The sequence below is a fragment of the Dipodomys merriami genome, unplaced genomic scaffold (genome assembly GCF_024711535.1).
Source record: "Dipodomys merriami isolate MVZ:Mamm:240054 unplaced genomic scaffold, mDipMer1.0.p SCAF_485, whole genome shotgun sequence".
In the NCBI taxonomy this organism is placed as follows: Eukaryota; Metazoa; Chordata; class Mammalia; order Rodentia; family Heteromyidae; genus Dipodomys; species Dipodomys merriami.
This window is the reverse complement of record NW_027206052.1, coordinates 1-109764: the sequence shown is the minus strand read 5'-3', so window position 1 is coordinate 109764 and position 109764 is coordinate 1. Positions and strand designations below refer to the sequence as shown.

Below are 109764 nucleotides of genomic sequence, written 5' to 3'. Positions count from 1 at the left end.
TTGCGGTGTCAATGCCTTAGGGCTGGGGAGGTGGGAACTGCAGGAAAGCCTGGAAACTCTGTCACTCAGACTGAAAGTTAAAGTTGGGGCACTGAACTATAACCCCTTTGTACATCACCTTTACAATAGCAGTCAAATCTAGTTAAAAGAAAAAGTGAGGGCACCTGCTGTTCAGTCCTCTACTTGAACAATCAGGAAAGCCAGTGTACAGGCCACCGGACAGGACCCCCACTTCCTCCCTCAGCATGCCACATTCTCGCCTTGAAATTGGTCCGTGACTTGCAGAAAGCGATGCCAGATGTCCCCCTCAGTGGCTGCGTGGAGGTGGGCTGGGGGGAGGAAGAGCAGGAGGCAGAGCCAGCAAACCAAACGGAAGAAGCTGCGTCTCTGATTCCAAGCAGCCCTGTCAGGATGACATGGTTACAGTGCTCTTTCCAGCAGATGCGGGGAGAGCAGATGGCGATCGTTGTAGAGGACGTCAAGGAACACACAGTTATTGGAACCGTCTCGTAGGAAAGCATTTTCCTTATTTATGGAGGCACCAGGGAACGGGCGCCTTCTGCAGATCTGTGAAAAGTTTAGGTCAGGAGCCAGAAACAGCGTGTGCTGCCCTAGCCGAGGTGTGCTGTGGAAAGTTCCAACTCAGCATCGTATGGGGTGAGGGCTGGGGTGTGGCTCGGGGCCAGGCCAGGTGGTGACACACAATACATGACTAAAATTAAGTTGTGCAGCGAGATTGTGAAATGCTCACACTATAGGTGTGTGCACCTATTGAATAAATTAAGGGTGTTGGGGCTGGGAAGATGGCTCAGTGGTAGAGCGCTTGCCTTGCATGCCTGAGGCCCTGGGTTCGATTCCTCAGCACCACATAAGCAAAAAGAAAAAAAGCCAGAAGTGGCACTGTGGCTCAGGTGGTAGAGAGCTAGCCTTGAGCTGAAGAGCTGAGGGATAGCGCCCAGGCCCAGAGTTCAGGCCTCACGACCGGACCCAAAAAAACTCAAAAAACAAAACAAAAAAAAAACCCTCTTTGTACTAATTACACACAATTAAAAATAGATTATTATTATTATTTTTTTTTTTTGCCAATCCTGGGGCTTGAACTCAGGGCCTGGATACTGTCCTTGAGCTTCTTTTGCTCAATGCTAGCACTCTACCACTTGAGCCACAGAATCACTTCTGGCTTTTTCTGTGTATGTGGTACTGAGGAATCGAACCCAGGGCTTCATGTTTGCTAGGTAAGCACTCTACCACTAAACTACATTCCTAGCCCTAATAATACATTTTAAAAAGCTGTCCAGTATTCTCAAAGAAATTGCTTATTAGGAAGTGGCATTTTGATAATTCTTTAGACTTATTTGGAGAATAAAATGTATCTGGCCTAGTGTAGTGGTATGTACCTGTAATCACAGCACAGTGGAGGCTAAAGCTATCTCAAAAAAAAAAAAAAGAATAAAATCTATCAGGAGGGCAATTGTATACTATTTGGGGTTTTAAATTTATGTGTTGCTCAATAAGAGGTTGTGTGTGTGTGTGTGTGTACATGTGCATACATGTGTGTTATTAGGGATTGAGCACAATTGGGTAGGTAAGTGTTCTACCACTGAGCTGTACTGTCAGCCCTTTAATACATTAATTTTGTTGTGCTGGTTCTGGGACTTGAACTCAGGACCTGAATGCTGTCCCTGAGCTGTTTTGCTCAAGGCTAGTGCTCTACCACTTGAGCCATAGCTCCACTTCTGGCTTTTTAGTAATTAATTGAAGATAAGAGTCTCACAGACTTCTATCCTCAGATCTCAGCCCCCTGAGTAGCTAGGGTTACAGGCGTGATGGAGACATGGAAGTGGGACGTGCTAGAGTCTGGGGGCAGCGCCATGAAGGGAGATACAGAGCTGGAGGAAGACAATCTCTTGTGTGTACCACCACTGGCCGTGTGCATCACTTGGTGTGCACCGTGGATGTCTGCAGAGCACAATGGAGGAGGCACAGTCAACTGTTAGAATCCCATGCTGCTTCGCCCACGGGGAATCCATTTCAGTAGGTCTAATTTGAGCCCCGGAAAGTTCCACAAGGCTGTAGTTGGTTCTGGTTGAGATAATGATGAACCCTGAGAGTTCAATAAGCCGCAGCTGGGCACTGTGGGTGCTCAGTGTGTCATGACTTGGGGTGCTGTAGTAGATGACTGCCACAGGCAGGTCCTGGTAGCAGACGCCAGCCCTAGATGCTCAGGATCTCAATGATAGGTGTGTGTGTGTGTGTTTCTACTGTACAGCCAGCTTTGAAGCTTCTCCATTGGACTAGAGGACTGGAGGCTCTTCCAGCAACATGTTACTGTGCTGTATATTCATTAGGAGATAAGATCCACAAGCAGCCAAGTAAACAGCAGGTCCTGCTCCTTTTTGGTAGAGATGACTTATAAAAGTTAGCTAGTAAGGGCCAGAGGTATTGCTCAGTGGTAGAGCTTGCCTAGCATGTTCAAGGCCCTGGGTTTTCTCCTCAGCACCTTAAATGTAATTAGCTAATAGTAATGGCTACATGTGCTTTACAAACAGGATATTCTTACTCAACCAAAGCATGCTTCAATGTGTTTTCATCTTCTTGCAGATGAGGTAACTGGCTCACATGGGTGAAGAATGGTCCAGGATTCCCAGGCTAGTGAGTCCTCAGCTAGACTCCAAACCTGGGCCTGCCCAACCCCAAGGCTGATGCTTACCTTGCTCAGGCCCCGCCCCACAGCTACTGGTGACTACTTCTTTTTCCCAGGCCAGATGCTTTCACTAGGCATTGGGTGTGGCAGAAAGATCTGGTTCTCTTGTACCTCTCTTTCTGAACAGGGGCTCCCACAACTCCAACCCTCCAAACAAAGGCAAGGTCCAGTGGCACTCAGGGATGGCTCAAGGGCAGCCAGACATAAAAGAAGATAGGTCACTAAAGAGAGGGTTGGAAACAAGGTTCTTAATGCTTCCAGCTGGGTGCGGGCTCATACCTATAACTAGCTACTCAGGAGGCTGAGATCTGAGGATCATGGTTCAAAGCCAGCGGGGACAGGAAAGTCTGTGCAACTTATCTCCAGTTAATCACAGAAAAAGCCGGAAGTGAAGCTGTGGCTCAAGTGACAGAGTGCTATCCTTGAGCAAAAGGAGCTCAGGGACAGCACCAAGGCCCAGAGTTCAAGCCTCAGGACCAGCAAAAACAAAACACCACCCCCCCCCTCCAAAGAAACCCCCAAAACAATACTTCCCAATGGGGGAGGATCAGATCACCTCCCTTCTCTTCACACCTCTGTTTATGCAGGTTTTCTTTCCCTGCTTTTTTTCATGTAAATTTTAATGATCTTCCTTAAAACCTTAAAACCCTACTGTCAAGATTAAGAGTGTGTGTGTGTGTGTGTGTGTGTGTGTGTGTGCCAGTCCCAGGGCTAGAACTCAGGGCCTGGGTATTATTCCTTAGCTTTATTGCTCAAGGCTAGCACTCTACCATTTAAGCCATAGCTCCACTTCTAGTTTTTTGGTAGTTAACTAGAGATGAGTCTCTTGGATCTGTTTGCCCAAGCTGACTTCAAACCATAATCCTCAGATCTCAGCATCCTGAGTAGCTAGGATTACAGGCATTAAAAAAGGGGGCAGGGAGTTTAAGGGAATGTTTCAAGTGCAAAGTTATTGTTGTAATAATCTAAAATGAATGCAAATGTCTTTCCTAGCTCTCTAAAGTAAGATGTACTTTTTACTTGTCAACCACAAACTGGTTGATACCTTGATAAATGAATTGGCTTTTCTATACACATCAAGTAATCTATCTTTTAATATAATGTATCCAGATTAGTAATCTCATTTATTTATGTGCGTAAGTCAGAAGGCAAACTGAATCATTAAAGAAATGTCATGTAGGAGGCATTTTGAGTTAAGGTATTTCGGTGTAGATAATTCATACTCTATGATTCACAGCATCAGAGAAGTTCTGGAGTTACTTGTGGAGTTTGGAAATAAGGCTTCTGCTTCAGAGGGTTCTCCTTAGTATAGCAGAATCTCTGTTTGCTCCTAGACAATAATTCTCTGGATTTTCAGCCCATGGCAACCACCCTTTTCCTTCCTCTCTATGAATTTGACATTTACTTTGGACATCTCAAAAAAGGGAAATTAAACAGTATGCCCTTTTGTGACTTGCTTATTTCACTGAATACTTCTCAAGTTTCATCTAAGTTGCAGTATGTGCCAGGATTCTCTTCCTTAAGGCAGAATAATATTCCATTATATATACATATTATAGATTGCTTATCCATCAGTCAATGGACACTTGAATAGCTTCTACTTCTTATTGTGAATCTTTTTATTTTTCACGTGCTAAAACAAAATGGCTGATTTATTGCCTTCTTCTTTTCTTTTTTTTTTTGGTCAGTTGTGGGGCTTGAACTCTGGGCTTGGGCACTGTCCTTCAGCTCTATCACTTGAGCTACAGCACCACTTCCGGTTTTCTAGTGGTTTATTAGAGCTAGGAGTCTCACGGACTTTCCTGCCCAGACTGGCTTTGAACTGCGATCCTCAGATCTCAGCCTCCTGAGTAGTTAGGATTACAGGCGTGAGCCACCGGCACGTGGCTTTGCCTCTTGCTTTTCTAGTTTAACTAATGATGTTATCCAAAGGTAAAGAGCTCTGCAGATCAGGTATAACCTTCTCAAGGGAAATCAACAGTGTGCCAAATTAAGCGTTGGACCTTGCCAGGTATGGTGATTCATACCTGTGATCCCAACACATGGGAATCTATGAGGTTTAGGCTAGTCTGGGCTACACAATAAACAACAACAAATCCTAGACTCCATAATTGCAATCTGGGTTCCACTTCTTATGTGACTGACCCACAACATATTCCCAGGATTGTCCCAAAGACTAGGGTTCTTATCTGGAAAAAAACCAACCAACCAACCACCCAACCAACCAAAAAAACAGGCTTCTTCCTAGCTCCCTAATTTGTGGAAGATTCAGAGCAGATCACTTGGAATGAAAAGCATTTATTTGTTCAGCAGCGTCCATCATGTCTGTTCTCATTACTTATGTCTTGGCCTTTGACAGGTTCAGAATCCAACAGCAACCCCCAAGCCCTGGGTTCCTACAAATGTGTGTTCAACCTGAATTCTGAAAAGTAGGACTCTTGACAGCCACTGATTGCTCTAGAGGAGGCAGAGGTAGAGGGAACATTTTTCAATACAAGTTTCCTTTTGTCTTAAATACACGTCCAACAATAGCTGCTGGTACCACCTGGTGGCAATTTGTATAAATGTTCAATGAAAATGAAAAAAAAAATTCTAGGACTGGAACTTGAACTCAGGGTCTGATGCTTTTGTTTGAAAGGCTGATGCTATATCACTTGAGCCTTACCTTTAAACTCAGGAATTAAAAATTTGATAGTGGGCTCAACAATATACTCTTCTAGGATCTCCAAGGACTTCATCTGCAGGTTTTTATTTTTATTTTTTTGGGTCCGGTTGTGGGGCCTGAACTCTGGGCCTGGGCGCTGTCCCTCAGCTCTTCAGCTCAAGGCTAGCGCTCTACCATTTGAGCCACAGCGCCACTTCCGGCTTTTTTTTTTCTTATGTGGTGCTGAGGAATCGAACCCAGGGCCTCAGGCATGCAAGGCAAGCACTCTACCACTGAGCCACCTTCCCAGCCCATCTGCAGGCTTTTAAATGGTAGCTTTCAAGCAGAGGTTCTCAGTCATGCTGTGTACCAACACAACATCACCTGGCAGAATTTTTGTAATATAGATTTTTCTAGCTTCACAACACTTGGGATGGGGGCAGTGGTGTCAGGCACAAACAGTGATAAGGAATACAGAGTTCCACTCTGATGCAGGGGTGGGGGAGAGAGGGGAGGCAGAGGGAGGAGGAACAGAACAAAGGCATTCACTGTCTACTTGGGAAGACAGGCCAAGGAATGAGTAAAATTTCACTGTGTTATATTGTTTTCTAGATGGAAAACATGATTGAGGAGCTCTAACTGAAGTGAGAAAACTCAAATTCCAGACATTGTCAGCTGGATGTTCAACTGTGGTTTGAACATTTTACCAATGAAAGCTGTAAACACAGCTCTGCTACAACTTAGCACAGGCAATACTTTTTAATGAAGGAAAACTAACCAAATTGGCCGGGGTGTGGAGCTCAGTGGCAAAGCCCTTGCCTAGCATGTACAAGGCCCTGGATTTGATTCCCAGACCCCTCCCCCCACAAACCCAAACCCCAACGCAAACCCAGCCAAATTAAGCCAAACCACACTCGTTCTCTTGGCATAATGTTTATTTAAAGTTATATTTCAGGGTAAATAAATCATTACCAGGAGGCCCTCAGCCTGTGCTGGGCAACTGTAATACATCCAGAAATTTTATAAAATATTTCTCATACAATATAAATTACCAACAAACTACAGATAGACTCTTGTATGACAAAATTTCCAAGTACTTAAAAAAAGTTAAAAGTTAATTGATATTTAAAATGTTAAATCCCCCAAAGTAACTGAATGGCTGAGAATGTGAGAAGACACTGGTCTCAAGGATGTATCTGCAGGCATGTTCCTTAAGCACAGCTTTACAATTTTGAACTACACGACCCAGCTGGAATTCAGAGAGCCCCTGATGGCTTTTAGGTTTCAAACCACCCTTTTTGCAGGAAAAGTCATACTTCAAAAAGGCAATGGTTGTACCATCATTCCTTCTCCCCTCCCTCCCCCTTTTGGGGCTGTATCATAAATCTTTTAGAAAATCTTAACTAGAGTTTTGTTTTCCCAGCTGCAGTTTTCACTCCTTCCATTAGATGGCAGTATCATACCATCTTTGGTTTTATTGGGTCACAATGAAGAAGGCCCAGGGAAAGCCCTGCTGCAGAGCATCGTTTCTTTAGCTACAAGTTAGTAGGGTACAAAAATTGAAAATGCAAATAATGAAGAATGACTTTGAATAGATCATAAGGATGAACTAGTGCTGGTAATGGGAAATAAGATAAAAAATGAATGAGAGCTATCTGGGAGGACTGTAGCAAAGGAGAATTAAGTATGGGCGTTGTTGGGTTCATTCCTGTTAGAGTGAAGGGAAAACAAGGTAGTAGCTTTGACTAAAAAAGGGCTCTGTGTGTGTGTGTGTGTGTGTGTGTGTGTGTGTGTGTGTGTGTGTGTGTGTGTGTGTGTGTGTGTGTGTGTGTGTGTGTGTGTGTATGTGTGAGAAAGAGAGACAGAGAGAGACAGAGAGAGAGAGAATACAAAGGCTTGAACTCAAGGCCTTCACTCTTGCTTGGCTTTCTTGCTGACAACTGAGGCTCTACCACTTGAGCCATGCTTCTAATCAGTTTTTTGCTGGTTAAGAGTCTTTTCAACTTTTTTGCTCTAGCTGGCTTAAAACCATGATCCTCTAGGGCTCAGCTTCCTGAGTTGCTTTGATTACAGGTGTGAGCCACCATTCTGGGCCCAAAGGGACATTTTAATGTATCCCCCTTTAAAAAACAACTGAAGAATGTCTTATAGTTATTATTCTGAATTAACTATTAAGATATCTCCAAGAGTAAAAGCCAGTAAAACCACTTCTAAATTCAATTAACAAGTCAGCTGTTCCCACCTGATTTTCTTTTTTTTTTTTTTGGGTCCAGTTGTGGGGCCTGAACTCTGGGCCTGGGTGCTGTCTCTCAGCTCTTCAGCTCAAGGCTAGCGCTCTACCACTTGAGCCACAGCGCCACTTCCGACTTTTTTCTTTTTGCTTATGTGGTGCTGAGGAATCGAACCCAGGGCCTCAGGCATGCAAGGCAAGCACTCTACCACTGAGCCACCTTCCCAGCCCCCACCTGATTTTCTTTACAGATTCTGTCTACCTTCCCATCCTGTAGCAGTGGCAATTCAGCAAAGCACAGATTTTAAATAGCAGGGAATAAAATCCCCTTTTATAAATGCTTTTATGAAAGCACCTTGAATAACTTAAAAATGACAATTCTGTCCTCATTAGAGTAGGTTTATTAATACTTGTATACCTATCAAAATCTCTCCACCATTTATTCCTAATCTAAATATACATGGTTTCAGTTGTTGAAATCTATCCTGTTAGAAACAGCTATGGTATCAAGGGAAATAGAAATGTCTGTTACATCTTTTTTTTTTTTTGGGTCCGGTCATGGGGCCTGAACTCTGGGCCTGGGCGCTGTCCTTCAGCTCAAGGTTAACACTCTACCACTTGAGCCACAGCGCCACTTCCGGCTTTTTTCTTTTTGCTTATATGGTGCTAAAGAATCGAACCCAGGGCCTCATGCATGCAAGGCAAGCGCTCTACCACTGAGCCACCTTCCCAGCCCCTGTCTGTTACATCTTTAAAAATTTTTTTTTTCCTTTTTGTCCAGGCTGACCTTGAACACCTGGGCTTGAGTGATCCTCTGATCTCAGACTCCTGAATAGTTAGCCAGAATTTCAGCCTCTCTTGGGGTCAGACACACTACTAGTACTCCATGAGGCCTCCCACCCCCTGTCCTTACAGACCTGAAACTACCAACTCAGTACCCTGCAACAATTGTTACAAAGGAGAAAAAACAGACACAGCTCCGTGGATGCGAAATTCAAAGCAGGAGAATAAGAATTCACCAAAAAGACCTTATTCTTTCCAGAAAATATTCTGGGAAACAGAATTAACTCAAAAGAGTGAAGACCATAGGAAAATACTTTCATCATGATAAAAATGACAAAAAAGCTAAAACATGCGAGCTGGGAGAACCTGTCACTGAGCCTAAGATCAGCTGGCCCAGGAGGCTTAACAAGGAAGCCATTAGGGACACCCCGCTGGGCCTAATTGTTTTAGAACATATGGTACTTATGCCACCACCCAGCTGTGAATTCTCTGGCTTTTGTCAGCTTGTGTCACAAACTAAGAAGAACATAGTCACTTAACATCCCCCTCACTGGCCTTCCTCGAATTTACTACATTTCTGCCTATTATAAACCCCTGTGCAATTGTAAAGTAACGGGACTAAATGAAGACTCTGCATCTCTTCCACTTGTAATTATATAAAGAAAGTAGCAAACTTTCCACAGAAAAACATATAGAAGAAACACAGCCCTGGATATAGGATAGAAGCTCAATAAATACGTAAGTGTATCAGGCCTGCTTTCAAACGTCATTTTCATTCTACATTCATTATAGTTGCTGGGTATAGGCCAACAGTCATTTAATGCACAAAGAAAAATTGTATAAAGCTTATTGCATTTGTTAAATAAAGCTAAGTAAAAAAGTTTCATGATCAGAAAGATAAACTAAAAATAAGTTTAATACAAAGAATAACTTGTCTACAGACCAAAATAAATATTTGTTGAATGAAACTGTAATGACGAATGCTGAAAATTGGAAGAAAAAAAAAACTTCCTGTACTAAAGACATAGTACATGAACCAATATATACTATACAGTTAAAAATTCTAATAATACTTTAAAAACCAAACAGTTTTTATTAATAAAAATTCTTTTTTTTTTTTTTTTTTTTTTGTTAGTCGTGGGGCCTGAACTCTGGGCCTGGGCGCTGTCCTTCAGCTCTTCAGCTCAAGGCTAGTGCTCTACCACTTGAGCCACAGTGCCACTTCCAGCTTTTTCTGCTTATGTGGTGTTGAGGAATCGAACCCAGGGCCTCATGAATGCAAGGCAAACACTCTACTACTGAATCACCTCCCCAGCCCTAATAAAAATTCTTGAAAGGTCCTCTTTGATCTTTTTAAAACCAAAGATGATACAAACTTTGAACATCAAAAGCAGCAAGGAAATTTAGTAACCTCTAAAGCACAACCAAAAAATAATACTTAATAATTAGGAGAAAATATTTTCCTAAAAAGCAATTCAATGTTCTGTATGTATTTGAAGGAAGCTACAGAAGTGACCATGTCATTAATATCAGTCAGCACATTTGCATCTGGACCAGTTTTGAGAAGATTACAAACCCCGGAGCTAGAAACAGCTGTTTAGGTTCTTGAGCCACTTGCCATAGACATCACCTCACACAGTCTGCCATTCCCACGAGATTTTCACAGTAAATAGACTGGTGATAAGAGTTCACAATAACTCAGAGACATAACAGTACTACGACTATCAATAGCTTAAGGAATAGTGGAGACAATGTCCAAGTCTTTTAAAATACTTTTGTATAGTGTAAACTGGTCCATTGTGTTCAGGAGAGAATCTCTGCCAATTCTACAGATCTAGTTTATAGGATGGGATTCCAAGGCTGTAGCTCAAAAAAAAAATACTAAAAATACAGAGCCAATCTTATTTCAGAGACAAAAGTTAAAGATGATCCTATGAAACTAAAATGCCCAAAGGGAAAACAAAAAGATAATCTGAAATTCTATATAATTATCCAATAAGAAAACAGCTGTTGAGCTTTAGAATTAAAAAAAAAAATGAAGTCTTCGGGAGTATATTTTATACTATATAATACAAAATTACCACAAGGATATCAATGCTAATGATATCAGTGATTCTTAAGTTTGGTGCATCTTAGATTATTCATCATTGAAGAACAATGAGAAAGTCCATAGAGATTGAAAAGTCTGACCAACAAAATAGTCTTTTTTTTGCTAGACCTTGAAGTTGTGAATCTGCATGAAGGCCAGAGCTGAGTTAGGGAACTGGAGGAAGACATTCTCTTCCTCAGGGTTCACATTTTCTACTGTCCACCCACTTACCCTAAAGGGTCATTACTATATACTCTTCAGATCACATGACCACAGAAATGGTCTTCTGTTGGTTTAAGGCCCAGGTATTCCAGGGAACAACTTAATGTTCCTAACTTACTTTTCCTGAGGGTAAAATGGCAAATGGAATTCCTGCTCTAGAGGAGAGGACAACAGTTATACTGTGCTTTCTGATAGTATAGCTACTTAGCAAACCAAAAAAGAATGGGTAAGAAATCAATAGTCTCAGAAGGGAGTCAAGACCAAAGACTTCCTCACTTAAGCATCTGATGACTCCCACTCTGCAGGAGGTGTAAGGCAGTGTTGTCTGCCTGGTCCACTGAGATGCAGGTTGTGTGCTGCTGACCTCTTTGGTGCCAGAGGCCCAGGGCTCTCGTCAACTGAACTTCAGTGAAACTTGCTATACACACCTTAGTGAAGCTTGCTGTGCACGGGGTAGAGGAGGGTCATATGTTCTGCCCCTTTGAAGGGCAACTTTTCATTGGAATAGTAGTGTACCACTTCAGGGATGCTGTCAAACACAGCGCTTGTCTGATTCAGTGTGTATTTGTTGTCTTTTGTCTGAGCCACTATGATGTGGACACATCCTTGACTAGTCCTGGAGCAAAACAAAAATCAAGGAGGAGACATGAATGAGCGAGCAGATCCCTCCCCACTGAAAACAATCCCAGGGGATTCACAATAGGTTGACAGGTCCTCTTCCATTCCTGGAATTGTTTTACACCAATAGAAATGCATTTGGACACTTTAGCAACATTTCAGCTGAGCTCTTGGAAGTTCTGTAGCCTAAACGCATGGCATCCTTGAGTTGTTTACCCTTATTACACATGAGTCATCAGGTACAGAACCAAAAGAAAAGCCAAGTCCTTTCTATCCCCCAAATGGCAAAACGAATGTGTCTGTGGCTGCCAAAGTAGTTTATGTTCAATCTCCTTGCCATTGCTAAAAGGAAACATGTGAAGTTTCTTCCTTATTTACCCCCAATGGAGCACGATAACACAACAACAACAACAACAATAATCTATTTCCTCCCTCCTCTCCCCAGCACTTATGTGGAAAGACCATTCCTGGTGAATATAATGACAACTGGCTCTGAAGGCTCATAGATTTAATCCACAAGCGCCAGTTTCAGGAACACAGTAGAGCTATTCCTGGTATTGTGTATCTGGTAGCCTATCCCATTTTCTGAGCCATGTTGCCCACACTCCCATCCCCCCCTCTTTTCCCCTCCAGTCTGATTGTTTCAGCTGCAGGGGCTCAGCTTCCTCAGGAAGGAAATGCTGTTAGGGCTCTTGACAATGATCCTCCAATATAGTGCCACAGGACTCAGAGAGCAGCGAGAATTTCCATGATCCACACTCTACCAGGCCTACTAGGCAAAAGTGAATTCTCTGTACAATTAGACAGAGGGAGCCATAGGCAAGTCAGCATTTCCTTCTTCACCAGAAGAAGCTGGTATCAAAGATGCAGTTGGCATTTTGACAATCAAGTGATCAGATTTATTGAACTTCCTAGTACCAAGGAAGACGAGTAACTGAACTAACTTGTAAGCAATGATCCCCTTTACCAGGAATGCTTTCTCTGCTGAGAATGATTTCTCTATGAGAGGCCCTCTTAGATCAGGGAATATAAGGGAGCAGCGGATGAACGTACAATGAAAAATGAAATAGGACCTTCATTTTCATATTAGATATTGGAAACTTTACCCAATACCATTCTGGTCACAGTGTTTCATGTTCAAATGCATCTTATTTTCTGATGATTCACATGCCTCGGAACCACCTTCAAATTCTATGTTTTGACTAGTCATCTGCTCCTGGTAGGGAAGGTTGTCACAGTGCACCCTTCCCTTAAGATCAGGCAGCACGTGAAATTGCGGTACTTACTTCAGAGCAATGGAGTACCTGCTGTTCCCTGACTCACTGTTTCGAACGAGGTAACCAGCTTCTCTGCAGGGTTGGAGCCGACTCTCAGCCTCAGCCCGGGTAATGGTGCCATGATACCAGCTAAATAGTGGGGGGATTGAGAGAGAAGGGGAGTGCCATGAGTGTCAAATGCAAATCTGGAGTGCACTTCATTCTGTGAAGTGTTGTTTGTGATGAACCTCTGAGAGAAACTCAGGAGCTTGACCTAGGTCCTGCTTTACATTCGGAATAGACCAAGCTTGGATTTAGGTGATCCTGGATCACAAAGCCTGTCAATTATATGAGAATGAATCAAGAGGGCTAGAGCCATTTGAAGAGTTTTTACTCTATTTTAGAGAATGAGACTTAACCCAAGGTTCTCCAGATGCAGTACCCTTTCCCTTCCTCACAAATGCCCTGGGCTTGGAAGATGAGTATTCCTGAATAAATCCCACTCAGAGTATTCATGAACAAAATGGGTTAGGGCACCCTCTTCCACACAGACCATCAATAAACTCACAGGGCTCACACCTCCAATCCTAGCTACTCAGAAGGCTAAGATCTGAGAATCAAGGTTCAGAGACAGCCCAGATGGATAAAACCATGAGACAGTTATCTCCAATTAACCACCAAAAGTGGAGCTGTCTCAAGGTAGAGCTCTAGCCTTGAGCACAAAAGCTCAGGGACAAAGCCTAGGCCGAGTTCAACCCCAGAACTGGCAAAAAAAAAAAAAGAAAGAAAAAAGAAAAAAAAGTTCAGAGGGGGATTAAGCTTCAGGGTGAGCGGAAGACACTCACGGCTGCTTCTCCAGGGGCAGGGCTGGGTCCACCTTCTCACCCTCGCTGTGGTCTGACAAGGTTGGCTTCAAGATCTTCTGGGTCCAGCTCTTCTGCCGGTGGTGCTGCCTTACTGTCTCCTCCCGGCCGGAAGCTCGCTCAGATCCTTCAAACTGGACTGGAAGGGAGACTCCACTTAATATCAGAGACCATGGGCAACCTATCAGACCTTCAAAGGGGAATAAAACCTCCTTGCCTGCCTTAGCTTAGGGAGGAAGAATTTTCTCCTTCAATGTGAGCTCCAAACTGCCACAGAAAGCCCTGGGCAGCTGAGCTTCTGCTGTCCCTGATGTGTGATTGCACCATGGCATCCCACGTACAGCCACTGTCCTTAAGATGCCCATCAGCATAAAACAGCATCACAACACAAGAGGAAGCCACTTGGATAGCTTCAGCTCTGACTTTCAAAGAACTCCAGCTTTAGTATGATTTAGAAAAAAAGAAGACTAAAAGTAGTTACCTTTAGTGACCTCTTGCAAGAGTGCTCTATCATTCTACAAAATCAAGTTGAGTGTTTATTACAAAATAATGAAAGAAAAAAGTCAACTCAGGCAGAGAAGGAAACCATGAAATAATACTTTCAAGATACCATGGCAGAGGGTGAAAAGGTAGAAAATTAGCGGGGCACCGGGGGATCACGCCTGTAAGTCTAGATACACAGGAGGCTGAAATCTGAGGAATGCAGTTCAATGCCAGCCTGAGCAGAAAAGTCTGTGAAACTTTTGCCTCCAATTAACCACCACAAAGCTGGAAGTAGTTGTGACTCAAGTGGTAGAGCACTAGCTATGGGCAGAAAAGTTCAGGAACAGCACCCAGACCCTGAGTTCAAGGCCTAAGACTTGTGCGTGTGCGCACAGACAGACAGACAGACAGACAGACAGACAGACAGACAGACAGAGACACACACACACACACACACACACACACACACACACACACACACACACACACACACACACACAGTAGAGACCCAGTGGCAGCATCTAAGACTAAAATCACACTAAAACAGACTCAAATGTTTGCTTCCAAGTATATTAATTAATTCTCATCCTTTACATTGGCTCTAGTTAATTTCAAGCCTGACTTTACTACTAAAGGGGAAAAATTTTAAATCAAAGGTAAAAGAAATAAGTAGCAGCCACATGGAAAAACTATATCCTAGAAAAAGCAGGAGAGATAAAGGGATAAACTAGCTTTAATATTTGTTGACAACTTATCAGTACTTTTCTCTGAAATTACTTAAACATACACACCAAATCTTAGCATCGTGGCTCATGCCTGTACTCCTAGCTGCTTGGGAGGCTGAGTCCGAGAATGTGAGGCCAGCCTGGGGTAACAGATACACATCTTGTCCCTGCAAAAAAACAAGTCTACAGGGCTGGGAAGGTGGCTCAGTGGTAGAGCGCTTGCCTTGCATGCATGAGGCCCTGGGTTCGATTCCTCAGCACCACATAAGCAAAAAGAAAAAAGCCGGAAGTGGCACTGTGGCTCAAGTGGTAGAGCGCTCGCCTTGAGCTGAAGAGCTGAGGGACAGCGCCCAGGCCCAGAGTTCAGGCCCCATGACCGGACCCCAAAACAACAACAAAAAAAACAAGTCTACATATTTTTGAGGACTCCAACTCCTGTCTCAGCCTCTCTTGGTGCTGGGATTACAGACATGCATTACTATATGCCTGGCTGTGAACTGATTCCTGAAGGAAGATTTTTCTTTTCTTAAACAAAAGAAATAATGTAGTTTCAAAACTACGGGCATGGGTGGCACGCTTGTAATCCCAGCACCAGGGAAGCTGAGGCATGAGGATGAGGAGTTCAGCTCAAAGCCAGCCTGGGCTACAAAAGCGAGACCTTGTCTCAAAAAATAAAAGTCAACAAAACAAAAAGCAGAGCTGGATAATACTGCCTCATGTTTATAATCCTAGCTTCTCAGGAGGCTGAGATCTGAGGAATGAGCTTTGAAGCTAGCCTGGTAAGACAAATCTGAGAAACTCTGATCTCCAATTAACCAGCAAAAAGCCAGAAGTGAAAGTATAAACAAAACAAGAAACAAAACAAAAGAAACCAACAAGATAAATAAACCAAAATCTAGTTTCATCCAGCTTTCCAACCATATTCATCTATAATCTATTTCATCTAGTTCTGATATTTTATTTTAACTATCATTATTTGACATAGTGGGATTTGAGATACTGGGGCTTCAAGGTTGCCGGGTGGGTGGTCTACCACCTGAACCACTGCCCCCCAGACCTTATTTTTGTTATTTTAAGAACTTGCAAGCTGGTGGCAATGGCTCATGGCTGTAATCCTAATTACTCAGGAAGCTAAGGTCTGAGGATTGCCGTTTAAAGCCAGACCTGGCAGAAAAGTCCCTGTGAGACTCTTATCTCCAATTAACTACTCAAAACTGGAAATGGTGCTGTACAGCATTAACCTTGAACACAAGGGAGACTCAGGGACAGTGCCCAGGCCCTGAGTTCAGATGCCACAACCAACAGAGAAAAAAAGTATCTATTTTGAGACAGAATCTCAGTATGTAGCCCAGGCTGGCCTAGAATTGATAGGTAGCCTAGACTGGTGTGAATACCTCAACTTCTGGAATGCTGGAATTATAGGCATGAACTACCATACCTGGCTCTTGTCATTTTATAACCAAGGATTTAACAGGTTTGAAGAGTAACAAAAGGTTAGAAAAAGCTGCTACCAGGGCTGGAGTTGTGGCTTAAATGACAAAGTACTGCTAACTTGCCTAACAAGTAAGTACAAGGCCTCTGAGTTCAAACCCTATTACCAGAAAAAGAAAAGCTGCTCCCAAGTTGATAAATGCAGTGTGAGGAAAAATAAATATATAGTGATCAGATAGGTCTTTCTAAAATTCTCTGCAGGCATCTGTAAATCAGTTGCATATTGAGAAAGGAGAATAAAGGTAGCTAATGTGGATAAAAATATGAAGGGTGCAACTTTACTCCTAGACTTTCAGTCAGGGCTAGATTCTTGTTTCCCTATTCCTTGAGGAAAAGAACTGCAGTGAAGAACATAAAGAAAATGGACTTAATACAACATTCAAAATCCTTTCTTTTAGCAATTTTGAAATGAACCTTATTGTTAGCCTAGTAACCCTTCCATGGAGTAGACCAGCAGTTAATGCTCCTATCGAATGTAACTTCTTCGTCTGACCAACCTCTCCCTTTCCCTCCTCCCTACACCTTCTTCTGCCTCTGGGGGCCAGTGTTCTATTCTGGATTTCTGAGATCAGCTTTTTGAGAATGCCCAAGTGAGTGCTCCTGCTGGGATAATTGTTTGAGATGATGGATATATTAATTACCCCAATTTGATCATCACACGAGGAATCCATGTATTGAAGCATAACATTATTCCCAATATGTCTGTACACTCATTTTGTGCCAATTAAAATGACTAGTTTTGAGTGGAAGACACTCACCTGACAGTGCACGTACAATCTGCTCCCTCTTCCATTCCCATGGCTGCTCATACTCGGCCGCAGGCCTCTCGTCATCCTCAGGTAGCCGGCTGTCTGAGGGCCAAGCCTTAGTCTCCACCCGTGAGCTCCCCTCGGATGGCTCATAGGGAGTGTCATAGAGCTGGGGCGGCTTCCCCAGGAGGTCCTTGGAACTCCTTCTCTTGGCCAGTGTCTCTGACTTGGTGCTGCCATTATCCCCTGGTTCACAGGGGCTGTCAAGCATCTGGAGAGCCTTCACCAGGGGGTCTTTGGAACCTCTGCGCCTGATTTCTGGAAGAGACATCACACAGGTCACATAGAATGCCTCAAAAGAAGAGATGCAGGAGGCTCTTTTACCTCTGATGGGTTTGTCTGTTCAAAGGCGACAGATGAGATTGTTCTTTAATAGGCAATACAGAAATGCTACGGAACCTTTCCTTCTAAGTTGCCTGGGAGCTATAAAGGGATTGACTCTTAGGAGGAGGCTTAACATCTGAAGAGAGGTAGCCCCAGATGCCCTCACAGTTAGCTGGTAAGACATGGTCTCAGGGTAATCTGTTTAACTGCCAGCTCCTGGTGTCTAAGTTCACTTTCAGTTTTTACATCTGTTAGAAAACCTAGATCAAAGTATGTTACTAAAAAACCGGTGGAATATTTATGATAGAGCACTGCCCTAAATATACTTAGGAAGCTGTTATGTGCATGAGAATTCTTGACTTAGTCTCAGTATACTGGGAAGCCAGGTAACATTCATAAATACTTTTCCAGGGCAGTAAGGGCAAGGTAAATTCAAGCAAGAGGTCTTATGGAGAAACAACTACGCTACAGCTACCACTGTAACTTTCACAACCACTCTGAGATAGATAGATATTATGATTTCCTCAATCCTAAAGAAGAGAAAACTAAGCACAAAGAGGTTACAGGAATGGTCTGAACCAGGAAGTGGCAGAGTCTAGAGTCAAAAGCAGGAAGTTGGAGGCTACAAGTCATACTCTGAGCCACTACATTTGGATTGGTTCCAAGTGGAAGAGAAATGGAAGAGGGCTGACTTTGCTAGAGAAGGTCATTTCTGGTGGAGGAAGCTGACGAGTGAAGATATGGAGATGGGAAATGTAAAGGGCCTGTTTCCATATAGAGGAGTTGAGAGAAAAGTGTAAAGGGCAGAAGACCAGAGAATAAAAATGTAGTGGAAAAAGCAGCAGCAAAAAGTAGGAGAGCCAGGAAAAATGTAGATGTTTTAAAAAGGAAAAAAACAAAACAAAACAACAATGTTTGGATTGCACCATATGCAATATAAAACCATTAAGCCTTTTTTTTTTTTTTGTCGGTCGTGGGGCTTGAACTCTGGGCTTGAGCGCTGTCCCTGCGCTCTTCAGCTCAAGGCAAGCGCTCAGCGTACCACTGGAGCTGCAGCACCACTTCCGGTTTTCTGGTGGTTAAGTGGAGATAAGAGTCTCACGGACTTTTCTGCTCCGGCTGGCTTTGAACCGTGATCCTCAGATCCCAGCCTCCTCAGTAGCTAGGATTACAGGCGTGAGCCACCAGCACCTGTCTCATTAAGCCTTTTAAAAACAAAACAAAGCCAGGCGCTGGTGGCTCACGCCTGTAATCCTAGCTACTCAGGAGGCTGAGATCTGAGGATTGCGGTTCAAAGCCAGCCCGGGCAGGAGAGACCGTGAGACTCCTATCTCCAATAAACCACCAGAAAACCGGAAGTGGCGCCGTAGCTCAAGTCAAAACAGGGAATAACAATTATACTTGTGGTTCACTGGAAGACAACTTGAACTACAGTGTATAAAATAAACCAAGCAAGTATGAAGTACAGAAATATGTGGGAAAATCCTCAGATAAACCAATTCCCTGTTAATAGCCAGCCACAGTGGACTAGAACAGGTAAGTGTCTAGGATTGACTGACCAATCTGGGGTTCAGAGCCCATGCCAGGATGAGTTGGAGATAACTATGGTGTGGGTAACCTTAACTGGCAATATAAGCAACAGAATCATCATGTTTGTGGCTCTTCTAAATGCCTACCAGGGAGCCTTCAATCCACCCTCTCTCTACCTGGCCAACATTTCCTTCTAAAGTATAAATAGCCCTGTATGACATAAGAGGCCTTCTCCGGTTAGACCATTTTTCTCTCTCTCCAATTTCTTCTCAATCTCTCACTCCTGTAAATCTTTTCGCTCTAATGAACTTCTGAAGTTCCTACACTGTCATATGTCTACAGTGACTGGTAATCTTCTATCCTCTGAAGTCTAACTCTGCATCCCTCCTCTGTGCCCACCTTCCTCTCCAATGGCTCACAGAGCTGATCAGGTACTATGGCGATGCCCACAACTCTCACCTTGTACTTTTCCAAGTGTGACAGACCTAGGCCTCCAGTGTGGTGGAGAAGGCCAGGTATAAGACCATCATCCATGTTTATGTTGGTAGGATGCACAGTTAAGTAATGATTGGATGAATAGATGAATGGGCAAGTACTACACCTTCTCCAGGCAGGCAACAATGTGGATCTGCAGGTCTATGCCAAAGACATTCTCACAATGCATCATTATTAATCCAGTGGAAATAAAAGCAAGTGCTGGAGAAAGAAGGGCAGACAGGGAAGGAAGGCGATCAGAGGCAGAACCTGGGATTCTAGTGAAGGGTGACAGGAAGAAGCAGAGCCAGCAAAGAAGGCTGAAAACATTGATATAAGCAGGAAGAGGGTCAACAGACCCCAGGACTGAATGAACAAAGGATGAAAGGACTTTCTCCTTGCAACTTAAAAACAAGCATATCATGGATACTCTTTGGAGGAGAATCATTGACTCATTATGACTTCTACAACAAGGAAAAGGACAACAGATTAGAGGGTTATTCCAATCGGGACATCAACTCAAAGGGTAAACTATTTCTAGGGCAAGGTTACAATTCTACAGGATTAGGGTCCTTGTCAGCAGCTGCCTCTGAATTCCAGGCTCATTGCAATCACTTGGGTGGGTCTCATAATCAGAGACCTTGCTATCAGAGGGTTGGGATTCAGCCTGAGAGTCAAGGGTAAAAATTCCCCCATGTGATCCTAAGGAACAGCTAAGTTTGAAGATCCTTGGATCCCATGTCCTCACCTTACTTCCTTCTGATCTCTGGGAATTTTTATCTCCTGTCTAGCTCCATCCCCAGGAGGAGGGAAATACCTGCCTCTAAAACCTTCACATCATAACAAGATGCCATGAATGAATGCTGGCAGGATGAACTCTCACCGCAGGCCAGGCCAGGCCAAGCCCAGGTTGTAGGAGCTCAGAGCTGCACCTCCGGTCCAGTCTGCTGACTTTGAATTCTATATCTTTTCTTCTCCATTACCTATTTTAGATGGAGCCATGGAAAACAAGAAACAACATGCTCTGTTTTTGGTTCAATTAAGATAAGGCTGGCATTAAAAAAAAAACAAAACCTTTTCTAAAGAATTAAGAAAAAGGAAGTGGAACACAAAAGAAATTCAAAAGATGAATTTAGAAATTTTTTTTTGGTAGGTTGTGGGGACTGAACTGTGGGACTGGGTGCTGTCCCTGAGCTCTTCTTCAGCTCAAGGTGAGCACTCTACCACTACAGCTACGGAGTCACTTCTGGTTTTCTGGTTAATTGGAGATAAGATTTTCACGGATGTTCCTGCCTGGGTTGGCTTTGAACCACGATCCTCAGATCTCAGCCTCCTGCGTAGCTAGGATTACAGGCGTGAGCCACTGGCACTCAGCTGAATTTAGAATTTTTAGGTTTCTAATCACTCATCAGAATTTGTTTACCCTCAGTTTAGACCATCTGGCATAGGCTGGGGAAAAGTCTTCCCTGAGATCCTGATTTCAATTCTTTCCACTTAAACTAAAAAGAGAAACCAAAAAGAGAAAGTTGATTTCAACTTTTAGAGTTATGCTCACAAGGAAATGTCAATAAATTTGCATTCAAATGGGGGTACAGAGATTAGGATTCTAATTCCATGGGCTTGAATTTTCCCATTTGCAATGAGATCCTAGCAGTCTTTATTTCAGATGGTCTATGAGCACTCAGGGTCTGGGAGATACACTGAGAAGCATGTAGCAAGGAATTCCTTCCTTGCATGGAAGGAATGCTTGCTTGGAATTGGACAGTATCTGCAAAGTAGTGTTACCATCTCTTGAAATAATGTTTAATTAGGGGGAAAGGGGTTTGAACACTTCCCCCTTTCAAGGAGAGTAACCTTCTAGTCCATTCCAACACCTGGCTGCCCCCAACCTGAGGTGCCATAGAAACAGAAACAATCATAAGGCTGCAAGCCGACCCTTCCTGCTGGGAGAATAGACCCTGACGTGCAGAGCTGGCTCAGAGAGGAAACGAGCCTGAGAAGGAGGAAATGGCAAGAGGAAGCTACACCCTGGCTGCCGATAGAGGCCATTTACTGAGACAGACAGCAGAGAGCAGAGGACGGGCAGCAGATAAACACTGGTTTGCAGCCCAGCTGAAAGCCAGAGCCGCCTAGCACCAATTAAGATGGCAACTGGTGGCTGTGAAGCCTAACAGGATGGAAAATTTCCCTTCTACTCCCCTGTTCTCATTACACATAATTATGACATTTGCTTTTAAACGCATGGCAGAAGACTAGGACTTTCTTTTACTACATTAATTGTAGTTAGCAATTAAGTTTCACTCTATATTGTCTAGATATTCTTTAAGAATGGAACTGTCTTTGAGGTGTCTAAATAATGACTCTATATGTTGAATATGTATGGTAGAGGTATGTCATATCTAGCATTTCACCAAGCTCAGAACACACTGATGGGTGTTATCCCCTTTGAACAGGTGAATGATTTACTTAATTATCCAATTAATTATTCAGACTCCAGAGTCTAGGCTTTCTCTACCATACCTTACTTGATAGTATCATTCTGAAAACCATTTCATACAAAATGTTAATTACAATTTAAAAAATGTATTTTCTCCCTAATTCCTTTCTTGTTTCCAAAACATTAAACACAGGACCTTATAAGGCATTTTCTTGTTGGAATCAGAAATAGGGCTGTTAGACAAAGTGTTTCCTCACATCTTTTATCAGCACTCAAGCTGCTGATTTTAAATTACTTTAGTATTTTCTTACCAAATAAATAGAAATATCTGAACAAAAGCAGGTAGAGGTCAGAAAAACTGAAATTTAGCAAGGAATGTGGGGACAAATAAACACTAAAGACTGGGTTGTAGCTCAGAGGCTGTGCAAGTCTTATTGGGCTCTGAATTCTGAGCTCCATCCCCAGCACCCAGGAAGGGGTAAGTTTTTGTGAGTTGTTTTTTTTTTTTTTTCTTCCTGTAATAGCTTCTTCAATAAAGATCTAAATATTGAAGTTTTCATTTGAATTCGAGTGGCAAACAAATTAACAAAATAAAATAAAATTTTATAACCATCGGTCTGGAGTTCAATAGTCAAAAACCAAAGGTTGATGAGTAACTGTAATTTTGTCAAGTTCTTTCACCTTTCTAAATCTAGGTTTCTTCAACTGTGTATAATACTGGCTTCACAAGTTATTGTAGGATTTGGAAAGTGTGGTGGAGAATTCTCTGGCTAATTGGTGGCTGTCTTACAGGTTTTTGTTTGTTTGTTTGTTTGGTGAGACAGGCTTGTAGCTCACGATCCCTTGTTTCTTGAGATCCTCTTGTCTCAGTTCCCTGAATGCTGGGGCTATAGGTATGCATTATCACATCTGGTTTGTCTTAAAGGGCTTCTAAACTGCATCCAAGACAGTGCCATTTTTGGTGACTAAAACTCATAGTGTTAAATCATGTAAAATATTTTTGTGAATTACTGAGCGAAAATGTTCCTGCTAATTTATTAGAAAAAAACAAATTTATGCTAATATTGTCCATATTTTTCAATGAATAATTCTTTAGATAAATCCCAGTGAGAATCTATCCATAAATTCTTAACTTTTGAAAATTAAGAGCAAAGCCTTTTGGGGAATAACCCAGGTATCCTGAGTCCCCAGTTATTTGTTCACAGGAAAGCCATAAGCTTGTCTTAGCTTCTGTTTATTCTTTTGTTCCTTGATAGTGATTCTTGATGTCTACTTCATGGCACCAGTCATACTTTTCTTTGCTGGTATTAGGTCTGTTTTGAGGTCCAAGGTAAGGCTCACATGGGTCATATTTTCCTTTGTGTCTAAAGCAAGAACAGGGCCTAGTCATGGCAACTAAATGCTAATAAATATCTGTTGGATATTAGAGAGTAACATCATGGACAGTACCCTATATATTGAATGTACCCAGGATATTGTCAAAACTAGACATGTGATCCAGATTTCACTGGTGGGAAAATGTAATACAGAGGTTGACAATTCAGAGTTAACTACTTCACAATTAAATCATGGTTATTAGCATCTTCTTCATATGCTATAGAAATGCCTAGACTGAAATTTACTATTTCTTAACAAACCTGGGAGATTTCTGATGCCAGAGTTGTGGTTTAGTAGAAGAATACTTGTCTAGCACATACAAAGAACTGGTTTCAACTCCAGTATCACCAGACAGACACACAGACCACAAAAGAGGAATATTTTGGCTTAACACCAAGCATAGGAGAAAACTGAATTAAAAAAAGTAAAAGATTGCTGGGTGCTGGTGGTTCATGCCTATAATCCTAGCTACTCAGAAGGCTGAAATCTGAGGATTGAGTCTGAAGGCAGTTGGGGCAGGAAAGTCATGAGACTCTCATCTCCAATTAACCACCAAAAAGCTGGAAGTGAAGTTGTGGCTCAGGTAATAGAGAGCCTGTCACAAGTGAAAAGGCTCAGGGTTCAAGCCCCAGGACTGGCATGAACGCACACGCAGGCGGGCGGACACACACACACACGCACGCACGCACGCACGCACGCATGCACAGAAAACTCAAAATGATAAAAGGTTGGGCTGGGAATGTGGCTTAATGGTAGAGTGCTTGCCTAGCATGCATGAAGCCCTGGATTCAATTCCTCAGTACCACATACACAGAAAAAGCTGGAAGTGGCATTATGGCTCAAGTTGTAGAGTACTAGCCTTGAGCAAAAAGCAGCTCAGGGACAGTGCCCAGGCCTTGAGTTCAAGCCCCAGGACTAGCAAAAACAACAGCAACAGCAGCAGCAACAACAACCAAACAACAACAGTAAAAGGTTAAAAAAAAGTAGTGGCTGGGAATATGGTGAGTGGTAAAGTGTTTGCCTAGTATGCATGAAGCCCTGGGTTCAATTCCTTAGTATGACATACACAGAAAAAGCTGGAAGTGGTGCTGTAGCTCAAGTGACTGAGTGCTAGCCTTGAGCAAAAGAAGCTCAGAGACAGTGTCCAGTCCCTGAGGTCAAGCCCCAGGACTGGCAAAAAAAGAAAAAAAGAAAAAAAAAGTAGCAAATCTTTTATTTCCATCTTCCAATAAACTCACTTCCTGTTATTCTGTCCAGCCTGGATTGTAACATGGAGTAGACTAGAAGTATATCCTCTCTGTTGATTGAGAAGGTAACATATATTTTAAATGAGGAAACCTTCAGATTCATTAATATGATTCTTTAAGACTAAAGTACTTAATATACAATTAAAAAAGAACAAAGTACTTTATGTTTAGATTACTAATTTAGAAAGTACTTTATGTTTAGATTACTAATTTAGAAAGTACTTTATGTTTAGATTACTAATTTAGAAAGTTAATAATTTAGACTTTTGATAAGTTTGAATTTATTTTACAATTTCATGTGCCAATTTTATATTCCTAATTGAATTTATTTACAATTTAAAATGGAACTAGGAACTTTAATACTCAAAAATGTTAGCTATTATATTCATTTTATGTGGCACAATTTGACTTTTTTCCCCCCCAAGATAGGGTCTCTCTGTACAGTCCATGTTGTTCTTGAATTCTTGGTCCTCTTGCCCAGCCGTCTGAATGCTGGGATTATAGCTAGGTGCTACCATACTAGGTCAAATGTTAACTTTTTTTTTTGGGTCCGGTCATGAGGCCTGAACTCCGGGCCTGGGCGCTGTTCCTCAGCGATTCAGCTCTAGCGCTCTACCACTTGACCCACAACGCCACTTCCGGCTTTTTTCTTTTTGCTTATGTGGTGCTGAGGAATCGAACCCAGGGCATCATGCATACAAGGCAAGCACTCTACCACTGAGCCACCTTCCCAGCGCAAATGTTAACTTTTGAATATATTATTCTCAGTGAGTCTGACTAGAGTAATGCCTAGTTATGGATTGAGTTTACCTGTTTTTGCATGCATTTCAAGTGTATACTGAAGGCCAGGTGGCATTGGGGCCAGGCCACTTGATTTGGTCTGGTAATTCTGAATTTTAATGCCTCTCTGTCTCTTAGAGTGTTATGAACGTAGATGGGTCCAACCCTTTCTCATCCTGTAACAAGGGGACAAAATTGCAATCTCCTGGCTAAGGCACTTTAAGGGATTAACTTTATAAAAAACTGTATTCATTATTTAAAAACAGCATTTTTTTTCTATTATCAGTGTAGTCCTCCAAATAAACAGCTGGCATAGTGTAGATAAACTACCAATATCGTTAAAGAGGAAAATGAAAACCAAGGGATGGGGGAAGGTGAACCAAAATTTATTATTTTTTCCCTATTCTACCCTCCCCCACCCCACTTGAAAAATACTTTCCCTCATTGCTAGTGATATACAGCATTAGAGTGTTAGAGTGCTTGCTTAGCATGCTCAAGGTCCTGGTTCGATGATCCAGTACCAAGTGGGGAAAGGTGGGGGTGAGAGAAGAAAATCCTTTCCTCAGTTGTAGGTAAAAGCAAACCCTTTCCCCAATTCCTTTTAAAACAGCCTCTGATTTTTTTTTTTTAACTCTGACTAAGTTCATTTTCACTTCCTTTCATTCACAGATTTCATTAAGGGTCACAGTCCAGTGACCTGCAGGGTCACAGCCTAGCTGTGGTACACCTTCCCTAGAGCCATGTCTTATCTCGGTGAGCAGAGAAGCAGGAAACAGAGCCGAGTTTTCCTGTTGCCACTCAGTGTTCATTCTGAGTCCTGTCTTGGCCCTTTCAGGGTGCTGCTGCTACCCCAATGCTTACCTTCTGGGTCTAGAGAGCTGGAACTTGACAGCTTTTCATTCTGTTTAACAACGAAGTCTTAATATATGGCCAGTTAGTCCTTTCCCAGGCATGAAAACTACCATAGTGGAGCAAGGCTCCCTTGAGCTGGCATTCAGAAGCTACAGTTGTCTGGGTTGGAGACTTAGCTCAGTGGAAAAGCAATTGCCTAGCAAGTGCAAGGCCCTGAGTTTGGTCCTTAGCTCTGAAACAGCAACAACAAAAAACAAAAACCCTACAGTTCTCACTGTGCATTGAGGGATGTTTAAGGAAAATAGGTGAAAATCTACCTTAAAATCCCCAAATAAACGGAGTGTGGTGGCACATGCCTGAAATCTCAGCATTTAGAAGGTTGAAGCATGAAGATTCAGAGTTTGAGGCTAGCCTTGCCTACATAGTGAGATACCGTTTCAACAAAACCCAACAAAATAACCCCCTACACACACCAAAACAACAACAAAATTCCCAAATAAATCTAAATAACTAGTTTTATTATTCTAAGTAACATTTACACTAACTTTAAGAGAACTATGAATAAAACGGAAAAGTTTGACACCAAAAATTACAGGGGGAATTTATAGCTCACAAATTAGAATTTCTCTGATTTGAGATGTTATGAGATTAGAGTTTGGTTTTAGACAATTTACTTGGATAGGTGACTCATGACAGTGATTGTAATTATTACATACTTTTAAATTAAATGTTTTGCTTCAATGTTGTAGAACTTGATAAAAGTCTGTAAAGAGAATCCTCTCACCTTTGCTACTTTTTACAACTTAAAATCTCTTTCAGCTAAACATTCTTTACATATGTATTTGCCTCCTGATACTAGTTCTTTATTCCCATTATAGATGCCAGAGCTTTTGAATATGGCAAATAAATAGATATAAACAATCCTAAAACAAGACTTAGGACTGGAGGTATGGCTCAGTGGGGGTCTGCCTGCCTAGTAAGTACAAAGCCTTGAGTTCAAACCGTAGTACAGGGATGAAAAACAAAACAGCACAACTCCAAAGACCATATTCTGACCACATGTGCAAACTCACAAGTGTCATCTTACGCAGAATGAGAAAACTTAAAAAAAACAACAACCCCAAACCAACTCTGCAAATTCTAAGGAAACTATTTTAGAAAAGCTTGTCAATTCTGAGTGATACTAAATTATAAAAGTTAAGACAGTGAGACTTTAAATTGCTCTATTTCTTTCAGAATATGTTCTGATCACTATTTTACAGTTCTCTAACAGAGAAAGTTAGACGGACAGATAAACTGCTATTAATCAGAACCCAGTTACAAACCTGTTATCATCTGCTGTGCATCATAGGGTTCCATGTAGCCATCGTTCTCACCTACTCTCTCTGCATCCCTTTGACCCTTTGTTCGTTTGGCATCGTAAGGGTCAGCATAGTCTTCTAAAATGATGACCTGTTGGAGAATGAGGGGACAGTTGCTAAGGATTCCTATATACCAAAAATACAATGGTATCAAAGTGGTTACTGAAATCTGCAAATCTGGAGTCAAAATCATCAGTTCCAGAGAGCATTTGCACTTGATCATGTATTTCAGTTGGATAAATAGCTTTTTTGGGGGGGTAGTATAATTGACTTGCACTTTTCTTTCCACATGCAACAAAGCATTTGTGGTTGGGGGGAGGGTAGAGGGCAACAGAAGGTGTCTGCGGCTTTAGTGCATAAAAAGATAAACTTGTCTAGCTATTGCTCTGGGCATTTTAAGCTGTAATTAGCTGAGCAATACAGTCACAGTGAATTAGCCAATCGCCTTTTAACACTGGATAAGTGGTATGAGGGAGTCAAAGTGGTCTGAAGACCTGCTTCCTGTCCTCAAGGAATTCATAACAACTTCAAAGAGAATGCCTTTATAAAATGAAATAGGTCAATACTGAATAATATAGGAGTTTTAGGTTCAGCAATTCACCGGTAAACCTATTCTCTCTAGGCTGCCAATCAGATAGTTTTGATGAAATTTATAGCTGAGGAAAGCTATCTTCCCCCAAACAGAGGAAAGTGCCCCAAAAGTGCTGTGTACGCAATAGTTGCTCGTGGTGAGCAGGTGACAACATCAAAGATAAAGAACCTTTCTTAGGTCTTTCAGAGCAATGTTCCATAGTCTCTTACAGAACCTTCTCAAAAGACTCCTGGAAAAGTACTATGGTTGCTGGGAAGAATTTGGACAGAATTGGTGAGAGTCCTTTACCTTGGAGGAAATGGCTTAAGAAACCTCAGATACCCAAAAGTGACACCTATGAAAATAACCAGGCCGCACTGCAGAGGACTGATTACCCAACTCAGGTCATCCCTTCTCCTTCATTGGCACCACGTATACTGCAGTTGCATGGCCCAGCAACGAATACAGGGCACGATACTCAGTCCTTGATGATTTAACTGCCAAGTGTACCACTGAGTAATGTATGAACTGGGTCCATGTCCATCCTGTCTTCCCACGGCTCTATGCTCAGAGCCAGCATAGGGTAGGCATCCTCTAAATATTGTGGACACAAGTGGAATGAATATATATCAATACATACCATATGATATATGTTAAAGGCTCCTGACCAAATAGGCAGCAAGTCTGAAGCCTGGCAAGAGAAAATTAAAATCGCCATGCAGGAAGTGATTACCTACACTGACCAAGTCTGAATTGCAGTTTGAACTCTTCCTTCTCTTTCACATCAAGCTAACTCATCTCCACAGAATGGAGAGCCCCCATAAGTCCACATTCTTTTTCTTACATTCCCACATTGGACAACACCCAAAAAACCTCCAGTGACTAAGAAGCAGGAAACACCTTCTTCTCTCCTGATCTGTAATTTCCTTAAGGCATTTCCTTGTCTTAGCCTGTGTCTACACCCCCCACCCTCCATCCCTCGGTGCTCCATGCCCCTTATCTTATATGGTTATACACACAACAAATGTCCACAGAATGAATGGAAGGGCTGTCATCTTGCAGAATTGTTGAAACTCAAACTCTGAGAAGCCCTCTCTTTTTTTCTTCTTCTGTGATTAATTAGAGATAAAAGAGCCTTAAGGATTTTTTTTTTTTTTTTTTTTTTTGCCTTAGCTGGCTTCCACCAGAGATCCTCAGATCTCAATAGTTAGGATTGCAGGCATGAGCCACCAGCTTTCAAGAGGCCCTTTACTAGGGTGGAATTGTAAGGAAGGCTGGTACTTCACACCAGCAGAGAAACAGGTGGTCAACCCATTTTCACACTGTGAAATCCACACATTTTCCACTTCACTATTACTTGTGTTGAAGAAAGTTAAAAGCCACACACAAGTATAACTTTGCTGATTTTCTGGATATCAGAATTAAAATAAACCACACTTATAAAGGGGTCAAATAGAACAAAACCGATCTCTTATTTGATTATGTTTGTGAACTGCTAACAAAACTAAATACATTTAAATTGTATATTCGTGAAATGTTCTCCAATCCCAGAGAATTTTTCAAGAAAACTAAGTGATTCTATTTTTCCTGTCTGTGCTGAACCTTAGGGCCTGGGTGCTGTTCCTTAGCCCTTTTGCTCAAGGCTAGTACTCTATCTCTGGGGTCACATCTCCATTTCCAGATTTTTGATGGCTAATTGGAGATAAGACAGACTCTCTTGGGTTCTTCCTGCCTGGCTGCTTCGAACCGCGATCCTCTGATCTCAGCCTCTTGAGTAGCTAGGATGAGAGGCATTGGGTCATCGGAGCGTGGCATAAGTGATGTGATCATTTAAGAAGCAGATGATGAATGGTAGATGGAAGAGGACCTTAGTAACTAGGGTTCATCTTCTCTTAGATATAAAGCAGCCTAGAGTTCAGCAGGCTCACGTCCCCTGTACTGACAGTTGGTCCAAGGAAGGCCATATTCTTACCGCATCTTGCTGCTTGAGAATCTTGCTCTTGTCCAGCTCAGGGCCCAGGGAGGAAGGAGAAGACGACGCGGAAGATGAGGAGCTGCTGCTGCTACTGCTGCTGCTGCTGCTGCTACTGCTGCTGTTAGGGTAGTTGTTCTTCCCATTCTTCTCCTGTGTGTCCACCTTGATGAGCCTGTTGATGTAGGTGCTGCAGCCCGAGCTCTTGGCCGCACCCCGATGGGGCTCATCCTCGGTAGCCCGGGAGTTCTTGCGGCCCTTGCCCGCCGCGGCTTGAATCAGACCCTGCAGGCTGTCCCGGGACAGCCGGCTGTCCTTAGGGGGGCCGCTGGTGGCCTTGCCGCCCCCCAGTTCGGCCGCCGAGTTCTTGCGACTCTTTCCCAGGGTGGGCCCCGCGCCCCCTGCCTCCGAGTTCTTTCGCGGTTTGCCGCCGCCCGCGGCCCCGGGCTTGGCCCGCTCGGACACGGTCTTCAGGTTCAGGGGGAACTCCTTGAACCACTTGGCTGCCATGACGGGGGCCGGGCCGAGGCGACCCAGGAGCGTCGAGGTCGCCGAGCAGGCGAGCGAGGAGGCCCAGCCCAGACACGGAGAGGCGGCGGCAGGGGTCGGGGGCCGCTGCATTCCCCGGGGCTAGGGCGCTGGAGGCCGCGGCGAAGCCCCGGGCCGGCAGGCGCTCACGCCCCGCAGGGTGGAGCCCCAGCAGCCCGGGGACTCGGGAGGGACCTGGGGCGCCCAGCTGGCGGGCGCGGGCCGCCGCTCCGGACGCGGACGGCGACAGGCACGACGCGCGCGCGCGGGCCCCGCCCGGCCTCGTCTCCAGCGCAGGCACAGCTGGGGGGCAGGAGGGGGACACCGCGGCTCTCCGGAGGCACCGGGGGGCTTCCCCGCTGTTTCCTCCCGGGATGGGAGAGGCCGAGCCCACGGAAACCCCCGGCAGCCCTGCCCACACTTCCAGGGACCAGAGAGGACCTCCGCGTCAGGACCGTCCCCGGCGCCGCGACGGACGGTAGACGGCCGGCAGACGGCGGGCGAGCCGCCCACCGCCCTGCGCCCCTCCCCTCCGCAGCGGGCGCGTCCCAGCCCCGCACCTCCCGCCCAGATCCCGGGGCCTCGGGAAGGGCGGTGGGCGTGGGTGTGAGGGGGCGGGGTGTGCTGGGGAGAAGCTGGCAGCGCCGCGTCCCGGCGCGCACCGGGCTCTCGGAGGCTGCAGACAGCCCCTCTGCCGGCACCGAGCCGGTCCCCCGCTGCGCGCTGCCTTCGAACTCGCCCGGGAGCGCGCCACGTGCGAGCGCAGAACCGGACAAGGGAGCCTGGGCCTCCCGCAGGACCAGGTGCGCCCCCTGCCTTCGATCCACACAGCTCCCAGGCAGCCGACGGCTGGGCGCTGGGTGCGCGGGGTGGGAGGGGGGAGACGTTTGTTTACTAAAAGTGAGTGGCGGGGAACGGGGCGGGGGAAGGGAAAATCCCGGCCCGCTCGTTCCCGCACTTTCCCTCCTGCACCGCGAGACCTGGCCTCCCAAACCGTGGCCGGCCGCGGATTGGTTGCTGACGGGGAGCCTCCCCCCACCGCCGCGATCGCGCGGAGGCGGAGCGTGGAGGGAGAAGGTGCGAAGGCGACGAAGGCGGGGAGCAGAGGAGCGGTCGTCCAGTCCTGCATTTACCCAGCTTGCAAGAGGATGGATGCCCCACAAGTTTCCAGGCCCCGGTCTGCACGTCGAGGGGTGGCTGCACGGGCCCAGGTTGGAGGCAATTGTGGGAATTGTCCCCATTCCACAGGGTGGTGTGAGGGAGAGTGCGCTGTTGTAGCCGGGGCTTGAGGCCTGCTTGCGTCTGGGAGGAACTGGAGTGGGAATCGGGACACTTGGAGGGTAATTGCAGCTCAGCACGTTCGGGGTGTTAGCACCTCTCCACCCCTCCCGCCCCATTGACACTGTTTGCTTTTTAGTTTAAAAACTAAGCTTAAACTTAATTTCTATACCTGTTCACACAAACAAACAAAAACTGCTGGGCTTACACGAGCTTGAGCTTGTTCTAAATCCTCCAGTACAAGCCATGGAAACAGAACTTTCCTGGACCAGTGTCAGTGAGGAACTCAAGCTGACCATCCTTGAAAATACTGGTTGACTTACTAAAGAAGAAAAAACAAAAGAGCTTTATGAAAATCGAATTTACACACCATAAAATTCACACCAAATAAAATTTTAGCATATTCATTATGTTTGCGATTATCACCAGGAACTAATTTTAGAATATCCGCACTTCCAAAAGAAAAGTGATCATTAGCAGTTAACTCCTCATTGCCTTCCTGCTGCTCTAATCCTAAAGAGCTACTAATCTACTTTGTTTCTACCCTTTTGTCCCTTCTGGAAGTTTCATGTAGTGTAATTGAAATAATATACAGCCTTCTGATTCTATCTCCCCCCCCCCTTTTAGTCTCTGTTTGAAATTCGTCCCTATTGTAGCATGAATTGACACTTTATTCCTTTTATATTTCCCAGTAATATTCCCTGTTAGGATATACCACATTTTGTGTCCATTGCTGATAAACATTTTGATTGTTTCCACTCTTTGGATATTATAAACAATGCTGTTGTGAATATTTGTGAATAGGTGTATGTGGAGCTATGTTTGAATTTCTTAAGTAGCAGGTACCCAAAGTGTAGTTGCAGGATCACAGGGTAATTCACTGGTTAACTTTCTGAGAAACTGCTAAACTCTTCCAAAGTGGTGACACCATTTTACATGACCAAAAATATGAAGGTTGCTACTTTTCTTTTCTTTTTTATAACTGGATGCTATTTGTTTTACTTTGAAAAAATCCACTATGTTTGTATGTGTACATTAAATAAATATATATTTACATCTCTTAAAACTGCAAATAAGACAGTTATCCAGACGAAGTAATAGAGTAGAAGGGAGGTAATGACTTTGGAAAAAAATAAGCTTTTGAAAAAAGATCTCTCTCTTTTGTGGGAGGATTATTTCTGGGATTTATATTCAGGGCTTTCTGCTTGGGAGGCAGGTGCTCTAACACTTGAACCACAATCTCAGTCCCAAGAAAAGTATCATTCAGAATGTGGGCTGCTCTTTTGTTTGGGATATCTTGGTGTCTGCCCTGTCTCCAAAGTCCCTATGCACTTTCAAAGATAACCAAGAAACTGTGATTAACAGCCTATATCCCAGATTTTCCCCATAAACCACTGGGGTTTATTCATCCATTGCTAAGTCTTTTAATAATCTTAACCACTTTTGGTTTTTTTTAGACTTATTTACAGTAAAACAGTTGTTTCCTCCCACAGCTGGGAACAACTTCGAGAAAAGTTTCAGTTTTATTTTAATATTTAATGTTTTAATACATGCATATTTCTCCTGCAGCACTGGAAAAATACTGCTTTAGAACAATATGGATAACCTTCTTATCTGTAGGAATAGAATGAAGGTTGTGGACTCATAGGGCTGAGTTCTGTATCTTTTATAATTTGCAGCACATCATATATCCTTGAGCTTTGGTTTGCCATGTTTATATGATGGGAAGATAGGCTCGAGGCTCAGCAGGGGTTGGGCGGGGAGCGGTATAGCTCAGTGGTAGAGCATGTGCTTCTCCCTGGATTTGATCTCCAAGACCACAAAAACGAAGGAAAGGAAGCCAGTGCTCCACAAGAGTTGTAGCAAGGTGCAAATGAAAGCCATAACAATAAGCACAGTGAGTAACATTTATTGGGTTCCTAATCTGCAGCAGGTGCCTTACAAGCAGCATCTCACTTTACTCTTGTAATCTATGGCATAGGTGCTTTGAGTCCCATCTTACAGATAAAACTTGCACAGCTGGATTGACAGCTGCATCTGTCTACCTCCCCATGCCTGTTCTTCACAGGCCAGCCATGGTTACAGAAGTTGGTAGGAGTTTAAAGTTACTTGTGGGACTTACGTTTCTGTTTGCTACGGGGCTAAAATCAAGTTGTCAGCAAGGCTGTGTTCCTTCTGGTGGCTCTGGAGAGAATGCTAGTCCTTGCCTTTTCCAGCTTCTAAAGGCTGTTCACATTCCTTGGCTGGTTTCTCCTTTTCTGTCTTCAAAGGTTGCAGCAGTGGAGGAGTCTTCATCGGTCATCACTTTAATCTTGCTTCTGTCTTTACATCTGTCCTTCTGCCTTTCTGCCTTCTTGTACTTGCCAGGACCCCTGTGATTACATTGGGCCAATGGGGAGAATCTCTCTACTTTAAGGTCAGCAACCTGAGTAGTTACTTTGATTTTGTCAGCAATCTTAATTCTCCCTGGCCACAAAACCTTAATATATTCTTATATCCTGAGGATTAGAATGCAGATTGCTTGCTAGGAGGGGTGGCGGGGGGGGGGGGGCAGATGTTATCCTTTCTGCCACAGTATATGTTGAGTGGTTATGCAATGATGAATATTCTGACATGCTTCTAACTGGTTGCTTGGCTTTGCAGGAGGTCCTCTTAGAAAGAACTTACCAAGGCAGCATGTAAGTCTCTGTATTGATAAGAAACCCTCACTCTTCTCTTTATCCTTTAATTGGAAATGAGAGACTCACAGACTTTTGTTTGGGCTGGCTTTGAACCGTGATCCTCAGATCTCAGCATCCTGAGTAGCAGGATTACAGGCATGAGCCACTGATGCCCAGCTAGAGCTACTCCGTAATGTTTGACAGTGTCCAGAGCTTCAGAATCACCTTCTGCATCTCTGACCTGTTAATTCTAACTCTAATGTGCTGTGAGTGATTAGAAATCCTGGGGGAGGTCTCCTTAGCTGGAAAACTGACCCTGGGAGGAAGAAGGGAAGCCCTTTATCAGGAAAGGAGTTTGAAGATGTATGCAGAACAGCTTTTGTGTGTGTGTGTGTGTGTGGGTCCTGGAACTTGAACTCAGGGCCTGGATGCTGTTCCTGAGCTTTTGTGCTCAAGGCTAGCACTGTACCACTTGAGACAGCTCTACTTCAAGCTTTCGTTGGTGGTTAATTGGAGATGAGAGTCTCACAGACTTTCTTGCTTGGGCTGGCTTTGAACAGTGACCCTCAGATCTCAGCCCCCTGAGTAGCTAGGGTTACAGGCATGAGCCACTGATGCCAAGCCAGAGCTGCTCTGTAATGTTCTAGCCTGTGCTTCTTTTTGTCTGGATCTGGGTTTGGGAGGTGCAGTAACAACACCTGTGTTTGACAGGGCCTGGAACAGCCATGACTTCCCACCCTCTGCTAAACTACTGTGGAAGAATGAAGTGTTAGAAGAACAGAAATTCCCAGGTAAGTGAGCCTGGAGGTGTTGGTGCTGGGACCTGTGCTCTGTAACCTGGATCCCCATTAATGATGACCAGTAACCTAGTTCGTGTTCAGGAATGGAACTTGGGATCTGCCTTGATACTGTCCTTCCTATAGCCAGCCATTCCATTGCCTTTCACCTGCTAGTAGTGCAGACCTTGTGTGGTACACTCAGTTTCATTCCTGTCTTCTGCATTCACCTTTTACCACTTCCAGTGGTCTAACATCCAGATGTGTTGATGGAACCACTCTGGTCAAGTCCTTCTCCTATATCTCCCAGCCAGTGTGAAGAAGTGTCTCTATGGTAGCACTGCTATCCTCTTCGTGTCTTACCTCACCACTCACCCTTGGGAAGTGAGCCTGATTCAGTGTTACTTTCCCAATGTGCTTGCTTTATTCTTATCTCTGTGTGTTTGCTTGTGCTGTACCCTCCACCTGAATTCCTTGAGGTTTTCATCCCTTGCTCTTTTCCCTAAACTGGATGTAACTGGGAATTTTAACCCCATTAGTCGTGAAGCACTTCCTAGTACCTCACTGAAAGCCTGGGTTACCCAAATTCAGACTGTAACCATGGATGAGTGTTTGCTAAGGGAGTGAGCAAGATATCACTCTCAGTGTTCCCAGAGAGAGGAGTGCTTAGGGGAGTGGTATGTATGAATTCTTTTTTTAAACTTACTTTTAAGATGAATTTTATTGTGTGTATATAAGCTAGACAATATCCTGCTGCCAGATACACATGTATAGTAAAATGGTTACAGTAGTGGAACAAATTAATATAGACCCCATCTTATAGATACCCATTTTCCAACCCCTGAGGCAAAAGCATGTACTCTTACCTAGTAGCAGAAATCTTGAATAGAACACACCACACTCTACTCTGTAGTTGTGCCTTAGATCTTTCTGCTTTATTCAATATACTCCCCTGCTACTTTGTGTTCTTTGGCCTGTGTTTCTATCTCCAGACTCTACCACTGTTTTATTCCATATGTTTGTGACCTCTATGTTTTTCTTTTTTCCTCTCCCCTTTTAAAATGATGGTATTAAGGCTTTTGAACTCAAATTCTGGTGCTGTCTCTTATCTGTTTTTGCTCAAGGTTGGCACTCTATCTTGAGCCACAGCTCCACTTCTGGCTTTTTGGTGTTTAATTGGAAATAGGAATTTCATGGACTTTCCTGCCTGGGCTGATTTGTTTCACTTGCCATAATGTTCTCTTTTACAGTTCATGTTGGGACAGATAGCAAAATTGTCTTTTTTCAAAGACAGAATAATATCTATAAAGTGTGTGTGTGTACACATGTGTGTGCTCACACATGCACATTCACATGCAAGAAAATGCCATAGTTTATCCATTCATCCATTAATGGATACCGAGGTTTTTTCGTACCTTGGCTTGTACTACACTGAATATAAGAGTGTAAATGTCTCTAAGAGGTGGTGCTTCTATTTCCTTTGGGAATAGAAAAGGGATTGCTGGGGCTATGTGAATTTAATTTTAACACCAAAGGAGACAAGAGTCTCTTATGGTTCCAACTTCTTTAAATCTTCCTCCTTCTTCTCTTCCTCTTCTTCATTCTCTTTCTCCACCTTCTTCTCCATGCTAGGGACTGAGCCCAGGGTTTTATGCATGCTAGACAAGCATGCTATTGCTGAGCTGTACCTCTGGACCATGCCTGTCTTTTTAATGCTGTTTTTCTTCCCAGGATGCAAGAGGAGAGAGACCCAGGTCTATGTGGGCAATCTTCCACTGGATGTCTCTGAGGTATTCTTCATGCCCGGTGATAGATGCTGCCCACTCCCCTGGCTTTCCTGTATACCTTATTAACTTGCTGGTAGTCTAATGGTGCCAGTTCTGGAATACCTCTGTGAGTTATGAAGGTTCAGGCAGTCCTTACTAGTGACTTGGGTGACCAGTGGTCAGTCTTTAAGCCCAGACTCTTGGGTATCCACATGTCAGTTCAGTCCACATGTCCCTATATGCCAACTAAAGAGAAATGGTGAAGGACAGAAAAAGAGGTTTATTATGTGGCTTGGGCAGCCAGGAAGATAGTGTGTCTGTTCATCTTTAGCCACCTTTGGGGTACAGACATGAGCTAAATTTTAATAGATAGAGAACTATTAGTGATACCTAAGAAAGGGTGAGTTTCCACCAGATACAATTCAATATTCAAAGGTAATAATTTACTAATGTAAATTTAAGGAAAAGACTAAATACCCTGCTTTATTTTTTCAGGATAAACTCTAGTCAGTGAAAGGTTTTTGTTTTTGTTTTTGATAATACTAAGATTTGAACTCAGGGCCTTGGTAGGCAAATGTTCTACCATTTGAGCCCCACGAGATAGGGTCTCTGGTTTTTGCCTGAATTGGCCTCAGATTCTGGTCCTTCTACCTATGCTGACTATATAGCTAGGGCTACATGAAACCACCATGCTTGTTTTGTTTGTTGAAATGAGCCCTCACTAACTTTTACCTGAGCTAGCCTTAGACTACAGTCCTCTTGATTTCCACCTTGTGAGTAGCTGAGATTACAGATGTAAGCCACTATGCTTGGCTGAGAGAAAACTCTTTACAGAAGAACTCTAGCTCATAAATCTAGAAGAAATGATAGAATTGGGAAATTCCTATTTTGCTAACACCCAGTAAAATGACTGTTTGAGACAGGGGTTATATGAGCATATTTAATTGACAGGCAGCTTTGTGATGGAATGAACAATTTATTATCATGTGAACTTAACTGATTAATTTCAGCATTCCTGAAGGTAAGATGTGAGATCTAAGTCCCTGAAGTGATTAACTATGAACCCATAGCATCTGTAAAGTATTCTAGGCAAAACAGTTAACACCCTTAACCTATGTTATTTATAGGAATTATAGGAAATAGGATATCAGGTTAATGCTGCCCAGAAGAAGCTGTACTCTTGTCTACACAAGTATAGCTGACCTGGTTTCTATAACAATTTTCAATTGAAAATTTTCACACAGGCAGCTGGGTGCTGGTAGCTCATACCTATAATCCTAGCTACTCAGGTGGCTGATATTTGAGGACCGGGGTTCCAAGTCAGTCAGGATAGGAAGGTCTGTGAGACTTTTACCTTCAATTAACCACCTAAGAGCTAGAAGTGGAGCTGTGGCCCAAAGCTCAGAGAAGCACCCAGGCCTTGAATTCAAGCCCCGTGACTGACAAAAAAAAAAAAAAAAGAGACATATAAACAATCTGGAAGAGATTTAAAGGCACTTAGAGATTGGATGCAAACTCACATCAGTAATCTCAGGAGGTGGAGATTGGGAGGATCCTGGCTTAAGACCAGCCTAGGTAAAAAGTACTTGAGACCACATCCCAACAAGAAGGTGGGCATGGTAGCATCCATCTGCAACCCTAGCTATTCAGAGGCATAGGTAGATCTTGGTCCAAGGCCAGCCCCAGGCTGAGGGGAAGGATGGACTAGAGGACCTATCTGAACAAAATAACTAAAATGAAAAAAGGACAAGGGATGTGACTCAAGTGGTAGATCACCTGCTACTAAGTTCAGATCCCAGTACTACCAAAAAGAGAAAAATAGATATTTAGTAAAGACAAGAGAAATGATAACCAAAAATCATTGGTAGACCTTGTTTTGATTCTAATTTGGACAAAACCATAAAATATTTTTGAAATGATAAGATTTTTCTGTTGATAAGGAATTGTTTGTTTTCTTACTTTGATACTGGCATTGTGTCAAATAAGAAAAGTCTTTTTTTTTTGAGGTGTGTGCTGAAGTGTATAAAAGTACAGTGTTTAGATTTGTTTTAAGACATTCCAACAAATGTGCTTTGCAGAGAAAGATGGCTAGCAACTCACTTTCACAGTAACGGAGCCTGGTTCCCTCTGATCCAAGCCTCCAATGGCTTCCAACTGCTTCTTCTCCCTTCTCTGTCTTTGTGTTGCTGTCCTGTACCTACATGTCCTTTGCCTTCTCTGTTAGCTCTCGTGTGCGGCATTAGCTTCTGGCTGGCCTCTACCCTGCCTTGGGCCTTTGTTGCTGCTCTGCCCTCAGCTCAGTATGTTCTGCTACTGCAAAACAGAGATGTTCTATGAAGGTCCCTTTTTTGAGGGAGTGGGTACTGAGGCTTGAACTCAAGACCTCCCAGAAATTCCTTTTTGGTTGTTTCTGAGCAGAAGGTATGCACAGTTTTGTTGGGGTAGGGTACTGATAGGTAGTAGAGGAAGGGAGCAGAGGTGGCTGTGTCAGGAGGACTGCAGGAACATTGCAGGTACGACTGGCGCAGAGTGCAAAGTACAGAAGGGCAGAGTTAGGTGTGTTGCCAGAGAGGAGTAGAATGTTAGGGTCTGTTGGATCTCAGCCACGAAGACGGGTTGGAGAGCTAAAAGTGTGAGCAGAAAAGATGGTGGAGGATTGAGAGGGGAAGGCTTGAAGTGGCTCTGGATGGCTTGGCCATAGCCAGTGACTGAGGCACTGGTCAGGGATAGAGTGTGCTCTAGGAAATAGGATGCTGAGGTGGTGGGCAGTAGTTTCTATTCTGTGTGCCCTGATTTTTATCACTCCACAAAATTTAAAACACACACTCATGTTAGCCCTTCTAGCCCTAGTTAGTAATTTTGTTGTATAGTATTCTGTTAGGTGCACTTACCACTGGCTGTTTATTCATCAATAGACATTCTGATACTACTTAGGTTATGCCATATAAAAATGATTGGTATTGGATCATTTTTTTGCCTGTAGAAGTATCAGTTTCAGCCAGGTGCCGGTGGCTCACGCCTGTAATCCTAGCTACACAGAGACTGAGATCTGAGGATTGGGGTTAGAAGCCAGGCTGGGCAGGAAAGCCCATGAGACTCTTATCTTCAGTAAACTACTCAGAAAAAGCCAGAAGTGGCACTTTGGCTCAAGTGGTAGGGTGCTAGCCTTGAGCAAAAGAAGCTCAGACACAGTGCTCAGGCCTTTCAAGCCCCAGGACTGGAAAAAAATACCGGTTTGACATGATTCTAATTCCTAATTTTTGCTGCCTCAGACAGAGTGAAGTTGGTTGAACACGTTTGTATGGACAAGTGTGTATGTCTGGAGTCTGACCTAGGTGTGGCAACCTAGGGCCAGATAGCAAGCTTGACCAGAGTGAGGAGTAATTTGTACACCTGCTAGCAGCACCATCCTCACCAGTTCTTGGTAAAGTCCAGCTGTCAGTGGCTGCTAGTCTGATGGATGTGAAATTATGTAGCAAGTATGTGACTGTAGTAGCTGCCTTGCCAAAGTCAGTGGTTCTTTGATGATAATATTGTAATTAGTAGCAGGCTGTATGTCCCATGAGCAGTATGGCCAGCAGTGATTGACTGAAGATGATGTTAAGTGGAATAGTTATGAAGGTACAGCAGGAGTGATGATCCTATAGTAGATGTCCCTTGCTCATGTTTTGGTGGTAGGTTGATGAATAATACTTCTTTTCTTATCTTCATTTTAATATTTCCATAATAAATATTAATGGTTTTATAATTAAAAAATCTTAACAAGTTGTTTTCATTGATTAAAATGAGATGTAAATGAATCCCTATGGGCACAAGGCAATTTTAACTTAATGTACCAAGCCTTCTGCAAATCTATAAACAATTAAAAAATTAAACTGTTAAAGAGCATAAGAGAAAAAGTTTCAATTAGGGCTTGCCTTCAGATTTTAAGATTTTAAAAAAAATTACGGCTCTTAACAGTAATAGTGTCTGCTGATGGGGTGCTCTCATTGATGACAGTGGGTGGAGATGTATTTGTTCATGTGTTGGGGGTGGCCTCACACTCAAGCACATTTTCAGAAAATGTGTTTCCTGAATCTGCTGGGTGCCAGGAGGGAGTAGTTTTTTGTTTTTGTATTTTTTGTTTTTACCTTGGCTGTATATTAGAATTATCTGGGGGACTTAAAAAAAAAGTCATGGTGCTTTAGTCCCAACCCCAGCGTTCTGATTTTGTTCATCTGGGATGGGCTAGCCTTTGCATTGGTAGTTAAAAAGGAGGAGGAGGGGGAGGGGGAGGGGGAGGGGGGGAGGGGGGAGGGGGAGGAGGGGGAGGAGGAGGAGGAGGAGGAGGAGGAGGAGGAGGAGGAGGAGGAGGAGGAGGAGGAGGAGGAGGAAACACTAATAACTTCCAAACTGAATCTTGTCTGAAGTTAGAATTGAGAACCACTATTATATAACCAACTTTCTATAAAGGATGCACAATAATTTTTTTTTATTTTGTGGGGAGATAGTGGTGTTTAAATTTAGCACCACATGCTTTCTAGACAGGCAGTCTTTTTTTTGGGGGGTCCGGTTGTGGGGCCTGAACTCTGGGCCTGGGCACTGTCCCTCAGCTCTTCAGCTCAAGGCTAGCGCTCTACCACTTGAGCCACAGCGCCACTTCCGTCTTTTTTCTTTTTGCATATGTGGTGCTAAGGAATCGAGCCCAGGGCCTCGAGCATGCAAGGCAAGTGCTCTACCACTGAGCCACCTTCCCAGCCCACAGGCAGTCTTATTACTTGTGACACTTCACCAGCCCTTGTTGATTTAGTTTATTTTTCAGGTGGGATCTTATGCTTCTGCGTAGGGGAAGCCTTGGACTGATATCCCCTGTAGCCAACATGTAGTCAGATAGGAAATATTCTATACTCTGAATGCCATGTGCCTCTGTTAACTCAGCCCATATACAATGAATGGATCCATAGATGATCAGTAAATTAATGTATGTAGTTAGGTTTCTTTTTCTTTTCTTTTCTTTTTTTTCTTTTTTTTTTGCCAGTTCTAGGGCTAGAACTCAGAGCCTGGACACTGTCCCTGAGGTTTTATTTTATTTTATTTTTCAATTTTATTGTAAAGATGCTGTATAGAGCGGTTACAGTTACCCTTGAATTTTTTGCTCAAGGCTAATGCTCTACCACTTGAACCACAGCAGCTTCACTTTTGGCTTTTTAGTGGTTAATTGGAAATAAGAATCTCACAGATTTTCCTGTCTGGACTTAGCTACTCAAGCTGAGTAGCTAAGATCACAGGTGTGAGCCACCAAGGCCAGATGATTTTTCAGTAAAACTTTATTAACTTTATTAACACAAACAAGGTAAGCAGGCTGTATTAGCCCCAAGACTTGTGGTTTCCCAATACCTGCTTTAATAATAGGAAGATAGTATTTTACCATTTTTAATAATGGTAAAACCTGAGACAAAATTAAGAGGGTGTTAGTTTGTTTGAAAAAGAGTCTTACTGTGTAGCCCAAGCTACCGTAAACTCAGAATACTTTTGCCTCCCATCCCCAAGGCATATACCTCCACACTGATTTTTTTTTTTTTGCATGATGCAATAGAAAGAAAGTAAAATTTAGAGTTAAAGTTCTGAGTGCAAGTTCTAGCTGTGACTTGGTTCTATAATCTTAGGGAAGTCACTTAACCTTTTTTTTAATGCCTCTGTGATGAGTGCAGTAATAATATATACTTCTCTGGGTGGTTATGAGGACCAGCTAGCATAAAGTATATGAAAGTACTTAATAAACTGAAAATGCTAAGCTGTTCTTGTAAGTTGCTTGTTGCTAAGCATCTTGTAGATTCTAGTATAATAAACATTAAATATTTAAAGGTAAAGCATATTAAAAAAATGGAATTTAAATCCATTGTAAACATGAAACCCAAGGAAAATCGATTATACACAATGCATTTTTATTTTCTTCCACTAACAAAATAACTTTAGATGGATGAAATCTGCTTTTAAAAGAAGATGGCATAGAGGCTGGGAATGTGGCTTAGTGTCTAGCATGCATGAGGCTCTGGCTTCCATTCCTCAGCACCATTTCCAAAATGGGGTTTCCAGGGAAGAATGAATTGTCATCATGGTTGTGAATTTTGTATCCATAATGTGCTGGTAGGGAGCTAAGGAAGGAGAAAACATCAAAGGTGCAGGTAGAGGTTGAAGGAGCTGAGGCCCAAGGGAGGCCAGACAGTGGACACTGGGTAACACCTATGACCTTCAGGGAAGCTCTTTCCTCAGCAGAGGAGGGAAGGAAGCAAACTGCACGCAGTCAGGAGAAAGTGTGTGGGAGGAAACAAGATAGGGACGAGGTAGGGACTACCTAGTTTGGCAGAAAAGAGAGGGTGTGGTTCTAAAGATCATTAGAGTGACATAGGTTGAGAAGGGATGGAACTGGAGCTCACTGATGAGGAGAGGCAGCTTGATGAAAGATGAAGCGTGGATGGGGCATGAGTGTGAAGAAACATACAGGGATGGAAAAGGTGACCACATCCCTGGGCAGTGGAGGCCAGACTATGATTGAGAGCATTGGGGAGGAGGTCTGCAGAGCTGAGGAAGTCACTTCCTCTGGGGGGACCTGCCCTGACCACCTCCTTTCCTCCAGATCTTAGTTCAGTACCCACACAGGATGTACTGTACTGTGGAATTTACCATCCTGCAAGGAAATGGTCAGTTCATTGATTGTATTATCTTTCCCCTCTCACCTGCTGAGATTCACTGAAAGCAAATACACTGTTCTGTCTGTTTCTGTGTTGACAGCATGCACCATAAAACCTGGCACATGAGGCACAGAATAGCTTCCCTTCATATATACGTTCATCTGAGTGCAGATTGGCTGGTTGGGGAATCTAAGACTTTAGAACTACTTGTAAGTTATGTCACCAGCTCTCTTTCTCTTTTAAACCCTGCCGTTGTAGGAAGAAATTTTCTCCCTTCTAAAGGACTATAATGCTCTCCAAGTCTGCAGAATCCAGAACGGCTGCAAATGGTAATGACTGTTGGTAATGACTGTTCTTCCTTTGTTTGCTTTGGGAAGTAACTCCTTTCCTCTGTCCATTTGCTGATGCACTGGTGTTGCAGGCTAGCCTAGTAACTCCCAGATCCACACCCACTGATCTGGCAGAGTGACATCTGGGAAACCCCCTTTCCATATTTAACCCTGTGGCTCAGCAGCCAATACTGTCTTGTCAATACAACCCTAGTTTAACAGTCTCTAGACCAAGGTATATTTTTGCTGTATTCTTGCTCCACTTTTTTACTTGAGGTAGGGGATTATACCACTCTCAGAGTCAGATGCCAGTGGTTCAGGCTTGTAATCCTTGCTACTTAAGAGCCTGTGATTGGGAGGATTGTGGTTCGAGGCCAGCTCAGGCAGAAAAGTTCATGGGATTCCCTACTCAATGGAGAGCTGTGCTCCTGTTATCCTAGCTACTATGGGAAGCCAAACATAGGCAGATCACACTCAGGCACTCACCCTCAGGAACTCACACTCAAACAGGAAATGGGGCCATATTTCAAGATTAACTAGCATAAAAAGGAATGGAGGCATAGTTCAGTGTTAAGAGCATCTGCTTAGCAAGGGAGGCCTTGAGTACTCTTAAAAAAAATCCTCAAAAGTTTCAGGCACCAGTGACTCATGCTTGTTATTGTAGCTACTCAGGAGGCGGAGATCAGATGATTGTGGCTCAAAGTCAGTCCAGGCAGGAAAGTCTGTGACATTCTTATCTCCAATTAACCACCAAAAATCCAGAAGTGGAGCCATGGGTCAAGTGCTAGAGTGCTAGTCTAGAGCAAAAAAGGGACTGTGTCCCTAGCCCTGAGTTTGAACACACAAGTGCACACGCACGCATACACACACACATAATCCCTCAAACCAAAAAAAACTTCAAACCCACAAACATACCATAAAATATGACATGCTGATAGTCAGTTCATTTCTTCTGATTGTCAGGCCAGGCCCAGTGCTCAGTCCGGATCTGATTCTGGTCTGTCTGTGTGTCCTGTCCTATTGCTGCAGAAGAGCATCAGAAGATGGCTCTGCAGCTCCTTCCTGATGCTGCCCTGCAGTTCTGATCTGCTCTTGAGCTCTGCTCATAGCTGCCCTCTCTCTCCTTCCTTTTCAGCTTTGCATTTGTAGATCTGGGATCCATGGAGAATGTGGCACTTGCAATCCAGGAGCTGAATGGCAGGCTCTTCCATGGCAGAAAATTGTTTGTGAATACAAACAAGAGGATTCACAGAAGGACCCCTAAGGTGGCCCAGTGGCCCCAGGAGCTGCAGGTAGGTCTTCTGGCCTCTCCATGCTTGGATCACCTTGTTTTCACTCCTCAGAGCTGGACAGTCTTTGGTCTCAGTTTCTTCATCCTCCTTTGGTCCTTTCTAGCTACAGAGAAGTCAGGGCTTTAGTGAACTTTAGGAGTTTTGACCTCTAGGAGCAAAGTCAGGTGCAGAAAACTTAGAATTTCAAACAAAAGTGAATCTGTATTCTTTGCAAGGACAAAAGAGATCATGAGGTAGTCCAATCAGGACTTTTCAATCTGGAATATTGAAATTCAGGTTTTAACTTGTTTACAGTAGCAAACATTAATTGAGTGTGTGTTTGCACAGCCTGATTCTGGCTGCTGGTGTGGAGCATAAGACAAAGATGAGTAAAATCTGCAAGGCAAACATTGCCAAGTATGAGGTATGGGGAGGGGCTTTAGGGAGCAGTACCTGGAGGTGGCAGAGAAGGGGAGGCCCATACCTGATCTTCAGGAACTTTCCTCACAAGAGAGGCCCTCTTGAAAGGGATCCCCATTTCAGAGCCTGAAGTGGCTGTATTACAGAAATTGGAATGCAGTGGATTATACCTGTTAGTTATCTGTTTTTCTTTCTGGTGGAAGAAGTCAGGACAAGGTAGAGACCAAAGTTGGTCTGGGGTCCCCTTCATGTTATCAGGGATCAGGCAGGGAGAAGAAGAGAAGACATGGTAGAAGCACATCTCAGAAGCCTGAGTACAGTACTACTGGTGTTCATTGGGTAGGATTGTGACTCCTGGCCTTCCATGCAAAGGCTGGAGGTGTGGTCTTTAAAGACAGGCATATAGTTGGGGTTCTCTCAACAAGGAAGAAGAGAGAAATTTTAATTTGCACATGACCCTGTAGCTAACAGGGCATCTACAAAGCTGGAGAAGTTGGAGATGGGAGCAGAGAGATGCGTTAAAATTACCACAAGAAGATTATCAGATGGTTCTTCTTGCTAATTCCAAACTGTTTTTTACCTTTTCTCTTTAACTTCTGCTCTTTCAAAGGGCAGACTGTCAGATTATCCCACCTGTTCACCGTGGTTGCAGTCACCTACTATTCTTTGCCAGGACCCTTTGTCACTGAAACTGAAGTGTCTGGCTCACCATTTTTCTTGGATCATCACCCAGATTCAGTGTCTCTGTAGATGATTCCCTTACTAGACCATTGTACCTTTCATGGTCTAGATTTCATGTTTAGTTTCTCATTTTTCTAGCTATATTTCAGATCTTGTTATTGCTTACAACCACGCATATCCAAAATATCTCAAGTATCTCATTCGATAACCCCCATCTATGAAGGTCTCTTTCTTTAGAAGAGTGATTCTCAAATTTTAACAAGCGTAGAAGCAACCTAGAAGTTTGTTAAAACAGTTTTTCTGTTTTTGTCGGTCGTGGGGCTTGAACTCTGGGCTTGGGTGCTGTCCCTGTGCTCTTCAGCTCAAGGTGAGCACTCTACTGCTTGAACCACAGCACCACTTCCGGTTTTCTAGTGGTTTATTTGAGATAAGAGTCTCACGGACTTTCCTGCCCAGGCTGCCTTTGAACCGCGATCCTCAGATCTCAGCCTCCTGAGTAGCTAGGATTGCAGGCATGAGCCACTGGCACCCGGCATTAAAACAGTTTTCTAGGTCAACTGTGGTGGTTCACATTTGTAATCTCAGTACTCAGGAAGCTGAGACAGGAGGATCAGGCGTTCCAGGCCAGTCTCAGATACACAGAAAATCCTTTTTCTTGTGAACTAGCCTTTCTAGGGTCTCAAGTGGGCCTTCAGGGTGTTCTCTGGTCAGGTGGGAACACCATCGACCCCCCCACTATTGGATCTTTCGATGTACAGTTCCTCTCTGGTCCTTCCCCCAGGTCTGACAAAATTTGTTCTCCAGGCTTCTCAGAACATGCCCTGCACCTTATCTGACCTTTTCTGCTTGACTCGGACATATACTAGTTATTGCAAATAAGGGAAACCATGGGACCTATGTTTCTTAGGCTACTTTTTTTTTTAAGAAACAAAATTTTTATTTTGAATGATCTTTTTTTTTTTTTTTTGCCAGTCCTGGGCTTGAAGTCAGGGCCTGGGCACTGTCCCTGAACTTCTTTTGCTTAAGGCTAGCACTCTACTACTTGAGCCATAATGCCACTTCCAGCTTTTTCTGTTCATGTGGTTCTGAGGAATTGAACCCAGGTCTTTATGCACAAGCACTCTACCACATTCCTAGCCCTGAATGATGTTTTTCTGCAGTTCTCTATTTTTTTAAATTTTATTTTAAGGGTGTTTTTAGTTGTCATAAAAGTATTTTATCATGGCTTCCCTGAAATATTTGTCAGGTAATTCTGACATGTGTGTCATTTTGGCATTGGCAGCAATTGATTGTGTTTTCATTCAGTTCAATATCTTTCTGGTTCTTGGTATGACAGATGAACCTGGGCATTTTCTTCTAAGTTATGAGACTGGATTTTATTTCATTCTATTCTTCCTCCAGCAGTGAAGGGAGGAGTCCAGGTCCTCACTGGGCTGCCTTGGGTTGTGGAGGCTCCTGGTCACTGCTGTTGGTGGCTCATGGTTTCCACTGATACATTGGTGGGAGTGGCTTTGTTGCCACTGTAGAAATTCCTAGCTCTTCACTGGACCTCCTCTGGCCTACCCCAGCAGGGATCAGGAGGGACTTATTCCTTTTGGGTGAGTGTGGACATCCAGGATTTCCATGTTGTCTCCATTGATAACCAGGCTGTGTAGTGGGGGCCAGGGGAGGGAGGCTGGTTTTGTTATTGATACCACCAGGTATTGGGGTGGAAGGCTAAGCTCCTGTTCTGCTTTTGCTGATGTGTATGGTGATGGGGTCACTTCTTTTGTGGTGGTTGGTTGGAGTAAAAGTTATACCCTAAAAGTTTTCTGTCTTATGAAGCAGTGTTCTTTCTAGCCTTTTAGCTTGAGAAAGAAGGCTTTGTTTTGTCTATTCTTATTGGCTTTTCTAGGCTGCTTAGACTTCTCAGTTCTAAGTCTGGGATGTACAAGTTAAAAGGAAACTCCAGAGAACTCATCACTATGCTGTACCTTGAGTTACTAGGTCTTTAGGTATTCTGCATTCTTCACTCTACCTCTCAGAGTCCTCTTACGTTTGTCTTATATGCACCATCCATAGTGTTTAGTTTTATTTAGTAGAGGAATAGGAAGAGACATGCCTGTCCCACCTTACCAGAATGGAAGTTCTCGGAGTGGTTTAAAAAAATTTTTAATGGTTAAGCTGGGTGCCCGTGGCTCATGCCTGTAATCCTAGCTACTCAGGAGGCTGAGATCTGAGGATCACGGTTCAAAGCCAGCTCGGGCAGGAAAGTCCATGAGACTCTTATCTCCAATAAGCCACCAGAAAACCAGAGTGGCGCTGTAGCTCAAGTGGTAGAGCACTAGCCTTGAGCTGAAGAGCTGAGGGACAGTGCTCAGGGCCAGAGTAAAAGACCCACGATCGACAAACAACAACAACAACAAAAATTAATGGTTGAAACAAACCACATGAATGATATTTATTGACAGATGATGGCGATGATACTGAAATGTCAGTGTCAGCTGAGGTGTAGTGTGGTGGCTTTCACTTATAATTCCAGCACTCAAGAAGCTGAGACAGGAGGATCTCTAGAAATGTGGAGTCTCAAAAAACATGCTCGAAGTATTTGTTAACAGAAATCTATAAAGGGATGGATAATAAAATGAAGCCGTAAACAAAAAAAAGAGGCAGTCTTAAGATCCAATCAGAGAAAGTTTTGGAATACTCATCTCAGCAGACAATTCAGGATAGATCAGGATGATGTAGGCAGGAAGGGAAAAGGAAAATAGAGATGTGTTTTAAAGAGCTATTCCCATTATCAAGTGAGAAAGCTGAGTTGACAATTCAAGGAAATGTAAGCAAATGGAAGTGGGAAAAGCAGCATTAATTCCTAGAGGAAAGGTTATGTAAGAATAAAAAAAGCAGTAATGGTTACATGGACAATATCACAATACCAAAGGGTTTAAGTAGGGAGCCAAATAATTAGGTTTAACTAGTTTACATTAAAAAAATCAAACTTACTGAAGTACTATGTATACTTCTTGAAGGATAATTTACTTAAAACGAAACCATTTTAGTGTGGTTAGATGAATTTTGACAAATGTATATATGACTATGTAACTACTGTCACTGTTATCCACATGCCATCACACGATTCTCTCATGTCCCTTCCCATCAGCCAATAATTGCCCTAACCCCTTGTGGCCCCAGGCAGGTACTGATACTCTTGCTATCTCCTTAGATGAGGTTTGTCTTCCCTGGAGGTCCCTGTGCATGGATCTCTCTCATACGCTTCTCTATGTCTGGCTTCTTTCACCTGGTGAAATGTTACCAAGGTCAGCTGTTGGCTGCTTCTTCACAATTCTTCATTTCTTAGTGCTATTCTATTATGTGGATGCAACCACCATTTATGTGTCCATCTACGTTTAAAGTTTAGGGTTTGAACACAGGGCCGTGGTTTACTTAGGCAAGCTTTCTGCCACTTGAGCCAGACCTGTAGACATAGATTTAAGTTTTCAGAGAACCCTATAGAGCCAAAGAGGAAGCAGAAAGACTTCAGCAGTCCAGTACAGGATGACAATGTCTTGTAGCAGTCCCAGTGATGTTCCTATGCATGCCAAGTACATCCTCACCACAGGACCTTTGGAACTGCTACTGTCAGCCTGAAGGCTCTGCTGGTAGATGACCGGAGGCTTGGCTTTTTCAGTTCTTTCCAGCATCTGTTAAACTGTCATCTCCTCAGAGCTCTTCCTGAGACAATGCCCACCCCAGGCTTTCTCCATCCTCCTTGCCTGTTTCTTTATTGCCACTCCTCAACATTCCTCTCTGTAGACTTACCTTAGTGTCTACTGCTTCCCCGAGAATGTGAGCTTCAGGCAGGCAGGCAGGCAGGCAGGTACTTTAGAAATACTCGTAAAACAAGTGTGGACTCCCTGAGAACAGGGCCTATGCATTTTACCTTTTTTTTTTTTTTTTTTTTGTCGTGGGGCTTGAACTCTGGGCCTGGGCACTGTCCTTCAGCTCTTCAGCTCAAGGCTAGAGCTCTACCACTTGAGCCATAGCGCCACTTCTGGCTTTTTCTGTGTATGTGGTACTATGGAATCGAACCCAGGGCCTCATGAATGCAAGGCAAGCACTCTTCCACTGAGCCACCTTCCCAGCGGGCCTATGCATTTTATCTTTGTTCTTTTGTGCTTGGCACACAGAGAAGAGCAGGGCCAAAGCATGAGAGGAAGGGTTCAAGCTGTTGACAACATTGAATTCCCAGGAGGGTTCCCTTCTCAGATGGCCCAAGGTTGCAGCTCCCCAAGTAGAGACTGGTTCAGAAGGTGGTGGTGGGCTTGGAGGCTGCCACCACTGTCCTGAAAATCCAATCAGAGAAGTTTGCATCCCTGCTGAGTGGTGTGCAAGAATTTCTCCATGTGGGTACAAGGGTCTGGGTGGGCCTCCAAAGCCTGTGGCCACTGACATTCACATACCCTGCAGCTTCTCTCTCAGTGCACAGGCTCTTAAGGTAATTCTAGGGCAGGCCTAGCTCTTAGAGTTCTTGACCAGTTGGTAGAAATGTTTCAAGACAAAGTGCAGGGATAACTAACAGCTGAGGCCTGATCGAATGGTTTCTGTGTTGATAGCCACAATAGAACTTAATTTACAGGTGTTGGTTTGGCAGCTATTGAGACATCACCTTGATCCCCAAGGCTTCTGTGTGGCCATCCTTGTGTTGAAAACACATCCTGAAATCCGAGGTGTACTTTTGGGTAATGTTCTGGCTTTGACATTGGATGATAATTATTCAGAGTTTTCTCTGAAACGTAATTTCACAAACTGTCAGAGTGGGCTTATTTTTATTTCCTAAGTTATTAGAGAGTAATAGTTAGATCCAAAATGGTTTAAGATGTTTCTTAGCAATTATTTTTAGTGTGAAGCCACTGCTGATAACTGGTTCTTGGGGTTGGTATTTAGAATTCTCTTAGGAGAACCTAAACCAAAAGGATCACACATGCTGGCTACAAGAGGAGGCATATTATTATGAGTCTGTTTACAGGTAAGCAAGCAAGGGAGCAAAGGGACTTAGTGTAGGTCACAGTAGCTAGCTTCACTGAGGTAAGGTCTTTCTCATTATTTTACTATGGCAATGTATTTAAATCCAGCAGTAGGTTCCACTGTCCTCTTCGGCAGATGTAAACACTAAGCAACTTGCACAGTTACTGAGCCCAGAACTCACTTGGTTCTGGAACGGGCAGTGGAGCACACTTTAGAACTTGCACCTTTTTGTGTGTGACCTTCCTGGGACTTGAACTCAGAGACTGGGCATTGTGCCTGATTTTTTTTTTTTTTGCTCAAAGTTAGTGCTCTAGCACTGGAGCCACAGCTCCACCTCTGGCTTTTTGGTGGTTAATTGGAGATAAGAAAGTGTCTCATGAGTTTTCCTGCTTGGACTGGCTTTGAACCTTCATCCTCATAGCCTCCTGAGCAACTGGCATTACAGGCGTGAGCCACCTGGAAGGACTTGTACTTTTTTTTTTTTAATTTAAAAAATTTTTTTATTGTGAAAATACAGAGGGGTTACAATTACATGGGCAAGATAATGAGTACATTTCTTATCAAGCGTTGTAGCCTCCTCCTTTGTTTCCCCTTCCCATCCCTTCCCATCCCTTCCCATCCCCCCGCCCCCCCAACCAATTCCTCACCCCCCTACCAAAGTTGTAAAGTTCATTTTTCGACGTAATGACTTGTACATCTCATTGTTTCAGTGGGTCCACCTGTATCCCTATTTAAACAATTTGTTTTTTCCCTTCCCCTCCACAAATTATACCAACATCAAATACAATGAAAGCAGGGCTTATACCCTGGGGGAGGAACATACAAAGCAACAAAGAAATAATCTTATAAATAAGTTAGAAACAATCGCATGAAAGAAAAAAACATTTGAATACATATCTTAGGGTCCATTTCCCTAACATCAACTTATCTGACCTTTTCTGCTTGTCTCAGACATATACTAGTTATTGCAAATAAGGGAAATCATGAGACCTATGTTTCTTTGAGCCTGGCTTACTTCACTTAATATAATTTTTTCCAAGCCTTTCCATTTCCTAACAAATGGGGCAATGTCATTCTTTCTGATGAAGGCATAGAATTCCATTGTGTATATATACCACCTTTTCTTGATCCATTCATCTACTGAGGGGCATCTGGGTTGGTTCCATATCTTAACTATGGTAAATAATGCTGCAATAAACATAGTCATGCTGGCAGCTTTAGTGTGGTCTTGTTTGTGATCATTTGGGTAAATGCCCAAAAATGGGATTGCTGGGTTATAGGGGAGTCTTTTGAGGAACCTCCATACTGCTTTCCAAACTGCTGAACAAGTTTACACTCTCACTAACAATGTAGTAAGGCTCCCTTCTGTCTGTATCTCCTCCAGCATCTGTTGTTATTAGAGTTCTTGATGATAGCCATTCTAACTGGGGTGAGGTGGTATCTCAATGTTGTTTTGATTTGCATTTCTTTTATGGCTAGAGAGGTTGAGCATTTCTTCATGTGTCTATTGGCCATCCTTCTTTCCTCTTCAGAGAAGTTTCTCTGTAAGTCTTTAGCCCACTTATTTATTGGGCAGTTGTTTCTTTGAAGATTTGTTGTTGGGGGATTTAATTTTTTGAGTTCCAGGTATATTTTAGATATGAGACCCTTATCCGTTGTATGGCTAGTGAAGATCTTCTCCCAGCCGTGGGCTTTCTATTGAGCTTGCTAGCTATGTCCTTAAGAACTTGTACTTTTAATCACCTGTATACCCTTCTATTTCTTTCTTTTTTTTTTTTAATTGTATTTTATTTTATTTGAGAACATACTGTACAGAGGGGCTACAATTACATGGGCTACCCTTCTATTTCTTAACATCTATTAAATACCATGTCCACAAGACATTAGTCCAACTGCTCACAGAAAACTAAGTGCCAGTCATGGAACAGAAAGGAAAAAAAGAACTGTTTCATTCATGCAGTAGCCATGTATTTGGAAGTACATAATGTACATTGAGGATTTAGCATATACCAGACATTTTCTAGGCTCTATTGTTGATTCAGACTCAAGATAATTGTCTGAAAATAAGCGTGACTCTTGTTTTTATGATGCTTGCATTATGGAGGAAAAAACATATAAGAGACAAGAAAATGCCAGGTGACATTTAGTGTCAAAGAATTAAAAGATGATATAAGACTGGGCTCTATTACTTACATTTTGTATTCTCAGCTGCTGGGGAAGCAGAGAATGAGAGAATCACAGTTGGAGACCAGTTAGTGAGACCTCATTTTAACACAGTGCTGGGTGTGGCATGTATACCTGTTATCCCAGCTCTGTGGGAGGATCGAAGTCTGAGGCATACCATGGGAAAACAATGTGAAACCCCATCTGAAAACTAAAGCAAAAAAGGGCTGGTTCATGCCTATAATCAGTCCTAGCTACTCAGATCTGAGGATTGCAATTTGAAGCCAGCCAGGCCAGGAAAGCCTGTGAGACTCCTATCTCTGATAAACTACTAAAAACCCAGAAATGAAACTGTGACTCAAGTAGTAAAGTGCTAGCCTTGAGCACAAAACTTAGGGACAGTTCCCCAGGCCCAGAGTTTAATCCCCAGAACTGGCACAAAAGAAAGGGCTAGAGGTGTGACTCAAGTAAGTAGAGCACCGACTTAGCAATTGTGAGGCCCTGAGTTCAAACCCAAGACCAAACTGCAAAAAAAAAAAAAAAAAATAGATGAATAAAGCCAGGCACTGGTGCACTGGTGACTGATGCCTATAAGCTTAGCTGCTCAGGAGGCTGAGATCTAAGGATCACAGTTTGAAGCCAGCCCAGGAGGAAAGTCGATGAGACTTTTATCTCTCCAGTTAACCCTCTCCCACCATACCAAAAAAAGCCAAAAATGAGTTGGAGCTTAAGTGATAGAGTGCTAACCTTGAGCACAAAAGCTTGGGAACAGCACCTAGGCTCTGAGTTCAGGATTGGCACATACACACACACAATTAAATAAGTAAAAAATAATGTGTTGAGGAATGAAGGTTTTTCTTCTTTAGGTAGTTCTGAGGGAAGCCCCTTTTGAAGGAAGGTGATAGCTGAGAGTTGATCAAGTCAGAGCCTAATACCCAAAGACCACAAGAAGAACTCCAGACTAAAGGATGCCTCATTTGCTCCTAAATAGGAACATGATGGGAGGGGAGTGAGCAGGAGGGAGATCAGTAGGAAGGAGGGACAAGCCCTGGTGGAAACTTAAGTTTTATTTGTATGTACCATGAAAGATTCTGGGAGATTTCAAGTGGGTATGGTGTGATCTGCTTTTGATGTGCAAAAGATGGTGGTGTTCTGCTGGCCATTGGACTGCAGGCAAGTGTGGCTGGAGGGGACCACATTTAAAGGGATTGCTAAAATTCAGCCTTGAAAGAGATGGCTAGCTGGCCATTGGAATGCAGGCAAGTGTGGCTGGAGGGGACCACATTTAAAGGGATTGCTAAAATTCAGCCTTGAAAGAGATGGCTAGCTGGGCGCCAGTGGCTCATGCCTGTAGTCCTAGCTACTCATGAGGCTGAGATCTGAGAACCACTGTTCAAAGCCAGCCCAGGCAGAAAAATTCCAATGAGACTCTTATCTCCAATTAACCACTCAAAAACCAGGGGCTGGGAAGGTAGCTCAGTGGTAGAGCGCTTGCCTTGCATGCCTGAGGCCCTGGGTTTGATTCCTCAGCACCACATAAGCAAAAAAGAAAAAAAACCCAGAAGTGGTGCTGTGGCTCAAGTGGTAGAGCGCTAGCCTTGAGCTGAAGAGCTGGGGGACAGCACCCAGGCCCAGAGTTCAGGCCCCACGATTGGACCCCAAAAAACCCAAACAAACAAAAAACTCAGAAGTGGTGCTGTGTCTCAAAATGGTAGAGTGCTAGCTTTGAGCAAAAGAGCTCAGGGATAGTGCCCAGGCCCTGAGTTCAAGCCCTACAATCAATGAGAAAGAGAGGGGGGTGGGGAGGGAGGAAGGAAGGGAGAGGGAGAAAGAAAAGAAAGACAGAAAAGAAAGAAAGAAAGACAAAGAAAGAAAGAAGCCGGGCACCGGTGGCTCACGCCTGTAATCCTAGCTACTCAGGAGGCTGAGAGCTGAGGATCGTGGTTCAAAGCCAGCCTGGGCAGGAACATCCATGAGACTCTTCTCTCGAATAAACCACTAGAAAACCGGAAGTGGCACTGTGGTTTAAAGGGTAGAGTGTTTGCCTTGAGCTGAAGAGCACAGGGACAGCGCCCAGGCCCAGAGTTCAAGCCCCATGACCGACCAAAAAGATAAAAAGACAGAAAGAAAAAAGAAAGAAAGAAAGGCAGAAAGAAAGAAAGAAAAATGGAAGAAAGAAAAGGGAAAGAAAAAAAGAAAAAGGAAGGTAGACTAGTGTTAGTATGGTAGGTATAGAGGGAGAGAAGAAGGTGTGCGTTTGGGGTTGTTGGTGATGACTTTGATGTGAGAAGCTAGCTAGATGAGCTTGGGCTGAATAATGTTGTGGTGCACTCACACGGAGAGTGTGGTTGGAGCGGCTTGAGGAGGGGCTCTTTTGAGCATACTGAGTCTAATCTGCACTTCCTAGGTTTGCCATCAAGTGGGCATCTCCACATTTGAGTAGAAAGAATTTTCGAGAGAGACAAGGATGGAAAGCCAGCTTTCAGAATCTGTGTGAACCACTGTTGTCCCAAACCATGGGAAGTGGGTACAGCCCTGGAAAGAGGCAGAAGGGAGAGGAACGTCTCTACAAACACAAATGTTTCTAGAAAGAGGGAATGGGGGAATACTGGCAGTAAATTCAGTTCAGAGGAGTGACTGTTAGCTTTGGCAAAGTGAAGGTCACTGCTGGCTGTGTGCAGATGCATTTCTGGGGAACCTGAGGGGAAATGTCAGGTGTGGGAGCAAACGGGACTACCTGCCTGACTGGTGAAGAGAGCAGAGAAGGGCAGTAGTGGTGGCTGATGTGGGGTCAAGTCAGGGTATTTGCAAACATGGACAACAGGACATTCTGTTTCCTAGCCAGGAAAGGTTCCCATAGGAGATACAGCAATGGAGGACAGCCTAGCCTGTTCCTACAGATGATATGGAGCCAGAGCAGGTCCCAGGTAGTCATGGTGGCAGGGGGCTGGCTGAGAGAGTGGGTGTGTGCAGTTTACACGGTGAGATACAGGATTTCCCATCTGATCCATCCCGTGTGCCTGTGATGGACAGACAAGTGTCACCAGGTGAGGGCTGAGTGTGTAGGGTAGTGGTTTGAAGAGAGGAGAGGGAGGAAATAGGGTCAGCAAGGGCTTCTGTGAGGGTGTGGTGTTGAGTGTTCTCTGGCAGCCACTGGGTATAGGGAGGCAGTTAGGAGCAGACCCTTGGGTTTAACCAGAACCTGGGCTTTCCAGGTGAGAACAATGGAGATGGGGAATTGGGAAGTACAGGGCTGTAGGCAATAGCTGGCTTTCAGGTCGATTATCCCCATGCACAGCTCTGTGCTCAGCGTAACTATTCTCACCTCTCTCCTCTTCTCTCCAGGAAGTGCCTCATGTCAGCCAGGCCTTGCAGCTTATGTCCCTTGTCTAGGGAGAGCAGCTTGAAGGAACATCCCTTGGCAACAGCTTTCCTCCCACCCTCACTTCTTTCTGCACATCTCTTCTTCAGACTGGCCTAAGATGCAGTAAGGCAGGAGAGGCTAAAAAGCACAGGATCTGGGCTGGGGCCATGGCTTTAAGTGGTGCAGAGTGCCTGCCTAGCAAGCATAAGGCACTGGGTTCAGATCCCGTACCACCAAAAGAAAGAAAATTCCTAAAAGCCCCAGACTAGCTGGGTACCAGTGCATCAGAACTGCAATCCTAGCTACTCAGGAGGCTAAGATCCAAGGGTTAAGGTAGAAAGCCAGCCTGGGCAGACAGATCTGTGAGCCTCATCTCTAATTAACCAGCAAAAAGACAGAAGTGAACATATGGCTCAAGTGGCATAGTACCAACCCTGAGCAAAAAGCCCAAGCAAGAGAGCAAGGGCCCTGAGTTCAAGCCCCAGTACTGGCACAAAAAAATACAAAAAAAAAAACAACAACCAACCCCCCCCCCCCAAAAAAAACAAACCCTGAAACAAAACAAAAGAACAAAAGAAAACAGGAATGTTGCTGCTCTTTCCAAACTGACTTGGGATAATCCAATACATAAATCAATAAAAATAAGTGCTGCCGATACCTGAGTAAGGCTTCTTTTCTTTCTCCCCAGGCTTTGGAAACATCTTGTGGTGAAGAGGTTGCTGGTGAGACCTTGAGCTGCCATCCACGCTATGACTCTGCAGTGCTTCCTTTACCCCTCCAGCCCGTCAGGGTTCCTGGGTCCTACAGTCTCCCATTCCAGCTTTGTCCCCTGCTGACCTTCAGTGCAGGGAACTTTTCACCTTTTTCTTTCTCCCTTTTCATTATTTCTTCCTCTAGGCCACTTTTTTAGCCCACGAAGGCTCTAAAAGCTGAGAGTGGAAAGGTGCAATTCTTTTTGGCCCATCTTAGACCACCTTTGATGAGCTCGGGCCCTTTTTGGGGGAGGAGAATGCATTCTCCCTCCAGAACTTATTTTTACTTTCTAGCTTGTGCACAGCTCACTCCTAAAAAGTCTATTGATCCCTGTGAGACAGAGAAACTGAGGAAAGCCTTGACAGTTCCTGTGGAAATGAGGTGAGCATGGATCGGGAGGGACACCTGGTCAAATAGTGATGACTGTGTCATTCTGTCCACAGTGTTGGGTGGAAGATGGGGTTTTTAGGAACTTCTACATCATGCTGAGGTGTAAGACTTAAGTCACACTGACTGATAATATTGGTTTCCATTTATATGCAGTGAAAGCCCTTTCCATGGAGTCAGAGATCAGGTTCCAGCACCTCTTCCAATTTGCTTTTACAGTGGACAATGTTCTTAATATCAGGGATACCAGAATAGTCTGATTGGCATGTCTAGGACAATTTTCTTTTCTTTCCTTTCCTTCTCTTTGGTTCTTCAGCAGTGTTATACATGGAACCCAGTCTTGAGCTACATGCTCAGCCTTATTTGTTTGTTTGCTTATTTATTTTTGTTCTGGTTCTGGGGCTTGAGCTCAGGGGAGCTTCTTTTTGTTCAAAGCTAGCACTCTACCACTTAGGCAACAGCTCTACTTCCAGCTTTTTTGGTAGTTTATTGGGGATAAGACTCTCATGGACTTTCCTACCCAGGCTGGCTTTGAACCATGATCCTTAGATCTCAGCCTCCTGAGTAGCTAAGATTACAGATGTGAGTTACCAGCACCCAGGTCTTATTTCTATTTTTATTTATTTTTTTGTGCTGGTCTTGGGCTTGAATTCTGAGCCTGAGCAATGTCCCTGAGCTCTTTTTACTCAAGGCTGGTCCTCTACCACTTAGGCCACAGCTTCATTTCCAGCTTTTTTTGTTGTTGTTGTTGGTCATGGGGCTTGAACTCTGGGCTTTGGCACTATCCCTCAGCTCTTCAGCTCAAGGCGAGTGCTCTACTGCTTGAACCACAGCACCACTTCTGGTTTTCTAATGGTTTATTGGAGATAAAAGTCTCACGGACTTTCCTGCCCGGGCTGGCTTTGAACCGTGATCCTCAGATCTCAGCCTCCTGAGTAACTAGGATTATAGGCGAGAGCCACCAGCCGGCTTTTCCTGCTTTTTGATGGGTAATTGGAAATAAGAGTCTCAAGGAATTTCCTGCCTATGCTGGCTTCAAACTGTGATTCTCAGATCTCAGCCTCCTGAGTAGTGCTTTTTTTTTTTTTTGACAAGGTCTTGCCATGTAGCTCAGGTTGGTTTTGAACTGGTGATCCTGTTAGCTCGGACTGAGTGCTAAAATTTACAGATGTGTACCACCCTGTCCAGCTTATTTTATATTTTGAAGCAGCAGGTTTGCCTTGCTAACCACATGTCCAGGCACTAGAGCTACTGCCATGGGAGAATGAAGTTTGGAGAGTCAGACCTCAGGGAGGAGCTGCTCTGAGACTGAAGCACCTCCCACATAGTGCATAGTCTTCACTAGTGTCATTCAGAAGTTCCTGAGTCTGTTGCTCTCTGCCCCCCCACACACACACATGGACTTTCATGATGTGTGTGTCCCCTCTGCTATTCTGGAATCCCCCAGCATCCTTTCCTCTGGCATGCAATATGTTGCCTTGGCAGCACATACTTCCATTACTCCCACCCCTGGAGAGCGGGGCACAACCTCCTGCCTAAACTGGTCTTATGGCCAGTGCAGCTTCTTACCTACAGGACAGGTGCTGCTTTAGTTCTCTCCTTTACCTACCCTCTTCTTTTGCTCCCCTTGCTCTTCCCCCAGAGGATCCTTCCTAATGCTGCTTCTAGAGGAATGCTTCCGAGACCTGGACTGGCTGGCCCTCATCCACAGCGTCCAGGGGAAGGTGGGGCTGCTGGTGACCAACATTGTTCCTTATACTCCATTTTTCTGGGCCATGAACATCACAGAGGTAGGGGTTGAATGGTGGCCCTCTTGGGCTCCTGTGCCTTTTTCTGGGGGTGATTTGTAGTGACGGGAGCTAGTGGTAGAGATGCAGAGCAACTGCAGTCTGCTCTCTGATTCCAATCTCATCTTCTACCTCAGGGGAACTTTTGGTTCCCTTGGGACAGATGAGTGGGCTACTCTGACAGGTGGCAGCTGCAGGAACAGATGTGTGATGCGGGGCAGGTGGTGAGGCCCACTGTGTTTACACGACCCATAGATGATGCACCAGAACATGCAAATACTGTTCAGCACCCTGGCAGACGTAGAGGAGCAGCAGCCCTTCCTGCCCGAGTCGGCTGTGCAGCGTGGGACTCGTTGTCTGGCAAAGCACCACCTAGGGGACTATGGTCCTGCCTGGAACAGGTGGGGAATGGAGAAGGAGTGGGAGTGCTGTTCCTTTCTTCCTGCATCTCCTCTTCTGGACTCTAGCTTTTGTTTTGCTGCTTCCTTTATCAAGGTTTTCTCGGCTTAGGGCTTCCCTCCCCAGAAGACTGAGGACTGAGGACAGAGAACAGAGACTGAGATCTCGTTAAGAGAGATTATGATGTCTGGCAGTGAATGACTGTTCCATCTCTTTCCTCCTTCCCTTTGGCAGGTGCTGGGTGGTAGACAGGGTTGACTCCTGGGCTGTGGTTATGTTCATTGATTTTGGCGAGTTGGCGACCATCCCTGTGCAGTCTCTGCGCAGCCTGGACAGCGATGACTTCTGGACCATCCCACCTCTGGCTCAGCCATTCATGCTGGAGAAAGGTGAGCTGTCTCCTCTGTTCCCCTGAAGGTCATGGACAGTTGTCTGCCCACCTCTGGGACATCAGTGGAGACACTTCATTGGATACTTTCAGTTTCTGTTCTTTTCATCTCCTCCTAGATTCAACATCTGTCCCTAGAAAAGCTGCTTTTTGAGGGTTGGTTTTCACACCTGAGCTCTGGAGCCCCAAGATCTTGAGAGACGTCAGCTGCTGCCTAAAGACTTTGTTTTCTGGGTGGACTGGGGAAAAGACTTCCCACCCTTGCTTCTGCCAGAGCCACTCAGCTGATAGCTGTGTTATGTACTTTCTGTTTTAAGATTTCTTTGGAAAAGGATTCTGCTGTTGAATAAAAATAGATTTTGAAAACCAGTGCAAAAGTTAGAGCACAGGATTCAGAGTCTTCTGAGGTGTCATCCATTTAGTCTTGAGTTTCCATACCTGGAAATGAAAAAGCCTCTTCATTGCCCTGCCCTATCTTAAGATTGAAGATAGATGTAAAGATCAGGAGAGGTGGAGGTGACAAATCCTCCCCCCTGCCTCGCCCGGCCACACGCAGAACTAGAAAAACATTTCCCAGAAGTGTAGTGGGAGGCTGGCAGCCGTGTGCCTAGTTGTCAGGGAGCACCACCCAGAGGGCATCACAGGTCACTGCATGAAGAAGACCCCCGTTGCCTAGCCAGGGTCAGGAGCTTGCTGGGATATTGGAGAGTAGCAAAGGATCTTCCCATCCCAACAGCAGCTACCAGCCTGCCGAGGGCCAGAGTGCCCAACCCAGCCATGTTCTCTGCTTAGAGGTTGCATACATGGACCTTTCTTACCCACCCCTGGAAGGCAGTTTCCTCTCTTTGTAGATAAGGGGAGTAAGGCTCAGAAAAGTAAAAGACTATCCTCATTTCATGGCATGAAAATGGTTTGGAGGCTGGGGTAGGAAGGCAGGAATTGAGTTGGGAAAGAACTCTTAGAGATTTTTTTTTTTGGTCGTGGGGCTTGAACTCTGGGCCTGGGCGCTGCCCCTGCGCTCTTCAGCTCAAGGTGAGTGCTCTACCACTTGAGCCACAGAGCTAGTTCTGGTTTTCTGGTGGTTTATTGGAGATAAGAGTCTCACGGACTTTCCTGCCCGGGGCTGGCTTTGAACCGTGATCCTCCGATATCAGCCTCCTGAACAGCTAGGATTAAAGACGTGATCCCCCAGTGCCTGGCTTTTAAAAATATTTTTAAATTAGTATGTATTAGTTGTACATGGGGGGGGGTGTCATTGTGGAAAGTTTTTTGTTGTTGTTTGATTTTTGGCTGGTTCTGATGCTTGAACTCAGGGCCTGGGAACTGTCCTTGAACTTCTTTGTTCTCAAGGCTGGTGCTCCACATCTGAACCACAGCACCACTTCTGGCTTTTTTTTTATTGGAGATAAGAGTCTCACAGAGACTTTTCTACCCAGGCTGGCTTTGAACCCTGGTAATCAGATCTCAGCCTCTTGAGTAGCTAGGATTATAGGCATGAGCCACTGGCTGGGCAAAAAGTGGGTTTTTGATGGGCTCCTCCTTGCCTTAATCCAGTATGTGGGAACACTAGTTTACCTAAGTGCAACCCTCTACTGTGTGTGTGTGTGTGCATGTGTGCGTGCGTGTGCATGCACATGTGCATGCATGGGCTCACCTTCCATTCTTAGGGCTTGAACACAAGAGCCTAGGCACTGTTCCTGAGCTTTTTTGCTCAAGGCATGCACTCTATCACTCAAGCCACAGCTCTACTTCTGGTGTTTTTGGTGGTTAATTGGAGATAAGAGTTTCATAGACTTACCTGCCCAGGCTGGCTTTGAACCATGATCCTCATATCTCAGCCTCTTGAGTAGGTAGGATCACAAGCATGAGCCACTTGGCACCTGGTGAAACTCTGCTTTTAAATCTTCACATCTCCAGTTGAAGCTCTGAGCTGAGTGAAAACCATTTTCTGTCCCCAGTAGATTTTCCCATTAGCAAACATAAAACCCAGATCCCTGTAATTATTTTAACAACAATAATAATGCTGCCTCCTTTTATATAAACTCTTTGCCACCCCTCCTTCCCACCTTTTCAGCTCTTACCATCTTTTTATCTTGGCAGCAGGGAATTAGCAGGAACTAGCAATGACTTGTTGAGGAAGTGTTCTATAGCCAGAGTACTTTCCCTGTGGTCCCCACCTCTTGCTTCCCTCAACCACACCATGTGCCATTGAGGTTCTGTTGTTTTGTTTTGCAGACATTTTCCCTTTACATCTGGGTGTTTATCAAATCCTCAAAGGGAAAATCACTGGTGCTTTGAACTCAGAGGTAACTGCCCCTTACCTATTTCCACCCTTGGGGTTTGGACAGTGACCACTTGCCTGAGCCTGGATTTTGTGGGTTTCCTTGGCATCCTCTTCAATGATACAAACGGGAGTTATCCAACACATTGAGATAGTGGCTCAAGGTGATCATCCTTTCTACTGAGACTTTTTCTTTTCTTTCAGGTGCACATCCTGAAGTTTGAAGAGCTTAAATAAGAGGCTACACCAAACACATTACCTCTCATGTCTGCCTACCCTGCCCTGGAGGAGTGTTCTGTACTCTTAGTTTTGGCTGAAAAAGAAAATGCCAGTGTGCCCATCAGTGCCCATCATTGATAGGATTTCCATTTTGCTTTTACTTCCAAATCGCCTCTCAGAAAGGATAGTCTCATTTTTGTGTTTCTTCAGTTCCCAGATTTGGCAAGAAAATTTGAACCAAACCTGAGAAACTTCCATTAGGTTGAAAGCCTAAAGCAGCCAGCGCATTTTTCTGATCTTTTTTGTTTATATCCAAGAGCAAGACAAAATGCACTAAGATTCTAGAGAATGGAAGAACCTCCCTGCCTGGTTTTCCTGGGGTTGTTTCATGTAGTATCAGGTAGAAAGAGGCCATTTAGCTAGTGAGCTAATTAATGTTGGCATGTTTCACATATGGGGTGATTGATACATTGGACCACTACCCAGCCCTCAAAAACTGCTGCATAGCCAGGTGCTGGTGGCTCATGCAGGTGGCTCCTAGCTACTCATGAGGCTGGGATTATGGTTCACAATAAACTACTCAGAAAAAGCTGCAAGTGGTACTGTGACTCAAGTGGCAGTGTGCTAGCATTGAGTACAGAGGCTCAGGGACCACTACCAGGCCGAGTTCTAGCCCCAGCACTGGCAGAAAAAAAAAAAAAAAAGCAACTGCTGCAGCGAGATTGAGAAGCCCTGAAATGCTCACTTTGCTCCCAGTTTGCGGGCTCTGGGCCATGCAAACCTTGCTCTATTTAGATACTTAAGATATAAAGCATTTTGTTTCTGTTTATTAGAGAAAATCTCTGACAGAGCCTTGTTTCTTGTGCGTTGTAACTTTGTAAAAATCCTGAGCTTAAAGTCATAGAAGGGAGTGTTAGGTTTGAAAAATGGAGGATTCTCTTAGGTTGGTGTCACAATTCACAGCAGGTAGGTTTTTCTTTTATGTCAAGTGAGCATCAATCCACTGTTTCTTTAAATAAATTTATTAGAGCCAAACTATTTAAATAATTTTATTTGTTTCATCCTTTGGTAGATGAGAAAAATACATTACAAAATACATTATACAGAGGACAGCTCACAGTACACGTTACTAAAAACACAATCTACATTCCAGCCAGGGCTGGTGATTAAGTTCAGAAGAAGCTGCAGAGGCTATGGAAACCAGATTTCGGCTCTATGGAATGAATTTTGCCCTTGTGACCCCTCTTTATTTCAGCCTCAGCATGTATTAGCACCCCTAATCAGGTGGGTGAGGACAGAGTTGGAGCAGCATTGTGTAGGACTGTTAAAACTCTCTATCCACCTAAAGCAGCAAGACATGTGAAAGTCCCTCAAATGAAAGAGAACAGGGAAGATGACCAGGTTCAAATTGTGCCTCAAAACCACTACAGAACTTTTCTGGCCTTCTATACATTCCCAGTCAGCGGTCTCATATCTAGGTTTTTTCTAAGATTTGATCCTTCACTTCTTGGTGCTGCTGTTTCAATCTTTTACTCATAGGCAGTCCTAAGAATCTTAGCACAAAGCAAGCTGATGAGATGTAGGCAGCACCTGCCATATGCAAAGCCACACCCACACTTTCATAAAGCAGGTACACATAACAGCACCAACAGTTCCAACTTAGTATATACTCTCCCCACCTCACTTTCGCTTCCTAGGAGTTCCACAAGGCTGGGGAGAGTACACAAGTGCACAGAACCACCCCTTAGAGCTAACCATTTCCAGTAGGATTCAACAAAGGGGAATGGCATGAAAGAATCCACAGTTCTCCAAATCAGACAGTTTACTTCAGGGCCATGCCCGTCTTCTTACAAAATCAAATGAAGCAACCAACAGGAAGGTGAACTGCACACAACCATCCCATGCTAGTCAGGAGCCACTTTTCAAGAAGGAGAATAGCCAGTGAACTGAAGTTGAACTGAAGTTGTAGCTCTTCTGTAGCTGTGACTAGACACCACATGAACTCTTGGGCCACTTTGTCCCATCCCTGCTTATTTAGAATAGAGTGGCCTCTTTTGCCTCATTTTTTTCCTAGAAATTTGAAAACATACTAGAAGTGAAAAATAGTCCCTAGCCATCAAAACTATTTCAGCTGCTACACTAGTTCATCAGGCCAGGCTCCGCGTTCCAAGGGGCACAGGTGCTGGATGCTCCACAGGCCAGGAGAAATCTAGAGTGGACTAGGCAGGTGCTTCTGTTCTGCATCTCTTGTGCTGGTAGCAAAGCAGCCTCTCATCTCTACCAAAGCACCTGGTTCTCTTCCCCCCACCTCCCAAACAGTCAGGGGATGGGGGTGGGGTGGAATGTGGGAATAAAAATAAAGATGAGTCAAGACCAGCATCTTCAAATTAACAAACTGTAATTGTTTTCCCAAAGATACATTTTTTCATACACATCCATCATACACTGTAACCAAAAAAAGCAGTGTACATGAAATAAGAGAAAATAAATTAAAAATCCATAGCATAGGTAAGGAGGCTCTAGTCTGGAGCACAGCTGAGTTCCCAGCAATATAAGGAGGCTCAAGAGTTTCTTTATAAGAATGCCTGCTAGCAAGGGTTCCAGCAAGGTGGTTGGTTGGTCTGTAGTCAGTCTTGAGTACTTGAAACAGTTCTGTGTTTTGTTTTTGTTTGTTTTTTCCTTAGCGTTTAGAATAGCCATCATTGTCCTGCAATAGGCAGAGCTATCACGTCCAGGAAAAATGAGGGAGGGAACCACAGAGGCAGCGTGAGATCCAAATACAGCATTCAAAGGTAATTGGTCCAGTGGTGCCTGGGGAAGGAGGGAAGGGATGACACTCCAGAGTTAGCCGTCTTCCTTTGGGGGTGTGTACCAGCCTGCAAGAAAACAACATATAGTGAGGGCAAACCAATGTACCCCCACCCAACTCCAATCCTCAAGGACACCTATTGTTCCAGGCAAGATCCTAGGAAGGCTGTCCAACAGGAGGCTGCCTACCTGGAGGTTATAAGGAGAGGGAGAATGAGGAGCCCAACCTGAAGTGACAGAAGAGCTAGATGAGCTTTTTACAGGGTGGTAGGCAGAGGGAAGCAGCAAGCTACCCATGAAACCACCACTGGTGCTTCTCTAGAAGAGTGGTGTTAGCCACCTTCAGGCCTTCTCTGGACAGTGAGCAGGTAGGTGCTGGGTTAATGGGTGCTATGGCTCAGAAACCAAAAAAGGGTTCTTGCTATTTGGCTGAAGTGAAAACCTGGGCCTGGCAAGTGTCCGGCTCGCTTGGGGGCCTGGCTCCAGCCTCACCGTTTTTTTCGTGGATCTGCACCAAGGACTTGTAGGACTGCTGTGCTCTTGTCAGACTGTATTGAGACTGGGAAGAGGAAACCACCAGATCAAGCCATGGCCAGCAGCGGCCTTACTGCCCCTCACCTTGCACAATCTTACACCTAGGGACCCAGGTGTCCCAGCACCCCAGCACTGCACTCTGGTATAACACTTAAGTACCCTGGCCTTCGAAGTCCCCTAGTGACAGTGCTGTAGCCTTCCCAATTCAGACCTGCGGAAAAGTCTAGAAATGCCAAAAGTCTGATGGTGACCCTCAGGCCAATGTCCTGCTCTTCCCACTACTGCCTCCCCAGGCCCTTTCCTCCAATGCCACCAGCCCAGAGATCTTATTCTCTTGGTGCCTCAAAGGCAGCCTTGGTTTGCCAGTGATCCAAACTGTACTTGGCTCTAGCACCCCCTCCAAGTGCAGGCCCAAGCCCCTTACTTTGTTGGCTCCAAACTGCACCCGTGCTTTCCCCTTCACCAGTGTGGCGCTGATCTGCATGATCACTGACTCTATGGAGTAGGCACTGCTCCAGCCCTGAGGCATGGGAGGGACAAAACAAGCAAGTCAAGACACATCTTCCAGAGACACCACCTGCTGTTTCTCAAGGAAAGCAGCTGCTTCTATCAAAGGGTCCCTGCCCTTCACCCCCAGTACAGCCACCTGTCTAGGTCAGTGAGTACAGGCCATGACTGGCTGAAAGAGCCACATTATCCTTGTAATAACAACACCATAGGTCGGGTGAAGTTCTGCCCAGCCCACCCAGGCCAGGCCAGTCAACAGTGTGAGACAGGCTCACCTGCTTGGTGAGAAGTTCCATGCAGATGGCACCTCCGCCAAGAACATATCTGCAGAAGAAAGACCAGTTAGATGTACCTGGTTAGAGCTATGTCCCTTCTTTACCCTCTGCCTTAGGAGTCACCCTCACCCAGCCACTCACCCTCCAGAGAGGACTGGAGACACAACCCTGACGAATGGTGGGTCAAAAGGAAAGTTATCCTGAGAGAGAGAGGGGGGGGGCGGGGGAAGACAGCAGTCAGGGAATAGAGGCCAGTGTCCTTGCAGGACAGACAGGGAAGCCTAAGTCAGGGAGGAAGAGATGGGAATGGAAAGTCTTACTTTAAAGGAGAAGTTAAGTAGGATGAAGTCGGCCCCTTCCTTCTCTTTGAGGATCTGGAGATCATTGTGCAAAGCGCTGTCCTGGTCAACTCTATGGGAGGAGTCTGGCTCAGTCTCCTGGTCAGAGCTCAGGAGCCTCCCAAGGTTTCCACTGCCCAAACCCACTTCTAGGATCCTGCAGTCAACATGCTTGATAGGACTGCCTGGGAGATCCCAACAGATACTCCACTCACATGCTCCCCAACCTCCTTTTTCATCCCAGAGTCCCCACTCACTTGAGGAGTTTGACATTCCAATCATATAGACTATCATTCACTAGTTCGACTGCATAGTTTCCTGGAAGGAGAGATGAATTAGTAGGATGGTCAAAATGGAAAAGGGCCCCATATGCAGATCCTTCTCCCTGAGAGAAAACAAAGACCCCAGGTTTGCCCCAGATGGACATGCATACAATCTGTGCCACTGGCTTGAGGGGTTGCATTCTTGGTTCATAAAATTCATGAGCATTCACATAGCCCAAGACCTTTTGAGGTCCTTGCCATGATCATTGTGTTTACGAAATACTGCCGTGTGGGCCCCACTCTGGGGGCAAACATACCGCCTTTGAAACTCTGTGATCGGTATATATCCCTGAGCTCCTTCATCAGCCTGTCAGTGGCCTGCACCGAGCCAGACACTGCACCCTGCAAAGGAGGGTTCACAGAACATTTGTCATATGGTCTGGAAACATACATGCTGGACCTTAGAGGCAAGTCTGGCAGCTTGCCCAGGATGTAGGGAAGGATGAGACACATCCAAAAAAGGAGCTAGCTCCTCATACTGACATTGATGGTCTTATCTCTTCCCAGTCTGCACCCACCAACCCTTCATCCAGCTTCTTTCTGTAAGGCACGTACATTTAAGTAATCTTGCCTCTGGTTCTTTTTAATTTTCTCTAGAATGGCCAAGTTTTCTTTTCCGATGCCATCATCTTCAGATTTCTTGCCCTCAGCTGGCTCTTCCTCTTTCATTTCATAGTGATCTAGGTCTTCTGTGTCCTAGGATAGGGTAGGTGAGTGGAGAGAGGAGAAAGTTACCAACATAGGCATCAGTACCAGTATCATCAGGCCTGAAACAGCAGTCCATGTAGCAGTCTTTTTGTTGTTGTGGTAAGACTAGGACTAGAACTTGGTACCTGATGTTTTGCTCACTGGCTGGCAAGCTACCAACTGGGCCACACCTCCAAGCCTTCCATGTAGCAGTCTTATCAACACAACACTGTTCCCAGTTCTGGAATACTCCCCAGTCCCATTTCTTCCATCGTCTAAAAACCAAAGCATTCTTTTCTTCCCCTTTTCAGTTTTCAAGCCACAGTAGAGCTAGTAAGGACCTATGTTCCCCATGACCACTCCACTCCAACTGTCCCTCAAAAATTGTCCCTTGGTGGTAGAAACTCCACCCTAGTTTTAACAGAATGACTTTGATTTGACCATGTGACTAGTTCATGTTTCACCAAGTGAAACTACTGCATCCAGGAGTCCTGAGGCCCCCAGGTCTAAAGGAAAAATGAGATTATAAATCTCTTCTTTTTCCAATAAATTCAGAGCCTGAATCAGCTATACAGAAGTACCACTGAGCCAAGACTGAAATGAGAAAGGAGGTACTGCATGGGAGATGGTAGGGGTTAAGAATAAAATTAGTGACATTTTTTGTTGGTCGTGGGGCCTGAACTCAGGGCTTCGGCAATGTTCCTGAACTTCTGTACTCAGGCTAGCGCTTTACCACTTTGAGCCACAGTTCAAAGTCACTTTCGGTTTTCTGGTGGTTAATTGGAGATAAAAGTCTCATGGACTTTCCTGCCCAGGCTGGCTTTGAACTGTGATCCTCAGGTCTCACGTAGGATTACAGGCATGAGCTACTAGCACCTAGCTAAAATTAATGACTTCTTCACCCTGCTCTACTTAACCAGCAGTTCTCTGTGCACAGGGAGAGGAGGCAATGATCTTTAGGATTTACCCCTTAGTCAGATGTTTGAGGGTGTGGTGCAGAGGGCTGAACACCGGATGGAGCAAGTTCCATGCCTCACTAGCATCTATGTCAGTCTTAACATCTTTTCAAAGTTACAGAGGCTGGGACATTAATCTGATGCTAGGAAACAAAATGATCAGCGACTCTCAGTTTGGCTAAATATCCTAACTTCCTATTACACCAGCAACCATCATCTACTCAATGTTTACAATGTCAGGCTCTACACACACAAAGTTCTTTCATTCTCACAACTGCTTTATTATTCTATCACTATCTCTATTTGACAAATGAGAAAGCAGAGGCCTATTGAGGTTAACTGTCACACCCGAAGTCATAAGAGTATTTGTTAGCAGAGCTAAAACTTAAATCGACCTCTTTCTGATTCTTAACCATTGTTATAGTCTGAAAAAACACGAGTTTTTAAGCAGAAAATATGAGATAAAATGTCAGCACTTATCATGTACTGTTTTGAAGCATTTTATGTAAATGCTTCATTTAATCTTCAAGGCAACTATCCTATCTCACACCTAAGAAACATGCAATTTAGTGAGATATGTAAGTAGAACTCCCCAATTAAGATATCCAGGATGCAAATTCAGGTCTGTCTGATTTCAAAGCCATCTGGGATTAAGCTTGTCAAATATTTACTTGGTTTTAACAGATGTGCAATGAAATGCTTTCAACGGCTGGATAGAGGTGCCTATCTCCTTAACTACACTGGCTATTCTTCTACGTCAGTAAACCTGTCTTTATTACTGTGATACTTTTATCCAGACTGGAACTCCGTTTACAGTGGATAATCAATGCTGTTGACAAAAGCTTCTTGCCTATGCCACCTTAAATGGCGAGCCTACCTCAGGCATCTCCTCATCTTCATCTTCTGAAGACACTTCTTCCTGTGTGCACTGCAGTGGGGGAAGGGGGAGAAGATAGAGATCAGAACCCCAGTAGTTTGCTAGAATGCAGCCTCTGACCTACTCCTCTGGGCCTCTGGGGTCTGGGAGTTGCACACTTGCCCATAAAGCTACTAGTCTTTCCACCAGCCAGATCTAAATAGAAGCAAGAGCCCAGGGAATAACTTTTAACCAGCCCATTATTCTACCATATTCCAAAAATACAAGAGAGGAAAACTGACTGCCCTAGTCATCTACCTCACAAATCCTAGCTTAACTTTCCAAAGAACTATTCCTTTATTTGATCTTCTCTGAACTGACATTGCATTCTTGTTTCTAAACAGGGAGCCTGGGTCCCCAGTGGCCACCAACTGCTACTGCTGAGAAAATGGTAAAACCTCCCCTGCCCTCAGCCTGAAGGATACTGTCCAAGAGTGGGGTTTTGATAGGAGGTGAAGCTGGTATTGCCCTATCTAGCTAGATTCCCATCTGGAGAAGAGGCTGAGAGTCACATGTGTTTTGGGGAGTAGGTAGGGTAGGGAGAAACAACTACAGATTCATCTCAATTATCAAGCATTTATTGAGTATGTCCATGGGACAAACTCCATGGGCTTCAAACTCCTCAGTTGCTCACCTGTTCTGCTGGCAAGGGCTGATCCAGCATCTCCACATCAGGATGCTGAGGGAGGTTGTAGAGTTTACACAGGTCAGAGATGATCCTCTTCAGATGCTGCAAGAGCTGAAGTAGGGACCAGAGACGTCAAATACTCCTTTCCCATTCCAATCTCGACAGCTGCACAGGTGAGTTATTAGCTCAAATCCCAAATTGGTACCTAGTTCTCTAAACCATGTGGCTGTGGGATTGGATCTCTTGGTTGAACAACCCTAGGAACTAAAGGAATCTGTCCTGGCTTCAGTAAGCAAGTCTGAAGAAATTTGCCCCAAGATGTTTATAGCCTGGGGTACCACCCACATTCCAGATCTGGTTTCCTCTCACAGGGTACCTTTGTGACATGAGCCTCATTCATGTGCTCCTATCCCATGGTCTCCTCACCAAAGTATTCCCTTTCTTTATGTCCACCAGCCTCTCCAAGACAGCAGCCAAGTTTGGGTCATCAGACTCCACGGACCAGATGGGGGGCACAGCAGGGTAGGATTCCTGAGGGGAAAGAATAAGGGAGAGCAGACACAATGAGTGACTCTGAGAAAGGTCAGATTTTTGCTTGCCCTCTTCCTCCCAAGACTTGTAGCCCCTCTACTTTCCCATTCCCATGCCTACACACTCCTAAGCCCAGCGCAGCAGATCAGTGTCTAACCAAGCAACTCCCAACAAAACCTAGACTGAAGAAAAAAAAAACAGGCCCTGGGGAGGATCTTTTCCAAGAGGCAACCGAGACCCTTTTTTTCTTTCCTACAGAGTAAAGACCAGGGAAAGTAACACAGCTAAACTTGATAAATAACAAGGGGATTCCTATCTACTCTCCTACCACTCAAGAATCCTACACCTGAAGTTTTCCTCACACCCAGGTGAGAGTACTCCAATCCTTCTGCTTTCCAAACTCTGGAATGTGCGGGGAGAGTGGTGTGACAAAGCAGACTGTAGCTTACTAGGGGAGGAAGAACAAAAATTATACCTCTAGAAGCTAAGAGTAAAAGGATGTCAGGAAGAACCTCTCCATCCCACTAGCAACAGAGTACCTCTAAGACCAATTCTCCTCACTTCTCTCTTGGGAGGTTGCAACCTTCACAGTCCAGGCGTGGGTTAGAGGACTGTGCATGGCAGGGTGGGAGAAAGGAGCCTACGCTGCTGACATTCCCAGCATTCCTGAGCCAGAGTGCCAAATGCAGCCTGACAAGGCTCCCCCTACCCAAATCAAGGAGGCAGGTTCAGACTGAGAGATTCCTTTATAGGGCCTCAGGGACTTCTGAGGACTCCCCTCACCCCTACTTCCTATTAACTTTCTGACAAAGACAAAAACAGTTGATGGTCCCTGAGAACTAAACAGGGGTAGATGGATGAAGCAAACCTCTCCTTGAAGAATTAGAAGCTTAATTGAGAAACAAAATTAAATCTTGATTTTTTTCTACACATGCCAAGGAAACCTACCCAACTCCTACTGGGGTTCTTACCACTGCCAATAATCCTCAGTGCTGGTAGGAAAAAAAATGATCAATGATATTCAAATCTTCACCTAACTAAGCCAACTCCTGGTCTTTCAATGGTAACCAGAGGGAAGGAGAGAAAAATGGGAGAGAGAAATGGAACACGAGAGTTTGGTGGAGTACTAACCACACCAAACACATTTATCTCACCAAACCATGATTTGGCCTAACTGAAGAAAAGAGATAGAAAATACCACATAAATTGAATTCAGGCCTCCAAGTAACACAGAATTCACAAGTCTTCTTTCCTCCCTAGTCTGCCTGCTTGGGTAAAGGTATTGCTCATTAACTACCTGCCACACAAGGAGGAGATCACCACAGCAAGAACTATCAACTAATCCTAGTGCCGTAGAAATACAGAGGCAGGCAATCCCAAATACACAAACACCCAAACCTCCTCAGGACACATCTGAAGTAGAATAAGGCAGGACATATGGAAGGTCTCTTTGCTAGTCTAGTACACTTAGGATGGAATGATGTCCACTGGGGAGAAATGAAACTGTTGTACTGCACAGAATAAAAAGGGTGGCCTAGGCACATTACATTACTATCACTACCAGGAAAAGCAGCAACCTAGGGCGATTGGACATATCCACTGGGAACAGTGAGGGGAGTGGCAGATCTGTTACCAGCTGAGGCATAAAGAGGAGAGTTAGAGGTTACACCAGAATAAAAGAACCTTAACGAGGGAAAGAAGAGGAACCAATGAACTGCAAACTATCACTTAAAGATTCAGAGTCAAGAGGGGCTTCAGGAGGGATACATAGGCAGGGAACCCACAGGTGGTAAGTCAAAGGAACTACTAAGAAGGGGTCATGGCAGAAATGTGCAGTTCCAGGCCAGGTCCTTCCAGCTGGGGTTAGGGCAGAGGCCTGGAACCTTGTAATTAGAGGGGGGGCGAGGAGGGGAGAGAAAGGGACATTCCCAAGTAGCATGGCAAAGTTGTGGCGGGGCAGTCAAAAGGAACTAAAATCATCAACCCTGGGACATGTGGTGGGTCTGTGGAAGGGGGTTAATTAAGAGACCATATGTCGGGGTGTCCCTCGTTATCTGGGGTCAACAGGGGAGAATTTTGAGTGCTCGGAAGAACCTCAAGCTGCACAAACAAGTGTAACCTAGAGAGAAGGCGCCGAACCCCAAGAGGGGCTTCGGCCTCTTCAGGTCCTTCGAGAGCCAAAGGCTGTATGGTTTGGTCCCGAGTCCGTGACAAGGCCCCCCCCCTCCCCAGGGGCGCACGCGAGAGGGTCCTCACCGTGATGTTGCAGTGGATGCGGACGGGATCTCCAGGCACCGACCCCCGTGGGGGGAGATGCGGTCCGGGTGCGGCCCCCGCCCCGGCCCCTCCGGCTCCAGCCAGCAGGAACTCGCAGCTTAGCTCGTCGAGGCAGGCGCTGGCAATGCGGAAGCGCTCGTGGCCGCGGTGGAAGATGGACTCGAGCAGCTTGAGCTCCCGCCTCAGGCAGGGCCCCGGCCCCGGGCCCCCACCTGGGCCGCCCCCGGCCCCCGGCGCCGCCCCCTGGCCCCCCAGCTGCTGCCCCGGCCCCGGCTGCTGCTGCCCCTGCGGCTGCGGCTGCTGCATCCTCCGCTCCGCTCCGCTCCGGGGCCGGCGGGCCGGGAGCCTCCCGCCTCCGCTCCGGGCTCCGCCGCCGCCGCCGCCGCGGTCCGCACTTCCTGATCCCCCCTTCGCCAAGATGGCGCCGCCGCCACCTCCGGGACAGGGCCCCCCCCCCTCCGCTCGCTAGCCCCCCCCCCCGGCCGCCGGAAGCCGCGCGCCCCTCCTCCTCCTCCTCCTCGGGGCCCCGCCTCCGTCCCCTCACGTGACCTCCCTGCGCTGGCCCTCTCCACGTGATGTGTCCTCTTTCCCGCCCCCTAGTTCGCTCCTGTCACCCTGTACATGTGACCAGGGGCTTCAAGCTCTCCTCTTTTAGCGCTCTCGGTGCGTGCTTACGTACGTCGTGCGTGCGCACGCGCAGCGGCTCTTCGCCGGCTCTCCCCTCTCACGTGACCCGGCGCCGCGTGCTCCCAGGGGCTCCCCGCGCGGGACTCTTGTTTCCTGCTCGGGGCCCCTCTTTCTCCGCCCCCCGAGCGGCGAGCGTGCGGGCCGCTCGGATAGCCGGGAAGAAAGGCTTGCAGGCGCCGTTGTGTGGTCTTTATTCCGTGCCCCTGACTCGGGTCCTTGGGGCGGGGGCACTCTGCCGGTGCCGGGGTGGGGGGCGGAGAAGGTCGAGTCTTCAAACTGAGATGTGAGTGGGGGGGGGGTCCCGGAAGGAGCCTGGGACTTAACAGTACCTGAGGTTTGTTTGTTCCATCCCCTGGTTGTGTCTCTTCGGTGTGCCCTTGGGTTAACCACACTCCCGCCGAACCTGTTTCTCCATCTCTACAGTGGCTCTGAAGAGCAGGATATGCCCGTTTTGTTTATTCCCAAGGATCCGATGAGAGCAGACTGAGCTCGCGCGGTCAGTTAGGTCTGAGGGATAGTCTGTATCTGATCTTTGGTGCTTTTCAGACTCCATCGTTCTGGATGAAGTTGGGAGAGGGGTGACCCTGGCTTCCTCCACAGACCCGAAAGAAGTGCGTGCATCACTCTTATAGCAGTGGGTTGGTAGGAGACCGCCGGGGGGCGGATTTCGTTCTTCCTGTTGCCTCCCAAGCCTTGTCTTAGTGATTCCCCCGGCCCTCCAAGCAGCTGCGGAGAATTGGCGACCGTGCCTCCAGGTCTCACTAGATGGCGCCATCACAAAGGACAAAGCTGGCTAAGGTTCCAGAAATCCAGAGCTTGTAGTTCCTTTGCCAAGGGCAGATGTCAGCTCGTGGTGGGGCCTGGTAAGTTCTGCTAGAGCAACATAGTGTGTGACCCATTGGCCTGTTGCCACCGGAAGGCAATATGGCCCACTTGGACTAAGTGAATTAGTTAGTCTGTTGGCAGCCAATTGTGTACATTGGTAGTGGGTGCTGGGCCACTGGTTTATCCATTCAGTAGATAAACACAAGGCTTTTAGTTGGCCAAGTTCACCTTCAGAGATTTAAAGACAGCATATTTCTGATTCTCTTGGGGGCTGATTATTTTGAGTAGCCTGAACATTTAGCTACATGCCACCTTTGTTTCTGTATGTGGCTGGTAGTGTAAAAGGCTATGGTAAACCAGGTGCTTGGGGTTCATGCTTGAAGCCCTAGCTACTCATTAGGCTGGGATCAGAGGATCACAGTTGGAAGACATGCGGGACAGGAAAAGTCTGAGAGACTTTATTTCCAATAAACTACAAAAAAAAACAAACCCAAAACTAAAACAAACCCTGAAAGTGGAGCTGTGGCTCAAGTGGTAGAGTGCTATCTGAGCACAAAAGCTCAGAAACAGTGTCTAGGCCCTGAGTTCAAGCCCCAGGACCAGTGTGCATGCACATTCATGTATACACACACACACACACATTATGGCAAGAATCCCAGTTTATTGAGTACTTCCTGAACCAGGACATTTTGTAAATATTTCTGAATCTTCCAACAATGTTACAAAGTAAGTATTTATTTTTATCCCTGTTTTATATAAATAGGTAGAAGAGTGACTGCTCAGGGATACAAAGCTACTCAGCAGAGTTTTGGGTCTGTTTGTGAAGACCATGCCCTTCTGCCCGACTCTGTCTTTGGAGGGAAGGAACTGGGTCTCACTATGTAGTCCAGGCTGACCTCCAACTCATGGTTCTGCCTCAGACTGCTGAGTGTGGTATTACATACCTGTACTCTCAGCTCCTCCTCCCTGCCTTTCCTTGTGCACCCTTGAGATCCTTTCATCTATCACTTTAGCCTTTTTCCAGGAAACCCATATATGCAGTCATTTGGAATATTCAGAATTCTACCTTTAAAAGGGTTTAAGTGTGTATGTATGTATTTAGTAGTACTAGGGATCAAATCCAAAGCCTCACCCATGGCAGGCAAGCATTGTTCCACTGAGCTATAACACCATAAAGGGATTAATTAGAAGAAAACAACATGATGAGGCAATTCCACAATGCTGTGCAATTCTCCCTGGCGAGAAACCCAAAATGCATGGTCACTGGAATTAGATTTGTCTTTTCTTGCTGGTCCATTTTGTTTTGAAGCTCTGTGAGCAGCAGATCCTCTGGCACCAGAAGCCTGTGAAGTTATGCAGTAAGACATCAGTGTGGTATCCAGCTGAAATGCAAAGGAAGTAATGGGCATATTCATTTAAAGGATATTTTGCACAGAGAAATAGTAGTGGCTATAACAAAAAATCCCTGGTCTTGTTTACCTTCTTTTGAAGGAAACAGGCCTGATAAAACTGAATAAGTATTAACTAAGCATCTACTGTTTGGAATGCAGCACATAATGAGAGGGACCCAGTCCTACCTTTTGCATGTCTTGTAGAAATGACATCTTTCATTGGTTGCAATGTGCCCAGTCACTTAATTGCAGTTGTAGAAGGGCTTCAAAGAGTAACAAGACTGGGACGTGGAACGATGTTCCTGAACAAATGATGTGCTAAATTCTGAAGGGTGAGTCGAATTAGCAGCAAGAAGAGAAAGGGCTAGCACTGTTCCAGGCAGAAGGGATGTCATATGCAAAGGTCTAGAGTTTGGACTGTGGCAAGCTGAAGGAATTGAAAGATTGAAATTCTAGAATAAGGGAAAGTGGTAGAATAAGGCAGGAAAGTCCTAGATCTTGGCAGATACTGAAAAACCTTGAGTTTGGGCTTATTTTAAGATAAGGAAGATCAAAAGATCACAGAGTTCAGAGTAGCTGTGAAAAAACAGGCAACTCGTAGCACTAGCAGACAATAAGACCTGTTCAAGAAGAGCTGAGTTTTGTGGAAAAGTTGAAGTTGAGTTATGGACATGCTGTCTGAAGGGAGTCATGTAGACCATCCTTGACATCTGGAGAGGTTCTGAGTTGTGAGAGGGCGGAGATGTTACCGCGTCCCTCAGAATTAGTCCATAAGGGGGCAACACTGCTGAATGGGAAAAGCATGAACTGAGCGTGGATTTCAACTCTTCTGCTTTGCAATGTGACCTTGGACAAGTTTAATTCCAGCAAACTTCAGCTTCCTTGTCTGTAAAATGAGTATGATTCTCTCTGCTTTGCATCGTGGTCATGATACCAATGTAGATGAAATGAACTTTGTAAAATTATTAACAGGGATTGGCATATGTATATTGAATAACTCTTGCTATGATTACTGTTGCTACTAAAAAGCCAAGGAGGCTTTTCATTCAATACACATTTATTAGACAAGACCCCTGCTCTTGTGATAATTTCATTCTAGCAAAAATGAGCCAGATAGTAAGCAGATATGTGATAAGAACAATCTAGATGTGATTAAACACACCTATAACCCCAGCACGTGGGAGGTGGAGGCAGGAGGACTGAGAATTTGAGGATACCCTGGGTTATGTAGCAAGACCTTGTCTCAAAAAAATCTACCCCAAAAGAAAAACCTGAAATCAAGATGAATATTAGACTGGAAGTAGATGCAAGGAATTAAGGATGAGATAATGTGGGAGAGAGTGACGGGTTATTTCAGGTCAGTAGTAAGGGAAGGCCTCCCTAAGGAGGCAGTGTTTGAACTGAGAATCTGATAAAGAAAAGTGACAGGAATGGGAGGAAACAGGAAGACCATCCCAGGCAGTGAGAACAACCACCTGAGAATCTGAGTGAGAACAAGGCTGGTGTGGTCCTGAAGTTGGAAGCTAATGATACACCAAAAACATGAGCTTTGAATACTGCCTTTGCTGCGTACTAATAGTGTGACCTTGGGCAAATTACTTACCTTGCCTGTCTTTGTTTCCTTAACGTAGAGATCATGTAGTGTCTATCTCAGAAGATTGTGCAAGAACATGTACAGTGTATAAGACTGCACATAATCAGAACTCATTTTTAAAATAGGGTATTTGCATAGCTTGAGTCTGGTGAAAGTAAGGGAAAAAAGGGAACAAGGCCAGTGAAGAAAGCTGGATTATGCAGACCACAGTAAATGGTTTGGTTTTATTGAAAGTGCAGTAGGAAGCCACTGGAGGATTTTAAGCAGGGAGTAGCAAGATCTGATTTAAAATTTGAAAAGATCAATCTGGCTGATCTGTGGAAAATAGATTGTAGGGATTTTCTTTTTCTTCAAAAGGTCATATGTTGCCAGTGTGAGCAAATGTGCTTGTTTGGAGCAGGGTGAGGAGCCTACTTCTACTTGCCCCCAGCGGCATAGCATTCTGTCATGGTCAACAGTTCTGTCCCAAACATTTGCTCTACACCAGGAACTGAGTAGTGGTGATAGAGAGGCAAAGAAGATTCAGTCCCCATAGAAAACACCTGGTGTGTCTGAGACTCCTCAAAACCCAGCCCCTGCTCATTTCATTATTTTTGTACTTGCTCTTGCCATCAGGAACATATGGTATTCGATGAGCTGCAGCCAGATATAATGGGCTGTATAGGATGTATCAAACACAACAATAAATCAAGAAGGATAAAAACCTTGAAGGATGGTATTAATTGATTAACTCCCAATAAAGCGTGTGAAAATAGAAGTTCCATAGATGAAAATGGAAGGACATTCCAAAAGAACTATGCCCGGGACAAAGGAATGACTAAAGAGCAGAGGAGCAAGGAACAAAGAGGGGCTTCAGTGTAGGCCAGAATTGCTGTTGGTGCTATGTCCTGAGGCCCCAGGGAAATCTTAAGTCATCAGTCAACTTAAGTAATCAAAAACTTTACAGCTTTAAGCCAGCAATTTCACTTGAAAAAATTTAAAGGTATTTGTGAACATTTATCTATCATGGAATACTCTGGCTGCTAAAAACAGCATGGTAGCGCACAGCTGTAATTCCAGCATTTAGAGGCATAGGCAGGAGGATCATTAGTTTGAGGAAAGCCTGGACCACAAAGTTAACCCCGTATCAATCAGTCTATCTGGATATATCTGTCTGGATATATATCCAAGAATACTGGTATGGAGAGATGATTGAGAAATAGTAAATGGAAAGGGAAGATTACAAAATTATATTACCATACATTCTTTTAAAAATAACAAAAGTGCACCCAACAGATGTGTATATATTTGTACAGCAAAACCTGACAAGAATGCTCATAGCAGTATTATTTTTTAATAATACAGCAAAATAGGAAACAACTGAGGTATCCGTCAATGGTGAAATGATAGTGTGCTCATACAATAGACTGCAGCAGTGAAGATGATAAACCATACCTATGTACAACATGGGTCTGAAGAACATGTTAAAATCTAGACACAGGGCTGGGAAGGTGGCTCAGTGGTAGAGCGCTTGCCTTGCATGCATGAGGCCCTGGGTTCCATTCCTCAGCACCACATAAGCAAAAAGAAAAAAGCCGGAAGTGGCGCTGTAGCTCAAGTGGTAGAGCGCTAGCCTTGAGCTGAAGAGCTGAGGGACAGCGCCCAAGCCCAGAGTTCAGGCCCCACAACCAGACCCCCCCCCCCAAAAAAAAATCTAGACACAAACTGGGTTTGTGTCTTCTATGATACAAGCATTAGGATGTAGAAGCAGAAGAAAGATGAGTTGCAGTCAGCCTGGACAACACAGAATTTGTCTCAAAATAAATACATAAACATTCACTTTACATAAAGCTCAACATGCAATGTTGACCAATACTATTTGAAGTCAGAATGGTGGATACCTTTTAAAAATTTTAGTCATTTATAAATATGGCAAATTTAAAATACATATGTAAACTTTACCTTTTGAAAGTGCATTCATAATAGTGTATAAGTAAAGCATTACCACTATCTGGTTCCAAAATGTTAAGTAGTCACTTGGCATGCTTCGCTCTCCATAGGGTGTTTCTTTAGGAAAGAAGGTGATAGATGACTGGGAAGTGTTTGGGGGGGGTGGGTCGTCTGGATATTGATAATGATGGGTTAAAAAAACCCTGGAAGGCATTATATACATTTGTATTGTGAAAATTTATCTAGAGGGATCCTTCTTTGTATGTAATTTTCTGTCTAAATATAGACATAGATAAGTAAATTTGTTAACTGATTTTCCCCCTAGGACGTAGGATTATGAATCCTTTCTTTTTTTGGGTCCGGTCGTGGGCCTGAACTCTGGGCCTGGGCACCGTCCCTCAGCACTTCACCTTAAGGCTAGTGCTCTACCACTTGAGCTACAGTGCCACTTCTGGCTTTTTTTTTTCCTGCTTATGTGGTTCTGAGGACTCGAACCCAGGGCCTCATGCATGCAAGGCAAGCGCTCTACCACTGAGCCACTTTCCTAGCCCTCCATTTTTATATTTACTTTAGTTTTGTTAACTGGTGTTTTCCTGTTGGCCTTCATGAACATAAATATTAATTTGGTAACAAAATTTTGACACTTAAAACATCTTAAAGGAGAATGAATTTTAATGTCTGCTAAGAGACATTACCATAACAGGTAATGGAAATGTGCCATCAAAACTTTGTTGAGGCATGGCTCAATTGGTAGAGTGCCAGCCAGTGAGTGAAAGTGTCAGGTACTGAGTTCGAGTCTTGACCCCACGATTTTGTCTAATCAATATTTTCCTTCAGAATTGATATTTCTGTATCTGTCTACCACCTGATGTGGTTTTGTACCTGTCCTCGCTCCCTTGTGGCTTTTCTTCCTTGTGGATATAGAGGGAATGTAGTTTGGGAGAGAGAAGGAGGGAGAGAGTCCCAGCTCTCCCTAGCTACTAGGTCATTGTATTTAGAGGATTCACTTCTTGGCAGACTGAAAGTTAAGTTGAAGTAAAAGCTGGAAAATCTGAGAAGAAAGGGTAGTGATTAGGGTGAGCAGTCTGCCTGCAGTGGCCTGAAAGGAGCACCAGGAAGTAGATAAAGGTTGTAAGCAAGTGAATCACTGCCTCCATCTCAACCTGCCATGCTACAAAGAATTAACAACTGCAGAAAAAAGTTTTTGATTAACAGGAAATGTAAATAGCCTTCTTCAATCACCCCTCATCCACCAAAGCTCTTGTCCCTCCTTGGGATTTGAAATAGCTTTAAACTACCCTCGCTTTATTGAGTTTTTCATCATTCAAATCTCAACTTTCATCTTTGTCCTCTCCAGATCTCTCAGGCATCATTAACCTCTTGTTTCCTCACGCTTCCGAAGTACCTCATTCATATCTCCTACAGCAGCCACCACATTGTATAATAATTTCCTGGCAATCTGTGATCTCTTTAATCACTGAGATGAAATCTTTTTGTTCAGTGCTTCTTAACACTCATACAATTCCTGACACATAAGAAATAACAAATGTTAATCTAAATTGTTGAAGGTGGATCTTCTTGACCTTTACACCACATAGAATGATTGCACATAGTCCTTATTCCTTTCCGTAGATTTTTATGATACAGTTTTGTTATTACGGTGTTATACAGAGCAGTTAGCATTTCATAATTGAGGTAATGTGTACATTTCTCTTTTGGACAATGCCACCCCCTTTCTATAGATTTTTATGCTTCATCCTTTCCTTCATCCTAAGATTTATTTCTTAAGAGATTATTATGCATATGTGTACCCTGGAGCTTAGAGGTACAAACTTATGCCAAGTTCTGTGAGCTTTATGGGGTCTGTAGTCACGTTACTCCTTCTCCAGTCCTTTTCAGCAGTTACTCTGCTGTTTCTCCTGAATTCCAGGCCATATGTTTAGTATGTTGCTTTTAGATGAAGTGTTTTTTTTGGGGGGGGGGGCAGTCGTGGGACCTGAACTCTGGGCCTGGGTGCTGTTCCTCCGCTCTTCAGCTCAAGGCTAGCGCTCTACCACTTGAGCCACAGCACCACTTCCAGATTTTTTCTTTTTGCTTATGTGGTGCTGAGGAATCGAACCCAGGGCCTCATGCATGCAGGGCAAGCGCTCTACCACTGAGCCACCTTCCCAGCCCGTTTTTTTTTTTTTTTCTTGGTCAGTTGTGGAACATGAATTTTGGGCCTGGGCACTGTCCTTGCACTCTTCAACTCAAGGCTAGTACTCTACCACTTGAGTCACAGTACCACTTCTGGTTTTCTGGTGGTTAATTGAAGGTACGAGTCTCATGGATTTTCCTGCCAGATCTAGCTTTGGACTGTGCTCTTCAGATCTCAGTCTCCTGAGTAGCTAGGATTATAGGCGTGAGCCACCAGCGCCTGGCCTTAGCTGAAGTTTTGGGCGTGAGTTTCTCTCTACACACTAAAAGAAGTCAATTTTGTTGCACTTTTTCCTTACCTGATAAGCCTATGGGATATGTCAGCCATAGTGCTGGCTCATAATCTAATGGGAGAGGCTGCCTTGCTTTAGAAGGATTCATTGGGCATGCTCTGGAAACATAATAGGCATGGCTTCCTTGAGGAGGCTTAAAAAAAAGCCAAATACGCAAATTTAAGTAGAAGGTAGTTAAAGAAAATAGGCAACAAAAAAGCCAAAAAGAACTTTATTTTAAAAGTCTTGGAAGTCTGGGGGTTAGTAAAGATTAAATATTTATTATTTTTTTTCCAGTCCTGGGGCTTGAACTTGGCCTGGGCACTGTTCCTGAGCTTCTTTTGCTCAAGGCTAGCACTCTATCACTTGAGCCACAGCACCATTTCCTGCCTTTTCTGTTTATGTGGTACTGAGGAATCGAACCTAGGGCTTCATGCATGCTAAGCATGTACTCTGTAACCACTAAGCCACACTCCCAGCTGAGATTAAATATTTAAAGATCTTAAAGGAATTGCCAGTAGTTGGAATGGGGAGCTGAGGGTAGAGCATCCCAGATGAGATTGGAGAAGGGACTGATGAATCAAGATGGAGCTTTGCTGCATGATAAATCTGCTTTAGTCAGGAATCTTTTGATTGAAAGTGACAACAGATCCACTTAAGAAAAAAAAGGGGGGGCCTTTTGTGGCTCAGCAGCTAAAAGTTCAGGGCTTTCAAGATCAAAGATGTCATTGAGTTTTGACACCTCTCTCATCTTTGCTCTCCTTTGTGTTAGCTTCGTTCTTTCTCAGTGAAATAGTCCCCTGATCTCCCGTAGACACACAAAGGATGACTGGAGTGGAAAGGAATGGAGATGAGAAAAGATCATTGATATGGGCTGCTAATCTTTCTACTCTTCAAAACCTTCAAGGTTACCTTTTTGTCAAAGGAAGTCTAGACCTCTACAGTGCAGCTTCTGGTGGGAGGGCAGGATTCTGGCCTCGGGACAGCTTTCATGAAGGTAGAGAATGGGACAGGTGAGGGAGTTATTCCTGGACTCCTGTTTACTTTACCAAAATATCGAACTCATTACCCCATTTCTTTCCGAAGGGGCCTAAAATACATTTTCTCTGCTGTGTCTTCAACCTTCCTAGAGAGCAAAATCATTGGTTTAGGTAGGAGAAGAAGAAAAAAGGTTAGGAATCCTAGAAACCCCACCCACCCCCTTACTTTAGGTCTCCACAACCAGCACCCCCCCCCTACACACCCACATACTAAGAGGGCTCTGACCTACTTGTCTTGCTCCTGCTGCTGCTTCCTGCAGGCCTTTGTCAAACCTTTCCAGATCCTTCCAACTTCGGGGCTTCAGAACTCCTCCATCGTCCGGTGGAAAGCCCTTCTTCACCCTCGCGCTCACACCACCTAGGTAGGCACTAGGACCAGGCACAGAACATCCCATCTAAGGACCCCTTCCTCCCCCCCACATCCCCCCCAACCCAGCGCTTCCGCCTCCGGAGCAGAGACTCCTCCCCCTCACCGTCCCAATTGTATTCCTGGAAGAGCCGCCGGAAAAGCCTCCGCCTGCTCCGACCTGGATAGGCGAGAAGCTTGTTCCTCCCTGCAGCGGGCTCCCCGCCACCCCCGGACCGCCGTCCTCGCAGCCGGCACCGCAGACCCGTGGCCGCGCGCCCCGCCTGGGCCCCGCGGCGGGCGGCGCGGGCGCGGCTTCAGCACCACGGACAGCGCTCCGCTCGCGGCCCACCGCCGGCTGCGCGCCTCAGCTGGAGCAGACCAGGCGGCAGGCAGCAAGCTATGCCCACGGCATGGCCCGGCGCTCCAGCCCCATGGCGCTGCTCCTCTGCGTTGGCTTCCTCTGTCTCTGTTCAGGTAAGAACAGGCCGGCCACCTTCTACCCCAATCCATGGCCCAAGACGCCGAGCTTTGTCTCGCCCTCACCCTCGCGCGGATGGAAGGGATTCCCTAGAGTGTCCAGAGCCTGCCTAGAGGGGCCAGGGGGCTAGGGGGTACTAGGGGAGAGACCTCGGGGACTGCAAGGAGTATTTGGGAGACTTATCAGCCAGGTGCACCTACCAGAAAGAGTAAATGATATGAGGAACAGATGGAAACCTGGACCAGTGGCCACGGGGAGGGTGTGGATGCCGAGGGGACGGAGCCCGTGGCGGGTCTCTCAGGTTTCTGGGATGGCAGGGGGCTACGGAGGCTGAGATGTCATTTGACTTTTTATAAAACTATCTCGAGTTCTCTTTGCTTCAACAACTCTCCCATAACTCGACCTCATTTCCCACTCCCGGCATTAGCTCCTCATGTGGGTCACCCCACAGGGGCTGGCAGGAAGGAGACAGAGCTGACTTGTAGGATGGGACAGGAAATTTGGAAGCAACAAAACCGCCAGGCTGAGGATTCGAAAGGCTCTCTCTGAGGACTGGGGGTGGGTGTTTGAGCAGAGTTACAGCAGGGGATAAAGGGAGTGAGCTTTCCACACCCACATGCCACTTCATGGAGGGTAGGCTCCAGCATCTATGGAGTTCAGGGACCCACAGGCAGCCCTCTTACCCAACTCAGTGTCTGTGAAAGAAAGGGGGTGGTCACATCTAGTCATCAGTGGAGATACATAGTGTTATTTTGCACACATAAACCAACACAGATTAGGAGAAAGGGTATGTGATAGGGCATATACTTGTTCCCCTTTTTATTACCCTCTGAACCTCCTGTGAGTTGTATTTGCTGGGGGAGCCACAGAGACAAAAACCTCAAGCCTTTTGAAATCATCTTCAGAGGACCTGTGGGGAAGCAGGTCTGCATTAATCCTTGAAAAGTGGCTTCTAAATCTGGGGCATCTCTAAGGGGCTGTCTAGACTCCTTGGTCAGTGGTCTCAGAGAGGGGCTTCTCTATGAGGGGCTTAATCTTGGGCCTCCATGGGATAACCCAAGCATTTTGAAGTATCCTTAGGAAGAGGACAGTAGGAAGCTACAGTAGGAAGCTATTGTCACCCTCCCCCATTAGGCCTAATTGTCCCACGGATAGGCAGGATCTGTTGTCTTTTTGTTTTTTGTTTTTGGTCAGCTGTAGGACTTTAACTCAGGTCTTGGGTGCTGTGCCTGAGCACTTTTACTCAAGGCTAATGTTCTACCACTTTGAACCACAGTGCTACTTCTGGTTTTCTGGTGGCTCATTGGAGAAAAGAGTCTCAGAAGGACTTTCTTTCCAGGGGTCTGGTTTGAACTGTGATTCTCAGATCTCTGACTCCTGAGTAGCTAGGATTATAGGCGTGAGCCACCAGTGCCTGACTAGTGAACCCTCTTGTGTATTCACTTCTTTCCCCTGCTTTGTCCAGGGGTGTGGGGCACTGATACAGAGGAGCGGCTGGTGGAACACCTCCTGGATCCCTCTCGCTACAACAAACTTATTCGTCCAGCTACCAATGGCTCTGAGCTGGTGACGGTGCAGCTCATGGTATCCCTGGCCCAGCTCATCAGTGTGGTAAGTTGCACACTCCACCCAACTACTGAAACCAGCCCAGCCAGAATGGTTTGTCTTTACTCTTCAGTGTTCCTGGAGTAGGAGGGGCCCTGAGGGGTGGCAGCACATTTGGAGGCTGCTGTGGGCAGGACTTTTCAGCAGCTTCTTTATTTCCTCACAGCATGAGCGGGAGCAGATCATGACTACCAATGTCTGGCTGACCCAGGTTAGTTCTCTTCTCATCCCACCTCTTCTTTTCTCTTCTTTTGTCCCATCTTCTTCTTTCTTTCTTCTCTTCCCTCTCTTCCTTCTCCTCTTCCTTGTGGGTATGTCCTTCTCTCTGTTTCATTTTCCCCAAAAGGAGCAGAAAAATTTAGACTTTGGAGTCCTAAATAATTGGATTTGAATCTTGGTTGGTTCTAAGGGTCAAACAAGTCACACTTTTTGGGCAGAGGAAAAGAGACTGGTTTTTAGAAGCTTCCTTAAGCCAGTCTATAATCTTTTTGTGCCTTTTCTTGACCTTGGACCCCTCCTGGGGACAGAGGTTGGTGCTGCCTCCCCCTTTCCCTTTCCCAGGAATGGGAGGATTATCGCCTCACCTGGAAGCCCGAGGAGTTTGACAATATGAAGAAAGTTCGGCTTCCTTCCAAACACATCTGGCTCCCAGACGTGGTCCTATACAACAAGTAGGTGACTCTTGGGAAGGTTGGGGGAGACTCAGGAGAGGAAGTCATGGGGAAGGTTTGCAGATAGGCACTGTCCAGACTAAGGGTGGGGGTTAGCTCTGGAAATCATTTGGTATATAACAGGATAGACACATGTGCTTTTGGTGAGCTGCCCCAAGAATGTTATAAACATCCAAAGGACCCTTTGCAGAAAAAAGGGTCCCTGTCTCTGATCTAGACACCCAAACCCAGACCAGTGAGATATAATATATATATACATATATATTATATGCACATATATATGTGCATAGTCAATGGACGAGGACCTTGACCAGCTCACTTAGGATTTTCCACTATTAGCAGTTGAAGTGGGGATGTTAAAGATTGACAGCCCCTAGTGTTCAAATGGATTCAAGGCTGGGGATTTCTGGAAGCTTGGGAAGATCGTGGAAACATAAGTCTTAGTTTCTCCTCTAGATTCAAATCTTTTCTCCTGAAACAGTCCCTTCTACCTCTAAAGTACCTTCCTCAACTGATAGGACCATACCCTATATACTACCTGCCTTTTCCCCTCTCCATGACTTTAGGGCTTATCACTCTGGCTTCTGCAACTTCTCCACTGTCATGAGGATCAGTCAGCCTACATAACGTGGGACAAGCAGCAGATGGAACCCCTTCTCCATCTACCTTTTCTTTCTTTCTTTTTTTTTTTTTTTTTTGGGTCCGGTCGTGGGGCCTGAACTCTGGGCCTGGGCACTGTCCCTCAGCTCTTCAGCTCAAGGCTATGGCGCTACCACTTGAGCCATAGTACCACTTCCGGCTTTTTTTCCCTGCTTATGTGGTGCTGAGGAATCGAACTCAGGGTTCATGCATGCAAGGCAAGCACTCTACCACTGAGCCACCTTCCCAGCCCCCCGTCTACCTTTTCCTATCTCTGAAGGGGGGCATCATAGGTCTCCTATCCAGGACACCAGTTCTTACTACCAGCCCACCCATATCCTCTTCCAGCTCTACTTCTTGGTACTTCAGGATGGCATGTTTCAGATCTGGGTTCTCCTCCTCGTATCTGCCTCTGGCTTTCCTCTCCCATGCAGGCCTAGGCTGATAGGTAGGGCTAGAGGAATGCTCAGATGAGGAATGCTGACTGTATCCATTTCTTGGCAGTGCTGATGGCATGTACGAGGTGTCCTTCTATTCCAACGCTGTGGTCTCTTATGACGGCAGCATTTTCTGGCTGCCACCAGCCATCTACAAGAGTGCATGCAAGATTGAAGTCAAGCACTTTCCCTTTGACCAGCAGAACTGCACCATGAAGTTCCGCTCGTGGACCTATGACCGCACTGAGATCGACCTGGTGCTCAAGAGTGATGTGGCCAGCCTGGATGACTTTACACCCAGTGGGGAATGGGACATCGTGGCGCTGCCGGGCCGGCGCAACGAGAACCCCGATGACTCCACTTATGTGGACATCACATATGACTTCATCATTCGCCGCAAGCCACTCTTCTACACCATCAACCTCATCATCCCCTGCGTGCTCATCACTTCCCTGGCCATCCTTGTCTTCTATCTGCCATCAGACTGTGGCGAGAAGATGACCCTGTGCATCTCCGTGCTGCTGGCACTCACCGTCTTCCTCCTGCTCATTTCCAAGATTGTGCCTCCCACTTCCCTGGATGTGCCGCTGGTGGGCAAGTATCTCATGTTCACCATGGTGCTTGTCACCTTCTCCATTGTCACCAGCGTGTGCGTGCTCAATGTGCACCATCGCTCACCCACCACACACACCATGGCACCCTGGGTCAAGGTGGTCTTCTTGGAGAAGCTGCCCACACTGCTCTTCATGCAGCAGCCGCGCCATCACTGCGCCCGCCAGCGCCTGCGCCTGCGGCGACGCCAGCGCGAGCGCGAGGGGGCCGGTGCCCTCTTTTTCCATGATGCCCCGGGCGCAGACTCCTGCACCTGCTTTGTCAATCGTGCATCTGTCCAAGGTTTGGCTGGGGCCTTTGGAGCCAAGCCGGAGCCGGAACCCGGGGCTGGTCCTGGGCACTCTGCTGGGCCATGTGGCTGCGGCCTCCGGGAGGCAGTGGATGGAGTGCGCTTCATCGCAGATCACATGCGGAGTGAGGATGACGACCAGAGTGTGAGTACAGCCCAGCTCCACCAGGCACGAGATATTTATGAGGGTTCAGAGAGCAGGGACTTTTTATCTGAAAAGCAAGGCATTGCTTCCATGTGTGAAGTTAAGGGCACAGGATGGAGGAAATGTGTGGCTCTGGTGCACACGCGCACACTTGCACGTGTATGTGTGTGTCTGTGTGTCTGTGTGTAAGAGGGAGTTTGGTTTTGAGGTGTGTGTGTGTGTGTGTGTGTGTGTGTGTGTGTGTGTGTGTGTGTGTGTGTGTGTGTGTGTGTGTGTGTGTATGTGTGTCTACTTAGACTTGAATCTAGGGCCTCACACTCTTGCCTAGCTTTCTCACCCAAGGCTGGGTGAGCCACGGCTCTACTTCCTACTTTTTCTGATTTACTGCAGATAAAAGTCTCAGACTGTTCTGCCCAGGCTGGCTTCAACTGTGATCCTCAGATCTCAGCCTCCTGTGTAGCTAGGACACAGGCATGAGCCACTAGTGCTCAGCTTGGCCTGTGTTCTTGATTGGTGTATTGGAGAAGAGTCAGTACAAGATGACCTTGCAGCTTCCTGAGGACCAGTGCCCAAGACTAAATGACTCTCAGCTGAGGCATCATTAGTGTCCTGAGGATGTCCTGGAAAGGGAAGAGGCCCTTCTGGGTTTGCAGCTGGCCTGTGGCTGTCACCCAGAGTCCCTCCCCACAGCTTGCATTACCACATTCAAGTTGTTAATCTGCAGCTCTTAGCACAAACTGAAAGTCCTTTGTGGGGCACGCAGGGGACAAAATTGAGGACAGTTGGGATGAGGAGGAGGGGAGGGTTAAAAGGTTCCATGAATCTCCCAGCAGAGTCTCAAATCAATATCCCTTTTCTCTCTTCTGGGTCCTGGGGAACCATCTGGTAAAATATTTATGGAGATGAGGCCAGTGGAAGGGAGGGTTCACCCCACCCTCTTTCAGCACGCACAGCTTTGGCTTTTTTTTTTTTCCTGCAGTGTTCCCAGAGGAGATTCCTAGGGACTGAGTCAGGAGTTAGGGGGAGGTATGAGGGGTTAGCATCCCTCCACTTTGGTTAGTATCTGGCCAGCTCTGAGGTAAGTCTGGGGTACCTGTCTGGTTCTAGGCCAAGGCTCAGCTGTTGCCATGGTGACTGGCTAGGTTTCCTCAGGGACTCTGCCATTCCTGTTAGGGGATGAGGTGGGGCAGGCACTCAGGTTTGTGTTGGGGGAGGGTGGTTTCAGAGGTCTGTTAGCCTGAATGGCAGGAAATTAGGTTGGAGAAAAAGCTTGGGCCAGAGAGCCTCTTACAGTTTGAATGTCAAAATAGTGGGGAGGCTGAGAATGGAGGAGATGGGGTGGGAGCCCCAGAGCCAGCTAAGGCCACAGGGGAGATGCTGAAGTACAGGGCTCAGCTGCTGCAGCTGCAGTGTGGGCCTCTGTCCCTCCCGCTGAAGTCCACGTATGTCTTGTGTATTTGGCAATCCAGGTGCTGAGGACACACTGACCTATTTGGATGCCTCACAGGCACATAGATCTCAACCTGTCCCGAGCTACTGCTTGATCTACATTCTCACCAACTCTCTCTCAGCTTTCCCCATCCTTTGTTCAATGGCATCACCATCCACCCAGTGTTTCAGACCAAAAACCTAGAATAATCCTTGACCTCTCTCTTTCTCTGTTCCCCATCTGTCAAGTCATCAGAAGTCCTGTCCTGTTGAGCACCTCCTCCAAAATAATTTTCAGCTTTCCTCACCACCTCCATACTAATACCCAGGCTGTAAGCTGCCAGTAGCTCTTGCCTGGACCCAGAAAGAATTTCCTAATAGCCTGGCTGATGTAGCTCCTGGGTTCTTGCATACAAATCAACTGTGTTTCCCTTAGCTTTTGCCATTTCTCCCTTGCTCAGGACATTGGCTAATTTCCTTAACCATCTTTAAGCAAGGCAAGGCTTTTTCACATCCCAGAACCTTTACACATAGAGATCTTTCTGCCTAAAATTCCGGTCTCTATTTTTTTTTTTTGGTCGGTCATGGGGCCTGAACTCTGGGTCTGGGTGCTGCCCTTGAGCTTTTCAGCTCAGGGCTAGTGCTCTACCACTTGAGCCACAGCACCACTTCCAGCTTTTTCTGCTTATGTCGTGCTGAGGAATTGAACCCAGGGCCTCATGCATGCAAAGCTAACACTCTACCATTGAGCCACCTTCCCAGCCCACCCGTCTCTATTTTCACTTAAAAATATTACCACTATTACAATATTTTTTTTGCTCTGTGACTTTAGAGTAAGCTGCAGGCACTGTAATTCTTTACCCCCAAATATCTGTGTTTCTCCTAAGAACAGGGCTTATTTCTTGTATAATAGCGGCTGGGGATGTAGCAGAGTGGTCAAGCCAGGTGTTCAGCATATAGAAGGTCCTGCATTTGATTCCCTGCACTAAAAACAACCAAACAAAACAACAATAGAAATCCCAAGTTAATGATCAAAGTCAGAAATTAATTACTTTTATAAAATCCATGTTCCAAATTTCCTGATTGTTCTAGTAATATCTTCAGTAGGATCACCACCTCCTACAAGACCTCAAATTGCATTTAGTTGTCATATTTCTTTAGTTTCCTTCAACCTGAAATTATTCTTCACTCTGATCTCTCATGGCTTAAACACTTTCAAAGGTTCCAGGCCAGATGGATGTTTTTTCTTCAACGTATTTCTGAGACATCAGGTTCTCTGATATAGCTTAAATGCCATCTCCTCAAAAAAGGCTTTCTCAGGTTATCTTCTGAATTATATCCCTCTCCATTCTCTCTCTCTCTCTCTCTCTCTCTCTCTCTCTCTCTCTCTCTCTCTCTCTCTCTCTCTCTCTCTCTCTCTCTCTCTCTCCCCCTCTACCTCTCTCTGTCATCTTTGTTACACACATGGCATACCATTTAAAAATTCTTCTGTTTCTGTCTCCTTCAGACAATACACCGCAGGGTACATTTGTCTTGCTCACTTGTATCTCTAATGCCTAACGTGATGCCAGGTATGCAGGAGACATAATTGTGACCTGAATGGGTGATTATTCAGCTGCTGGCTAGTGATGGTGTGTGATTGCCTCTTCACCTGGCCTAAGGCCCAGACTCAGGCTGCAGCCGAGCAGCTGTGAGAAGAAGCTGTCCCTTCATGTGAGCCCATGGCTCTGTGACTTTCAAATGCCTGAAGTATTATCTTTGCAACTGACTTGTTCACAGCTGAGCCCCAGCTCTCACTCTCTTAGGCCCCTGTGTGCTGTTAGATGAGGCTCTCCTGTAAACATCAGCACCCATTTCCTGGGTTGCAAAGATGAAACAGGCAGGGGCCCTGTGGTTTAGAAGAGTGAAGTTTGGTAGACATACGCATTGACACAGTATAGTACAGCGTAATTATGGTGATGGAGATATGGAAGGGAACCCAGAGAGGACCATGTTTCATTCTCCTTGGGGGACTTGTTTGAAGCCTTCACAGAGAGTGTGATATTTGATTTGGGTTTTGGAGGATATTTAAGAGTTTACCAGGTAGAGAAGAAGTCAGGATTTTCAGACACAAAGTCAATCAAAAGGCACAGAGACCTGAGAGAGCATACTGGGGTTTGGTAAATCTGGATTATGTAGTGGGAGAGGGTAAGAGATAGTCTATTTGTCACAGTAGGTCTTGATTCCAAACCTAGAAGTTTAGATGGGCTTTAAAGGCAGGTGGAATATGGGGGCTTTTATGTGGATGAGGTCAGAGCTATGAAAGGTACATAGGAATCAGTGAAAAGAGGAGTGGGACATATGGGATCTGCTTATACCCATTCCACTCCCATCCCATCCCATGTTGTGTGACTGACACCTGGGTCTCCTCCATCCAGGTGAGGGAAGACTGGAAGTACGTTGCCATGGTGATTGACCGCCTCTTCCTCTGGATCTTTGTCTTTGTCTGTGTCTTTGGCACCATCGGCATGTTCCTGCAGCCTCTCTTTCAGAACTACACCACCACCACCTTCCTCCACTCGGACCACTCGGCTCCCAGCTCCAAGTGAGACCTTCTTAGCTCCATGGCCCTTTTCCCCTTGACCCTTGTTATTCAATAGTATAGGGTGGAAGATGGGACCAGTGAGCTCCTGAAAGAGAGCGCTGCCCCCACAGATGCATCCCTGCCTCCTCAGAGCCCCACCCACACCATCATCTATACAGCCAACCCAGCCTGGAGGATAGAGCAGCTATGTTGCATTGGGCTGCATGCTTCCTCTTGTATAACCCAGGCAGGCCATGGTGGAGAGGAAGGCTGAGAGGTGGAGGACAGTGATGTCAGAGCACCACCCTGAGAACAGTGCTAGGGAAGGGGCAAAGAAGGGGTCAGAATCATATATGGCCTTCAAGTCACAGGAGAAGAGTTGGATGGACAGTGCATCCTGGTCCCCCTTCCAGCAGACTGTTAGAGGCACCTAATTTGTTAGTCAGGAACTTAGACTCCATTCTGGCCTGGCTGACACCGTGGTGGGTCAGAAAGAGGAGCGGAAGGGAAAGGCCTAATGTGACCTGACACTACAGCTGGGATGGGAGAACCCACAGTGTCAGAGGATCCTACAGTCAGACTCCTAGGGAGAGCTTCTAGCTTAGTTCCACAGCCCTTGCTTCTGAGAGCTCCAGAGCCCAGCCCTAGGTTCCTTTTTGTCTCATGAAGATTAATTATTTGCACCCCCTGAACTTCATCTTCTTCCTTTATTGCTTGGGCTCTGGGATGGGTATTAAGGGAGCCTCTGAGTTCTGGATCTTTTAGGGCCCTGCTCATAGTCAGGGGTCTGTATACTTGAACTGGGTGAGAAGTGAAACTTCACAGTATTTGGAGCTGGAAGGAGCTTTTGTGGCCATGGATTGCAATAGGAGCCATGTTACAGATGAAGAAACAGACTCAGAAGATGAGACAAGCCGGTGGATCTGACCCTTCCTCCTCACTCTGAGGCCCATGTTGAATTGATGGATTCCTTGCAGGAGGTAAACTAAAGACACTAGCTTTCAGCTGAGCCAGCCTTTCTGACGCTGCAGCAGAGTTGGGCTGGGCAGGAGACCTGGCTGTGGAGGCCAGAGGAGCAGGGAACAACTGGCCGAGTTGGGCCATATCAGCACTGTGCCTGCTCCCACCCACGTACTGCTGGTTTTATCCTTCTACTACTAGCTCCTCTGTGTCTTCCTCATAGCCAGGCCTAAGCAGGTTAAGCAGAACTTCAGAAGTCTAGGTCTGGGCTGCAGGTGGCTCCCCAGGTGGCATAGATTCAACTCATTGTCTTGTGGGTTCCTGGAGGCTGCATCCTGACACTGCTCCCAGGGGCCAGCCAGAGGCCGCCTGGCTACTAGTCCAGAAAATGGTCTTACTAAGCGATCTCTTGTTTCTTCCCTCGCCACATGACTGGCTCTGATTTGTGATCCTAGCCTAAGATCAGTGCTGGGACAGCAGATAGCAGGTCATGGAGGGGTTAGGTTACTAAATATACCCAAGGGATCTGGACTGCTAGGCCATTCTGTGCTCTGGAACCCAGGTGGGACTGCTGCTTCTCCAGGCACAGTGGAGTGGGAGGCCTTGCCGGTGGGTAGGTAGTGGCGGGGAGAAACAGCACAAGCAAAGGGACCAGGATCTCTGAGGCGAAGTTACCACCCCAGCTCCGTCATTACTCTGGGCAGGTTTTCTAGGCCTGAGCCTCCTTGCCTCATGAGGGGAAGAGTTATGTTCTCTTTGTAGTATTGCTGTGAGGATGGAGGATGCTTTCGAAAAGCATACCAGTGTATCTGGCACAGAGTAGATACTTCATGGGTGTGGGATCTGAGAGGCCCTTCCAGAGCCTGTGGGATGGGGTCACATGACTGGCATGCCAGCTTTCCTCCTGAACCCACACATCACCTATCTCTTCCTTGAGCAGATCAAGTTTCTCCCAACAGGGCCTGGACCTGAGGGAGCTGGGGGAGCAGGGGAGCAGGAGACATGTAGCTGGGGAGAATACTGTGGGGATCTTGAGTCTAAGGAGTCTAAAGGCTACCTGTTGGAGCATCCTCAGCCAAACTTTACTTCATTCCTGGGTAGAGCTTTTGTCCTGTCCCTGCTCAGTTTCCCTCAATACAGGTAGGTGTGTGCTGAGGGATCCAGGGTGATCTAGTCTGGCCATGGAAGGGTATCACTGAGACCCAAGGCTAGCAGCTACCAAGATATCTCCCAGTATATCACATACTTGTCAGGACAGGCTTGTTGGCATCTCTTCTTGGTGGCAGAGGAGATTCATTCCCTCTTCTAGAACAGAAAATTGAGCATTGCCATTTATTTATTATTAACTTATTTATTGTGCCAGTCCTGGGGCTTGAACTCAGGGCTTGAATGCTGTCCCTGAGCTTTTTTGCTCAAGACTAGTGCTCTCTTACTTGAGACACAACTCCATTTCCAGCTTTGTATATATGTGTGTTTGTGTGTGTGTGGTTGATTGGGGATAAGTCTCATGGATGTTCCTTCCCAGGCTAGCTTTGAACTATGATCCTCAAATCTTAGCCTCCTGAGTAGCTGAGATTACAGGCATGAGCCACCAGCACCCAGCAAGAATTGCCTATAGTTTTGCCTGTACTCACCTCAAACTCACAGTCCTGGGAGAAAATACTGAAATCCAGAGCAGGAACTAGAAAGGAACTGTCCCTCTGAATGATAACAAGTTAGCTTGAGGCCCTCCAGGGCCTGCGCTCCCAGTGGTCACACCAGCTTCTGCTGCAGTGGTACTTTTTTTTTTTTTTTAATTACATTCCACTTGGTCTGACATCCAATGTAGTCACCAGAGGGTGCTAGAAAGATTAGAGAGCAGCCGAAGCCCTCTCTACATAACATAGCAAGTAATGAGGCCCAGAGGTTACTTGCTGACTCATAGAGACACTCACCTCTGAACTTGCTGCTGGCATATGTACAAGGAATGGCAGGGGGCTGGAACTGCAGTGGTTGATGTGCAGAAAGAACCACTGGGCAGTATCATTACCTCCACTTGGGTTCAGCCCTTTGGGGCCCATGCCCTTTGAAGGAGAGAAGGGTGGAGGAAGGGCTGTACTCTGTGGCAAGGACAACAGGGCTAAGGCATTGGGAAGCTTTGGAGAAGCATAGGCCCTGCCACTTTTGCATCCTCTGGTCTTCTCTTGGTGATGTCAGGGAGGCCTCCTTTCCATGGTGGGGCTGTCTCTAGAGAGAATTAGGGGCTGGGTTCAGAGCTGGGCAAGGCCTTGAAAAGGTCTGAGGAGGGGTAGAAAGAGAATAGCAACCTGAACTAGGTTGTGGGAGCAGTGAGGAAAGGAGCTGGGGATTCTTGTTAGACATGGCAAGGCCATAGTGATGGAAGCCATTTTTTCATGGTTTGACAGTACATACAGGCTGTGTGCTTGAGCTGACAGTGCGGTAGGAGAAAGACAGCTTCCTGGTAGCGAGGGCTGCGATCCTGAACAGCTGGTACCATGTTACTGAAAACACAAAAGCAGACAGGATTCAGGCAGCCTCCCAGGTGGTGTGTTGTACAAGGAAGATTATCTGCAAAGGAAAGGCAAGACCATTTCTTTCTAAAGAAATAGGCTCTGGCCCATTTTTGGTCTCTTCAAATCTCATTGTACAGAAGAGAAAGGAGGCTCTGACACGCTGACAGCTGGCAGCACGATCTCCCGATGTGGCAGAGGCCTGTTCCTTAGTTCTCACTGTGGTCTTTGGAGCAAAAGAGCTCCCAGGGAGGGGAAAAAAGGATATTTGGGGATTCGTCTGAATTGCTCCCAAGCCAGAATGATAGTTCACTTGTCACCCTCTGCTTCTAGGTAGAAATGGGCTGGTGTCATAGCTTCACTCACAACCTAGCCTCCCATCACCAACCCTGACCAATCAGAACAAGCACAACCTCCTAATAGTTACCCCAATAGGCCTAAGAGGTCAGTGTGATAGTCACAGGGTTCTTCAGGGACTGTAGCCTTAGGAATCAGTAGGACAACTTACCCCCACCCCACTACCCTCCCTACACTGTCCTTGGTCTCCCTTGTCTCCACTGGTCTAGTCTCCCCCAAGCTGGACTCATTAGGAAACTTGAGATTCTCTTAAAGAAAGTCATTTCCAAAGACTTCTTGTCACTGTTTTATTTGGCAGGTGGGGCAGAACCCTCAGGGGTTAGGGTTGGCAAATATAGGGAAAAGGGGAGAATGTTGGAGAGAGTAGACCTATGAAAGGTTAAAGGCATTATGCAAATCCAAAGAAAATTGAGTTAAATCATTGTGACTTGTAATTTCGCATATTCACTTATCAGATGCAAAAGAAATGGCCAAATGGCTAGACTTGGGGTAGACAGAGCCCAGGGGGCATGAAGAGGACCTTCTGCAAAGCACCAGGCAGAGGGAAGACCAGCCTCCCGAGGCTGGCCTGCTCTCACGCCCTGTGCTCTGGGAACAGAAGGTATCAGTCAGCTAGGAGGTTAGATGTGCTCCTGGAACAATGGTTTGATTTGCGCCCAAATCTGGGAAACAATATGAAATTCTGGGCTCCTGATGAAATGCATCTGAGATGATGAGCTGAAGAAAATCCGGTCCTGCCCCAGTCAGTTCAGAGGTGGAGGTGGCTGGGCTTAGGCTTTAAGGAAACTATTTTTTTTTAAAATACTTTTGTTGGGGACCTAATTCCACTTACGCCTATTAACACGTTTTACCGATGAGCCACATGCTAGCTTCCCCAAACCATCCATTTTCTAAAAGGCCTGGATACATTTCCCTCCAGGTAGAACAGGATATGTGTGAGGACAGTGGCACCCAAGTTTTTTGGGACATCACAGAAGAGTTAAATTATCCTAAATGGCCTTTAAGTTAAAAACTATTCAGTTCGCTGAACCCTCTATTTCAGACAGGGAGGAACACATGTCATTCTGGTTCTCATGTCATGTTCCAATGTGGTTGGTTCTTCTGGCCTTGGTTCTATTTGTATAAAGATAAGCAAAAAGAAAAAAAAAGATAAGAATTTCATTGTGTCTGGCATTGGTGGGTCACACCTGTAGTCCTACTTAGGAGGCTGAGATCTGAGGATTGCATTTGGAAGCCCAGGCAGAAAAGTCTATAAGACTCTTATGTCCAATTAATTACCTAAAACAATCCAAATTGCAACTGTGGCTAGTCACACACTAGCCTTCAGCAAAAGAGATCAGGGACAGCACTGAGTTCAAACCCCATGACCGACAAAAAAAAAAAACAAAAAACTTTCATTGTAACTTAGCTAGCGTCATCATCCTTTATCATCCTCTGGTATATTACTGTTAAAAGGTAGTCTTCTAGAAATTCTGGAGTAAGTGGAAAGCGATGAAGTTCTTTCAAATTCAACATGGGGAGATTTTGGATGTCATGAATAGAAGTAGAAAGAAAATAGTCTCTTAAACTGCACCTAGGCCTGTCCTGGGCCAGCCACAACTCTTCTCCAAACATACACCTTCCTGCAGGCAAAGTGGGATAGAAAACACTCCTTAGGGCGACTGAGAGTTGTTTGATTTGTGTTAGTCTCAAGGGAAGTTTCCCTCCCCTCTTCTGGGCCTTGAAATTCTGTCCATCAAGTCCATTTGGTGGTGGGCTGTGATGAGAGGAAGGTATGGAGCGGGTAGAGTGCCTGATGTGTCCACCCAGCAGCAAACTTACCTACCCCAGGAGTCTCTTTGAAGTGGTTCCTTCCACAGGCTGCGGGGTGATCCTCTCCTCAGCTTCAGTGTCAGATGCCACGGGTGCTGTTACCAGAAACCCCAAGACCACAGGTTCCTCTCTGCCCACCTTCACCTCCTCAAGAAACGGAGACTTGAAACTTTCTGATAGTTCTGGTTTTCACTCTTTATTTATTAGGAATGTATATTGTTATTCATTAGGGACACAAAAAGCATAATTGTAAAACTGGACTGCAGCCATCATAGCACCAAGGCTATGCTTGGGCTCTTCCCCACTCTGCTCTTGGAGTCAGACTCCAAAGCCAACAGAGTCCTTTCAACTCGAGTAAAGGAAATAGCTTCAAGCACTGACAATTTGCACACATGATTATTCAAAGACCACACAATAGCCACAGTTCAGACAAATAAACTACAAAAATCATTTTAAGAAAGCAGGAGGTGCTTTGCTTATTGACAAAGATTGGACAAGAAAGTGGAGAACACTGGGCTGAAGCTGTGCCTCTTGGTCCTGCGTGACTCAGAGGGGCAAGGGGATGCAGTAGGATGGGGACTGACACGGCTCGTTTCCAGCAGGCGTGTGGAGTGCAGGGATGCCTCGCTGTCTTCCTTCAGCAGAAACCAAATATTGCCCGTTTGCTAGCTAAGGTCCTGGGGTCAAGTGAGGGCTCTGATCTTAGAGCCCTGTGTTCCTTGCTAATGAAGAGGCAGCTGAGGCAGCTCTGCCTGAGATTCTAATGCCCAAGAGGGACCGGAGGACCAAACATCCTGAGGAATCAGGTGATACCATTCAGCCTGAAGAACCCAGGGAATGCACTCCTTTCCCATAGTTGGGGACACCAAGATTTCTCTACCTCAGAGGCAGTTGCCAGAACTGATTTACTGGGCCATCAGCCTCTATACCAAGTGTGGCAGCATTCATGAAGTCTGGGAGCAGTCTCTCTCTACCCCAGAGACATGCATCATTTCCCTACCTGTTCCTGGGGGACACCAATTCCACTGGTGTTCCTCAAAGACATCCCTGGTGTATTTAAAAAACACGCATTCTTATCTTGGTCAATTTTTGGTCTTAGGTACAGAGGGCATAGTAGTAGCCAGAAGAATAAAAGTGCAAATGTGGATCTATCTACTTCGAAGAGGTGGGTAGAGGGAGGGTAATTATCAGCAGGTCAGGGGCGAGGGGAGCCCGGACAGCCTTTTTCAGATGCAGACACATCATCCAAAGGAAAGAGAGGCTCAAGTCCTGGAAGAAGCAGAGCCTTGTTTGTCCTCTTGAGCATATCCGGCTGACTTAGCCACAGGGCAGGTTCCACACAGGCCAAAGGTTCAGATAGCAGAACAGACAAGGGAGTCCACCACAGACTGTGAGGACCACCTGCCCTTTGACCTAACTATTGTCTTCTTGTATGTCGACCCCGTCAAGACTCCCTAATAGGCAGAAAGGCTTTAGACCTGTGCCCTGCCAATGATCCAGCTACTAAAGCCATTTGGCAATTTGAAAGCACTTGCATGAATTTCCAATCTGTGCCATCACAGTTAAAAATCAACTTCTCTGGCATTAAAAAACAAAAAACAAAAACAACTTCTAATTTACAGAAGGCTTAGTCAACTTCCCTTGTTATCAATGCCATGAGAAATATACCGGGTGGAACAGTGATAGGACCCAACATGATCTTTTTGCCTTTATTCTCACTAAGCTCTAACTGAGCAGAGATGATTCTTCTGCTAGGATATGTCTTGGATTTTTCCCACCATCAGTTGGTTAAGCTCTCTGGCCTTACTCCTTATACAAGGCAGGGTAAGTTCCTAGGAATGCTTTCGATGGAAGGGCAGATGGGAGCTTGGCCATATGCCAAGGAATGTCTGCCTCCTGCATGGGGAAGCCTCAGCTACTGCTTGGGCAACTTCCCCAGTCCGTTCTGGCTGGTTCTCAACCCCTGCTGTCTGGAGAAGGGCAGTGCCTCCCCACCAGCAGCTCTCCCGGAGCTGGCTGCCATGCAAGACCCCACACCAGGCAGGATTCGCAGATTCCGGTTACATTTCCATCGGCACTGGTAATTAACTGAGGGCAGTTTCAACTCCTGCCCTTGTAAATGTTTCACTAAATTCCTTAGGTTCATGTCTCAGTACTCTGGGGTGGGGAAGGAGAGGCATAATGATCATGACCACAGGAAGGAACCCCAGAACAGAAGGGAAGTTGAGGGGCCTGCAGAATCCATAAATGAAGTCATTAGTCCCTGACATGATTCACGAAGAACTGCCTGGAACCTATTCAAGTCTACAACAGGTCAGTGTGACAAACAAAGAAAAAGGAAATGGAAAAAAAACCCAAAACACAACGAAACTTAAGAGGAAATGGCTGTAGGTGCTCAGTGACTGCTTATGATTTGGGTGAAAAGATAAACCCTTTTCTCTTCCTTTAGATCTCTGGCTCTTTACTCAGGAAAAGAGAAGGGGGCCTGGCCTGGCCCAACCTAAAACTCCCAAAGAAAGCAGGATAAATGGGAACTCAAGAGTTCTCAGAACCACCAGTTATGGTTCCATTAAAATAAAAAGGGGTTAAAAAGTCCCCCAGACCCCTGATCAATGTGATGAGGAATGCAATGGACCACCCTCCCACCCCGTGGGAAATGCCCACGCAATCAGTCATTGGGTACTGGACAGAGGTAAAAGTTCTTTTCCTCCTGTGGTTTGCTTATCCAGTTCCCATAGCCCATATCCCTCAGGCTTTTCTTGAAGTAATTCTTGGCTGTCTCATAGTCACGGGCAGCTTTCTTGGCCTCCCCATAGGAGAGTTTCAGTAAATCCCTGCGATAACGGAAGGAGCAGAGCTTCTTAAATTGAAGGAAAATGTTCTTTTTGGACAACCGTGACAATTCATTCCCTGGTCTGGGAAAATAAAAGTAGTCGTTATTCACTTAGGACCAGGAGAAGCGGGGAGCCAAAGCGGGTGGATGGCACTTTAAGGTCTGGGGACTGGCAGGAGAGGAATACACTCTTGCCAGTTTTAGGGCATTAAGTTTGGCTTTGCTTTTCTCATACCCTCCAACCCCCCCTTACCCATCCACGGTGCCTCTGGTACCATCCAGGATCTCAAGGTCAAAGCCATCAGCCAAACACCAGTTGACGCTTGTCTCCTTTGTCTTCCCAGATTGTCTTTTGGAATCATACACAGTGACTCGACCAACCTAGGGATCCCATGGGAGCCATAGGAGAAAGACAGAGACATTTCAAGGAGAAGCTTTGGGAGCAGAAACTCATGGGAAAGAGGGAGTGTGGAGCCATGATGTTGCCCTCTTATTTCATTTGGCTATGGGGCTCAGTAGACTACAGAACCACTAACTCCACCTCAATTCAGATGACTTTCAGATTAAGAGGAAAGCCCTTGGGAGGGGAAGGAAAGGACAAGTTCTAGACACACTGACAAGGGTTCCTTTGCCTACATTTGCCCTGCTGACAGAACTGTTTGAAAAGGAGATAAATGCCAAGAGAAAATACAAAGGGGTTATAGCACCTTGGGATGGTTGACAGTAAAGGGATATCGTAGTCCGTGCTCAAATGATTTCCCGTCTCTCGTCACACGACAGCAAATAGCACGGGTCAGATGCCCTTGGCTGAATAGGTAACCTGGGTACACAAAAAGAAAAACATGCCAATGTTTGGACCAAATACTATTAAGAGGCCGAGATGCTTAGAGAGTCTGAATGTCTGCAAGAGCTGTGACTGTGATGAGCCATGCCATGTAAAGATCTTAAAATATTTAAGCACAAACCAGAAGGTTCCAGGTAAGGTTAAGGGCTGAGGAGGTCAAGGGAAGAACTAAGATGCTGCAGTCTTGAACACTGGCAAGGCTGGCCTGGCCTGTCTTTCTTGAGGCTGCTACCTGGTACCTGGACCCTGGTACCTGGACCCGCCTTCCTGTCACCACAGTAATGGACCGCAGAAACCATGACTGACAAGTTAGCTGAGCTCATTTTGGGAAGGGGAGACATGATATGCAGTTTTCTGGGATTTGGGCTGAGAAGGACATGGGTTCCCCCTCCCAAGGCAGGTCTCTTACCCAATGTGACAGATTTGAGATACACAGGCTGTAGGAAGTGGGTCAACAGTGCCCCTTGAAGACCCAGAATATTCCAGCGTAGGATTTTGTCACTACAGGACATGGTTCGGAGCCTCTCTCCAAGTCGAATGCCATCCCAAGTGGGTACAATGTCACTGGACTCTACAGGGATTGTGCCTTCCCCTGTGTGAGAGACTTAGGTCAGACCCACAGACCACCCAACCTGTGGTCTGTGGCACAGTATTTGTGCTACCGAGGCCTGGGCTATTGGCTATTGACTCTCTTCATGCAAGGCAATGCCCCCACTCAGTGCCAAGGTCTATGCGTAATGCTGGACAATTTGTCCTCCTGTGATATTTGTGGGTGTGGGAGACAAAAAGGAATGGACAGACACTAACCAAGCAAACCAACACCTACACACTGGAATTCTAGGAGGTAACATTGCTCCAGAGGCTTTGAGGGAGCTATAATGGGGGATAGCCTGGGGAAGCTCCTGGGGTGGAAAAGTCAGGGGAGCAAAGACACAAAGGAGAAGGAACAGCTGGAGTTAAGAGTGTTTCAGACACTGGGAACAACAACAGCAAAGGCTCGGAGGCAGTTCAGGGAGCTGATAAAGGAAATAGTGCACCTGTGAGAGGGGAAAAGAGGCTGAGAGGAGGCTGGGAGGTCATGGAGGTTCTCCCTGCAGGCATGGTACAGTGGGAACCACTAATCATATACCATATGATTAGCCAGTTTAACACACGACAGTCACTGACTTCTCGTATTTTTATGTTTGTGCAGCCATCACTACAACCAGCTTTAGACCATTTCATCCCCCCAAAGAAACCTCCCACCACTTATTGGTGGACACTCATTTCCCTCCAACTCCACCTATGCCCAACCCAGTTACAGTTTACTGTCTGCCTCTATGGATATGCTTATTCTAGACATTTTATATAAATGGAATCATACCATGTATGATCTTTTCTGACTGGCTTTTTCCATTAGCATGTTTTCAAGGTTCATTCATGTTGTTGTATATATAAAACGTACTACATTTCTTTTCATGGCCAAATAATATTGCATTGTATGGATATACCATATTCTATTTATTGTTCATCAGGGGATGGACACTTGGATTGTTTCCACTTGGGCTACTGTGAATAATGTTGCAGTCAATGGCCCCATACTAGTGTTTGTGTGTGGACCAGTCTTCATTTCTCTTGGGTAAACTCCTAGGAGGGAAGCATGAGTCATATGGTGACTCTGCTTAAACTGCAAGGCATTTAGCAGTTTAACTGACATAATCTGATTTAGGTCTGGGGACCAGTCAGATAACTGTTGATGTGTGAAGAGACAGCAGTATTGTGAGGAGACAGTGGGGAGACATTAGAGGACAGGAGAGGAGCTAGCAGGCAAGGTGAACATCAGCAGCCAACTAGACAGAAGGCAGGCTCTCAGCACCACCCCTTCTCATCCCCCTACCCTTTCCCAGGGTACTCCTGCCTATGCCCATGGACATGACAATCACACAGGGCAATGATCCTCCTATTTCTGTTTCCAGCCAGGCTTTCTCCGCTGAGCTCCAGATGGGCCTAGGGTTTTCAAGCTCAAAGATTCAAAATAGGATCTCCATCTTCCTCCAGTTCAGGATTTTTCCTGTCTTGTAAATGTAAATACCACCTTGTTGCCTGGAATCTAAGACTATCCTCTACCCCACCAGTCTCACAACTACAGTGGGAAGGATGCCATGTATCACTCACCATTCTCCACCTTGGTGCGGAGCTTGCCTTGTTTGGGATTCTCAAAGACAGGGTAGTGGCGGGAATCTGTGCTTTCCACAGCGCGGTCGCTACAGGACTTGTCGAAGAGGGCCCCATCGCCACATGGAGCAGTGCTGCAACACAGGGCTCATATTAAAACTCACCATGCAGACTGGCCCAGCTTGGGGCTCCATGTCTGATGAGGAATTGGAGATGGGTGGCAACGGATGTATGATTCTCCCCCAGGATACATACCTCAAACAGTGGAGAGTAGCTACAGTCTGAGATCAGACTTAGGGGCCAGGGAAGCATTTGGACACCCAGGCCAGAGAGCCTGGCAGGGCTTGTGCCAGCAGCGAGAGAGCCAATACAGACCTGATATAGAGATGGAACGAAACAGTCTTTTTTATCTGGAGCTTCTCTCCTCCCCTAGCAAGCTCAAATATGCTATCCTTTGCAGTACGATGGTTGTGTTTCATTAGCTCACTGTAGAGAAACCTATAGAAGGAAAGCCTGGGTTAGGATGGCAGCTTGGATTCTGGGCTTCCATGATGTGACCTCTTCCTAAGCCCATGTCAGGAAAAACCTCAGTGGTACACACTTGTCAGATTTCAGGTGAAAAGAAGGGCTGGAACATTCTATCAGAGGCCTTGGCATTAAGTAAAAGTTAGCCAGGGCTCCTCGTTACAGCAGCTTTGGGAATTCCAGGGCAAGATCAACACATTCAAAGCCTACATGAGGCTGCTGCTTCTCCCTGAGCCTCTAGCTTCATAAATTAAAGAAAAGGTGAACTAGAGGAGAAAGCCAGCAGGGGCATCAAGATTGTAGGTCCCAAACAGAGAAGGCTGCCTCATCCCCAAGGCCCTGAGAACCTGGAGGTCACCTTGTATTCTAAAGAGAGGACATGAGGCAATCATCAGGAAAAGGAGGGCACTTAGAAACGGGCTGAGCAGTGGGAGGCAGCCAGGTCCCAGAGGGGAGGATTCAAATGCATTAGTTGAAAATGAAGGATGCTGGGCTAGGATGTGTAGCCCAGTGGCAAAGCACTTGCCTAGCAAGTGCAACGTTCTGGGTTCGATTCCCAGTAACAAAACAGAAAAGGCAAAAAAAAAACCCTCCAACTCCCCCACAAAAACCAACCAGTTAAAAACAAAATGAAGAATGCCACTGCTGGAGCAAGGAGCTGCTGCACAACTTGGGGTTCAGGGGAGGAAGTGTAGGAGCCATGGTCCCCTGCATGGGCAGGCCAGGGAGTGCTCGCTCACCCAGTGGCCAAGGCCCACTGGCTGCCCATCTTTCCCACCTGATGAAGCCTCTCCGGGAGATGATTTCAGCATGACAGTCATTGACAGTTTCTCCCTTTAGGCTGAGAGAGTCTCCTTTCACACAGCGATTCCCTGGGAAAACAAGAATCACAGTGAATCAGGGAAAGACAGAAATGACTCCAACTTCGAGATCGTCAGTTCCCATATGCCCTTGCCCCCTCACTTACCTGTCCCCAAGCTGACCACAACACCCATGTCCTCAGCGTCTCTCTTCATAATGATGGCAGCCAGGATCTTGCGGCCCAGCAAAGAGGGCTGGAAACTGTTGGTGAGCGCATTGAAGCACTGGTGGCTCAGCATAGCTATCTGGTCATGGAAAGTACTGCCGCTGAGAGGCAGCTGTGGGGAGAGGGACAGGGTCAGGGCCACATAGCCCAGCCTCGGTCCACCATATTGCACAGTGAGCAGAGAGACCATGTTGTCCTTGATCTGGAAGTCACCTTCGCCTCCTATCTCTTGTCCCACTCATATGCCTAACAAAGCTAGTTTTAAAGCCTATGGCTAATTCACATGATAAGTGAAGGGCCCTCCCCCCAAGAAAAGGGAGCAGCAAAAGTAGAAGTCTTAACTGTCTTTGGATGTGCATCTGGGGACCTGGAGAGGAGGAGCATAGTTCTTCTGAGACTGGCCCCTGTCACTGGGGTTACCTCTGTGAAACCCATGCGCTCTGCCTTCTCGTTCTCCCCAATCAAGACCCGGAGGGCCGCATCTGCTGCTTCCTGCTTGCCTTGCTTCTTGCTGTGTGCACAGACGGCCGGAAACCAGCGGCCTCCAACTTTTGCTTGATAAACGAACCTTTGGGATGAGAAGTGGGATAAAGACAAGCACCAGACCTTGACAGCTGTCCCAGGGAACGGCTGGCTTTGCAAACATATGGACCCATCCATCTTGACAGCTCTCTCTAGCAGCATTTCCCAGTCTTTGGTCATTCATGAATTACCACATGAATTTTGCTGGCTCCATATGTCACTGGACTATTCCTTAATGTTTTTCTCTAAATTGACTCTTGAAAATGTAAATATATTTTTTAAAAAAATTTTGTATTTCTGTAAATAGAGGCCCAGTACCACTTGCCATCAAATACAGATGGCTGTAGCACAGAAAAAGGAGGTGGTAGCACAACCGCTGGAGGGAGATGGACTGCGCTTCCTTCCCGTGTGGCTTCACCACAGGGCAAGTGCTTCCCAGCCACGAGGGGGCAGTGGAGGACCTTTCCTGGCTGCCTCTTGTTTGAGTTTTCTACATCAAGGTAGGCTGGTCAAAGGGCTACTGTTTTCATTATGTGAAAAGTTCTAAAATATTAATAAGCAGTAACAACACTAAAGAAATTGAATTAGGACAGCAAGGCAGTTTATAGAGAAGAAAATGCATAGATTGTTGACACTAATATTCGAGAAAGGCAAATTTAAATAACAAGATAGTATTTTATAAGAGCTTTCCTTCTTGACTTTTTTTTTTTTTTTGTCATGAGGCCTTAGGCACTGTCCCTGAGCTCTTTTGCTCAAAGCTAGTACTCAATCACATTGAGCCATAGCTTCACTCCAAGTTTTCTGGTGGTTAATTGAAGATAAGAGTCCCACGGACTTTTCTACCCAGGCTGGCTTCAAACTGTGACCTTCAGGTCTCAGCCTCAAGTAGTTAGGATTACAGGTGTGAGCCACCAGTGCCTGGCCTTACTGACTTTTTAAACTGAAAAATAAGACTCACACAAATAAAAGTTCCAATCATGAGGGCATATTATGAAAAGAAAGCATCCCTCCTTAGTTTCCTTAGTCCTCTGAGAAAACATTCCAAGTGCTCTCTCCTCACTGCATACCTTGCCTTTTCATTCTGCCAAACCTCAGGGATGTATCCTAATCTTTTTTTTTTTTTTTTGGGGTCCGGTCGTGGGGCCTGAACTCTGGGCCTGGGTGCTGTCCCTCAGCTCTTCAGTTCAAGGCTAGCGCTCTACCACTTGAGCCACAGCGCCACTTCCGGCTTTTTTCTTTTTTTGCTTATGTGGTGCTGAGGAATCGAACCCAGGGCCTCAGGCATGCAAGGCAAGCACTCTACCACTGAGCCACCTTCCCAGCCCCTGTCCTATTCTTTTATATGACTGTCTAGTATTCCTTAGTGTGGACATGCCAGTTTGCTTAAGCAGTCTGCAATGATGGGGCTTTAGACCATCTTAAGTCTTTTGCCACCATAAACAATGTTGCATACAAAAATACATCAGTATATCAGTCATGCAAAGTATGTGTATTTTCATAAAAAGGCCTGCTAGAAGGTAGAGAAAGTATTGTTCTCTAACCTTAGCTATGATATAGATGATGGATTACATCTCTATAGTTTTAAGTACATTGACTAAGTGTAAACTGAGTTTTTAATTTTTTAATATTTTAGATTTAAAAAATTGTTATTATAAGCTAGGTGCCAGTGGCTCACACCTGTAATCCTAGCTACTCTGGAGGCTGAGATCTGAGGATCATGGTTTGAAGCCACCCTGGCCAGGAAAAATCTATGAGACCCTTATCTCCAGTAAACTACTCAGAAAAAGCCAGAAGTGGTGCTGTGACTCAAAGTGGTAGAGCTCTAGTCTTGAGCACAAAGAGGCTCAGAGACAGCACCCAGGCCTTGAGTTCAAGCCCCAGGACCCGCAAAAGAAAAAGACAAACAAACAAAAAAAGTTATTATGAAAATGATGCATAAAGGGGTTACAGTTATACAAGTCAGGTAATGAGTACTTTTTGACAATAAAACTGAGTTTTAAAAGTAGAGTACTTTTATTAACAATTCACAGTTTCTTTTTCTATGACTGTATGCTTCATATACTTTTGTCTAAGTTTCCCTTAGATTTTCTATTAAGGAGTTATTTAGAATATGTTATTTATTAAAGAAATTTGCTGGGCACTGGAGGCATATACTTGTAATTCTAGCTATTCAGGAGGCTGAAATCTGAGGATCACAGCTTCCCATAGGCTTCTGCGTTTTTGTTTTTGTGTTTTATTTTAGATAGTCCAATTACTATGATCCAATTTTTCTTATAGTCAGTTTCCAAGCTTTGTTCTCTAAGACATTTATGTTTCATGCTCTGATTGAAAAAACTTTCCCACTTGATGATTCTAGAAACATTCTTGCTTCCACTTTAGTAATTCAGTAATTATATTTATTTTTCATTTGAACCTCAGGTCTAGTGGAATGCGCGAGGAGGGAAGGAGCAGCATCCGCTCTGGTCTTGTTTATAAGATGTGCCCATCATCATTACTGAATAATCCATCATTTCCCCACTATTTGAAACCTCAATTTACAATGTACAAAAATCCCCATTTATGTCCATCTTGATTTTTAAAAATTCCAACGTATTCTACTGGTGTGCCTTCCTATCTCCATACCAGCACACTGTTTAAACATCTGCCTTATTGCTCTTATTTTTCTGAATTTGCCTGGCTGTTATATATTTATTTTCATATGAACTTTAGAACCAACTTTTCTAGCTCCAAAATAATTTTTATCAGTGTTTCTTATTGGGATCACATATATGAAGAGATTAATCTGGAAGAGCTCTTGTGTTTCAAATAGATTTTCTTGGGCTGGAAATGTAGCTCAGTGGTAAAGTACTTGTCTAGCATATGCAAAGTATGGGTTCAATCTCCAGCACCCCATCCCCAAATCTATCAACTACAGAATTCTTTCTCCATTAATTAAGCCCTCCTTTATAACCTTGAAAAGCATTTCATTTGGCTATACATTTCCAATTAGAACATACTGAGGTGGTTTAATTCTGCTGTAACAGGATAATTTCTTCACCATAATTCCTATATGCTCGTTGTTGTACATAGAAAAGCTCTTAGTTCTTTTCTTTTTGGGGGGGGGTCAGGTTGTGCGGCCTGAACTCTGAGCCTGGGCACTGTCCCTCAGCTCTTCAGCTCAAGGCTAGCGCTCTACCACTTGAGCCACAGCACCACTTCCGGCTTTTTTATTTTTGCTTATGTGGTGCTGAGGAATTGAACCCAGGGCCTTATGCATGCAAGGCAAGCGCTCTACCACTAAGCCACCTTCCCAGCCCCGAAAAGCTCTTAGTTCTTATACACTG

At 45.4% G+C, this 109764-nt stretch overlaps 5 protein-coding genes across 10 annotated transcripts; 2 read left to right on the top strand and 3 right to left on the bottom strand.

The window, feature by feature from the left end:
• Window positions 1–7105: 7105 nt before the first annotated feature.
• On the bottom strand, window positions 7106–30562 carry LOC138809103 (SH2 domain-containing adapter protein E-like). 2 transcript variants are annotated; one of them, XM_069995479.1, is made up of 6 exons: window positions 29843–30562; window positions 27264–27390; window positions 16867–17175; window positions 13392–13548; window positions 12577–12696; window positions 7106–11288 (listed from the first exon to the last, which is right to left on the bottom strand). In XM_069995479.1, exons 1-6 carry the CDS (start codon window positions 30461–30463, stop codon window positions 11102–11104), a joined length of 1521 nt encoding a protein of 506 aa, XP_069851580.1. In that variant the 5' UTR covers window positions 30464–30562; the 3' UTR covers window positions 7106–11101. The 2 variants fall into 2 exon arrangements, with proteins under 2 accessions (XP_069851580.1, XP_069851582.1); XM_069995481.1 differs by having other exon boundaries at window positions 11202–11288; window positions 13432–13548.
• A 499-nt stretch (window positions 30563–31061) lies between these two features.
• On the top strand, window positions 31062–64000 carry LOC138809102 (tudor domain-containing protein 10-like). Of its 3 annotated transcripts, none has more exons than XM_069995478.1 (13): window positions 31062–31173; window positions 34292–34326; window positions 35020–35099; window positions 36816–36874; window positions 43780–43850; window positions 44986–45142; window positions 57442–57475; window positions 57800–57887; window positions 59536–59683; window positions 59936–60081; window positions 60314–60468; window positions 62703–62773; window positions 62953–64000. In XM_069995478.1, coding segments are annotated over exons 2-13 (1044 nt in total). In that variant the 5' UTR covers window positions 31062–31173; window positions 34292–34324; the 3' UTR covers window positions 62986–64000. The 3 variants fall into 3 exon arrangements, with proteins under 3 accessions (XP_069851579.1, XP_069851577.1, XP_069851578.1); XM_069995476.1 differs by lacking the exon at window positions 31062–31173 and adding an exon at window positions 31311–31581; XM_069995477.1 differs by lacking the exons at window positions 31062–31173; window positions 62703–62773; window positions 62953–64000 and adding exons at window positions 31311–31581; window positions 60587–60831.
• A 1348-nt stretch (window positions 64001–65348) lies between these two features.
• Window positions 65349–74160, bottom strand: LOC138809100 (ubiquitin-conjugating enzyme E2 Q1). 2 transcript variants are annotated; one of them, XM_069995474.1, is made up of 13 exons: window positions 73727–74147; window positions 71366–71470; window positions 70946–71050; window positions 70273–70323; window positions 68308–68448; window positions 68010–68094; window positions 67687–67747; window positions 67412–67502; window positions 67233–67291; window positions 67092–67140; window positions 66734–66829; window positions 66268–66334; window positions 65349–65843 (listed from the first exon to the last, which is right to left on the bottom strand). In XM_069995474.1, the coding sequence occupies exons 1-13, from the start codon at window positions 74051–74053 to the stop codon at window positions 65812–65814; spliced, it is 1269 nt and encodes a 422-aa protein (XP_069851575.1). In that variant the 5' UTR covers window positions 74054–74147; the 3' UTR covers window positions 65349–65811. The 2 variants fall into 2 exon arrangements, with proteins under 2 accessions (XP_069851575.1, XP_069851576.1); XM_069995475.1 differs by lacking the exon at window positions 66268–66334 and having other exon boundaries at window positions 73727–74160.
• Window positions 74161–84431: 10271 nt separating this feature from the next.
• LOC138809099 (neuronal acetylcholine receptor subunit beta-2-like) lies at window positions 84432–93589 on the top strand. Its single transcript, XM_069995473.1, has 6 exons — window positions 84432–84504; window positions 85974–86119; window positions 86280–86324; window positions 86675–86784; window positions 87928–88906; window positions 92752–93589. Exons 1-6 carry the CDS (start codon window positions 84441–84443, stop codon window positions 92920–92922), a joined length of 1515 nt encoding a protein of 504 aa, XP_069851574.1. The 5' UTR covers window positions 84432–84440; the 3' UTR covers window positions 92923–93589.
• Window positions 93590–101203: 7614 nt separating this feature from the next.
• On the bottom strand, window positions 101204–106815 carry LOC138809098 (double-stranded RNA-specific adenosine deaminase-like). Of its 2 annotated transcripts, none has more exons than XM_069995472.1 (9): window positions 106340–106815; window positions 105860–106031; window positions 105671–105764; window positions 104743–104865; window positions 104368–104501; window positions 102623–102805; window positions 102077–102189; window positions 101623–101750; window positions 101204–101451 (listed from the first exon to the last, which is right to left on the bottom strand). In XM_069995472.1, exons 1-9 carry the CDS (start codon window positions 106619–106621, stop codon window positions 101205–101207), a joined length of 1476 nt encoding a protein of 491 aa, XP_069851573.1. In that variant the 5' UTR covers window positions 106622–106815; the 3' UTR covers window position 101204. The 2 variants fall into 2 exon arrangements, with proteins under 2 accessions (XP_069851573.1, XP_069851572.1); XM_069995471.1 differs by having other exon boundaries at window positions 106262–106813.
• Between the last annotated feature and the right edge of the window lie 2949 nt (window positions 106816–109764).

Coding starts and splice junctions, on each gene's coding strand:
- LOC138809103 (XM_069995479.1), bottom strand. CDS start 30,463: ATGCAGCGGCCCCCGACCCCTGCCGCCGCCTCTCCGTGTCTGGGCTGG. Junction 17,176..27,263: donor TGCACAGCAGATGATAACAG/GTTTGTAACTGG, acceptor TGTCTCTTCCAG/AAATCAGGCGCAGAGGTTCC. Junction 12,697..13,391: donor CTGCCCCTGGAGAAGCAGCC/GTGAGTGTCTTC, acceptor CCCACTATTTAG/CTGGTATCATGGCACCATTA.
- LOC138809102 (XM_069995476.1), top strand. CDS start 31,519: ATGGATGCCCCACAAGTTTCCAGGCCCCGGTCTGCACGTCGAGGGGTG. Junction 34,327..35,019: donor AGAACTTACCAAGGCAGCAT/GTAAGTCTCTGT, acceptor TGTGTTTGACAG/GGCCTGGAACAGCCATGACT. Junction 60,082..60,313: donor TATGGTCCTGCCTGGAACAG/GTGGGGAATGGA, acceptor TCCCTTTGGCAG/GTGCTGGGTGGTAGACAGGG.
- LOC138809100 (XM_069995474.1), bottom strand. CDS start 74,053: ATGCAGCAGCCGCAGCCGCAGGGGCAGCAGCAGCCGGGGCCGGGGCAG. Junction 71,051..71,365: donor TAAAGAAAGGGAATACTTTG/GTGAGGAGACCA, acceptor TCCCTACTTCAG/CTCTTGCAGCATCTGAAGAG. Junction 67,503..67,686: donor TGGAATGTCAAACTCCTCAA/GTGAGTGGGGAC, acceptor CTCCTCCCATAG/AGTTGACCAGGACAGCGCTT.
- LOC138809099 (XM_069995473.1), top strand. CDS start 84,441: ATGGCCCGGCGCTCCAGCCCCATGGCGCTGCTCCTCTGCGTTGGCTTC. Junction 86,785..87,927: donor GACGTGGTCCTATACAACAA/GTAGGTGACTCT, acceptor ATTTCTTGGCAG/TGCTGATGGCATGTACGAGG. Junction 88,907..92,751: donor GTGAGGATGACGACCAGAGT/GTGAGTACAGCC, acceptor TCCTCCATCCAG/GTGAGGGAAGACTGGAAGTA.
- LOC138809098 (XM_069995471.1), bottom strand. CDS start 106,621: ATGACCAAAGACTGGGAAATGCTGCTAGAGAGAGCTGTCAAGATGGAT. Junction 102,190..102,622: donor TCTCAAATCTGTCACATTGG/GTAAGAGACCTG, acceptor TTGTGTACCCAG/GTTACCTATTCAGCCAAGGG. Junction 101,751..102,076: donor TTACTGTCAACCATCCCAAG/GTGCTATAACCC, acceptor TGGGATCCCTAG/GTTGGTCGAGTCACTGTGTA.